The sequence below is a fragment of the Lepidochelys olivacea genome (assembly GCF_965140295.1).
Source record: "Lepidochelys olivacea isolate rLepOli2 genome assembly, chromosome: 25".
NCBI lineage: Eukaryota > Metazoa > Chordata > Testudines > Cheloniidae > Lepidochelys > Lepidochelys olivacea.
The window spans coordinates 5,023,178-5,165,213 of NC_140435.1; the positions used below are offsets into that span (position 1 = coordinate 5,023,178).

Consider the following 142,036-nt stretch of genomic DNA (forward strand, 5'->3'; position numbering starts at 1 on the left):
TTTGAGAGGGAAGCTAAAGGAAAATAGAAACGATCAATATTCTGGGAGAAAAGCTTTGCTGAGAGCTAGGGGAATGTGGGGAAACAAGGCAAAAGGGCATTTAAACAGTTTCCCTTTCAGCAGCTAGCCCTGCCATATTTGCTTGAAAGCATTCCTTCTTTAAAACTTAATGTTTAGTTATATATATTAGTAGAACATGGTGTTTTTTGTTAACTCCAATACCATATTTGGGCTAAATGTCTCCTACTGCTTTTGAGTTTATTCAACCCAGGATACACTTATTACCTCAAACAGGAATGACCCTCATGCTATCTATATAATGGGATAAAGCTAAAGGGCAAGTTAGATATAAATATAAATATCAGGGGAAAAAAATCTTCCTGACAGTGTGAAAGGTATATTAAGGTGCAGAATAATGTCCCAAAGACAATAGAAGCCAAATGCATTAGATGATGAGCTGAAATCTGTTTTGATCTCTACTTTCCAGGATTTTATGACTAAGAATGCCATCTCCAGTTGACAAAAAGAAAAGGAGAACTTTGGCACCTTAGAGACTAACAAATTTATTTGAGCATAAGCTTTCGTGAGCTACAGCTCACTTCATCGGATGCATACTGTGTGGTACTCCTTTTCTTTTTGCGAATACAGACTAACACGGCTGTTACTCTGAAATCTCCAGTTGAAAATCTCAAAGGATTCAGAGAAGGCAAATTCAGCTTACTGCTCTGCATCGAGGCCTAGACACTGCTAGATCTAATCACTGGTAGGCCTCTACGATGAGCTTAAAAGGTACCCTATCATAAAAAAATACTTTTTCCTAGATATGCAGTAAGGTCTCATATTTGACCTACAACACAACTTGGCCATCTTTTAATGTAACTCCCTACCTTAATTTCCCCACCCCCTTCACCTCTAGAGTTCTTAGCCTGCAAAAAGAACCACCACTTTGCTGTGAAATCATAGAAGATTAGGTTTGGAAGAGACCTCAGGAGGTCATCTAGTCCAACCCCCTGCTCAAAGCAGGACCAACACTAACTAAATCATCCCAGCCCGGGCTTTGTCAAGTCTGGCCTTAAAAAATTCCAAGGATGGAGATTCCACCACCTCCCTAGGTAACCCATTCCCGTGCTTCACTACCCTCCTAGTGAAATAGTGTTTCCTAATATCCAACCTAGACCTCCCCTACTGAAACTTGAGACGATTGCTCCTTGTTCTGTTATCTGCCACCACTGAGAACAGCCAAGCTCCATCCTCTTTGGAATCCCCCTTCAGGTAGTTGAAGGCTGCTATCAAATCCCCCCTCACTCTTCTCTTCTGTAGACTAAACAAACCCAGTTCCCTCAGCTTCTCCTGATAAGTCACGTGCTCCAGAACCCTGATCATTTTCGTTGCCCTCCGCTGGACTCTCTCCAATTTGTCCACATCCTTTCGAACTGGATGCAATACTCCAGATGTGGCCTCACCCACCAGTGCTGAATAGAGGGGAATAATCACTTCCCTCAATCTGCTGGTAATGCTCTTATTAATGCAGCCCAATATGCCGTTAGCCTTCTTGGCAACAAGGGCACGCTGCTGACTCATATCCAGCTTCTCATCCACTGTAATCCCCAGGACCTCTAACTTTCCCCACTTAAGCTGTCTTTATGGCCAAAAAAGGTGTGCTTTTTAAACAGTAAAATACCTAGTGGAGACATAGTACAGGTATTTTTTAATTCTACATAGCTAGACAAAATCTACACTATTACCCAACCACTACCCAAATCTGTGGTTGACCTTGCTGTTACAGTAAAACTACAGATCCATGTCTCCACTAGGATTTTACAGCAAAATAACATGCACTAGCTATCTTGTGTAAAAACACTTTCTTTTGGCAGTGAACACAGCGTTAGTCAAACTGGTTCAGTTTGCTTTGAGATTTAGACCAATCTCCCCCAGCAGTATCGCTTTTTGCGAGGAAAGGTTCATAGATAAAGGTTTTTGCTACGGGGGGGTCACAATGTTCATTGCTGAGTGATTGTTCCAACTGCAGCATCAGTAGGCTGTTTTGTGGGTACAACTTCACTACAGAGAGAAGTGGATGAGGTAATATCATTTATTGGACCAACTTCTGTTGGCAAAAGAGATAAGCTTTTGAGTTTACACCTGTAGTCCTTGCTGGAGCCTCAGGTATAACTAACAGTTTGAACCAAAGGCTGTGAACCAGAGTAGCCTGGCCTTGGCAAAATAACAGCACTCCAGGTATTAGCTAACACCAAGTAAGCACATTCCTGACTGGAGAGCATGGTACAAAAACATGCACATCACAAGTAACTACAGAAATGCATTTCTAAGAGATGGTACAAGAAAACACCTCTCATAAGATAAAGATGGGATGATAGAATAGTAGATGGGGATGTTTTGTTCAGACTAGCAGGTACAGGGATAAGGGTGGTAACTAACAACATCTAGATTGTAATACATAACCTGTTTGTATCAATGTACAAAAGGAGAATTCATAGGAGGGGCAACTTTGTACTTGCCATGGGGGCAGCATCCTGGGGCACTAACTGAGCAGGTACCATTGTTGTGGGCATATGTTAGAGTACCTGTAACCATTGAACCAGGGTGTTACTACCATGCTTTGTCGACAGTAAACCTGGCCAAGCGCCTTTGCCACCGAGCTTGTGGTCTTTCTTTATGAGTAACACTGAGGTCTGCTACTACAGCAGACATCAGACCTTCTAGAACAGGAAAACTGGCAGCAGTAAAAACTTACCAGCCTTAACAACATTCTGCGGCCCTAGCAACATCAATCTCTTCTTCAGATCTGGAGGCTATGTCTATACTACATATCTTACAGCAGCACAACTGTAGTGCTGCAGCCGGGCTGCCGTAAGATCTCCTGCACAGCTGCTCTATGCCAGCGGGAGAGAGCTCTCCTACTGGCATAATTAAACCACCCCCAATGAGCAGCAGTAGATATGTCGGTGGGAGACGGTCTCCCGCCAATATAGCGCTGTCCACCCCAGGGTTTTGTCAGTGAAACTTTTGTCAGTCCAGGGTGTGTGTGTGATTTTTTTCCCCACCCCAACGGACAGAAGTGCTAGTGTATACATAAAAATAACAAGGAGTCCTTGTGGCACCTTAGAGACTAACAAATTTATTTGGGCATAAGCTTTCGTGGGTTAGAACACACTTCATCAGATGCATAGAGTGAAAATACAGGAGCAGGTATAAATACATGAAAGGATGGGGGTTACTTTATCAAGTGTGAGATCAGTCTAATTAACAGCAGGATACAAAGGGAGGAAAAATAACTTTTGAAGTGGTAAGAGAGTGGCCCATTACAGATAGTTGACAAGAAAGTGTGAGTAACATTAAGGAGAAATTAGTATTGGGGAAATTAAGTTTAGGTTTTGTAATGACCCAACCACTCCCAGTCTCTATGCAGGCCTAATCTGACAGTATCCAGTTTGCAAATTAATTCCAGTTCTGCAGCTTCATGTTGGAAACCTCTCCAGTGCATCATCAAGGATCTATGACCTATCCTGAAGGACGATCCCTGACTCTCACAGACCTTGGGAGATAGACCAGTCCTCGCTTACAGACAGCCCCCCCAACCTGAAGCAAATACCAGCAACTACACACGTCTAAAAGTTATGAATTTAAGCTCCCAGACTCATCTTTTGAAGGTGTTGTGCAAGTTGCCCTTGAAGATGAGAACTGAGAGGTCAGATATAGAATGCCCAAATAAATCTGGTAATCTTTAAGGTGGCACCGGACTCCTTGTTATTTTTGCAGATATAGAGTGATCTCTTTGTGAAAAGCATGTTATGGTATTTTTGTCTTATTTTTCTGTGAGAGTTCACTCAAGAGCATTGTGATTGTCTCATTTTACCCACATAGTCATTAGTGGGGCATTTAGTGCACTGGATGAGGTACACCACATACTGGGTTTGCAGGCATGTGTAGGATTCATAGATCTTGAAAGGTGTGTTGGGGGTGGTGATTCTGATCATCATAGCGGATAAGTCTACAGGTTTTGCATCTGTTCTGGCAGGGGCTGGTGCCATTTTAAGTTTCTGCGTCCTGGTCTGTGGGGAGCTTGCTTCTGATGATGTTTGGTGAAGTTGGAGATTGCTTGAAGGCCAGAAAATGGCTTTGGGAAAGATTTATTTTCAGATGTGATCTCCATTGAGTATGGGTTGTGATTGTTTAATTATACCCCATCTGGGTTCCAGTGTGGAATGGTACGTGACAACCAGGGGTGTGAGGGTCAGTGGGTTTTTTCTCCCCTCAGGTTCTCTCCAGCTATTTGGATGGCCTGTTCCTGGTATTTGAGTACTTACCTGAAGATAAGACACCTTGGTGTGTTTGAGATGGTTACCAGATATATGAAGGTGATTGTGGATGTCTTGTATATAGTTGTCTATAGGGTTCCATTGTTGAAGCTGATCCTGGTGTCCAGGAAGTTGATGCTGGCGTGTCAGAGTTCTACAAAGAGTCTGATAGACAAGTTCTGGTTGTTGAAGATGTAGTGGAAATCTGAGGGAATTTAGGTCCTCTCTCCAGAGGATGAAAATATCAATTTATCTCAGGTAGATCATTGGTTCTTTGGTGCATTTGTCCAGAAATTCAGCTCTTACTTGGGTGCTGCCCTTAACACTCCCTCCTTTCCCCACACAATACCCTCTCACTTGAGTTTGGTTGTGCTTTCAACCCAAGCTAGCTTGCCCAGCTGGGAGTGTGGGTTTTTTGCCTTGGTGCCGCTTTCACTCAGGCTGCTAACCCACCCACTTTACAGGGAGGATGTAGGCTAAGCCACTCAAGGGCTGACAGTTCTCCAATACCTTCCCACAATCCCTCCCCGCTTCTGCCCAAAAGGGCAGACAGACATTCTCCCATAATTCACTGACAGAATCAGAGCAACTTGGCTTACTACAGCACAAAGAATCATGGGATATGTCTTCCAGAGGTCCTACCAACACAGGTGAGTGCAACACCACCGTGGACCCAGTGACTTGATTATGTATTTGCAGTATGGCTAAGCTAAGCCAGGTGCCATCACCCGAGTTAAGTGCAATGAAGACATATCCTTAGCTTTTCTCATGTCCTTGAGATGCAACCAGCACTGGTGAGTGGAACAACCACTTTTCACAGCCCTGGGGAAAGTGAAAAAAATGCTGGGACTGCTTGGCGAATGCACGGTGGTCAAGTATGATCATTTATGCACATTAATATCCTTCATCCTTTAGGGTACCATAGTGCAGTACAGTGTCTAGAGCACTGGTTCTCAAACTTTTGTGCTGGTGACCCCTTTCACATAGCAAGCCTCTGAGTGTGAACCCCCCTATACATTAAAAACACTTAAATATATTTAACACTATTATAAATGCTGGAGGCAAAGCAGGGGTTGGGGTGGAGGCGGACAGCTTGCGACCCCCGGTGTAATGACCTTGTGACCCCGAGGGGTCCTGACCCCCATTTGAGAACCCCTGGTCTATAGGAAACAGCCTGACTATTCTGGGATAGAATGAAACAGACTGTACACTAGCAATACGACACAACAATTCTTCAAAGGAGAAGTGAGTAACAAGTTAAAACTGCTGGAGTTTGACCAATCAGGTCACTGGACATAAATTCTAGTCAACCCCCACACCTCCTTCCTTTCCTCCCTATGACTGGAGTTATTTTTACTGGCTATTTGACACTGAATGGTCCCTTGCAATGTGTTAACTACTTATATTAAACATCTGTTCCATCTTGTATTTAGCTGTGACACTTTGAGCCCTGGTTTACGCTACAAAATTATGTTAGTATAACTATGTCGCTCAGGGGGGTGGATTTTCCACTCCCCTGAGCAATGTACTTATACTGAACTAACTCCTGGTTTAGACAGGGCCATGTCGACAGTCGGGCTTCGCCGACATAGCTACTACCTCTTGGGGAGGTGGAGTACCTGCACCAACACGAGACGCTTTCTTGTCAACAGAGGTAGTGTCTTCAGTAAGCACTACAGTGGCACAGGGGCAGCGACACCGCTGTAAGTGTACACAAGCCCTGAGTAATAAAAGATATTACCTCACCCACCTTCTCTCTCTAATATCCTGGGACCAACATGGCTACAACACTGCATATAGCTCAGAGTTGCAAGTCTCATTCTGACCATGGCACCTTTTGCAGAACTGCACCCTCTGGCACCATAATGAGCCACTGTTTTAATAATGATTCAGAGGGAAGTATCACCAGCTCTAATTTGTACGTGGCCTGTGTTTTGAGGGTTCATTTCAGGAGTGACCAGGATTGGATCTGTTTAGCTTGTGAGATTGTCGATCCCTCATTTCCATAAAATACAAGTTTACTCCGAACTTTCGTTTGAATAAAGAAAATTCTGAAAAGAACGTTAGGTATACATTAGATAAATATGTTTAATCAGTCATGCCCCAGCAAAATGGTCTCTTTTCCAGAACAATAAATTCTACACAGTGTTACTGAAGTTAACCCCATCACTGGATCACCAGCCAGGCTGCTTCTTTTCAGTTAATCCTATCAAGTCCAATCTCATTCAGCCTTCTCTTCATATTTGGCCAGCTCACAGGTAAGGTTGATCTTTGGATAGTTCCCACTTCTCAAGTGAAACACCTGGTGTCACTGGCTTTTTCTCAGTTGTTGCTACTGCAGATTCTGAGCTAGGGGAGAGACAGAGACTGGCCTTAAGAAACTGTTAGTTTATATAATCAGTTCATATTTAACAGCAATACAGGGTTTGTTAGTAACATAGAACATTTTAGGGAAACCATTCCCAACCCTAACATCCCCTCTTACTCAAAAGAAGGTGCATAGAGACGGCACACTAATTCAGCATTCACTCACTAGCAGTCAACATCATTTATTGCATCAGCAATGCATTATATGGTGGTGCACCAGCCAAATACTGACCAGACTTGACTCCGCTTAGCTTGCAAGATCACAATATCACAGCCGGATGTTGCATGGCTGCTGATCATAGGATCAATAGGACCTACCTGGCATCTTGAGTGCATGATGCGAGGGATTTCTGCGGAGACATAACAATAACTGGAGGGTAGGACTCCCTGCGTCCATCACGAGTACAGTAGTAGTTATTTGCAAACTTGTGACTGGGACCCAGTGGAAGTTTAGGAGGTGGTTGAGTTCTAAACAGCAAAGAACCCAAAGAAAGCATCAGCACGCACCATGCTAAGTGAGAACCATATTCTCAGTCTTACTCTTGAGTGGAGTATTAGGAGAAATAGACACTGTAGTGTTATGCACAGGACACGCTAGCATTGTATCTTGAGCCACCTTCCAAGATTTCAGAATGAGCACAGAAAGCCTTAGACACAGTCATGGGTACGAATACAGAACTGGGGCCATGAATTCAGAGCATCTGTTAATGAAAACAAAGGCTCACAGGGCAAAGAATAACAACCCAATCTCTCTCAGGGACAGAAATAGAAAACAGGGTAGAGTTCCAAACATGTATGTTCTAATTCCCCTGCAGTATATTAAAAGTTAAGGAAACATCATTACCCAGTACCAAACCAGGAGAGAAGTAGCCTATATCTGGACTATGTTAACAAATCTGAGGAAAGAGCAAGCAACAAAAAGAACATCCAGAAAACTGTCACTCTCTCAGAAGAATTCTGTAGTCTTTAAAGGACTATTCTAAAAACAGAGAGACCTGCTTCAAACAAGAATACATCTCTTAATCAAACATCATTACTGGGTTCCAACATACAGGTGGAAAGCAACAAGTTAATTCCAGTTACTAGAACATGAGTATAGCTGCTGCTGAGAAGACAGAAACCAGGAACCAAACCTTTAGAGAACTGAGAGTGAGAAGAGGCAGAATCTGATATCTTGTACAGTAACTCCTTGCTTAACATTATAGTTATGTTCCTGAAAAATGTTTATTTTAAGTGAAATGATGTTAAGTGAAACCAATTTCCCCATAAGAATTAATGTGGGGGGGGGTTTAGGTTCCAGGGAAAAATTTTTCGCCAAAAACTATATATACATGCATACATATTCACAGTATAAGTTTTAAGCAATTTAATACTGAACACAGCAATGATGATTATGAAGCTTGGTTGAGATGGTGGAGTCAGAGGGTGGGATATTTCCCAGGGAATGCCTTACTGCTAAATGATGAACTAGCACTCGGCTGAGCCCTACACAGTGTAGCCTCACACTCTACAAGGCAGCAGGAATGGAGGGAGGAGACACAGCATGGCACAGAGAGAGACACACACACAGGTGTGTGTGAGCGTGACACACACACACACAGTGTGTGCGTGAGAGACGCGCATTGCCCCGTTAAGTACGCTGATGCCACTCTTAAGTACATTGCCTTTTTAAGTAGGTCAGCAAATTGAGACAGCAACTGCTGCCAGCAAGCTCCCTCTGTCCTGAGCCCTGTTGCACCCCCCTATGGAGATGGGGTAAAGGAGTGGGGGACACCCTGACATTAGCATCCCTCTTCCCCCCATCTGCACAGCAAGCAGGAGGCTCTCGGGGGCGGGGGACTGATAGTCTGCTGGGCAGCTGCCATGCAGGGAACTTAGGGGAGCTGCTGGTCCACCCTGGTTCCAAGCCCCCATCAGCTAGCTCCAACGGGCTGCTCTTTCTGCAAGCAGTGGACAAAGCAGGCGGCTGCCAAACAACCTTATAAAGGAGCATTGCACAACTTTAAACAAGTATGTTCTCTAACTGATCAGCAACTAACCAGGGTGAGTTAAGTGAGGAGCGAATGAAAGTTTCCATTTGCACGCAGTTGGCTTTCGGGAGAGATGAACCAGAAGTCTTACTCTCCATTTCCTACCAGGCAGGGGTCTACATCCCTATTAACACTAAATGGACCTAAGCTGGGATATCACAGGTGAGGAGCTGATCCTCCCCATGACCCCAGATGTGGTGGTCTGAACTTCTTTCCTTATCAGATGCCAATCAGCCATTATGTGGGTGAGTTTGCATCCTCTTTTTCTTTTTAAGCAATGCAATGGTGAGGCTGTAACTTTAAATACAAAAGTTGGGGAAAAAAAGTTAATATTTCCACAGCAATATTAATTCAGCTATGTGAAACAGGATTTTGAGTTCTTTGCAAGGCTCAAGAGTAACTATCATGCAATTATATGCAACAGAGAAAGCTAATCTTGCTATTGAAATCTTATGTGTGATCAACAAAAAAGAAAAAATAGGTATTGCTTCTTTAGGAAAAGTAAAGAGACCTGAAAACTTTGTGGTCCCCCCCACCCCAGCTTTGTTATTTACCTTAGAAATATCAGGACTGTCCAGTCTGGTTTTGCACTCCCTAAATGAAAAATGATTGGCTGGAGCACAGTCTTAAAAATTCAATATGTTTTTCCGGCATTTTAATTAACTGTAATATTTTTTTTTAAAACTACAGATGTAAACTGAATAAAAATTACTTCCCCTCATGATCAAATTTTGCTTGTGTGGCATTGGATATTATTACCCTATTAGAGCCTCAGAGTTTTTCCCCCTCCCTCCCAAAAAGAGAGAAACAAGACTTGCATTTCAAATATAAAATAAGCAGAAAGAGGGCAGGGAGAAACTTTAGGTCTTCATGTACTGAACTCAGCAAACAGCACTAACCCATTTTTCTACCTTTGAAGGCCTCCTTTAACAGCTCCTGAGATTTGTATTTAAATTGGTAGCAACAAGTTACTAATAAATATTATGATAATTTTGTCTAAAGTTTATTTTATCTCCTGCTGTTACATTTAAGGTTCCTATGCATGAAAGATTAGTGAGAACAGTTGTTTTCTCTCTTCTTACGCCAAGCCGCATGGCTGTATTCAAGCTTATGCTCAAACAAATGTTAGTCTCTAAGGGGCCACAAGTCCTCCTTTTCCTTTTGCAGCTACAGACTAACACGGCTGCTACTCTCAAACCAGTTCGGGTCCAGGTACGCGTCGCCCTTTCCCCTTTGCGGTTGGAGAGTTTCAGCTGCGCTTGCGGGGTTTCCACGCATACCAACACAAGGAGAAGGGCTTGCCTAGGAGCAGACCAGCTCTGTCCCCACCTCCCCGGCCTTACCTCTTGGAGATCTCCGTGTACCGAAGCTGTAGCTTGGCTTGCAGGTCCCGCTGTAAAAGAAGACGAGAGGGTCTCAGGGAGGTGCGAGCCCGGGGGCAGGGGAGACGGGGTCCAAGTGCGGGCAGGACGCCCAGGGCAGTAGGGAGAGCCGGGGGAGCGGGCCGCGCCACCCTGGTCCCAGCACGCGGGCGGTGCTAGGCCCCGCCGACCGCGCCCCAGGGATTCCGACAGGCCCGCGCGAGCCCCTTACCCCCGCCGCCCAGTTGCGGAGTCGCTGGATGAGGCGGGTGGCGGACGCCATTTTGGCCGCTGGGAAGGGCGCCGCCGCGGTGCGAGCTGGGAAGCGGCGCTTGTCGGGAAAGGAGAGGACGCCAGCGGTGCGCGGCGCATGCCGGGAAGGGGAGACAGCGCGGTGCACGCTGGGTCTCGCGATAGCTGGGGCTATATAAGCGCACGAGGGGGCGGGGGCTCCTCCTCTCCTATCCGCATCTACAGCAGCCGCCATGGATACGAGCCGCGTGCAGCCCATCAAACTGGCCCGGGTGCGAGAGAGCGGGGCCGGGCCGGGCTGGGGGTTAGCGGCGGGCGGGGCGGGGCCGGGCCGGGCCGGGCCGGGGGTTAGCGGCGGGCGGGGCCGGGCCGGGCCGGGCCGGGCCGGGCCGGGCCGGGCCGGGCCGGGCCGGGGGTTAGCGGCGGGCGGGGCGGGGCGGGGCCGGGCCGGGCCGGGGGTTAGCGGCGGGCGGGGCCGGGCCGGGCCGGGCCGGGGGTTAGCGGCGGGCGGGGCCGGGCCGGGCGGGGCCTCTCTCTGCGCCTGGCTGACCCGAGTCTCCCCGCAGGTCACCAAGGTGCTGGGCCGGACGGGCTCACAGGGCCAGTGCACCCAGGTGAGTGACCCCCTCGCCCCGCCCTAGCGAGAGCGGTTCAGGAGCGTCGTGGGCTCCCCTCCCAGGCCTTGGACTGAGCCCCGGGGAGCCGGGCCGGTGCCCAGGCCGCTGGGGCTCGCCAGTGGCGGAGAGTTCCGCAGGTTATTTTCCTCTTACGGCTTTGGTTTGTCCCCCGTGTAACTTAATTGCCGGTTCCCTTGTCCCCGTGTTGCGAGGGGGGAACGGACTTTGCCCATCTGCCATTTGTAGACGCCCCCCGGCGTTGTGTGCTCCTCGCCGGCTGGGCTGGGCCTCGGGCCGAGCGCTCAGCTCCGTGGGGCAGGGGCGCAGCGGACTCGGGCCCGGGAGCTGAGCAGGCCTGTCGGCGGCAGGTGGCCCAGGAAAATGGGGGTTTCGAGCGTTTCTGTTCGTTCTCTGCTGTGGCTGTCAGGTTCGTGTCGAATTCATGGACGACACCAGTCGATCCATCATCCGGAACGTGAAGGGGCCTGTCCGCGAGGGGGATGTCCTGACGCTGCTGGAGTCCGAGCGTGAAGCAAGGCGATTACGCTGATCTGTGCTGCAGCTGGGTAACTCATTTCGTTTTTGGGCTCTAATCAGGCCCTTCTTGGAGCTGAGATGTTAACCTTCACTGTGAATAAATTAAACACCCAGTCAGGATTTTTTTTTTTTTTTAAAGTGAGTTTCTGGTTAAGAAACCAGAAAATCATTAGTCTGTCTAGGCCTAGAGCATGTGTCTGGGTTCTGAGACCCTTGCTCTGTAGAGTGTTCACAGGTGTTTGCTTCGAGGCCATAACAACCTTAAAACTGAATATTTGAGTCTTGTGATTTGTCTTGAAGACATAATATGGTTAAACCTAAGATTTTCTCTCTTGGGAGTGGTGCCCATCACTTTACTGCATATAACTGTGACACTCCATGTGTTGGGTCTGCACTCCAGCAGTGTTTACAGTTTGAACACAGCTGTGAAGAATTGAGGTAGCAGTCCTAAGAACTGTCCGCAATTTGTCTTTGTCTACAGTAACTGGAAAATCGTAGTCGTTACTTGTCATCTAACCCAGTTCTTCATAGAACGATGTTCTTCATAACTGTTCTAATACAGTAACTTTTTGTCGTTTGGACAACACGAGAGTGTGATACTTGCCCCTCTCTGCAGGCTTGGGAGAACAGGGCTAATTGCTTTACTGCAGCTTTTGCCCAGAGTTGCTCTGCAGCCTTTTCATGCTGCTATAGAGCAAGATATTGGTTTGGAAAAACAGATGGAACAATGGGATCCTGGTCCATGTCTAGGGCACGTAGGTGTTATGATAATACAAATAAAAAACTTTTTTGAAGGTGATTTGTCCAGGTGCAGCCTTTGATCCAGGCTGGACTTCAGGCCAAAGAGGAGCCGTATGTAATTGTTTGAGTGCTCAGGTTCTGCTGGCTGTGGTTTTTCCTATGTGTAAACTGGAGAGCGCAGCCTGTTTCTGTAGAATGTTCTACTTCTGGGGCTCAGGCATGTGTCTGGGCAATTAACTATTTTGAAAATGGCCCAGGATATTTCCATTTATGTAATGGTCTCCTGTCCACAGGAAGCTGTAATTGGCAAGTTTCGATGAAATATGGTGGGTGAGAGCAGGCAGGTGAAATTCTGAATTCCACTTACTGCAGTGACGTGCAAATGCCCCATTAACCACATTAGGGCTGTTTGGCTCCTGAACTAACCATAGGAGCAAAATGAAACTCTCATTTTTTCAGTTATCTCTAGTCCCTCTTCCCCTGCCTCCCCTCCCAAGCCTTGGAAGATAATGTGAGACTCTGATCTGCATTTCTTTATAGATGGCAAGCCTGATGTGACTACCATTTCTGATTTCCTGTAATGAAGCGACAGTTCATACCTACTCCGCTTGACTTAGTGAAGAGGAATGTTGTGTTTCAGAGACTTAAAATAAAGGATTTTTTTCCAGTAACATTTTTCATTGCTCTGTTATTTAAGAAACAAATGTTTGCTGGTTATGTAAACAGAACAAAGTTCTATAGGAAGAAAATATTGAAACTACTTCCCGAGGCTACCTCTTCTGAGCTACTGTGTCCCTCTCTTTCATTTAAAACTCATTACAAGTGCTGTAGCTGAATTGCCATACAAAAGATCCCATCTAGTGATGGCTGACACTTCATGCTGGAAGCCAGTGCTTTTCTATATATTCTTGGACCTCAGCAGTACCAAGACTGACAATATTAATGAACAAAAAAAAGCTTTGAGACCATGGGCTGTCGGGCATGAGGTAACAAAAGCTTTTCTGCTGTAATTGAAGCTAAAATTATGCTGTGAAAGTCATGGAATCCGTGACCTCCGTGACATTGGCTAACCAGCTGCTGCCGGCAGCAGGGGACCCCACAGAAGCCCAGCCTCTGCTGGATAGCTGCGGGTGGCAGGACCCTGGTAATTGGCTGGCTGTTGGTGGTGACCCCTGAGCTGCCTAGCTGCTGCCACCAGTGGCAGAGGGGACCCTAGAGCTGCTTGGCGCTGGCAGGGGTCCTCTGCAGCTCACAGCCCTGCAGGGTGGCAGTGGGGACCTCCCAGCCACTGGGCAATGGAATCCCTGCAGCTCCCAGCTGCTGGGTGGGGGTCGGGGAAGGTGCTGGACCCTCCCTCCCCATTTTGTATGGGATGTTTTTAGTAAAAGTCAGGGACTTCTGTGATTTTTTTTATTTTAAATTGCCCGTGACCTGTCCATAACTTACTCAAAAATATCCATGACAAAATTGTAGCTTTAGCTCTAATGCCCTTTTTGGTGGGAGGATTATAGCTGTGTTTTATGTAGTAGTAGCTAGAGGCCTCAACATAGATCAGAGGTCCATTGTGCTAGGTGCTGCACGTGTACCTAGTGAATGATAGTCCCTGCCTTAAAGCTGCCCTGTGCCAGTCTTAAACTAAGAGCTTCTGTTTATGGGTAACTTGCACCAGTTGAACTTAGGATGTGAGTTAGTTAAACTAGTGCAACTTTCTCATAGGGCCAAAATAAGGGGACTTAGCTAAGGTCACCCAGCAGATCAACGGCTGAGCTGGGCCAAGAAGCCAGGTGTCCTGACTTCCATTTCACTAGCTCATTCTGCCTCCTGTATGCTGGGTTACCCCAGAGTTATCAGGACTAGAAAACCTAACCACTGAGCCATTTTTTCCCCTCCATTCTGGGAACAAATACCTGCATCTTGACTGACTCATCAAGAGTCTGTATGCTTTTCTGGACCTGCCTCTTACAGCCAAAATATGCATGCAGGCCCTCTTACCTCTCACTGTGGCTACTGTAGCCTCCCTTCTGGTTTACTTGACAGACGTTGCCCCATCCAGTCAAACACTCTCCTGTTGATCCTATAACCTTCACCCCTCCACTACATCAAATTCAAGCTGCTTCTGGCACACAAGTCCCTGCTTCCCACCTACCCAATCTCTTACTGAGGTGCCTCCAGCCTGCTTCATTAATGATGTCCCATTTGTTTATTTTCACAGCCATCTATGCAGGCTTCCCCTCAGCATAGCATATGCAGAGAATACTTCCCCTAAGATGGCATATCAGGCCACTCCCTCTTATCTCAAGTTCCTACAACATCCATAAAGAAAGAGTTAGCCAAGGGTCTTTGTCAGTGTATTTGTAATATAAAAACAAATCTCACCTGGTTGTGCCCACAGCCTATGATCCTCTGCCTGATTTTGTTGCTGTGTCTCCCCCCCCCCCCCCGTTTTGTCCCCTCCTGTTGTGTGTCACTTATCAGAGCTGGGGCTGTATCTTTTGTGGCCTTATGACACTTATCCTGCTTTTGGGCACTTAAGGGGTCTGTCTCCTGTTTCTGGGTCCACTCCAATCCACAAAGCTCCCACCCCGCACTGTAGGCATGTAACCTTACTTGGCACCCAAGTTTTCAGGGTAAAAGTCCCCTCAGTGCCTAAGCTCCTGCCTGTAGCTGTGTGCTGCTGTCTCCTGTTCGCTATCTGAAGGCCTATCCCTTGCTTAAGCAATTCCCAAAGCTGGGGAAGACACATTCGTCCACTGGAGTTGGGGGCAGGGTCCTGTCTGGTGGGTGTGCTCAGAGACTGCCTCTTGGATTGGGTCCACTTCAAACTCTGGCAGGAGGAGGTGCTGCTGCCACATTATAACTGACCCAAGCACTTGCCTGGGATGTGGGAGCACCAGGTTCACTTCCTCCTGCTGGAGGGGGAGAAAGGCTTTGAAGAAGGGATCTCCCAGCGGCTGTGCTGTAGCTGCTGTGCTATGGGATAGCTGCATGTCCAGCTCCCCTCAGTCTGCCTTGGTGGGGCTGCTCCGCGATGGGAAAATAAGCCTCACTGGAACAGGAGGCCTGCACCCAAGGCTGCCCACCTGGGTGCACTAATCACTAGGCTACATTCTCTGCCTCACATGCAGTTTCTTAGTCTTGCTTTTGGCTCAACGACTAGCTAAATATTTAATCCACAGTGGAGCAATGTCATGAGGCCAGGCTGAGGGGTATCAGTATCCCATAGCTCTCTGGTTAGTGCCCTCACCTGAGATGTGGGAGACCTCCTCTTGTAGCCTTTGTCCCCTGCTAGCAGAAGGGAGAATTGAAGTGCCAGGTGAGTTGGAAGGTGGATGGTGGCTCCTCCAGCTGTTTTGTGTGGAGTGAGGCAAGCACCTACCAGGCCCACAAGAAGCTGCCTGACTCCAGGTAGCACTGTGGGCTTCCATTCTTGCCCCCTGGACTCAGGTGCTTAGCCAGATTTCACGGTCTCTTGACACATTTTTCATGGCTGTGAATTTGGTAGGGCTCTGCTCATAGGAGCAGCGAGTGCTGAGTGCACAAATACCAAAGAGATGATGCTAGCACGTGGGCTGGCCTCCCATATGACCACATGGGCCTTAGTCTAACCAGCACATTAGGACAGAGCAAAGGGGCCAGGAATTGCAACTGAGAAATTAATTCATAGATTTTAAAGTCCAACGTGACCATTTTTGCTAGGCTGACCTGCCTAACACAGCTGAATATTTCACCCAGTGATTCTTATGTCCAGCCCACACCTTCTGGAAAGCTGCCTGGGGGAAGCAGGCATAATTGCTTCAGCCAATGCATAAGAAACTTGGAAGAAATCATGTGAAACCATGAGCTGGTAACCTTGTTCTGTAAAGCTCAGGTTCTGGACACCTCAGTTGGAGGCAGCCTTAAATGGTTAAGGGGATGCTGATGGCACCTTGACTTGATTTTAAAATATATTTAATTTTACATTTTATTTATATTTTTAAAAATAAACCATATTAAAATATGAGCAAACAGAGACACCAGGCGAAAGCATTTTCATGGGTGGAACATACAAAGCAAGTGTAATCAGCTGGGTTTCAGTGCTAGAGAGCTGCTGTGAACATCCTACATCCACTTCACTGTATAGCAGACAGGTCTGGTGCAACAAGCATGGGAGCCTCGGCCCAAATCCTTAAAGGTATTTAGGCACCTAACTTCCACTGAAATCAATAGGGGTTAGAGGCCCAAATACCTCTGAGGCTCTGGGCTTTTGCCCATTGCTTATCAGAAGAGCAGTTCTCAGATTCTATAAACGTGGCTCAGACAAAGTCTGGTTGGGACAAATAACTGGTCTGGGAGAGTAAGGCTGGAACTGCTGGCTCTACACCAGTGGTCCCCAAACTGTGGGGTGCGCTTCCCTTTGGGGGCGTGGAGGAATGTCCAGGGGCTGCCCAGGCCAGCCCCGCTCTGCTCCCAGTTCCGCTCTGGCCCTGCTCCTGGCCGTGGCTCAGCCCCTACTCTCAGCCCCTGGTCCTCACCCCTAGCCATGATTTGGCTCCCAGCTGGGGCGGGGGGAATGTGGACACATCCCATGACTGGTAAGTGGGAGGTGAGGGTGGGGGAGAGGAAAAGTTTTGGGACCACTGCTCTATACTGATAACATAGAAGCAGCCAGTGGTAACAAACCCAGCTGTAAGCTCTCAAATGCCCCAGGTGCTCCAGCATCGTTGTCTACTAACTCAAGGACATGTAGGTGTGTCCTGGCTCAGCCTTTGTGGTTCTGAGCTAACACACCTGCCATGTGATGGGAAGATTGTAAAGGAGGTTCCTGTTTCTCACAGAGCTGTTGGACTGCATTGCTGGCCACAAGAGGAGGCGATCACTTTTTCAAACCCACTTAAAATTTTCATGACCCAATATTCTGATTTTTATGGCTGGCGGGAGGCCCCCTCAGGGAGTTAGTGAAACTCTCAGTGCAGTTGCCAGTAACGCCCCCTGTAAGCGGAGTATGTTCAGCCATGCAGTGCGTTTAACACTGATGGACAGGTTCTGAGTCCTTCGAGAAGGGCTGAGTGAAAAATTGGACTGAAAAGGGGATAAGGACCAGGTCCTCAAATAAATTTAGGTGCCTAGCTCCCATATAAGCCTAAGTGAGCAGGCCCTCTTGGAATCAGGGATACCATCCCATCCCATGTGCAAGGGGCACTGGGAGGTCATGGACTATGATTTATTGGATTGTGGGCGAAAGGTGCAGTGCTGGTGTGAGGCCCGCACAGTGTGTCTGCCCGTGCGGAGATCAAGGGAAGGGAGGGGGACTCTCCACCTGCTTTTCAGGCTGCTTCTGGAGGTCATAGAGCTTTTAAATGTTTTTCAATGGCTGGGTCCAGCTCCTGCCCCAGTGAAGGAAAGGGCGGGGGGGGTAAAGTGAGGTGGCAGGGCTCTGGGAATGCTTGCCCTTTGCTCCCCTGGCCTCCGGCTACTGGAAACTGGCAGGGTCACTTGCACTGTAGCTGAGCAGCAGAACCTGAAAGCCCAGTAGTGACGTGTCCCCGGAAAGCCCTGCTCTGGTTTAGATATTTGCGGTTCCATTCCATGTGTTTGTTGCCCCCGGCCACATTCATCCCCATGGACCTATAATTTTAGCTCTTCCCCTCCCAGCACAAGCTTGGCCGCCCTGTCAGCTGCTACTTCCACTTCTTGCTCACTTATGTAACCTTCCCAGCTGCCTCTGCCCTTTTGCTCCTCCCCCCAAGCTGTCTCTGGCAGGGCTGGATGGAATGGTGAGTAAGCGGCAAGAGGAGCTTCAGCTGCCTTCACAGCTAAAAGCTGCCAGTTTCTTTAAAAGAGAGGGGGGAAAAGTTTTAAAGGGAATTTCCCTGCCTCCTCCCCCACCCGCCCCATTGGGAAAAGGGGACCGGCCCCAAGTGGGAGGAGGCGGTACCAGCTGTGGGAACTCCAAAAAAGCTCCAGCTGGAGAGTGAGTGGATTCATGGGTATGGGGCTACCCCACTCTGGTACTCCATCCACCTCCCAAACCAGTGCACTACAGCAAACACAATAGCGAGTTCCTGCCAAGCTGATTAAATCAGTAATTAATTTTCCATTGAAACTGTTTTGGAACTAAAATACATTTTTTTCCATGAAAAGTGCAGGTTCTCCTACAGAAATGTCAGAATTTTTTTGTTGAAAAACTGAATGCCTGAAAACCAAAGTATTTGGATTTGGAAATACTGCCATGGTGCCTCATGGGAGGTGTAGTTCAGGTGCTTCATGTCCACATTATCCTCTATGGGCCTGCCTCACCAGATGGACTACATCTCCCATGATGCACCCTGGTGGACTTCTCCAAGAGGGGAGACTGGTGCATCATGGGATATGTAGTCCAACAAGGGAGCATAGCCTATGTGCTGAGGCACAACTCCAGGAAGAGGTAGCCTGATATCTTGCAGCACCTGAGCGCCAGGTGCAGCCAGAACACAGGGCAGTGATCAGCAACACAGCCACCACCCACAGTTAAGTTTCAAATGCTAAATAAAATCCTTTCTATAAAACAGCATCCGTTTCATAAAGTAGCAGAACAACACGTGGTACCAGAAGTGGCCAGAGGGGAGAGCACGGTCTGGAGAACATTTAAAGGCAGCATGTTAAGGAAAGAGGGATTGTTTCAAGCAGCCCTTCATCAGAGGAGCTCCCCCCTCTCCCTGCTCCGTAAACCCACCTCCTCTGTAACACAGACCAAAAAAAGGATAGCATAAAGCCACCACTGGAACTCAGGTTAATGGGGAACATAGAGGAATCCTGGATGAGGTTTAAACACTGTTTGTTCTATACATGATGGCAATAGGTGCAGGCTCCTTGAGTGGAAGCCCCAAAAGTAGCCTCATTGCTAACTGTAACTGGAAGGGAAGCTCTAGATCTTTTTAACAGCTTCTAGCTGTCCCCTGAGGACAGTGAAGATTTTGATAAGGACACAGTTTCAGACTCATCACATTCCTAGAAAGAAAGACACTTAAATCTTCTCCACACGAGTGCAAAAGGAAAACAAAGGCACTGAGGATTACGTCACAGACTTCAAGCATAAAAGAGTCAGTCTTGCATCTTTGGGCCCCTAACAAATTCCTTGATTAGAGCTAGGCTGCAATAATCTAATGCTACAGGAATCTTTACTGAGAGACGGTGACTTAACTTTGGAAAAAGCCATAAACACCTGCAAAGCAGCAGAATAGGCAGAACTGTAAATATGGGCTTTAAGCAAAGAGGGTACCAGGGACATGGTACAGGAGGTCACTGCATAGCAGGACAAGGAGACGCACATACACAAAAGTGATAAACTGACACCAATCAATATGAGAAAGGGCAAAAAAAAATGTCTGTGGAAGGGCCATTCCGAACAAACGTGGGACATGTGGAACCAAACTTGTGTACAAACAATGCCCAGCATTTGGACAGAAGTGCAGCGTGTGTCTCAAGAACAACCATTTTGCTAACCAATGCAGCCAACAGAAAATGGTGGATGCAATGCAGGAATATGGTGATAGCTCCAGTGAGGAGCCAGTGTACGCTGATACCATAAAGCTGCCAGTAGACGAGAATTGGTTCATCACTCGTAATACTAATGGCTCACAAATCACATATAATGTAGATACAAGCATGGACCCCAATGTACAACCAGCACAATGGTGTGAACTTTAAAATACAAGACCCCACTGACAAAACAGGCAAATGTCCAGACAGCTTATAATGGACTCCGTAGTCCTGTGGTGGGCTGATGCTGGCTCATTCTCACCTATAAGAAAGGACTAAATACATCTTTCTTATAGGACATAGAACACCTATATTGGGCCTGGAATCAGGTCAACAGTTGGGACTAATATGCAAGCTGATTAATACAGGACACAACTTGTCACAAGGCATCAAAACTTCAGTAGATACAGATGTGTTCAAAGGCTTGGGAAAATTGGCAGTCATGCATAAAATAACTTTGAAGAAGGATGTAAACTGTTTAAAACACACAGCTAGGAAGGTACCTGTGGCCCTGAGAGGCAGACTCCAGGAAGAACTGCAATGTCTCCAAGCCATGGAAGTAACCGAAAGGGCTGAGGAACCCACAGACTGGGTGCATCACTGGTGATAGTACAAAAGAAATCTGGATTTTTCACTTGTGTCTCAAACCCAAGGAATTAAACACTAACATAAGAAGGGAGCATTATCACAGACGGACCTACATGAAATCTTGGGAGAGATAGCAGGTGCCAACATTTTCACCCTTCTAGATCTCTTAGAGCTCACGGCTGTGTACAGTACTTGTAACTCTCCTTTTGGCAGATACCGCTTCAAACTTCTGCCTTTCAGAACCTGGGCTTGTAGAATGGGGCATGAAAATTAAGAGTGTTTAGAATGTGGTAAGTTGCCTGTAGAGCTTGTGCCAGGGTGTTAGGTACGAAATCAACTTTCTCAGCTTAAGATCAAACAGGGTGCAGCTAAAGAACAGAGGCACCAACAGGTATGGAAGGAAAGAGAAAGATGAAGGCATAAAAATGTACTACTATGACAAAACCACGGTGCCCCAGAGGGAAACTACGCCCTGGGGAATCAGTTAAAATTTGGAATAATGGTTCATGGGGGGATAAGGCTGAGGTGATTTGTCCGGTTGCTCCAAGATCACATGAGATCAAAAGAAGGATTTTTGCTGAGACAGAGCCATAAGCATCTCTTGCCGGTACCGGTGATAAACGTCCTACACACCAAACTAGAAACATCCTGATAATAAGACCAACACCGAGCAAAGGGATGCTGCCTGCTGGGACTGCAAGGGATGTGGACCTATCAGACACAAGATCATTGGATACCTGGGTCGGTTATCTGGGAGACACGCCGCCTTGACCAAGGGAAACTGATGCTGTTCCAAGACTCCCAGCGGAGGTGAGAACCCATTACGATCCAATGGTCAAAAAAACCAGAAAGACTCATTGAAAGCTACTGAGCAGCAGCAGAATCACATCTCCCCATGGTATGAACAATGAGGGTATTGGTTTGTTTGTTTAGTTGTTAAAAAAAGAAAAAAAAAAAGGAAAGACGTGGAGTATGCTAATGAAGTCATGCATATGCATGACAAGGGCCCAAACCCAGGAAGTGGCAGTCAGACACACTGCAGGAACTGGCAGCAGGGCAGTGACCAGCAGCCCAGCCACCACCCCCAGTTATGTTTCAAATGCTAAATAAGAGTTCTTGGCACGACAGAGTGTCCCTGCCGTAAAGCAGCAGAACAACACAGCCCGCAGAGGAGAGGGGGACCTGAGCAACTACAGCTGCATTTCCCCATCAAACTTTTCATTTTTGGCCTTCTGTTTTGTTTTCAGCCTCAGGTATTTTGGGATTCAAATTTCCACTGAAAAATTGAAATTTTCTGTGGAAAATTTAGATGCAGATGATTTTTTCCTATTTTTGCTGAAAATCTCCATGGTGAAACCCAACTTTTCTACCAGCTCTCGGTATGATGTTATAAACAGTGCTCATAGTGCTCATGGCTGCCCCGTGTAGGGCAACGTGCCCAGTTCAGCCTAGACAAGCATCAAGGTGGGGAGGAGAGAGGAAATGCTGGAAGTGACCCTCTGTTTCACTGTAAGCAGTTGCACTCTACAAGCAGCCCCCATGACACAGATTAGTGCAAGTTGCTTCCCTTCAGTGGAGATTGGGTTAATTAGGCTGAGAATAGATGCCTGTCACACTGGACAGGAATATAAACACACGGAACCTTGGGCGATGATCCAACATATGGACCTGGCTCGAGTTCTTGGATGTGATGAGATTATGGGGGAATTTCCGATTTCAGGACTATGAAGAGTAACTGCCCGGAGAATCCAGCTGCCTGGGATGTGAAGGCTTCTCTAATGCTTCTTCGTTAGATTGCTAGAGCTCTTCAAGGCTATCGGTGGGGTCCCCTGCTGCAGAGAGAGAGAACATCAGTCACTAAACTTTTCTAGGATGCAGAAACAACAGCCTCCATTCCTGTGTATGGGACCAAAGGGATCCTCTCGATCCAGCCCCGATGCGCTGTTCAGTTAGGGCAGTGGGAGGACAGGCCCCAGTAGGTCAGTCTGGGGAGCATGCAAATAAGCTCTGCTCAGTAGCCAATTCCTTGTTGATGCCTTATGAGAATTTTTCATCTATATTACGAGTCACCCCTTCTTTTGGGTGTAACCCAGCTGGGCATCTCTGGGAGAGCCCCGGGAAGAACGCCAGTCACTGCAGAAGTAGCCTGGACGGGGCTTTAAAAAAAATCTCTTCTAATTTAATCAATTCAGCGGAGTGGCTCTTACACCCGGCCCAGGGACAGGACACAATTAAAACTTTAATGCTGCTTCAGAGTCAACTAAGTGCAAAAAAAAGCATCTGAAAATATATCTGAGTGCATGAAATTACCTCTCCGCTTCCAAACTCAGAGAACTCCCTAATGGCTGAACCTGTCTGCTTCAAACTTTCACCCAAAATATGCATCCCAGCTAAGAACCACCCTGAGAAATACCAGCCTAGCTCTTAGCCTTCCTCGCGTGTCAGTGCTCCAGCTAGGACAGATGCTGAAAACTCTGGCAGTTAGTCCAACTTTATAATACAATCAACACAAACAGCAGAAAATCGCGTACAGTTTAATAATAATGTCATTTACTTCCTAGATTCTGCTTTCCTCCTATGTCTTGTGATTTACATGCATTTGTATGCGTATGTCACTGGGGCACTAGGTAGAGCTGCTGTTCTGATTGAGAGCAATAATTACTGAGTCTAGAGGCAAGATGAAAAAATAACAACTGCATTTCAGAAGAGCTGAGCGCTAGAGAGGAATTTCTGGGATGTTCCTTAGAACTCCACCCCCGCGTCTCTCCACCAGGTGGTTGAGTGACACCACACTAAGCCAATGAAACACCAAGTGGGACCTTAGCACAAACTCATTGAGGTGGATGGCACATAGTTCTGAGGCCATTCTGAAAGATGCCTTTTCCGAATTCCCCCTTTCCTGGGTGTCAGAAGCCAGTTTCACATACATTGGAGAGTGGATCACTTGACGATTGCCCTGTGCTGTCAATTCCCTCTGAAGAATCTCGCATTGGCCACTGTCAGAAGACAGGATACTGGGTAGATGGACCTTTGGTCTGGCCCAGTGTTGCCATTCTTATGTTCTCATGAATAGTTCTTGCACATATGGGAAATCCCAGCTTTTGTTTTGCCTGCTTAACAATTCCTAATATATTCAATACAAATAATTCTCCCTCAGCCTGGGCAGGCTGGTCCGCACAGAGCCTACCCTGGAGCTCGGTCTTGCTCAAGGGTTAAACAATTCCAAGGCTGGGGCTTTCACCACTTCCCTTGGGAGACCTCACCACTAACCTTGATGGGAAAGGTTAGTCCCTATCCATCTTAACCTTGCCTTTGGGCAGATCCATTGGGTGACTTCTTGTTATTCCTCCCTGAACCCCACCCTGCAAGATCCCTCCCTTTTATAAGATGGTAGCACAGAGTTCAATTCCTGAGAGATCCAGGCTGGATTTATTTGTAGTCAGTTCACCATGCTGTTGTCTCAGGTTTTCATAAGCCTCCCAGCTTGGAGAGGGCCAATGCTGGGACCTCTGCTAACCCCCCTGGCCTATCACCCAGTGAGAGTTCAGCAGTCATTTGCATTTAAAAGCCAGCTTGGGAAATGTCTGGACTGTGCTTTCAGCAGGTCCCGGTGAGCATGGTGACCTGTTTCCTACACAGCACGTTGGACCGTCTAGATGGGGCCAAAGTTGTCATGGTTTCCATTGGGGGAGCCTTTGGGTACTCACGGGTGACTGTGCTTTGGAGTTGTTGAGGTGAGCGTAAATCAATACTGCAATGTTGCTGTGACCGGCCTCCAGAGCGATGGCCACGGCGTTATTCCCATCCTAGGGAAGAAAAGGAAAAGGGTTCCTCAGAGAGCTCACAGCGGTACAGTTTCAGTAACACAATACTGAGCATTCGGAGCTTTCAATGCCCTGGAACAGGCAGCAAACGCCAGGACCTGACAGGCTGGGCAAGTTACTGAACTTCTCTCCCAGGTAAAGGTCCGGGGGCCGGTATAAAGGATGGTGTGATGACATAGGAGACAGGTTCTAAATGGGAACCGGCATGGCTTTTAAAAAGCAGGGCCTGCCAGACCCACCTCCCCTCTTGATTTTGGCCTGGCCATGGAGTGCAGCTGCCGGCTTCAGTCGGGTTGGCCCCCTTGTTGTGGGCTGTTTGTTTGAAGGGGTTTGTGTTTCCATGTGCTTCCATGGGGCAGTTCTCTGGCCTGTGTTGTATAAATCAGACTATGGGCCCCTCTGGCCTTGCAGTATCTGAATGTTCGGGGCACAGCTGATCTTTACAATCCTTGGTTTCACGTGCAAACAAGGGCAAGCACTGTGCTTTATTCCCGGTTAGTCCATCAGGCAGCAGAAACACTACCTGAGGCTGGAGATGATCAATCAGATGCCATGTTGGGTGACTAGGCCAAGTGGGCGGTTTGCGAGCTCCCGACAGGCTGAAGTTTGTTCACATAAAAGGGTTAGTCAAACAATCACTGACAGCAAATACACGGGGAACAATCAAACCCTGTTTGTGGATAATTTGCAGGCCAACAAAGGGGAAAATCCCCAGCCCGGAGCAATTGACCCAGCTCTGTCATACAGGTGGCTGCACATCAGAGTATGCAGCGTGATGCAGCAGTGGAGAGAACCCAGCATTGTGGTCCCTGGGGGTGAGTGGGGCAGGCAGTGACTTACGTTATCCACAATGGAGACTTCACAAGCTGGCTGGGCCAGGAGCAGCCTCACGGTCTCCACTCGCCCGTGCTCGCAGGCGCACATCAGGGCTGTGGAGCCTTCCTCGTCCTGCAGGTTGACGTCGGCTCCACAGGCCAGCACGGCTTCGACCATCTCCTGCCTGCCGTGGCTGACTGCCAGCATCAGCGCCGTCTGGCCAGCCTGCAAGCAAGGGGAGAGTGAGGGGAACCGAATGCAAGCGGAGACTCAGAAGAGACCTGGCCTGGTCCCCTCCAGCTGGGAGAGGGGATATTAGTAGCAGCTGGACCTCTCCTAGATAGACATGTCCCCAGAACCCAAAGACTCAGACTAGGCCAGAGGGGGTAACGACTGCAGGGAGAGGACGGGGACTACTCAGCCATGGCTCATGTGCCCCACAGGGGGAGGAGGGATTCTTTCCACTTCCCTGGGGTCTTCTCCCCCGTGGACCTGTATGTCTTTGCCCATCCCCCAAGTCTGCCGGTTACCCTCCTTCCCCACAAGTCCTGGTTCCCTCGGGGCCCCATGCACGGAAAAGGGGCAGCATCACACAGAAGGCAAATCTCAACAAGGAACATGCTTGGTCCTGCCAGCGACAGAGCATGGGGTGCTCAGCACAGAGCACACGCAGGATCTGGTCCGCAGCTGCTGACAGTGACAAGCGCTATTTGGAAAGCTCTCGGAGACTCTGCAGTAAGCTGGCTTGGCTCGTGTTCCTGGCCCCGTGGGGAGCCGCCTGCAGCCAGCCTGTCCCACCCAGAGATCACGGGGTAAAACAAAGCTTGTTTTGGTCCAAAGCAGGAGTAGCTTCCAAAACTTAGGGCAACCCATCAGGGGACAGAAAGGAGCCATGCCACTCAGGTGAGCCGGCCCATCTGCTCACAAGCTGTTCTTTCCAACAGTGGAGGACAGTGGCACGGCCTGGGAGCTCAGCAGGGCTGAATCTGGGGGTTTCGAGTAGAGGTGACTGGGCTGCAGGGAGCGGCCCTGCTCGCGCTGACCTGGCTCGCCTTGGCATTGACGTTTCCCATGCTGAAGAGTCTCCTGACCACGTTCATATCGTCTTCGTGTTCCACCGAGGCCAGAGCGGCCAGCATGAGGGCCGTGTAGCCGGCTTTATTCTGATGGTCAACGTTGCAGACCCCTGCAGAAAGAGAAGTGGGGGAGTGCTGTAGACCCCAGCAGGCCAGAACGCTCAGCAGCAGAACTGCCCTCGGTTCTGATTCCAAGAGCTCGTCTCAAGTCAAGGCCTGCGGCTGCTGAGCTATTGCGCGCTGGGACGTCTGCTTTCTGCATGTGCGTTGGCTGCAGAGCACCTCACGCTGGCACTGCTGGGCCACGGCGCAGTCACCAGACCGCATGGCCCCACCCTTCCCAGGCGAGGGGTCAGACCCACTCGCCGTGGGCTGCTCTGCCGTTTGGAAAGGCCTCGTTCCCTTGACGCTGCCCTACGGTCCATGTTTGCTGGGCACGTAAGGCAAACCCAGCCCCCTCCTCCACAGCTGCGGTCCTGCGGGGAACCCCTTGCTGGGTTCCTAGGGCTGCAAAGGAGGTTTGACGTGCTCTGTGCAGCATGGAGCCCTGCGCGGCTCTATGCAGGGCGTGGAGCAAGACTGGGACGGGAGGATCTGCTGCTGCATGGAATGTCCTGTTCTGTTCCCCACCCTGCCAGGGGTGGGCCACGTCAGGGGCCGCAGAAGCTACTTCAGCTACCTGAGCTCATGACAAATGCCTAATGGCTGCACTGAACAGTGTTCTGCACAGGGACCCACTTTCACATGCCCCTGCAATGGCCACTGCCAGGGCTGCGTCTCGCACTCTGTACTCAGGTGGCACCTTGGACTGCAGGTGGGGCACAAATGAGGGCAGCGAGATCAGGCCCCTTGTCACAGCACAGACACCAACACCCCGTCCATGTGTTTGTAACTGCACCCGCCCTGCAGTGCCCATGGGCAGCTCTCCTGCATCAGATTCGACCACCGCAGGAATCTGCTGGCAGAGGAACGGGGGACCCTGGGATGGATGCTGAGGGCAGGGAAATGCTTGTGTAATAGGTTCATTTTCAGGCCTAATTCACCTGACATGTCTCTGTAACCACAGGGCACGGGCCAGTGACGCGTTCTACACCTCGAGCACAGGCTAGTTTCTCGGGCTAGAGCCTGGCCACTAGGGGGCGTTAGGAGAGGAAGGTACGGCTGCCAGGAGGAGGTGGTGGGTCAGGTCTCCCAGATGGGTGTGTTTCCTGGGAGGGCTCGGGAGCAGCAGCCAAGGGGAGCCCAGGGAGCAGGGCAGCTGTTGGAAAGGGATCCAAGGTCTCAGCTCCCGTCTCCTAATGCAGAACCCTCAGCTGAGCCATCCCCACTTCCCAGCTCAACAGGATTACACAGGGCCCCAGGGGTAAGCAGAAGGCTACTAACCAGTGTCCAGGAGCAGCTGCACGATCTGGAAGTTGGAGTGAGAGACGCTGTAGTGGAGAGCTGTGTTACCGTTCCCATCCGAGAGATTGACCACGTGGGCCAGCATCCCCGGAGAGACCTCCGTGAAGGCCAGGAGGTGGTTGGCGACCATCTCTGGGACGGAGGACTTCTGGCTGGATACTCGGAACCACTCCTGGAGGAGGATGCTGCTGCTGGACAGCTGGGGAAGGAGAAGGGCAGGCCTCAAGCTGGGAAATGCTTATCTCCAAGTGAACGTGCTCATCAGCCAAAGCCCTTTCTGCTCTCAACACTTCCTCTGCTAAGTTTCACCCTAACACAAAGCCTGGGGAGCCAGCGTTCCCACGAGCAGCTGTGGCCCTAGGCTGCGCCATCCCCAGCCAAGTCCTCCCATTGCCTCAAATGCAAAGCAGTGCAATTCATAGAATCATAGAATCATAGAATATCAGGGTTGGAAGGGACCCCAGAAGGTCATCTAGTCCAACCCCCTGCTCGAAGCAGGACCAATTCCCAGTTACACCTCTCCCCCTCGATGACATGGCATGGATCCGAGCTGCACCAAGGCCCTGGAGGACAGGCCAGTGCTGAACCTTCTACACATGGCGCTAGGCATTCCCTGGGCTGGGAGTGGCCATGGACAGGAAGCCCCAGGAGGGAAGGCACAGATTTCTGGAGACATGGGTAGCAGGCAGCAGCTGGCTCTGTACCTGCCCGCAGGGCTTTCCCAGCATGCTGAGGGGATTGTGTGTGCTGGGTAAGAGAGCCCTGGATAAATCCCGTGGGGTTATGGGGATGCAGAGAGCACAGACTGTTCAGCCTCCAGTCTCTCAGGGTCTGTGATGCCTGGAATGTCAGGCTGAGCCCAGCCAGAAGGAGGGGTTAGTGACTCAGACCATGACTCCAAGGCTGCATGCAGCACAGAGAAGGACAGGGAGGGGTTGGGGTGGGATTCATAGATTCCTAGGCCAAAGGGACGCACGGTGATCATCTCATCTGACCTCCTGCATGACACAGGCCAGAGACCTGCCCAGAACAATTCCTTCTGCACTAAAGCAAAATACGCCCCCCAACACCCAAAGGGGCGCTCCGGGGCGAGCAGGGCGTCCAGCGTATGGCATGCAGGGGAACGACTAGTCTTCCATTGTCCTGGCTCACAGATCTTTTCCTCATGCTCAGTGTTGCCGATTATGGGCACCGCAGAAGTGACCACCTAGGGCAAGCCCAGCTGCTCCACCTCTCGGCACCCCCTGCTACTCACCACCTCTTTGCTCTTCACAGCACTGGGATGGCTGAGGTGGTGCTTCACAATTATGCAGGCCTCTCTCATCCTTGGGCTCAGTTCAAACCTGTGAAAAGCAGCAATGGGACGAGTTGTCTGCAGTGTTACCACAGAGAAGGAGGTGGCCTGCAGAACAGCAGGGGCAGGCCTCGAGTGGGCGCAGATGCTGGCTAACAACATGATCCTAGAGTTCCTGACGGACATGTGCATAAACATCAGGCCAGCTTCTAGCCATGCCTCAGGGTGCGAGGAGCAGCCAGGAACTGCTTTTCAATCTCTGGCAGAACAGGCTGGGGGGGGGGGGGGGGCCGGCGGTTGCAGCAGTTGAGTTAGTTGCTCATTAAAGCACAAAATGGGAGGTGTGGGGCGGGGGGGAATTCATTAGCAACAGACTCAACAGGTTGTTCGGAGAAAAGAAAACGATCCATGTGCTGCTTCCAGGCATGAGTGGAGACAGCCATGACCTCTCCCTCCGCACGCCCTGGCAACTACCGGCCAGATGCATCGGTGACTCCCCTTGCCAGCGGATTTCAGCACCTCACAAACATTCACAGATTCATCTGCTACTTCCCGCTTTGCAGACAGGAAACCGAGGCCCAGACAGGAGGGCCCACGGCTCCCCCAGGGTCACACAGGGAGCATGGAACAGAGTGAGGCATTGAACCAAAATGTCTGGGTCTTAGGCAAGTGCCAGAGCCACAAGATTATCCTTCCTCTTCTGCAGCAGGGACGCTCTCAACACTCAGGTGTTGGGCATGGGATTCTGACACATCAGACATTGGTAACAGCCAGAGACTGGATCCCAGAGTAAAGGCACAAATATCTGATCCAGTGCAGCAGGGAGGGTCAGGCTAGACGGGTCAAAGGGCCGATCTGGATTCCTGCCTTCCTGGGGGGTTGCCCTTATTATTATGCCATTATTTCCATCATTCAGAATCCCATTTGTGTTCTGCGCGGGCCCAAAGGCTCCCGGACTGCAGCACTGAGGGAGCGTGTGTTTCAGTCTCTGCTTCCCAGGAGCTCCCAGAGAAATGACTACAGGCCCTAGCAAGCAACGACACCGGAATGGAGGGAGTGCCCAGCTGGGTTAGACCAAAGCTCCATCTAGGTTAGCGTCCCGTCTCCAACACTGGCCAGTCTCAGCTGCAAAAACCCTAAAGTGGGCAATTATGGTATAACATGGCCACAGCAGAAATGTCTTCCTAACTCATCATTTAGTGGTTGGCTGATGCCCAAGGGGTTTTTTACCCATTCCAAGCTTTGTGGGTTTTTTAATCCTAGCCAATGTGGATGTTCTCATAGAAACGTTGTATCTATTTTTTAATCCTGCTGCGCAATTGCCCTCAATTATATCCAGAGGCAGTGAGAGTTGTGTAAAAAGGAAGTCTCCCTATTTCCGTTTTAAATTTTCTGCCTTGGAGGTGTCTTTGTTCTTGTTTCAGTAGTGCCCGATCCATCTTTTCTGTACCATTCATTATTTCCTATACCCTTATCATGTTCCCTCTTATTTGTTTTCTGTCTAAATTACATGTATCTTGCACCTTGCCATTTATGAATGGTTTTCCAGTCATTCAGGGGAAGGGCTGCACGGGGGAACACATGCTACCCCTTCTCAAAAGTACAGCAAGGCTCTCCTGGACACATGCTCCCCTGATTGCCCCTGGAGGACTTATGGCTTTTCTTGCTAGGAGCCTCAGCCAAGGGCAGTGCACTTCCTCCCTCTGGCCCTAGGAGCTGTTACAGCACCTTTAGCAAACTGGGCGCACCTGCAGATCAAAGGAGGCTTTCTTTGTGCATGCTTCATCACAGATTTCAAAGGGGCAGACTGCTAAACTGAAATCTGTTTTTTCCCCCAACAGAACAATGTCCCCAGAGTAGTTTGCACCCAGGCCTGTTTTCAACTTTCCACTGTTTTAATGAGACCCTACTCAAAACACCAAGCAGGGAGAATTCCCCCCTGCACCCCCCATAACACAGATACAGCTGGTAGAGTTTTGCTCCAATTTCCTGAAAGATTCACCTTCTAGCAGAACCCAACCAGGGCAGATGCCAGCCCCCAAGGGGGAATGTTTTACAAAGCTAGGAGCATGTGGAAATGGGGGGAGAATGCAAACTGTTTAGCAACCTTAGCTTCACCAGTTGCCACAAGTGATGGCTCTAACAGCCTCTGCAGGCAGCGCCCAGCTGGGAGATGCTGGCTTGCCCTGGGGTGGGGTGGGGTGGGGTAGGGTAGGGTGGGAGGATAAGTTTCAATGGCCGATCCATTTACTAACCAATTCAGCTGAGATTAGGGCTGGCCGGATTTTTTAAACTCAATTATTTTTCCTGTCAAAAAAATACAATTCAAATGTTTCACCAAATGGGTCCAGTTGTGGCCACAAAGAGTCAGAAACGAGATGAATGTTGTGGCTCTGTTTTGTGGTGTTCACTGGGGAGGGAAGGAATTTTCTATTGCAAAATTAGAACAAAATCATTTCTTGGACATTTTCGCAGAAATAAAATTGGCTTTTTTGGCCAGCTTGGGCCCAGATTCCCTGGACGCTGCTGAGAGGGAGATGTTTCTGTGGAAGGGACTCTAGACAACTCCTCCTTCAGCCCCATTCCCCTCTGTTTCCAGGGAGTTTCGGGCTGGACCGCTCTCATATAACTGGGCCTTTCTGATGAAGCTTGGCTGCTGGTGGGTGCCAGGCAGAAATTCCAGCCCTGGAGAGGCTACCCTGCACTTACTTCTCTTTCACCTCGGTGGGGTCCAGGGCTGGTGCGCTCTCTGTCCCCAGTTCGTGCTCCCCTTTTCTCTTCCTCTGCTCTGTGCCTGGCTCTGGACCCTCCATGCTGCTCGCAGTCTCACCCACGTTCACACCAATCTCCTCGTCCCAGGTGTTCGCGTCGCCCTCCGCGTCGCTGTCAGAGCTGGTGGGTGAAATCTTCTCAGAGGAGCTGTCTCCACTGTCCTCCTCCTCCTCCTCCTCACTGGACGTGCTCTCGTACCTGCCGTGAGGGAAAGCAGAGTCAGGGCACTGCAGTGAGATCTGCCACCTTCTCTCACGGCACCCGTACTGTGCAGAGGGAGAGCTGGGCTCACGCTGCTCCCTGCCCCCAACACACACATGGCGTGTTGCAATCAGGGCAGCTTCTTGCCCTGCTGTGGGACTGGGACGTGGTTTACGGAGATCTGCGAGTGTTGGAGCTTGCACCCTGGCAAGAGATGGAATGAAGGGCACGTACTCCCCATTCAGCACCCCCACGAACTGCAGACTCTTCCTCCCGCCCTCGGCCTCGCTCTTTGGAAACCCATCCCGCTTCTTCATGATCGACTTCAGGGCGCCTGAGGAAACAGAGATGGGAAAGTCACACGGCGGAAAGCCCAGCCTCGGCACAGACACAGGGCCAGGGTCTTACTCCACCCACCCCCCTACCCCAAGTTCCTGGAAAGGAGTTTGGGTGGGGACGGGAGGCTGTCCAGGAGAGGCTGGGGGTGAGAACCGGCTGGGTTTGGGCAAGGAGGCTTCCTGCCCAGAGCCTGCTGGGCTGGGGGATTTGCCACTTGTAGCTCCGTCTCCCGCCCCGAAGGCCTGGAATTTGTTCTGCCTTTGTCTCACTAGACAGTAACAAAGCACAGGGGAATCTGCTGCTCCATCCGTCTGGACACCCCGAGCTTCAGCAGAGCCCCGGGCTCGGGCGGCGTCCTGCATGTGCCGAGGAGGGCAGCTCTAACCCACAGCACTCGGGGCTCTATTTCTCAATGGCTGCCTGCCCTGGTGTGGGAGCTCCTAGCCATGCCCAGGTCCTGTGCCCCCAAACACAAGCGCACAATCCCTGCCGCTCTTACCCCTCCTCCCCCACACAATGGCTCCACCTGTCCTGCTCTGCACAAACACAGCGCTCCCCCTCCCCAGCCTGCAGATCCTCACTCACCCCACAAACCTCTGGGCTGATTCACTGGGGCTGGAAGCACGTGGTTACTAGAATCGCTGTCACATGACCTATGATGAGCTCATCTGCCCAGATGCCTGGTCAACACAGCCTCCTCTCAGGTTGGAAGGAGGGACCCTGGGTCTCCTCTCACTGACACCGCTGAGTAGCTCCATTGAAGTTAATGGGACGGTGTCAAACCGGTGTGAGTGAGTGGAGAACCAGGATCCTGGGGATTCAGGCTCCAGCTAACAGCCTGGTTTCTGTCCAATTACTGCTTGAAAAGAAATGCAAATGGGCGTGTTCTGCCAGGGCCTGAGCAGGGGCGAGGCTTGTCAGCAGGCAGCAGATGCTGGCGTAAGTGACTCACCAGGCCCAGGACTCAGAGGAGTGCTATTGTCCTTCTCCAAAGGCATTTCCTGTGGTGCACACATAGACCCGTGCACGCCTTTCCTGGAGTCCTGGGGAATTAAACGTGAACCTTGCTCCACTTCCACTGTCCCTGTCCCTCCCCGAGGCATGGCAGTCTTAGTGCCACTGGCGACGCCAGACTCAGCAACGTCCATCTGGTTTCCGCCTTCTCCGGCTCCACTGGGGGTTTGTTCAGTCTTATCACCAGCCACACCTTGATCGGTTTCTTCCATTGCTGCATCGATTCCTGCCTCTAGATCAGCTTGGGTATCCTTCTCTTCGTACTGGGCTGTTGAATCTGGACCTACAGCAACTTCTCTACTTTCCAAATTGCAGTTGGCTCCAATGCACAACATCAGTGATGAGCAATCCACACCCTTATCGATCATTTCCAAGTGGCTGCCCACCCCCTGGCTCTGCATTGGTACTGCAGCCTCTGCGTGTGCTTCTACCATCTGAGGCTTGGCCATTATTTCCTTATCTATCAAAGTTCTTGGCCTTCTAGAACAAACCTCTACTCTTAACTCCTCAAGCTCCTTAGTCGCGTCCTTCAAGTGCCCTTCCATCATGGTGATGACCTCTCTCTGGTGGCCAATCGTGTGCTGCAGCAGCTCCATTTCCTTCTCTGCTTCCGTAGGAAGCCCTAACAAGGACTCCACGACCCAAACTGCAGCATCCTTGGTCTCAGTCTCTTGGCCGACGGGAATCTCATGGCATGGCTTCTGAGATCGGTAGTAGAACACAGCCTCCTTCATGTTCACCTCATCGCCCACACCTACAGACTTACATGCTTTCTCCATGGTCATTGCGGGGCGGGCAGCCGCACTGCTGGCTCGCACGTTCCTGTCCGAAGCAGACAATTTCTCAGTGAGTCTCCTTAATTCCGTGATTTTACTCGCTCGAGCCTTCACTGACTCTAGTTCCCTTTCCAGTTCCGCAGGAGCTTCCTGGCTTGCCCTGGCAACCCCTGCACCAAGAGACCTGGGTGGAAAGCTGAAAACAGAAGCCTCGCTCGTTTCGGGCTGGGGTGGCTCCTGCAAACCCGCCATCAGCTTCTCCTTCTCCCGTTTCAGTTTGCAGATTTTCATTTCTAGGACTGGGATCGTCTTGACTTGTTCCTCCAGCTCTTTGAGTTGTTTGAGGGCAGCAGCCATCTGCTCCCGCACATGCTGCAAATGCGCTGGGCTGATGTTGGTGGCTGGGGTGCTCCTTCCAGAATTCAAAGGGCTTATTCTCATAGAGCCCGTCGGAGGTGTGGCTTGGCTGTCCCCATTTCCATTCGAAGGGACAGCAGAGGAGGAGTGTGTCTGGTGAAAAGAAGCGGTACTGGAGACGGAGATGCATGTTTTAGAGGGACTGCTGGGTGGCCCAGTCATCTGGGCACCTCTACTAATCAGCAAATGGAGCTGCTCGAGCTCTAACCTCCTACTTGTCTCTTGCAAGGTTTTCTCCACCTGGGGATTTTGCATGAAGGATTTGGGGGCAGGGGGTGGGAGGAGATTTATAACTGGAGTTGGAGACACGGGGTTGGAAGCCTGTTTGCTCAGGGGCTCTCTCATTTCTGAGGACCCAGACTGCGTTCTGATGTGTGGAGATAATAGGAGCACGTTCCTTCCCTCCTCGCTGGCTGTGGATGCCAGAGACTCGGTGGAGGTCCATCCACTGGTGTGGCCGCTGGGGCTTCTCAGGGAACTGGGCTGCTGCTTGGGCCCTTTCGCTTTCCGGTACAATGGCACCTTCTTGAGAGTTTGGCCACTCTCAATGTCATCGACATATTTCAGAAAATCGAGGTCTAGCAGGAAGCCGTAGGGGGTTTCCACAGAGTAGGAGCTCTTCTCCCCATCATCCTGATCTCTGTACAAGAAGGGGCCACCTAAATCTGTCAGGAAAGCCAAAGGGAAACCATTGGTACAGTCAAGAAAGACTAAGTTCGTCAAACCCATCTCCTGTCCCTGTCTCCAGAGATGCTAGAACTAGGGGGGCTGGGGGAGGGGGGCTGCCACACTCCCTGGCTTGAAGCGATTTCCATCACATACAGAGTTTACAGTTCGGTTCAATGGCTCTCAGCACCCCCACTACACACTTTGTTCCAGCACCCATGTGTCTGCATGTTCTCAGCTTTTCCTGCTGGACGCAGGGCGAGTGTTTGATGCCACAGAAAGTTCACGTAGGTGCCCAGACTAGACGAAAAGGCCTGGAGCTTTCTCACCTGGCAGAAGATGGGAAGCAGGGGTCTGGAATAACCCCAGGTGCCCTCTGCTCTGGACCCATGTGAGTGTCACACCCAAATTTGAGGGTGAGGATTAATTCAGGGTCCTTAAGAGGGAGGGGAAGCAGCCCAGTCAGTCCATGGTCAGAGGATGCTGAACTGGGGCACGTTCAGCAGGGACAGAGCCATGAGACAAAGTGACCTAGGGCCTGATTCAATGCCCATTGAGGGCAGTGGTGGCAATAGGTGTGGATCAGACCCAGAGAGAGGTTAGGAGTCTATGCTTCATGAAAAGGCCTTCACTCTGGGGTTAAGGTAGAGAGGAGCAGCGAGGGGGTGGTGGTGCCCAGCTCCCCATCCCTGCCTGGTGCAGCTGCCAGTCAAATCAGGTGTATGGCCCAGCCCCGGAGCATCTGAGGGAAACCCTCTGTCATCAGCACGAATGGACAGACAGCGAGGGTGTCTGACCCCCAGGGTCCACTCTCCACTTGACTCAGGTGTGCAACCCTCCCACTGGATTAGCTCTGAATCCCGACTAGAATGATTGTAGAGCTTGTTGGGAATTTTCTGCCACAGTGATTTTCTGAAACAAAATGCAGTTTCCACAAAGTTGAAGTTTTCAGTGGGAAAATCTTGATTTTACCAAAAATTTTCAATTTCCCATCAGTGATCAATCAAAATAAAATATTCCATTTTGTTTGTGTTTGACCCAAATCAGAATATTTCATTTCGTTGAACTGATCCAAAACAGGTCATTTCAAATCTGTTCAATAAAACATTAAACTGCATTTCCCTAAAGCACAGGGCCTTGTAGTTCAGCCTCTGCCCCCTGCGTTCTCTCCGATGAGCCAACCTCCCTGGAGGACTGCATCTCCCATAATGCAGGGTAGATTTCCCTCAGCCCAAGCTGTGTGGTGCATCATGAGAGATGTAGTCTGGACAGGGAGTCTGGTTCATAGGGAGAATGGGAGCATCAGGCTCCTGAAATCCCATGAGGCAATGCACCACAACAGGTCCACGCAGTTTCATGTTAAAATGACTGGAAAGAAGCATTTCGAGTCATTTGAACAAAGTGAAAGGATTCAACATTTCCAAATCAAAATTTCTCAGACTTTCCATTTTACAAAAAAGTTCAAAATTTCAACTTTTCATCCCGATTTGTGTGAAAACAAATGTTGACACACAGGAATTTCCTGCTGGGTAGAAATGCTGGGTTTTGCTCAGCTCTACCAACAGCCCACAGACAGATACGGCTGCAGCCAGGGGAAGCCTTACATAGGGGTGAACTGGGAGAAAGCCCAGGGTACCATTATAAACGGGGCATCTCCTGAGCAGGGATGCCCCTCCCCCTCCTGCTCTGCTGGTGTCTGCAGCCCCGCGGCTCCTGCCCCCTGGCAACTGTTCCTGGAAGCTTCCCATTTGCTGTACGAGGCGGAGGGAGGAGGGGTGCTGATGTCAGGGTGTCCCTTGCCCCCCACCTATGTACCCCATCTCCACAGAGCGGGGTGTGTGTGAGGACAGGGCTCACCAAGAGAGGGACAGAGCTGCTGGCAGCTGCTGCTGTGTCTGAAGGAACCTTCAGACTGATGAGTGCCGCTCTCTTAAAGGTCTCCCACACACTTCCCCAGCTCACACACGCTGTCTCTCTCACACTCATCGCCCCCCAACACATACTTATCTTGTTGTTGTTACTTGTTGGTACTTCCTGCAATGCACATATATTCTCTGTCATTTTATTCTTTCAAAGTGCTGTTATTTTAGTGTTTTGACTGGTCTGTGCATTTCGTCATTTTATTTCTTCTCTTTATGCTTTCATTGAATTCTTTGAGTAGTGAGGTCTAAAATGCCTAACCTGTCCTGGCTGGAGTAATTATCATTATTACTGTTATTATCATATTGTGCTTTGTCAGTCATTATTTAAAGTGGTACAGTCCAATAATAGTATCCTCCTAGAATGTAACTTTAGCTTGTACTAACCTTAGCAGTGCCCGTTTAAAAAAAATTAGCTAAACACAGAACTATAGACACTGGGCAGATGAAGGTCGCTTATTTTCAAATTGTATTTTTAGTTATATCTGTAAAATAACTTAAAATTTGCATGAAAATAAACGCAGTTCCCGCTCTGATACCAGTAGCAATGATAGAGTCCAATGTCAGTGAGTCACACACATGATTGAGACTGGTAAACGTAAATGCCAAAATAATTAGAAAATTAAATTCTCTTTCTTAATAAAAGAGAAAAAAACCCTTATCACATATGTTAAAATTATGTTTTTAGTGAAAAACAACTGACTACAGCAGATAATGGGAGTAACACAGATTTTAAGCGGATTTTATTTATTTTCATATATCTCTAATAAAGATAGTGTACAAAGTATCAAAGGTGTGTTTCTGATATCTAAGTTAAAGCTCCAAAACGGATACTTCAAGGCTTGGGATTCGGAATATTTTGCAGTCCCTGGAATCATGGTTATAGTTTCCTCCCCCAAATCTGAAATGGTGCCCTGGGTGAGCCAGAAGGGCCATGGGCTCTGGCAAGATGCAGCCCCCATGTGATAGCGCAAAGCCACATGCCGAGCATCAGGCACCACAAGCCACAACCGCAGCGCAGAAAGGTGGCAATACACCATATGCCAGGCCACCCTTACCGCTGCATGGCTGCTGGTGGCGGCGTTGCCTTCAGAGCTGGGTGCCCAGCCAGTATCAGGCCACCCTGCCAGTGCTTAATTTGTGCCAGGGCTGAGGTCTCTTTCAATACAAATTAAACACTAGGGGAGGCAGCGGGGCCCAGAGGTAATGTGGGGGGGAGGGCGGGGGAAAGCCCAGGGAGCCTGTGGGGGCCAGGAGTGATGGGGGGTGGGGCGCCAAAATACAAGTTCGTCCAGGGTGCCATTTTCCCTAAGGCCAGCCCTGGCTGCAGCCTTGGAGGTGCAGACGGCTCTGATTAGTCTGCAGCCCCTGCCATTTGCATTCATGGAAGAGGTTGGTCACCCCCTTTTATCTCCTTCCGTGGGAAGGCAGGGGGTGCCCCATCTCTACATTCAGAGGTGAGCACTAGGAGAACACATTATCTTGGTACCCCTTAGGTAGGAGCTGCCTGTGTCTTTACCTGGGAGATTCTGGTTCAGGTGTATGGGCTGTGCCATCTTCTCTTAGGGGATCACAAAACCATAGACCAGCGGACTGCAAATCTGAAAAGACAATACAAGCAGGAGTGAATTCCCTCCTGGTAGATGGGTTGTGACTCTCAGCGGCACAGACTGGAAGGAAGCCCATCTATGCCACCCCAACTGCCCTCCCAGCTTCACACCCCAATTCCACTTCATACCTCAAAACATCACAAAGAAACCCCAATCACAAGGAAACAGCCTCCCGCCACATCACACGGTGCAACCCACCTCCCTCACAAAGCTCTGTGCCCAGACAGACTCAGCGTTCCTCCTCCTGCAGAGACGGCCTCATGGAACACTCAACGCAGCGGGAGCCAGGAGCCTGCCTTTCCCACCCTCTGTCTTCCTTTCCCCAACTCCATTCCACAGGATTTCTCTTGGCTCCTGCCCTGGAAGTCTTTAGCCACCCCCCACACACTCTAGGCAACCTGCCTCAAAGCACAGCATAGGAGGGTTAGGGGAAATTGCAGCTAGACTCCACAATGCATTCTGGGGAACAGAGGGAAGGAGGAGACCTGAAGTGGAAACTTGGAAAAGAAAATATAACCTGAAAGGTAAAGGAGGAGAAGACCCTGCTCGGGCCCCTCCACCCTGAACAGGAACCAATTGCATCAGAGAAAGGGCAATCTGTGCCACGCCCCAGCTTCTGCTCAGGACTTGTCAGCTGGAGACCTTGAAGTAGCGTAAGGGCTGCTGGAGAGAGCACTGGACTGAGGCTCAGGAGACCTGGGTTCTAGTCCTGGCTCTGCTGCTAGGTGACCATAGGTGCATGTCACCTTTCTGTGCCTCAGTTTCCGCATTTATAAGATGGGGAGAATGACACTGACCTTATCTGTAAAGAGATCTATTGATGAAAAGCACCATATAAGAGGTAGAGATGATTATTAAAATGCTTTACCATAAAGATCACCTTCCCCAAGATCCCTAATGCAAAATCTGTGTGTGGAGAAAACCGTCCTGGAGACAAGGAGGAGGCTTGAGCAAGAGCCGCGCTATCTGCTGAAGACTGGGAGTACAGGGGAATCTGAGACACGGAGAGAGGAAATGACTCACCCAAGGGCATACAGCTGTTAGGGGCAGAGCTGGGAACAGATCTATGGTGCGCCCATCCCTTGAATACTGTGTCCAGTTCTGGTCACCTCATTCCAAAAAGGACAGAGTGGAACTGGAAAAGGTTCAGAGAAGGGCACAAAGATGATCGAGCATATGAAATGGCTTTCATATGAGGACAGTCTAAAGAGACTGTTCAGGTTAGAAAAAGAAATGGTTGAGGGGGGATACGATAGAGGTCTATAAAATCATAATGTGAAAAAAGTGCAAGTTATTCAGCATTTCCCACAATAGAAAAACAAGAAGGGTCACCCGATGAAATTCATAGACAGCAGATTTAATACAACAGAAGGAAACACTTTTTCACACAATGCACAATTAATCTGTAGAACTCATTGCTAGGCCAAAGGTATAACTGGTTCAAAAAAGAACTAGATAAGTTCATAGAGGATAGGTCCATCAATGGCTATTAGCTCAGATGGCCAGGGATGCAGCCCCATGCTCTGGTTGTCCTGAAACCTCTGACTGCCAGAAGCTGGGAGGGGAAGACAAGGGTGGATCTCTCTATAGTTGCCCTGTTCTGTGCACTCCCCCAAAAGTTCTAGCACTGGCCATTGTTGGAGATAGGAAACTGGGCTACATGGACCATTGGTCTGATGCAGTATGGCCGGTCTTATGAACACGGGTCTCCCAAGTCCCAGACCAGGACCCTGGCCACTAGGCCCTGAGGCCATAGTTAAGGTAACAAAATGGAGGTGGAGGGGTTTCTATCTGAGCAGGGCCTGGGGCTGGCTGGAGAGAGGGCGGTGAAGTGGGACATGATGCACACACTGAAATGAGCTCTTATGGAGGGGCCACTCTCAGCTTCTCAGTTCCCACTGCAGCCTGGCTCCCTGGGCACGAGGGACATTTTTAGAATCAAACTGTCTGCAAGGCCTGGGGTTGTAAGTGCATTTCTGGAATGTTTTCTAAGCCGTTTCTGGAATGTTTGAAAGGCTTTTTGGCCTGTCTCCCACCTCAAAGGGAGGTTTGCTCTCCACTGCTGATGACACCCTCACCCACAGTGGGGGCTGGGGCCTTACGAGCATTTCACTCTGTGCCTGTCCCGTGCAGCACATGGACAGAGACATTCAGGCCCAGGACACCATGGCCACTTCCCTCCCCACAGCTTAGGAAAGAACTTCAGGGAGGGTGTGCTCATATCCCAGGCCTCTCCAGCAGCCCTCCCCTCCAGGATGGCAGCGGGGCTCAAGGGATCTCATTGGTGTCGAGGGGCAGTTTGGACAAGGTGATTTGGAGGTTCGGCGCAGGGCTGGCCGAGGCACGAGCTTTGTGTATTGGGCCTTTGCCCTGCTTTAAGGCCTTATGTAGCAGGCTGAGTCTCTCTGTTTCAGCTGGGTTCGGCTGCACGGCAGGGGGAACTGGCTGCTATTGGGTTCCTGGTTACGGAATTGGCTGTAGTTTTCTATACCACTCTGGCTACTATAGAGGCATTGTTGTGATCAAACTGAGGGACACCAAAAGAGACAGCTTTTACTTCCCAGGTAACAGGCCTGCGTCTGTTCCATTCTCTCTGCTTTGGAGAGGACACAATGTTGGTCTTTTTGGGCTTCAGCAACACACATATTGTAATGCTGCAGTCTCCTAAATACAGACTGAAGCATGAAGAGGCTGGTGCAGATCTTGGGCTGTCTCCAGCTGGGTTGAGGTTGCTTTGCACCCCCAGTGCAGCATAGAGCAGACTTCCTATTAGGGATGTAAAAGGTTAACCGGTTAACTGATAAGCATTAGGCTTACCGTTAACTGGACCTTAACCGTTAACCCCCGTGGTTGGCCGCGCCTGGCCGGCTGGCAGAACCCCAGCCCCAGCCGTGCCTGCGGGACACCATCCCTGGCTGTGGTGGGCGGGCTGGAGCGGCCCCGGCCCTGCTGGGTGAGCTGCACCGTGCCCAGCCCCAGCTGCACCGGGCTGGCAAGACCCCAGCCCTGGCAGGACCCCAGCTCCTGCCTCCCCACGCCAGAGTGACATCAGTTAACGGTTAAGCAGTTAAATGATATAATTTTAATCATTTAACCAGTTTACTTTTTAACCCGATATTTACATCCCTACTTCCTATTATGTAGCTTGGTTCCTGCACCAGAGATCTAGTGTCAATCCAGAAATCCTGCCAGGCAAATGAAGATCTCCCACGTTTCACTTCCAGCCTGTTAGTCTCCCTGCTTCGTTCCCAAGGTTTGCTGGATCTAGGGCATCTCCCATCAGTTGTGGGTTGGGTCTTCATGAGGACAGTTGGCGCCTAACTATGGTTACATGAAGAGTGATGGAGGTTTCCTGGATGTCTGACAGGCTCAGAGCAGGAACCATAAATGGAAGGGTGGCCAGTGGGTCGCTTTGGGCCTGAAGCAGAAGCCAGAGACTGCCCTGCTCCAAGTGTCAATGTGGAGGTCGGTGTGGAGGGCTTTCTGTTCACCTTGTCCACGTCTCACCACACTCAGCAGTCGCTGGTTATCTCTGTTGCAAGGGGCTGTTCATGAGCTCTCCACTGAGCTGCTGCTCTATGAGTCATGCCTGCTAAAATTAGCTGCTTGTACATGGAGCAATTCCATACTAGGTGCAGAAAGAGAGAGAGAGAACGCTGCCCCTGCTCCCCTGATAACACAAGAGGTGCCAGAGATGAGGCCTAATCTCAGTCATTGCCAGGGAGGGTGCACGGGAAGGGGGAAGGGACAGTAGCCAGGGATGCAAGAAGCAGCAAATCAGACTTTTGAGGAGCTTAGGCCACAAGAGGGCCTGGAATTCTTCTCACCCTTTGCATGGCCAGATCGTGAAGATGAGGAGGGAGGAGAAGCAGAGGGAGAGGATGAGAGGAGAAAAAGAAGAGGAAGAGAAAAGTAAATGGGTCACGGAGGGGTGCACAGCTGAACAATTTTAGTGTTTCTTTTAATCCGTGTACTTGGCATATTGCCATCACAGTGAAGGCTCATTAGAAGATGCCCCAGAGACACCTCCCAGATGCCTCCGTCACCCTCCCCAGCTAGCCACAGGACAATCAGGGTAACTCGTTCAGGTCAGAGAAGCTAAACTCGGAGCCGGGTGCAGATTCCAAGGGTGTAGCCTGGGGCTTTATGGAACTTGCATGCTCGCTGCTAAGGAAATGATTGTCTGGGACCAAGACAGGTTGTTTTATACCCAGCCAGAGGCGGCTAGAATGCAAATGACCAATGATGAGGCTGCTGCCCCAGGGGAGATCACAACGTCCAATGGACTCGGCAGGGTCTGACTAGACTCCCACTTGTCTCTTCCCTGTTGGCTCAGGTGGGGTTCCTGTGTTTTCGTGCCCATGTGACCAGATCACCTGACTAGCTTCTAGAGCACCTGCTCCAACATCCTGCACTGATAAAGGTGGCTCAAGCAATGTCCGACCATTCCCAGTGGCTCCTGGCTGCCAGGGCTGGGAGGGGCGGGCTAGCACTATGCATGGCATGAGGACATGTTGAGAACCACACTCCCAGCGCCAGAGCAGGGGCAGCTAGGAGGAACCTCAGGGCGTGCCACCAGGCAGCTGCAGGGGGTGCGGTCTGGCTGGTGTGAGCTAAACTAAAGGAGCGAGAGGCACACAGCCTGTAATAATATCCTGGTGACCACACCCCCTGAGCAGGAGGGTTTCCACAGGTTCAACGGCTTTCCACTTGCAGCGTCCAAGGTGACCTGCAGCAGGAATGGCTCCTTCAGCAGCGCGTTCAGGCCATGCAGATCTGCGAGGACGGGAATTTCTGGTCGTATGGGACTGAGCTCTCCTGGGCCCCAGCAGCATCCCACCCCTGAGCCCATGGCAGGGAGTGCTGGGGCTGCACAGTCGATCAAAGACAGATTTTCTAACCCGATGTTCAGATGCACATGGCGGGCTGGAGTTGAGAGCAAATGGGGATCAGTAACATTGTAGCCAAGGCCTTGCCTCCTTTCCTGCGGCGGGGGAACACGGAGTGAGGAGGGAAGGGGGTAAGAGCACGAGAGAGAGAGGGAGAGATCAGGGCAGTGAAACTGAGCAGAGCTCCAGAAGCGAGTCAGAGAATTCCATGAAATGTGGGGGAAAAAATCTGTTTTTGAAAGAATTCCAAGAAGTGAGTTAATTAGCTGGGGAGCAGGGAACATGCAGTTGTTCAGCGCTGATCTGCTGGAACATCTGCCTGCATCTGCTGGCCGACTGCACCGGCGCTGCAGGAACAAAGATGTTTGCTTTTGTGGGAAATTGCTGGAACAAACAACCCCGCAGTTTGGGGAGCGAAAGGGAGGGGAGTTTGTAATTCCCAGAACCAGGGCCAGATCGGAGCAGCCAGCACCCCAGCCCCAACAGCTCATGATAAACTTCAGCTCCAAAAACAACCCTCTTATCAGATGTGATACATCATTGAAAGCCGCTCAGCCAATCACAACAGAGATGTACTGCGTCCCACAGGCCGCTGATTAGAACAAGTCCATGCACAGAATGCGAAACAAACCCCATCCAAAGTGAATGTAGCAGTATCTCAAACATAGCACAGCCCCAGCTTCCCACTGGGGTCCTCCTCCTCCTGCTACACCTGGAGATGAGCACCAGTCACCAGACTTGGCTCCACTTCTGGATTTTGACTCCCGCAAAGGGCAGTGGGGCTCGATCCAGAGTTTGGGGTGAAATCTGCAGCTAGGTTTGGACTCCCCGAAGTCCAGGGATGCTGAGATCTGGGGTTTGGTTTCAACCCCTTGCTAGGAACGAGATGTTGTAACACAGCCACGTGGCAGCATATCCCTCAGTTTCAGAGTCTCCTGAATATGCCAGAGCTACTTGGATTCCCCTGCATTTTCCTACACCAAGGATACGTGGATGTGCTGCTATCCACAGTGACTGCAGAATTGTTCCAAATAATGGTCACGCCAAACATGTCAGTGACATGAGAGACCAATGCAGAGGCGATGGGGGTGTGTGTGTCATGCAGGGTCATGTGCACCCCCAGATTTGCAGCTCATGAGCATGCTCAGTAACATCTGCTGAAGCTGCTGCCCTTACTCCGGCCCTCCCCTCCACCCCATTCTCAGCAGGTACAGGCCATCTTTGGACTGATGCACGTACAGGTTTCACCTGATGGACGCATACAGAAATCTGAGATCTCTAGGCTCTGGCACACCCTGTCTCCCGTGGAGATCATGGGGCTCCGGCATGCCAGAGGAGAAGCCTGTGATTACAGCTGGGACACAAGAGACCCAGGTTTAATTCTCAGCTCAGCCACAGACTGTGTGTGACCTCAGGCAAGTCACTTCATCTCTTTGTGCCTCCCTCGGCTCCCCCATTTGTGAAATGGCAACAATGATCCGTCCCTGCCTGGCCAAGTGTGGGGAGGACTAATGATTGTGATGTGCTCAGAGCCTGCAGTGATGTGGGGCATACAAGGGTCCAAAAGGCAGGCTGGGAGCTGCCAGGATAAAAGGGGATAAAAATAAGAAACGGAAAAATGAGGGTGACCATTAGGGAAAGACTCCGCCAGCCACCCGGGCAAGGCAGGGGATGGGAATCTCTCTTCAAGGAGGACTGGCACGGGTTGTGGATGGACTAAGAGATCTCCAGCATTATCAGAGGAGATGTTTATTCTTTAAACACTCTGCAGTATGTTTACAAGAAAAACCCAGTGTTGGGGAGGGAGAAGGCAGGTTTTGTCTGATAGCTGCAATACTTGCAGCTGGCAGCAGGGGGCACCACACTCTGCTCCTGATCAGAAAGGAAGAAAATCAGAGCAGGGAAGCTGCTGACAGCAGGACTGGCATCGGCCTGTGGCCCAGACTCTGCATCTGCCCCTGAGAACAGGACATGCCAGCCCAGACCTAGTGTGCCCCCAGCCAGGTCCAGATGGGGTCAGAGCAGGGTCCAGCTAGGCCGGGGTCCTGTGTCCAGCAGCAACCAGGATCAGGTGTTTCAGAGAAAGGTGCAAGAACCCCCTGGTGATCCTGCTCAAAGGGAATGTTTGCTCCTACTCCCTGTCACTTAGTGGTTGGCTTATACCCTGAAGCTGGAAGGTTTATAGCCCGTCTGCCTAATGTGATGATGGATGGGCCCATTATCCACAGAAATGTCAATTCTTAGTTTGAATCCTGCTCTAAGTGATATCTTGTGGCAGTGAGTTCCACTGGTCATTGGGTGGGGAAAGCATTCCCTTTGATCAGTTTGCTGATCTTTCAATTTCTTTGAATAGTTACTTTCTCTTGTGTTATATATGGCCACGATGGAGGGGCAGCCAGGCCAAACCTGAGTGGTGCTGCAACCCCGTACACCAAAGCAAGTCCCAGCCACCACTACAGGATGAGTGCAGGGCAGGCACGCTCTTCAGCCTCCACCACCTGGGCCCTCCTCTTCACACTGGGCCAGCAATCCACCATTTGGGAAACACTGCTCTATTAAAGTCACGGACACACAGAAATAGCCCAGGTTTCAGAGTAGCAGCCGTGTTAGTCTATATCTGTAAAAAGAAAAGGAGGACTTGTGGCACCTTAGAGACTAACCCATTTATTTGAGCATGAGCTTTCGTGAGCTACAGCTCACTGCATCGGCTGCATCGGCTGCGTCCAATGAAGTGAGCTGTAGCTCATGAAAGCTCATGCTCAAATAAATGGGTTAGAAATAGCCCAGTATCTGGGACTCTTATCACTGGGACAAACCTGTGGAACAACTATATAACTTCTGCTGCTGAAGCATGTAGAGGGCTCCCCGGAAGAGGAAGTCTGGCCCCAGGGGCAAGGGCATGAGCCTGGGGCACAGGAGACCCAGGTTCAATTCGCAGCTCTGGGCAAGTTGCTTAACCCCAGCTCCTCAAAGGTATTTTGGCTCTTAACTGCCACTGATTCCAATGGGAGTTAGGAGCCTTCCATACCCTTTCAGGTCTGGGCCTTGGCCTCTCTGCCACTTGGTCACCTCTCTGTAAAACGGGGACTGTGACAGACATGGCGATTTCCTGCATTCTGTTGGAGAAACCTAACCAAAGTAAGTTTCAGTGTCTTCCTAAAAAGAAAAGGAGGACTTGTGGCACCTTAGAGACTAACCAATTTATTTGAGCATGAGCTTTCGTGAGCTACAGCTCACTTCATTGGATGCATACCGTGGAAACTGCAGCAGACTTTATATACACACAGAGAATATGAAACAATACCTCCTCCCACCCCACTGTCCTGCTGGTAATAGCTTATCTAAAGTGATCATCAGGTTGGGCCATTTCCAGCACAAATCCAGGTTTTCTCACCCTCCACCCCCCCACACAAATTCACTCTCCTGCTGGTGATAGCCCATCCAAAGTGACAACTCTTTACACAATGTGCATGATAATCAAGTTGGGCCATTTCCTGCACAAATCCAGGTTCTCTCACCCCCTCACCCCCCTCCCAAAAACCACACACACAAACTCACTCTCCTGCTGGTAATAGCTCATCCAAACTGACCACTCTCCAAGTTTAAATCCAAGTTAAACCAGAACATCTGGGGAGGGGGGGTAGGAAAAAACAAGGGGAAATAGGCTACCTTGCATAATGACTTAGCCACTCCCAGTCTCTATTTAAGCCTAAATTAATAGTATCCAATTTGCAAATGAATTCCAATTCAGCAGTTTCTCACTGGAGTCTGGATTTGAAGTTTTTTTGTTTTAAGATAGCGACCTTCATGTCTGTGATTGCGTGACCAGAGAGATTGAAGTGTTCTCCGACTGGTTTATGAATGTTATAATTCTTGACATCTGATTTGTGTCCATTTATTCTTTTACGTAGAGACTGTCCAGTTTGACCAATGTAAATGGCAGAGGGGCATTGCTGGCACATGATGGCATATATCACATTGGTGGATGTGCAGGACAGTGGGGTGGGAGGAGGTATTGTTTCATATTCTCTGTGTGTATATAAAGTCTGCTGCAGTTTCCACGGTATGCATCCGATGAAGTGAGCTGTAGCTCACGAAAGCTCATGCTCAAATAAATTGGTTAGTCTCTAAGGTGCCACAAGTACTCCTTTTCTTTTTGCAAATACAGACTAACACAGCTGTTACTCTGAAAAGTGTCTTCCTAGGTCATTGTATTAACAGTGCAAATGTTGAATGTTATTGTGGGACTGTCTGTAGCCCCTTTAAGGGGGAGCCAAAACTACATAACCCCTGGGAAGTGCTTTGAGCGTCAAACGATTTGTAAAAGAATGGGCCAGACGAGACTGAACTGTTGTTGGGTGAGTTTCCCAGGAAATACTTGGGAGACGGGGAATGAAGATTACTCACCTCTGGTCCCGTTCTTGCAAAGCAAAGCCTTGCAGAGAAACCCACTGTCTGGCTGGTTACTTATTCACGGGTTCTGCAGACCACACACACAAAATTGGATAAAGGGGCGTCTGCAGAGTCATGGGTGGGCTTGTTCTGAGCTAGCAGCTGTTATGAACTTGTGACCACAGAAAAATCCCTGGGTGGGGTTGAAAGGGCTGGTCACCAGCCAGAGCCTGGCTGGAATTGGGAATAAGTTTACTGGCATGGGTGGAGGTTCTTATTGTTTTCAGTGTGGTGTTTTCTCTGTAATGCTTTAACCTTAAGAATAAATGTACATGCTTAGAAAGCGCTGTGAGGTAACTTGTGCCTGTGGGTAATTATGCCGGTCATCATAGCCTTCAAAGAGTGAGCAAAAACCTGTTCAGGCCATCTGTCTTGCTGTGGAATAACACAGTGTAGGCAGGGAAGAATGCAGCGGGGAAAAACCTTGGTCAGGAAGGAGACAGAAGCAGTTCTCCACCCAAGAGAGGGGTCATCTGAGGAGCCAGGGACCTAGAGTGGGTTCCCATGCAGGACCACGAGGGGGAAACAGAGGTGCCATTGCCCAGACTATGCCAGGGCGGAGAGCTCTGTCCTACCGCACAGGGTAAATACATTAAAGATTGTGTGGGGCTCAGCTCCTACGGTGATGGAGCCAGGTAAGTACTTTAGAGGAAATCCCTGCCCCTTTGTGCTAGGTGCTGCATAAATGTGACAGTTCCTGACCCAGGGAGCTTAAAGATCAGAGCCACCAGATCTGAGAGGTCAAGAAGAGCAGGCTTGGTGGGGGGAACAATCATAGCAGGGAGCGGTAGTACAGACTAGCTGTGTGACCCATTCATGGGAGCAAGAAGCCAACCAGCAGCCTCAGCCAGGGGTCATCGTCAATCACCCCCTGCAGTTTTCTGCAAGCATCGGGGCAGGTTTCTAGATGTCTGAGCAGCCTCAGACTGATCTGAGTGACCGAGCCATGAATGAAGGTGCTGGGTCTCTGCGGCTAGCCTGCCTCCTAGTGCCACTAACCATTGCAGTGTGTGAACACAGTGGGGGTCAGGAATTCCCAAAGCAGAGGGCGTAGCTGTGCCCAGATAGCCAGCTTCTTAGCCGTTCAAAGGTGCCTGACCTTGGTGCTGAGTCTGGTTGCCTGCACCCAGGGGCCATGCCGGGCAGTGATGCTGTTGCTTTTGCTGATCAGAAATCTCACACCTCTGCCTACAAGGATGAGTCACTGGGGAGCTAAGCAGCCCCTGGGAGCCCAGATCTCAGCGCTCCCAGTGGGTGGACACGGCACAGCTGCGGTGTGGGCTGCTAAGAGAAGAGGAGGGCTTGCTCTCTGGAACAACAGCCAGCTAACAGAGTCACACCTGCTTTGGGAATTGCCAGCAGAAGAGCTTCAAACCAGCTCCCTCCGACAGCAGAGAATACTTTTTCAGACACGATGACAATGAAGTGCCCTGCTCTAAGCCCTATAATTACACGGCTAATTACAGACATTAGACAGCAGCCTAATGCAGCCTGCCAGTTCCTCGAGGAATCAGTCACATTCACAGAGAACATGCATTTGGAGCTTGTGGGTTCCCTTGTTTATAGGCCCCATCTGCCTAGAGAAGGTATGACACCTATGGCCAAAGACAGGAGGTTTGTAACCTTACCGCTGCTCATGGGCATTCATTCTCCAGTCCTGTGCCCCTGCTTGCTCCAGCTGTTCCAATATTCCTTCCAGGCTTCACCTGAGCTTTTCGTAAAGGCCTCCAGCCCAGGGGCTCTTCCCAGGTGCACTGCAGGTGCTCCAGCCACACCTGCAAGCACAATGTAGTAGCCGCTATCTGCTATGTTTGCTGGACTCCACCCAAGTCCTCGAACGCATCTGGCACATGGCAGACTTGCCAGTTTTACAGATGAAAGGGCCTTAAACCTCTCCCTGACCTTCCCAGCTGCTCAGTGAGCCATGCCCCACACGCAGACATCATGGAAATGGCAAAAGTCACCAGCGCTTGGCCAGGGGAAAATTCGCTTGGGATCGGTACCTAAAGGGGCTCCTCGTCCTGCCTGGACGGTGGGGTTCCAGCCTAATCTGCATAGCATCCCCTGCCCTCCCAGTCTGGGCCAGCAGAGACCGGGAGCCACACATGGGGCCGGGATGGAAGGAGTAGGTCAGAGGCAGGGCTGGGGACACTGTCCCTCTGAACTACAATGCCTGGCAACCAGCCCTGAGTCACCGTGAGAAGCACACACGGCGTCTGGCACCAGCTCCAGAACGGCTTCGAGGTGCAACCCCCGGACAGTGCACGGCTGGGATCCAGCCTCCAGGGGCCAGGGCTTGCCTGCAGGAGGAAAGGTCACAACTGGCTAGCCAGGTGCAGCTGAATCAGTGCTCTGGGCAATGCTGCTGCCCTGGCAGGTGCCCAGACACTGATCGGTATCCAGGAAGTCAGACGCCCCCAGCCAATAGGGCTGGAACAACCTTTGCCAGACCAAGGTCTGACGGGTACAGCCTGGCACGACACCTGTGGGGCAGCCCTGAACCTCTCCTCCCCCTGAATCTGTGTCTGGGTTTGTTCCGCCCCCCGTCGATTAGCCCTGTTTGTCCAGTCTGAGACCCAGGCAGCCGCTCAGGTTCCCACTTCTCCAGGGGCCTGATCCGGATCCCGCCGGGTCTCTCCACTGACTGCAGCGGGAGTCAGATCATACCCTCAGCTGGCACGATGTCTCCTGGAGACCACCGCTGCCAGCTCCGGGAGGCTCTTCTGGGATTAGGGCAGAACGACATTGAGCTGAGAGTCACTACTTCAGCCTCCAAGCCCGTCCCAAAGCTCTCGCATGCCGCTTGAGCAGGGCTCGGCCCACTGTTATCAGGAGTGGTGTGGTGCAGACAGACCACGCAGCGTGGAGCTCTGGGCCAGGCACTTCCCCCTCCCAACTGCCAGGCAGCGAGTTCACAAGTTAAAGCCGAAAGGCCACAGCCAGCTTTGTACACAAGCCTGTTCCGGATAGACGGAGGCTGAGGGGAGCAGCCAGCGCGGAAACCCATCAGTCACCCTGGATTTTCCCCCAGCTGCTGCAAGGAAACACTGTGGCCATGAGAATAACATCACTTTCCTTCCCACTGCCACAGCTCCGCAGCCTCGTTCCAGCTGGTCCTGCCCTCCGGGTCAGGCTGTGTTACACGCAGCCCTGCAGAATCCCAGTGCCTTCCGCAGCCAGCCCCAAGCAGCCAACAAAGCCCATCAGTATTCTCCCACTTTGTGTCCTCCTGAGCGACGCAGGCTCCCAAACACACTGGATTAGATTTTGCTCCCAGTAACATCCCCACTGAATTCAAATGGGTCACTTTAGATTTACACTAGATTGACAGCACAGTCCAACTGCACCAAGGCCGGAGCTCCCAAATTTTGCAGGGCATTCCACAATGCAGCTCAATTGGGTTCCCTGTTCTGCAGAGGACAGACCGACCAACCTACCATCCGAATGCTCTGCAGCTTAGGGGAAAGCGCACTGAACTAGGAGCAAGGACAGCTACTGACTGCTGTTCATGTTGCTATGCACTTCCCAGCTCTTGCAATCGGGTGAAGCCCCATGTCCTGTCCTAGGCAGTACCATCCCCTCGTTTGATAAACACACTAAATGAGAGGTTACACAAGATCGTTTCTGGCAGAGTGCAGAATAGAACCCAGATTTCTGCCACTCAGCCACACTGCCGTCCAGACTGATTGTACCAGATCTATGTGCGTGGCTGTCCTGTCTCTACCCTAGGTTCCCGATCACATGCATTCTACTGCTGTCTGGCAAATAATTGTGTAACCCACTGGCAAAGGGAATGTCACACACATCCTAATGGTAAGTCCACAAAGAATATGAGTTGCCCCTTCACCTCACGTGGTAGCAGTCTGGGGATCTGAAAGTCCTGTGTTCAAAGCACTAAGGATGGGCCATATGGGGAGAACTTACAGCTGCCCAAGACAAAACTTCTGGTTTCCCAGTTTCCTCTTTCAGAAAAACACTGATTATTGCATTGACACAGTGAGAAAACAACAGCTTCTATAGCGAGTAACAGTCATGATCTGGCACTTATGGTGGGCCATCCAGGGGATGTGAGAAAACCTGGATTTGTGCAGGAAATAGCCCAACTTGATTGTCATGCACATTGTGTAAAGAGTTGTCACTTTGGATGGGCTATCACCAGCAGGAGAGTGAATTTGTGTGGGGGGGTGGAGGGTGAGAAAACCTGGATTTGTGCTGGAAATGGCCCACCTGATGATCACTTTAGATAAGCTATTACCAGCAGGACAGTGGGGTGGGAGGAGGTATTGGTTCATATTCTCTGTGTAAATATAAAGTCTGCTGCAGTTTCCACGATATGCATCTGAGGAAGTGAGCTGTAGCTCACGAAAGCTTATGCTCTAATAAATTGGTTAGTCTCTAAGGTGCCACAAGTACTCCTTTTCTTTTTGCGAATACAGACTAACACGGCTGTTACTCTGAAACTAATCATTTTAGTTACCCTTCGCTGGACTCTCTCCAATTTTTCCATATCCTTCTTGTAGTGTGGGGCCCAAAACTGGACACAGTACTCCAGATGAGGCCCTCACCAATGTCGAATAGAGGGGAACGATCACCTCCTTCGATCTGCTGGCTATGCCCCTACTTATACATCCCAAAATGCCATTGGCCTTCTTGGCAACAAGGGCACACTGCTGTCTCATATCCAGCTTCTCGTCCACTGTCACCCCTAGGTCCTTTTCTGCAGAACTGCTGCCTAGCCATTCGGTCCCTAGTCTATAGCAGTGCATTGGATTCTTCCGTCCTAAGTGCAGGACCCTGCACTTGTCCTTGTTGAACCTCATCAGATTTCTTTTGACCCAATCCTCCAATTTGTCTAGGTCCCTCTGTATCCTAACCCTACCTGCCACCGTATCTACCACTCCTCCTAGTTTAGTATCATCCGCAAATTTGCTGAGGGTGCAATCCACACCATCCTCCAGATCATTTATGAAGATATTGAACAAAACCGGCCCCAGGACCGACCCTTGGGGCACTCCACTTGACACCGGCTGCCAACTAGACATGGAGCCATTGATCACTACCCGTTGAGCCCGACAATCTAGCCAACTTCCTACCCACCTTATAGTGCATTCATTCAGCCCATACTTCTTTTAACTTGCTGACAAGAATACTGTGGGAGACTGTGTCAAAAGCTTTGCTAAAGTCAAGAAACAATACATCCACTGCTTTCCCTTCATCCACAGAACCAGTTATCTCATCATAGAAGGCGATTAGATTAGTCAGGCATGACCTTCCCTTGGTGAATCCATACTGACTGTTCCTGATCACTTTCCTCTCGTGTAAGTGCTTCAGGATTGATTCCTTGAGGACCTGCTCCATGATTTTTCCAGGGACTGAGGTGAGGCTGACTGGCCTGTAGTTCCCAGGATCCTCCTTCTTCCCTTTTTTAAAGATTGGCACTACATTAGCCTTTTTCCAGTCATCCGGGACTTCCCCCGATTGCCATGAGTTTTCAAAGATAATGGCCAATGGCTCTGCAATCACATCCGCCATCTCCTTTTGCACTCTCGGATGCAGCGCATCCGGCCCCATGGACTTGTGCTTGTCCAGCTTTTCTAAATAGTCCCGAACCACTTCTTTCTCCACAGAGGGCTGGTCACCTCCTCCCCATGCTGTACTGCCCAGTGCAGGAGTCTGGGAGCTGACCTTGTTCGTGAAGACGGAGGCAAAAAAAGGTGAGTACATAAGCTTTTTCCACATCCTCTGTCCCTAGGTTGCTTCCCCCAGTCAGTCAGGGGCCCACACTTCCCTTGACTTTCTTCTTGTTGCCAACATACCTGATGAAACCCTTCTTGTTGCCCAAGGTCACATAGGAAGTCTGTGGCAGAGCAGGGTCTAGCATCTCGACCATCCTTCCTCCCAGGAGAAAGAAGCCATGGATTTCCATAGCTGGCACCTCATGCTGGCAGGTTTGAAGGCTGAGAGGACATTACCACCCAAAGCATCGAACTCTGATGCAGTGGAAGGTGGTTATATAAATCTGAGGAAGGGGGGGTCTCCTGGCACCCCCATGCAGAGTGCTGCTCTGGCCCCATCCTGGGAATGGAGGGGCCCTGTGCATTTCAAATATGGGCAGAGTAATGCCCTGGGTGAAATTCTCCTCCCCTGCACCGGGCCTGTGCACAGCTTCTGTTCCTTTCAGAGGGTTCAAGCGGGACATACAAGGAGCACAGGACTTGGGTTGGCCCCATGCCCAGGGGTGAACCTCACCCTGTTTGCATCTACTGCATGGGAAAGGAGGGGAGGGAGACAGACATTCTCCGGCAGCCAAGAGACCATACCAAAGCCAGGAGAACTGCCTTGACAGTCCCTCACACAAAGGCTCCTGCTGCCAGGAGTGTGGCTTGAGGGCAGCCTCTGGCTCATCACATACTCCTGGAAGGCAGGACTAGCTGAGTCTCTCTGCTCACTTAGACAGAAAAGCCTGGTGCCATTATCTGCCAGAGCCCCCCGCCAGGCTCTGGCATGCACCGTGAGGAATCAGACACCGCAGGACTTTCCTCCCTTGAGTCACAGTAAATCCAGGCCTTTCAGAGAGCTGCACGGCCTGTGCTTGAGGACAGCAGCATCTCCATGCAGCCAGCAGCCTTTAGAAAACATCCCAGAGAGGAAGCTGCTCCAAGCAAGGAAATCTGTGTCCTGGAGACGTTCAGCCTGAGCAAGGCAGTGCAGGAAGGCTGAGGAACTCCACCGACTCCAGCGTGACAGCTTCCAGGTCAAGACAGCACGTTCAGGGTGGAGGGAAGCAGGCAGCTCCTTCCCCCTCTGTCTGTCTTCTGGCCCCATGAAGCAGATCCTGTGATCTAACTTGTCACTAAATGCTGCTCTTCTCTGAACAGTGACTCCTTAAAATAACCCCAGAAGGCTGCCTCCCCACACCTATGGGCCACATCCACCGACCTGAGTGACCAAAACAAGTGTGTGCTGCTTCTTACCCCTGCTAGCTCTGCCAAGCCAGCTCTGGGGGAACGAGCGGGGCTCTATTCCTGCATGGGGCAATCACCCGGCTTCAGGGCTTCTTACAAATCCAAGCTAATAACAAATCAACCGGCGACGGGTTTATTACGTTCCACTTGCTGACCTGTGCAAATCCATCCACATCAAAGGGATTGCACAGGTGTCACCAGGGGCCTAGCTTGGCTGCAGAATCTCTGTTACTGGTGATGACATGAAGGCTGGGAGGGCCCAGCTTGACTCTCAGAGGCCAGGCAGACAGAGCCAGCTGACAGAGCCAGCTCTTAAGCTTCCCTCCCAGCAGCCCCTGGTGCAGGAGGAGAGGAGGAGTGGCTGGAGCATATCACAATCCAGCTTTGCGCAGCTTGGTGGATGGTTCTTCAGGGACCACTACTGGCCAGCACGCATTAGAGCAGCTCCCAGGTTGCTCTAACTTGTGCTGGGGCCAAGCAGAGAAACTCGCAGCAGTAACTATCTCCCTAAGGGGCTACCCCATCCCCTGAGGCTCCAAGCAGAGCATGACCCTGTATTTTTTACTGGTTGTCTTCATCTGGTGTTCCCATGCTCCCTGCCCTCCAAAGGGCACGTCTGTCTGTCTCTCCAGGCATTTTTACTGCACTCCTCGGCATGGTGAGCGAGTGCTTCTGTTAGTAACCTGGCCACATACGGGCCTTTAGAGAAACACCTGCTTTAAACCTCTTTGGGGTGATTTTCAAAAGCATCTTAGGTATTTAGAAGCACAAATGCCATCAAAAGCCAAAGGGATTTAGGAGCACAGTTTCCTTAGGTGCTTTTGAAAGTTTCCCTCTTTCTACAGTCTAAAAGCATCAGAGCATGCTGGGAAATCACTAACATCCTTCTACTTAGATCTTAACACTTCTTCCTCCAGCAGACTCCAGGGCAGGCTAACCCTCCCGTGGGGTTTCACACACAGAATAAATCAGACCAGAGGAAAAGGGACAGTGACAGACCAACAGCTATGTAGCCATCTCTTGCATCACAATTAATTACCCTGCTTCCTGAGAGAAGGGAAACAGTGGAGCAGCTCCCATCCGCTGGGAAACCTGGCTCTATCCTGTGCGGGGAGCATGCCAGGAAAAACCTTCCGCACTCCATCCCAGACTTCCTGAGGAGCTTCAGCCTTCAAACAAACTGTCTGGGAGACAATCCAGGGCTCAGCCACTCTGCCTTTGAAAATATCCCAGCTGCCCTGTCCTCCCTCCCGCCCTCCAGCCATGGAGAGTGGACTTCTCCTAGAGTCCAGTCCCATCTCACAGCACTTTCAGTCACGGGCAAGGAGTCCTGGCACGTCAGAGACTGCACTGCACATGAAGCTGCCCGGAGGAATCCTAGCAGTCTGTTCTTCTTGGAGCCAAGCTCCAGATGAGCAAGGTATCCTAGCTCCCCCTGCATCACTCTGCTCTGTGACCCAGTCCCTCCCTGCCCCTGTGGCATGGCGACATTCCCAAAGGAGATTCTGGTCAGCCCCTGTGCAGAGGTGCGAGGGGGAGGTGGATTCCTGGTCCCCTCTCCTAGCTACCCAGGTAGCTGCTAGCAGAAATCGGGTGCTAGACTGGCAGAATTGCTGTGCCACAGACACGGTGAGGGCAGCCTTGTTGTGTTTACTCCAGCTGGTGTAAACTGATACCACTGTTATGTGTCGATCAACCCTGGGGAGAAGTTAAATTGACTGGAAGATCATGGCCTGTGTCACACATCCACAGGATTGGGGCTACGACCCCAGCTTTGGAACAGTCTCTAGGAGGAACCCTTCAGTGTGGCAGACCCCCAGGGGCGTCACTCTTCCTCCAGAGTGAGCCACGCCACCCCCTCCTGAGACTGGACCTGTGGGACTTCAGCCCTCCTGCGTCACCCCCTGAGCTCTGTTCAGCGAGTCCAGCTGAGACCGGGTAAGATGTGTGCACTCTGCAGGCATTACTGCACCTCACCAAGCATTCGCAGTGACGCACACACAGCGCTGTCAAAACAGTCGGGATTTTTCATTACCTGGAAGGCTGCACGGTGAGTCCTTAGCTTAGCAGAGAAGTGAAGGTCCAAACAGAGACCATCCCGGTCAGCCCAGAGCCCAGCCAAGCTGCAGTGAACCCCACTGTTCAAACTCTGTCTGTCTGTCTGTCAGTTGAGAGCCCTGACTACTTCCAGCAGCCAGCTCTGATGCCCCCACCTCACCCCTCCCAGTCCTTTGTTCTCAAGCTTCCCTGATGAGAGGTGGGGAGATCCCCCTCCCCCATGATTGCTTGGTGTCAGTGTCCTGGTGACTGGCTTTGTCATTGTCTTCAGAGATTTTCCACTGATATGGGGTTGGCCTCAGCCAGTCTTTTTCCAATGACCCATCCAGGCTCAGAGAAGTTGGGCGACATTCATACCTATGTCTCTTAGCCTGCCCCGAGAACAAGCAGTTCTGTCCCACCCACTGGATAACAGTACAGCATATAGTGGAAACTGAGGCACGCATAGGATTCATGAAAATGTTACAGAAAATTCCCAAGACCTCAGAACCAGGATCACTCATCTGACTTCTTTTGAAAATCAGAACCACGTTTGCTTTTTCCAGTCTCCTGGTAGCTCCGTGGTATTCCATGACTTTTCAGTCGTCAGTGGTACAGTACCACATTTCTTAGCGCATTCCCTCATTGTTCTGGGATACACATCTTCTGGATCAGACAATCAAGATGGATTTGAATGAGTTATCATTCTCTGGATGTTCTGTGCTTTCTCTCTCTCTTACCAGGTCCTCATTACTTACCTCGTTGGCCAAACGTCTCTCCAATATTTCTCTTGCTGAAGAGCAGTTCAGCATCTCAGCCACTTTCATAGACAATAAAGCGAGAAGGGACCATTGTGATTATCTGGTCTGACCTCCTGCATAACCTGGACCAGAGAACTTCCCCCAGATAAGACCCTTTTGAACTACCCCAGTGGTTTCCAACCTTTTTTCATTTGCGGACCCCTAAAAATTTTCGAATGGAGGTGTGACCCCTTTGGAAATCTTAGACTTTGGGCTTGGCTACACTTGCGAGTTACAGTGCAATAAAGGAGCCCCGGGCACCCTAGCTCACGACCCGTTCACACTGGCAAGGCACGTAGAGTGTTCTGACTCCACGGCTACAAGGCTGCTGGTCTTCACCTGGAGAGTGGAATAACGTTTGCTGCGCCCCCCCTGGAGTGCTGTGGCGCCAGTGTGAACGAGGTGTTGCATTACTGCGCCCTGATCAGCTTCCGGAAACATCCCATAATCCCCTTAAGTCAAGTCAAGCCACTCTTATCATTCTTTGGAATCGGCTGTAGGAACGCGGAAATGCCCGTTGAAAGCTCTGTTTCTGACAGCTGGCTGCTTATCTGCTCCGGGACAAAGCAACCATTACTGTGGAATGCTGCATGAGAGAGAGGGAGGCAGGGTGGAGGGTCTGCTGCTGTCTGAACTTACAAGACAGCATGCTGACATGCTCTCAGCCCCCCAAAAACCCACTCTCTCTCCCCCCACATACACACAACACACTCCCTGTCACACTCCACCCCCTCCATTTGAAAAGCACGTTGCAGCCACTTGCATGCTGAGATAGCTGCCCATAATGCACTGCTCCCAATGCCACTGCAAGTGCCACAACTGTGGCCACGCCAGTGCGCTTGAAGCTGTCAGCGTGCTCTACGAAGGCTGGTTTAGCTCAAAGTGCTCTACATCTGCAAGTGTAGCGATGCCCTTAGCTTCTGGCCCCCCAGAGGTCCATGGACCACAGGCTGAAAACCACTGAACTAAAGCATATTTTTTAGGCCTCACACTGGTTACTATTCTTGGTTAGGTCACTAAGGGCTTGTCTATAGTAGAAAAGTTGCAAAGGTTAAACTACATCTTTTAAAACTAATCTAGTTAAACCAGTGCATGCTCCTCATGTAGATGCACTTGGACAGGTTTAACCCTTTCTTAAATTGCTTTGGCTTGCATGGGTAAATTACTGAATGAAGCTAAACCAATTGAACTGAGGGTTTAGCTGGTTTAAGCCTGTTTGCATTAGGGGTTTTCACCAGTTGATTAGATCTATTTAAAATGGAGATAGTGAGAATGGTCTTAGTGGCTGCTAATGTGCTAGGAAGCTAGGTATATCTAATCATAAAACCTTGCTCTTTTCATCAGAGAATCTCAAAGCAATTTACAAACAAGTCAGTTTGTAACAGATGGGGAAACTGAGGCACAAAGTGGTGAAGTCACTTGCCCAGTGTCATTTAGCAGGTCATTTAGAGTGGCAAAGCTGCAAACAGAATTTCAGGTCTCGCAAGTCTCAATCAGTGATCTACCCACTGGGCAGCATCACCTCCCCATAGTTCTGGGGGATACAGGAAGGCCAAATCGCACCTGGAGTTGCAGCTAGCAAGAGATGTTAAGAGTAACAAGAAGGGTTTCTTCAGGTATGTTGGCAACAAGAAGAAAGACAAGGAAAGTGTAGGCCCCTTACTGAATGAGGGAGGCAACCTAGTGACACAGGATGTGGAAAAAGCTAATGTACTCAATGCTTTTTTTGCCTCTGTCTTCATGAACAAGGTCAGCTCCCAAACTACTGCACTGGGCAGCACAGCATGGGGAGGAGGTGACCAGCCCTCTGTGGAGAAAGAAGTGGTTCGGGACTATTTAGAAAAGCTGGACGAGCACAAGTCCATGGGGCCGGATGCACTGCATCCGAGAGTGCTAAAGGAATTGGCGGCTGTGATTGCAGAGCCATTGGCCATTATCTTTGAAAACTCCTGACGATCGGGGGAAGTCCCGGACGACTGGAAAAAGGCTAACGTAGTGCCCATCTTTAAAAAAGGGAAGGAGGAGGATCCTGGGAACTACAGGCCAGTCAGCCTCACCTCAGTCCCTGGAAAAATCATGGAGCAGGTCCTCAAGGAATCAATCCTGAAGCACTTACACGAGAGGAAAGTAATCAGGAACAGTCAGCATGGATTCACCAAGGGCAAGTCATGCTTGACTAATCTAATTGCCTTCTATGACGAGATAACTGGCTCTGTGGTTGAGGGGAAAGCAGTGGATGTGTTGTTCCTTGACTTTAGCAAAGCTTTTGACACGGTATCCCACAATATTCTTGCCAGCAAGTTAAAGAAGTATGGGCAGGATGAATGGATGAGAAGATGGGTAGAAAGTTGGCTAGATTGTCGGGCTCAGCGGGTAGTGATCAATGGCTCCATGTCTAGTTGACAGCCAGTATCAAGTGGAGTGCCCCAAGGGTCAGTCCTGGGGCCGGTTTTGTTCAATATCTTCATAAATGATCTGGAGGATGGTGTGGATTGCACTCTTAGCAAATTTGCGGATGATACTAAACTAGGAGGAGTGGTAGATACGCTGGAGAGCAGGGACAGGATACAGAGGGACCTAGACAAATTGGAGGATTGGGCCAAAAGAAATCTGATGAGATTCAAAAAGGACAAGTGCAGGGTCCTGCACTTAGGACAGAAGAACCCAATGCACCGCTACAGACTAGGGACCGAATGGCTAGGCAGCTGTTCTGCGGAAAAGGACCTAGGGGTGACAGTGGACGAGAAGCTGGATATGAGTCAACAGTGTCCCCTTGTTGCCAAGAAGGCCAATGGCATTTTGGGATGTATAAGTAGGGGCATTGCCAGCAGATCGAGGGAGGTGATCGTTCCCCTCTATTCGACATTGGTGAGGCCTCATCTGGAGTACTGTGTCCAGTTTTGGGCCCCACACTACAGGAAGGATGTGGAAAAATTGGAAAGAGTGCAGAGGAGGGCAACAAAAATGATTAGGGGACTGGAACACATGACTTTTGAAGAGAGGCTGAGGGAACTGGGATTGTTTAGTCTGCAGAAGAGAAGAATGAGGAGGGATTTGATAGCTGCTTACAACTACGTGAAAGGGGGTTCCAAAGAGGATGGATCTAGACTGTTCTCAGTCGTAACTGATGACAGAACAAGGAGTAATGGTCTCAAGTTGCAGTGGGGGAGGTTTAGGTTGGATATTAGGAAAAACTTTTTCACTAAGAGAGTAGTGAAACACTGCAATGTGTTACCTAGGGAGATGGTGGAATCTCCTTCCTTAGAAGTTTTTAAGGTCAGGCTTTACAAAGCCCTGGCTGGGATGATTTAGTTGGGGATTGGTCCTGCTTTGAGCAAGGGCTTGGACTAGATGACCTCCTGAGGTCCCTTCCAACCCTGATAGTCTATGATTCTATGATCTGCAATAGCCACATCACACTGTAGAGGCAGCAGTGTTAACCCAGGCCCACCGTTCTTTAGTTTGCTCCTTTCTTTGACTGGATGACACATTCAGGAACAATCCAGAGTAAGAGTGCACAGAGCTGAAACCAAAGGGGGCCAGATGTCACTGAGGCAGGATCCTCGCCCCTCTACCAGCCATTTCAGCAGGTGGGCACGGTACCTGGGGCAGAGACCCCCATCCTCTCCAGTCCTGAATCCAATCAAGCCTGTCTGCAAAGAGTGATTCCTCCCCAGGGAGAGCAGTGATCCATGTGTCAGACACGTGGCATCGGCTGCCCCAGTGAAACATTAACCAGCACGGCCAAGAAAATGGAACCAGGACAGTAGCTCTGGCGAAGTCCCTCTCCACCGTGCAGCTGCCTTTTCTGAGGAGGGGTGACCGCGCCCAGCCCGGCACCTCCCCTTATTATCCTCGAGCTCTGTTTCAGTAGCAGCCAGTCCCCACTGCATGGTACAATCCCTGCCCCAGTGACCAGTCTAGTTTACACAGCAGGATGGGCAGCAGAGCCAGTGAGTGCACCAGGGTCAAGCCCAAGGCCAATGGCAGAGCCAGGATTAGAACCCATGTCTCCTGAGTGCCAGCCCAGTGACTCATTCTTTGTTTCAGAGTAACAGCCGTGTTAGTCTGTATTCGCAAAAAGAAAAGGAGTACTTGTGGCACCTTAGAGACTAACCAATTTATTAGAGCATAAGCTTTCGTGAGCTACAGCTCACTTCCTCAGATGCATATCGTGGAAACTGCAGCAGACTTTATATATACACATTGAATATGAACCAATACCTCCTCCCACCCCACTGTCCTGCTGGTAATAGCTTATCTAAAGTGATCATCAGGTGGGCCATTTCCAGCACAAATCCAGGTTTTCTCACCCTCCACCCCCCCACACAAATTCACTCTCCTGCTGGTGATAGCCCATCCAAAGTGACAACTCTTTACACAATGTGCATGACAATCAAGTTGGGCTATTTCCTGCACAAATCCAGGTTTTCTCACATCCCCCCCCCACCCCCATACACATTCTTTGTGTAACTCAGGTGGCTCAGTCCCTCACTCCCACTGGGGAACACAACTGACTTCAGCAGAGTTACTCCCCATTTAGCCCAGCAGAAGCAAGAGGAGAACCAGTGCCCTGCTGAGAGGCCTCGCCGGGTCATTCCTTAGCACAGAGGTCGCTGCATGCTCACCAGCGCCTCTCACCATCACAATAGACTGGAAGGGGATGCCACCGAACCGTGCCTCAATCGGCATGGGGGGATATAAGGGGCTCGCTCATTTCAGAGACTTCCTTCTCACCTGGGAAGAGTTCTAGGCTACGCTTTCCAAGGCTTAGCATCCAGGTCTTCAGGTGCCTACACAAGAGATGAGAATTTGAAAATCTGGCCCTTCATCTTTCAGCGCACACACACTGGCCCTTCCCACCACCCCTGCTGCATCTGAACAAACACCCCTGGTTTGGAAGAGTTTCCTGGCCTTAGCTCTCAGCACGTCTCCTCTCTAGAAATCACCATGAATGCTGGGCAGGTCTGTTCTCCAGTTTCCTGCTGCTCCGGGGTTTCTCACACAACAGCACTAAGTCACCTCCAAGCCCTTCTTTGGCACTTCCCATGGACCCTGCTAGAGAGGAAGCTGTGCTGTTATTTTTAAATGCAGGGGTGGAAACGGAGCCCCCGGCTCCCCCAGACACAAGCATGTGCTTTGCTCGGCTCTTTCTCCTCATTTTGGATGTTTAGATGGGGAATGACAGGGCTCATCAGCTGCCCAAGCAGTCACTAGCTCTGGGACTGTGCTGCCCTTCTCTGGCCTTTGTGGGGACAGTTCATGGACCTCCCCCTGATTTTCCAGTCCGTCCCCCCCTTAGTTCAAAGGGCTGGACTGTTCTTGAGCAGTTGGCCTTGGCTATAAAAATGAAAACACTCTGTGGCCGTCTGTGCAGAGCTCAGGAAGCAGGGCCAGCTCCATACGGCATCGCTGCAAACCCTCCCGGGCCAGGCAGCGGAGAATTCAATGCAGCCCAGCTCCCATAAACACGTCCACCGTGAGTCACATTCCCAAACCACGTACAATGGCAGGAAATGTCCAGGGAGCCAAGACTGGGGAATGTGCAAGTGGAACAGAGCCTGGACACAGACTCTGCATTTCTCGCCTGGTAAGCAGCAGGTGTGTGGAGGAATCTGGGGGCTCCTGGGGCCTGATTCCAAGTCAGTCTAGTGACACTGGCACAAAGCACTGTGGACAGACCAGGCCCGGTTCTCTGTCTTTATTTCTCTGAATGTTCCTTGCTGTGTTTTTAATGGCCACAAGTGAGGTCCCAAATCCTTTGCAGCACACTGCACCTAAGTTATGCAGCAGGCTCCCACTTTTATATGGCACCCCCCCCCCCCCCCCCCGGATTTGTACAGCCTCACAGGAACCTTCCGCAGCTGTGGCAGGAACAGAGAACTCTCCTCCTCAGCCCATGGCAGGTCTGCAGCTGGAGAGGTCCTGTGTCCAGCTGAGGGGACAGGGGAGCAGCCCTTGCCCAAGGGACAGAAATAAATGTGGAGCCATGCTCTAGGAGACCTTGCAGGCCCTTTGCCCATGTGCAGATCTTCTAAGGGGGAAGGAGGAGAGCATCCCAGGAGAAGAGCACAGGGTGGAGAGGAGGCGAGAGCATTTGTGGGAATTGACAGGGCAGCGAGTGGCTTTACTGCAGACACTTGAAGATAAGGAGAATCTTGTGGCCACATGCACAGCTGCAGAATCAAGCTACATGTGAAAGGCACTGACCTCAATGAGACCTTCTCCTCCACTCCAGCTCCCTCAGCATCTGCCTTGCCTGGTCTCTTGCTCGCTGCCCTGACAGTGTCTTATCCTCAAGGATCCCAAAGCACTTAGAACGTCACCTGATTGCCTGTTACCGTACATGAAGGACTGAGCCTACCCTGAAATGCAGCCATGTTGCTATCCAAGATGGAGCTGGCTCCCACGTTGGGGTTGCAAGGAAAAGACCGGCCATTACTCATAACCATGTGTGGTGAGATGTACCGGGCCCATCCAGGGGATGGCAGTAAAAGCCTTAACTCCTGGAGCAGAATGAAGACCTAACCAGGGATCATTCATAGAAACTGTGTGAACTGACACCCTGCCTGCCTCCTGCCTACTGGTTTGTATTGGTTTCTTGCCAGGTCCAAACCTTGGCTGCACAAAGCCACCCACTGTCCTTTTTTGACTAAGATCAGGTAGGCGCCAGGCTGAAGGAAGCTGTTCTCAGAGTCTCTGTTCAAAACCCTGACTGAGAAGATTTACTGTTGTCAGCTGAGGGCCAAGGCCCTGGAACATTGGCCCCACCACACCTTCTGTCTAGCAGAAACAGACTGCAGTGCTGCCAACTCTCACAATTTTATCACGAGTGCCATGATATTGGGGCAAAGCCCCAGCTCCTGGAGCCAGGTGAATACAGGCAAAGCTCAGCTTATATTTATGAAAAACATTTCTAGCCCTCCTGGCTGTGGAGTAAAGTTGGACATGTGACCCTAGACAGTGCAACCTAAAAGCTCAGAAAGCTAAAAAGAAAAAAAAATCTTTAAAAATCTCATGATGTCAAAGCCACTCTCATATTTGAGGGCCTGACTCCTGGTTCTTGAACATTTGGGATCAGCCATACTGGGACTGGTTCCATTCGACTCTGCTGGGTAGTCTCTAGTTGGACTATAAACACACCAGGGCAGGTGCTCTCTCTCACTGTGTGTGTACAGGGCTTAGCACAAGAAGGTCCTTGAGTTCAGCTGGAATCTCGAGACTCCAGCATAGTGCAAATAAATAATACATAATAGTGACCATGCCCTTGGCTGGGCTGCTGGGTCCGTGGCTGATGGCTTTTTGCCTTCTCTTTCAGCCTCTCATCCTTCTCCTTCTGCCTGCTTGTCCATCGTTTCTCTCTCTAGGTTTCCAAGCATCCCTCTCCCTCCTTCAGTAAGTGAGACAGAATCACTGTGGCTGCCTGCAAGCATGCATACACCAAGGCTGCAAGCTAAGCTGCACCCAGGCAGCCTAGGGAGTAGAATGCAGGGTTCTCTGCTCTCCATCACGTGCCACAGGACAATCTCCACTAGCACCTAGATCTCACTGTGCATTAAACACATGCAGACAGGAGACACCAGCTGAGAGCAGCATGAGAGCCTGTATGTATCCTCTTGGTAAGCTAGCCCAGTGTATGTCCAAGCCCAGCAGGGGTCAATGGTATGTACGTGTGCACACACACACACACTTTGCTCTTGCTACATAACAACCAGATAACAACTCTGATCGCATCACACCATTCAGGATTCCATCCAACAACACCACAGTTGCATTAAAGAACACACAGTTCAGATAGACAGTGGAACGTAAGTCCAAACAGAAGGTTCGTGAGCCAGCACAAAGCGTTTGAAGGGGGGGGGCCTCACACCAGCTGCAGGATTAAACCGAAATCACTTCTGCGAAGGAGGGCCAGGAGTGCGGTAGGGAGAGCTGAAACACCCCGTATTTCAGCAGAGAGTCCTGCAGGGCCACGGCTCTGTCACCAGCCGTCCCAAGGCTCAGTGGCAGAATCCTTAAACGGCAGGAAGGCTCCGAGCTCATGGGCCCACCGGAAAGAGGCTGCCATGGCAGGGGGACAGCACAGACCTCGTACAGAATGTCCAGTGGGATGGGAGCTGTAGATCCCAGCTTAGCACAGGGCTGGGCAAGTGGGATGAAGAGAACTGTAGGTACCAGCTTGACACAGGACCAGGTGAGATAAAGCCGTGCTAGGGCTGGTGAGTGGGAGGGAAAGGAGAAGGCACGAGCTCAGTGTTATACTCCTGGTCCAGGGATGGGTTTAAAACTGAGCAGCACTCAGTCCTGCTCAACAGGATCAGCAGGCATCCTTGGTCCAAGGCTGTCCCACTCCAATGGGACAGGAGCCATGCCAGGGGCTCTGTCTGAGGGATGGAGTGGCAGGTTCTCTGGCAGGTGGGAGAAGAGGAGGCGGTCTCATGTTTCAGCACATTGTGATAGATGGAAACTTAACTCTGAATAATCTGGCTTTCCAGGCTGCAGCAGGTCTGGGTGGGCTCCGTGTGTTTTGGGGGGAGTCTGGAGTGTGTTGTCAGATGGGGTGTGGGGTTATATGGCTTTTGTAAAAGCTTCAAATTCCTTTAAGCCACTTTCCAGAGAGGTCACTCTGATGTTTGCTCCTCCCAGCGGCAGCACAGTCTGCTCCTGGGAACCCGGGAATGCTTCTCTAGGTGATTTCGAGTGGGATAAGAGACCGAGAAGTGGGCTCCAGCTGATCCTCGCTCTCTGCCAAATCATTGAGGTCATCAAGAGCGTGAGGGGGACAGTGCCCAGAGCAGCCCCAGGCTGATTTATCTTTGCAAAGCACATTTCCCCTTGAGCTGGGTCATGGAGATAAGCTCTGAAGATCCAGCACTGAGGCTGTTCCAGAGTTAACCACTGAGCAAGCAGGCTGCTTCCTCTCCAGTGAGCAGGCAGAAATCCTCACCAAGAGCTGCCAGCTCAAGGCTGGGAGTGCCAGGCCCCAGCCAGGTGAGCCAGCCCCGTACTATCCTCTGTGAATCTTGGAGATGAATGGTCCTTTTGATGCTCCCAGGATACCACATCCTCCACACAAGACAATTGTTTCCTCCCTCGTGTTCTCCTGCCATCATCTTCCCCTTCCATTGGCTGTAAACATGCATCCCGCTGGACCTCTTACAGTGCACTCTGCGAATCAAGCCACTCTCCAGAAGCTCTCTGACTCGTGTCTGCACAGTTCCATGGTTAGGCTCCCCAAAGCAGTGGCCACTCTTGGAAACACTGGGCCCAAGTGTGTAAAGGTCGTTTACACCAGCAATTAGTTGGGGCTTAAAAGTGCACTCCCCAGACCTGGAGGCCCATGATGTAATCTGGAAACATCCTGTGTGTCCCTCACCATAGAATTCATTGTACTCCACTGGAGAGCAGTAACCATGCTGAGTGCGCAGCAGAGAGGTCCTTCCGTCATGCCCAGACCTCTGACCCGAACGCCTCCCTGAGCAATTGCCTTGTCAGCTGTGGTAGCATTGGACCTGGTGCTGAAGTTACAGGCTCATTTGTCAGTAGTTTCTTGTTCCATCTTAGAGGCTGGTTCCACACATGGCCTTCTCCATGCACCTCACTTCTCACCTCTTCTCCAGGACCCACCAGTGAGCCTGACACACCACATACCAGTCTGCAGGGGAATGCTCCCTGCTTTGTCTGACTGACAGCAGGAAGGTAAGAGTGGTCTCAGAGGCCCACATGTCGTCTCCAAGACAACCCAGGGATATACATCCCAGGCATGTTTGTTAAGGTTCTCAACTATTCCAAAGTGCATTCAGGAGCCAGAGCCACATTGGAAGGGGTGTAGCTGGTCTGACTCACTGAAGTCAGGACTGGAGGGAAGGAGGCAAGCTTGAATACCCTCAGTCGTCTAATTCCAGGGGTGAAATAATGATTTATGGAGTTCTCATCATCACAATCTAACCCTCTTCCTTCTGCAGGACAGTGGGCCTGTTTACACTGCTGCAAAAAAGGCTCTGCTGCAAAGGGATGGTTGGACCATCCTGAGCTTGTGTCACCTGGGCCAGATCTTCAGCTGGTGTAAGTGGCATGCTGATTTACACCAGCTTGGATCTGGCCCAACATTTCTAGTTATTTAGTTTTATGTATGCACATGGTCCAGTAAAACGGGACATCCATCCATCCCCCTCTCTGCAGGCTCCTGTCAATTCCTGGAATCTACATATAACGAAACAGACAATGGCTTGAACCTGAATCAATCCAACAGCAAAAGCACAGTGAGCATCTCCCACCGACGGGAGACAAATGAACGGGCTTGCAGCAGGTGACCCAGGCTACGTGAGATCAGTGGGAGAGTCAGGAGTAAAGTGTCTGTAGATGAAATGGTTACATTTTACAAAGAGTAAACGCACACTGTCAGCCGGGATGACTGGTGATTTACATTACCTGAGTCAGAATGTGCGCACACAATCTGTGAAAACCTGCACGTTTGTATATGTGTGGGCTGGGCACATGTATGTGTATTTGTATTCATCTGAGAATGCCTCGGTTCAGCGGGGCACGTGTCTAAAGGTGTGCTTGCAGTTATCACTACGTGGGTTCACATATACGTTTGCACATGCACACACTTCCTTTGAACGCATGCAGGTACGTTTGCATACCCAAGCTGGGTTGACACATGTGCGTGTTTCTGTCTCCAGGCACATGGAGTGTCTGTATGCCTGTATGCACAGTATAAACTCTAAACTGCCAGCCATGTTTTCATTTTCCTTTTTCTTTCCCTTGGGGATGAACGTTCATCAGACTTTACAACTGTGTTTAATACCCAATAATTTAACTCTACCACCAGGAACAACTGTACAAGTTCAAACAGGTTCCTAGGCTGCAGCTTTCCAGCAAGCAGGTTTTCATCAGACACTAGAAAGAGTGTGCCAGCAAACCCCACAGCCACGCATTGCCAGCAGCCCTGAATGGCCCTGCTGCTAAATTATACTTCATACAACCAGGCTTGAGTCAGAACTCACTAACCCTGGGGAGAATCAGGAGCAGCCTCGTTGAGAACAATGGAGTCCAACCTGTGTCAAATGGGGGCAAGGGGTAAAGAATCAGGCCCAGTGGTTATGAATTGATACTGTGGTTGGCCTAGGATTCTTATGAAAGGGTGGGGCAAATTAACTGCTGTTTCACAGTCCGAGACAACATGTTTGTGCTTCAGCAATAAACCTACTGCAGGCAACAATAAAAGCCCTTGTTCTCTCTTCCTATTACTGAGCACATTCCCAAAGCTCTGGGAGGACCTTAGCTAACCTCTCCTGCCTTTGTGAGAGAATCTCTCCTTTGCTATGATGTGCACCCTCCCCACCTGTATCCTCATTAGGCACGAAGGGCTTAGCCCAATGAACTGTGCAGCCACCGACATGGGCCGCACCACTGCAATATCTGAGACCTCGTGTAGGGAACCTCACAGGTACCTCTCGTGCAGCCGTCCGTACAATGCCTTGAGAACTCCAGTGCTGTGTGCGTTCTGACTAATAACGGCGTCGATGGCAGGTGTATGCACTTATGGCAGCTGGCGTGTCTCCAGGGAGAGCAATTATCCTGGGAAAGTGAATCTGAGGTGGTTCAGTGGGACATAGAGGCCCTTCATGGCGGGACAAGGTAATCAACAGGATTGGAGCTTTAGTACAGGGGAAATGGCGGCCTGTCCACCCTGCAGAATTCAGGTTCAGCCATAACAGCTGAGGCCATTCAGCCCATAACAACTCTCTCCTCTGTAGAGGATAAAATCAATACAGAAAAGCAGAGCAATTTGGTTGCAACTCAGATACCTTGTGGGATCTAAAAGGGTTCACTCTTAAAGTGGGTCTGGCCTGTTCCATTCCTCTGCCTCTTGGAATCTACATATGTTTCCTTAAACACAGCGGCCAGATTTACAGTGTAAATCAGCATTGCTCCTTTAGCTTCAATAGAGCAACAGTGAGTTACACCATTGGAGGATATGGCCCCACAAGTCTAACCTAACAAGCCTTGCATTTGGGTTCAGTATGGGAAGATCTCCCCCTTCCTGGGGTGGGTATTTTCCAGTGGACATTCCCTTACACTAGGGCCGTGTCATTGTAGTCTTTTTAAATGGTCTTCCAGAAAACTGGAGAAGAACAGATTCTTACCCTCACCGTCTTTCCACTTTGTTCCTTTTATTACTGCTTAATAACAGTGGACACAAAATCATCAGCCTTTGCAAATAATCCATTTTTCTGGTATCGTTTGCATCAGACAGACAAGAAAGGACAGAGCAGCAGAAGGTTCAGACTGTAGCTGCAGGAACCTAGGCAGTTATAGGAAGCTGGGGATCAAGTCGCTCCTTGCCAAATTCCCACACTTATAGATTCATAGATCCTAAGCCCTGAAGAGATGACTGATCATCTAGCCTGGCTGTGTGTATAGCGCAGGCCACAGAACTTCCCCAAAATAATTCCTAATACCGAGCTTTTCGAATAACGTCCAGTCTTGATCTAAAAACGGTCATTGATGGAGAATCCACCACAACCCCTGGTAAATTGTTCCAGTGGTTAAGTACTCTCCCCATTAAAAATGTACAGTTTATTTCCACTTTGACTTTGTCTAGCTTCAACTTGCTTTCCACCTTTCTCTGCAAAACCACTCAGAGCTGCCAAACCCCAGAGTGAGCTCCAACTGACAGGGTCCTTCTGGCAAGATTCCAATAGGCATCTAACAGAGCCACTGGCCCAGGGCAGGGAGGGCATTTCTATATGAACCATAGATAAATATGGTGCCTAAGATAGTATTTCATTGACATCCGTACTTCATGTATGGAGTGGCTAATCTGGACACAGCGAGGCACTTCTGTACAAGGTACCGTAGGAACGTCAGTCACGTGAAACCTGGACAGAACCTATCTGCCTGTCTTTCCTCCTCCCTGCCTTTCAAAAGTGCCCACCGCTGTGGTGTGAAGGCCCCATGGACATAAACGAGCTACCCTATGAACTGGGTGTGAGACAGGATCTCATCTCTGCCCCGCTCCACACAGCCATGGCCAGGGATGGGAGCTCCCCATGAGCAGAGCTGACTGCTCTTTGGGGACTACCCCCGGTCTGTGGCTAGCATTACCGAGCCATTCAAAGCAAAGGCAAGGAAGGAGGAAACTAGGCGCTGGAATTAGGGGTGTGGGGGGTGCCGCAGCATCCCCTGGCTTGAAGCCATTTCCATTATATACAGAGTTTAGTTTGGTTCAGTGGCTCTCAGCACCCCGCTATAAAAATTGTCCCAGCGCCCCTGAGGAGAAACCTCCGGCCCTGGGCTCCTCTCAGGAGCTGGGGTTTGGGGATGGAGCCAGGGCTCTGCTCCAGCGCCCCCGCCGCAGCGCTCACCAAAGCAGCCCCCGGGAAAGCCCCTTGGCGGCTTCTAAGCTAGTCAGGGAGGCTCCAAGCGGGGGCCATTGAGCGGGCAGCCCGGAGCCCCCGATGTCTGAGCGCGGAGCCAGGGGCCCGGCTCCCAGCCCCCCGGGGCCCGGCTCCCAGCCCCCCGGGGCCCGGCTCCCAGCCCCCCGGGGCCCGGCTCCCAGCCCCCCGGGGCCCGTCCACACCTCAGACACGGACCCACGTGGGGCTCCGCCAGGGGCCGGCTGGGAGCGGAGCCCAGCGGCTCCAGAGCGGCCAGCGCCTCGGGGCGCCTGGCCCTGCTCAGCCTCAGGACCGGTCCCCGAAGTCAGGCACCGGCGGGTCCCCGGCCCCCGCTGCACCTGTGCAAGCGGGGCTGGGCTCGGCGCGGGGCTCGCCGGCTGCCAGAGCCGCGCCCGCCTCGCCTCGCCTCGCCGCGCCCAGCAGCCCGGGGCCCCGGCCTGCCCGCTCCCCGCGAACCCCGCGCCGCGAGCTGCCCCGAGCCCCGGCTCTCCGCGCCGCCCAGAAAATCCCTCCTGACCTGCCGCTGCCGCCGCCCGTCCGGCCCGGCGCGCCCCGCGCAGCGCCCCGCGACACTGGCTGCGGCTCGGCCGGCCCCGCCGCTCCCTCCGCTCACATCTGGCCAATTGCGCGCCAGGGGTGGGACCGCCCGGGGGCGCCGCCTGCCAGGAATGCGCCGGGCCGGGCCGGGCGCGGAGCCGGGGTCCGAGCGGCGCTGGGGGAGGGCGCTGGGCATTGCCCCGCAGCCGGCGCCGCCGCCCCCGCGACCCCTGCAAAGCTGGGGAGCCGCGCAAGCTACCGCGGAGCTCGCCCACGGCGCTGCCTGGCTGCAGCCTCCCCGCCGCCCGGCTTGTCAGCGGGGGATTAGGTCTTTGTTTGCATTACAGCAGCGCCCGGCGGGGGGCCGGGGCCCGCCTGTGCTAGGCGCTGTACGAACCAGGCTGGCCTTGCCCAGACAGCCAGCGATGGGCCTCTGGAGTGTCAGCTCTGGGCGCAGGGACTTTGCAGCGCCTGTTCATTGTTATTTGCATTAGGGTGACACCTAGGGGACCCCAAGTGAGATCAGGCCCCCATTGCTCCAGGTGCTGCAGGGACACAGCAGGCTGCAGGACACACCACAGGTTTCAGAGTAACAGCCGTGTTAGTCTGTATTCGCAAAAAGAAAAGGAGGACTTGTGGCACCTTAGAGACTAACCAATTTATTAGAGCATAAGCTTTCCTGAGCTACAGCTCACTTCCTCAGATGCATATCGTGGAAACTGCGGCAGGCTTTATATATACACAGAGAATATGAAACAATACCTATTCCCACCCCACTGTCCTGCTGGTAATAGCTTATCTAAAGTGATTTCCAGCACAAATCCAGGTTTTCTCACCCTCCACCCCCCCACACAAATTCACTCTCCTGCTGGTGATAGCCCATCCAAAGTGACAACTCTTTACACAATGTGCATGACAATCAAGCTGGGCTATTTCCTGCATAAATCCAGGTTCTCACATCCCCCCCACCCCCATACACACACAAACTCACTCTCCTGCTGGTAATAGCTCATCCAAACTGACCACTCTTCAAGTTAAAATCCAAGTTAAACCAGAACATCTGGGGGGGGGGGGTAGGAAAAAACAAGAGGAAACAGGCTACCTTGCATAATGACTTAGCCACTCCAAGTCTCTATTTAAGCCTAAATTAATAGTATCCAATTTGCAAATGAATTCCAATTCAGCAGTTTCTCGCTGGAGTCTGGATTTGAAGTTTTTTTGTTTTAAGATAGCGACCTTCATGTCTGTGATCGCGTGACCAGAGAGATTGAAGTGTTCTCCGACTGGTTTATGAATGTTATAATTCTTGACATCTGATTTGTGTCCATTTATTCTTTTACGTAGAGACTGTCCAGTTTGACCAATGTACATGGCAGAGGGGCATTGCTGGCACATGATGGCATATATCACATTGGTGGATGTGCAGGTGAACGAGCCTCTGATAGTGTGGCTGATGTTATTAGGCCCTGTGATGGTGTCCCCTGAATAGATATGTGGGCACAGCTGGCAACGGGCTTTGTTGCAAGGATAAGTTCCTGGGTTAGTGGTTCTGTTGTGTGGTATGTGGTTGTTGGTGAGTATTTGCTTCAGGTTGCGGGGCTGTCTGTAGGCAAGGACTGGCCTGTCTCCCAAGATTTGTGAGAGTGTTGGGTCATCCTTTAGGATAGGTTGTAGATCCTTAATAATGCGTTGGAGGGGTTTTAGTTGGGGGCTGAAGGTGACGGCTAGTGGCGTTCTGTTATTTTCTTTGTTAGGCCTGTCCTGTAGTAGGTAACTTCTGGGAACTCTTCTGGCTCTATCAATCTGTTTCTTTACTTCTGCAGGTGGGTATTGTAGTTGTAAGAAAGCTTGACAGAGATCTTGTAGGTGTTTGTCTCTGTCTGAGGGGTTGGAGCAAATGCGGTTGTATCGCAGAGCTTGGCTGTAGACGATGGATCGTGTGGTGTGGTCAGGGTGAAAGCTGGAGGCATGCAGGTAGGAATAGCGGTCAGTAGGTTTCCGGTATAGGGTGGTGTTTATGTGACCATTGTTTATTAGCACTGTAGTGTCCAGGAAGTGGATCTCTTGTGTGGACTGGACCAGGCTGAGGTTGGTGGTGGGATGGAAATTGTTGAAATCATGGTGGAATTCCTCAAGGGCTTCTTTTCCATGGGTCCAGATGATGAAGATGTCATCAATATAGCGCAAGTAGAGTAGGGGCTTTAGGGGACGAGAGCTGAGGAAGCGTTGTTCTAAATCAGCCATAAAAATGTTGGCATACACACCACAGTGATTCTTCCTAAGGCCTTGTCTACAGTTAAAAGTGGTGCCAGCATGGCTATGGAGGGGATTTCCACCCCACCCCATATAATTGTGCTGGCAAAAGCCCAAGTGTAGCTTCATGAGACAGCTCATGGTGGTCCAGAGACATATACACGGAGCACATGACGGGACCCCGCCAGTACCAGGTCGAGTAATCGAGACCGGCAGTCAGGGAAAATAACCCACTTCCTTCCTTCCCTGACAAACCAAGGGACGCACCCCACCCACGTCCTTATTCACTACACCAACACCGACTTGGACTCTAAATACATTCAATGGGTGGCATACCTGAGATCACTTATCCACTGACGTTTTAAAACTCCCACACCCCAATCTGGGTCTATGCTGGTTATGTACTATGAATGTGTCTTGTGAACCTTGTAACGGACTCTTGTAATCCCTCATAACCCAAGCCTGACCCCAGATGTACAGTACCTTCCTTCTTAACTTGTGTAAATTTGATTTTAAACATTAACTTTAATAAAATTTTTAAATATGAATGTAAGAACGGCCATACTGGGTCAGACCAATGGTCCATCTAATCCAGTATCCTGTCTCTGGAAGAGGCCAGTACCGGATTCAGGAGGAGTGCACAGAACAGGGAAACTGGAGTGATCCCCCTCTGTTTTACCTTCCCAGCTTCTGGCAGTCAAGGGTTTAGGGTTGCCCAGACCATGGGATTGAGTCCTGGTTCATTGATGGACTGGTCCTCCATTAACTTACCTAGTTCTCTTTTGAACCCAGTTGTACTTTTGGCCCCCTTTCATCCCTATTTAAAGATGTTCTTTTAATGGAAAGTGCCCATTCTCATCAGTGCTGGAGTTTCACTCTTGGGTCTTGTGCTTCCAGGGTGATACATGGTAGCAGGGTTTGATTAAAGTATAGACTATTAGCCCATGCCTATGACTCTAGCTCCTGGAGTCACACAATGTGCTGGAAGTGGCCCACCTTGATTATCATACACATTGTAGGGAGAGTGATCACTTTAGATAAGCTATTACCAGCGGGAGAGTGGGGTGGGAGGAGAGAAAACCTTTTGAAGTGGTAAACACCCATTTTTTCATGGTCTGTGTGTATAAAACATCCTCACTGCATTTTCCACTTTATGCATCCAATGAAGTGAGCTGTAGCTCACGAAAGCGCATGCTCAAATAAATTGGTTAGTCTCTAAGGTGCCACAAGAACTCCTGTTCTTTTTGTGAATACAGACTAACACGGCTGCTACTCTGAAGCAATGAGATGAGAATCTCAGCTTTATATTTCTAATCCTCCTCATGGATACAAAGAAAAGCCTTTCTTGTCAACTGCTGGAAATGGCCCACCTTGATTACCACTACAAAAGGTCCCCCCCACCCGCTCTTCTGCTGGTAATAGCTCACCTTACCTGATCACTCTGGTTATGGTGTGTATGGTAACACCCATTGTTTCATGTTCTCTGTGTATATAAATCTCCCCACTGTATTTTCCACTGAATCCGATGAAGTGAGCTGTAGCTCACGAAAGCTCATGCTCAAATAAATTTGTTAGTCTCTAAGGTGCCACAAGTACTCCCGTTCTTTTTCCTAAACTGAGTGTAATTGATACCTGCTGGAGTCTGCTGACAGCCTGAAACAATAGCTTGCAAGAGGTATAAAGGGCCCAGTTCATCTTAACTCTGCAACCTGCTGCTACCCGAAGGAGACATGGGGCAACGGTACAGGGAGAGAGGCACAACATGAGGTAGAGGCGTGGGGCCCCCCAGATAGCCCAGGGGGTATGTTGAGGACCATGGGTGGCTGCTGAAGGATGGAACCCTTGTATCTCAACATTTTTTTGATCCTTTGAGTGAATTGTCATTGTTAGTATGAGGGGGCACGAAAAGAGAGGTCCAAACCAAGCGGTAATGTTCTGGCACTGCGAACTGTTTTTGCAGCAGCTGTGTACCTATGAATAATTTTAGTTAGACAGTTTAAGACAAAACAGACGTTGCTGGTGGTATGTGATGCTTCTCCGAAGAACCGCATTAGTGCTGACTGATAAGCATTACTGTAATTTTTAACTCCTATAAATAAGCAAGACTTTCTGAGATAGCGCCATCTGGTGACTCCCAATAGTATTACACAGGCAAACGTCACCAGTTTTGCACCTACTCTTAAATTCATAGAATCATAGAATATCAGGGTTGGAAGGGACCTCAGGAGGTCATCTAGTTCAACCCCCTGCTCAAAGCAGGACCAATCCCCAACTAAATCATCCCAGCCAGGGCTTTGTCAAGCCTGACCTTAAAAACTTCGAAGAAAGGAGAGTCCACCACCTCCCTTGGTAACGCATTCCAGTGTTTCACCACCCTCCTAGTGAAAAAGTTTTTCCTAATATCCAACCTAAACCTCCCCCACTGCAACTTGAGACCATTACTCCTGGTTCTGTCATCAGTTACCACTGAGAACAGTCTAGATCCATCCTCTTTGGAACCCCCTTTCAGGTAGTTGAAAGCAGCTATCAAATCCCCCCTCATTCTTCTCTTCTGTAGACTAAACATCCCCAGTTCCCTCAGCCTCTCCTCATAAGTCATGTGTTCCAGTCCCCTAATTATTTTTGTTGCCCTCCGCTGGACTCTTTCCAATTTTTCCACATCCTTTTTGCAGTGTGGGGCCCAAAAGTGGACACAGTACTCCAGATGAGGCCTCACCAATGTCAAATAGAGGGGATCGATCACATCCCTCGATCTGCTGGCAATGCCCCTACTTATACATCCCAAAATGCCATTGGCCTTCTTGGCAACAAGGGCGCACTGTTGACTCAAATCCAGCTTCTCGTCCACTGTCACCCCTAGGTCCTTTTCTGCAGAACTGCTGCCGAGCCATTCGGTCCCTAGTCTGTAGCGGTGCATGGGATTCTTCCGTCCTAAGTGCAGGACTCTGCACTTGTCCTTGTTGAACCTCATCAGATTTTTTTTGGCCCAATCCTCTCATTTGTCTAGGTCCCTCTGTATCCTATCCCTACCCTCCAGCATATCTACCTCTCCTCCCAGTTTAGTGTCATCTGCAAATTTGCTGAGAGTGCAATCCACACCATCCTCCAGATCATTAATGAAGATATTGAACAAAACCGGCCCGAGGACCGACCCTTGGGGCACACCACTTGATACCGGCCGGCAACTAGACATGGAGCCATTGATCACTACCCGTTGAGCCCGACAATCTAGCCAGCTTTCTATCCACCTTATCATCCATTCATCCAGCCCATACTTCTTTAACTTACTGGCAAGAATACTGTGGGAGACCGTGTCAAAAGCTTTGCTAAAGTCAATGAACGTTAGAGGGATAGCTCAGTGGTTTGAGCATTGGCCTCCTAGACCCAGGGTTGTGAGTTCAATTCTTGAGGGGGCCATTCAGGGATCTGGGGCAAAAATTGGGGATTGGTCCTGCTTTGAGTGGGGGGTTGGACTAGATAACCTCCTTTGCTCATTTCAAAGTGAGGAAATTAGAAGGGCCAATAATAGAAGCCATCTCTCTGTGTTCTTAATTCCTAAATTCAATTTCTATTTAAATTTTCCTAAAGCAAATCCCCCCATCCACCCATGCCATAGACTCAGAGCTCCCAATGTTATTTCTAAACACAGGTATTTTGGTTATTTAAGAAGTAATATTTTAGTCTAAATCTGCAGCGCAGTTACTGGTCGTTGCAGCTGTCAGCCTGCCAAGGTTGGCTTTTGGACACTGAACTGTTTTTAAAATTGTCCTAGGGTAAAAGACATCTTAAGAGTGACCCTGTAATGATGGCATCATTACGTCCATGTTTACTGACTTTCAGTAATTTGCATATAAATGCACTGGCCAGCTTTGCACTCAGATCTGGGACCTGAGAGTCAAGCTGGGTTCCTTCCTTCTTGCAGAATAACTGTTCTACAGGCCAGGTTCTACCCCCACAGATGCCCAAAGAACACGGCTGCCTCCACTGTGTTTGCACATGCTGCTGACATGCGTTAGAAGAGCCCAGGAGAACAGGCCTGCCGAGAGAATCAGGGAGCTGGTACCAGTTCCCTGACAGCTGACCTGCTTCTCTCAGCTGAAGGAGAGAACCAGGCACAGCACTGTGTTTATTCAAGGTGCACCTGGAAAGAGGTCTGTTATCTTCTTTGAGTCGTTGCCTGGCAGTTGGAGCTAATCAGGGATTGTTTATGCTGCGCTGCACCCACCAGGGCCTCCAGCCTGTCAGCCCTTTGGGGACTGGCTCTTCACTGCCTGGCACCCTGCATCCTCACTGACTGTATAAAGAGCGGTTTCAGAGGAGCAGCCGTGTTAGTCTGTATTCGCAAAAAGAAAAGGAGGACTTGTGGCACCTTAGAGACTAACCAATTTATTGGAGCATGAGCTTTCGTGAGCTACAGCTCACTTCATCGGATGGGACACTTGTTTCCTGAGCTGCAGCATCCAGCCTCGAATCCCTCCCCTCAGGAATGTAACACCAGCTGCAGAGCAGTGTTATTGAACAAGCTCATCCCCACAGTGCCCCGTGCGCCGGCCCCCCAACCCCCACACAGTGCCCCACGCGCCAGACCCCCAACTGCCCCAGCCCCCACACAGTGCCCCGTGCACCAGTCTCCAAACTGCCCCAGCCCCCGCACAGTGCCCCACGTACCAGCCTCCCAACCCCCACCCAGTGCCCCATGCACCGGCCCCCCAACTGCCCCAACCCCCGCACAGTGCCCCGTGCACCGGCCCCCCAACTGCCCCAGCCCCCACACAGAGCCCCATGTACCAGACCCCAACCCCCACACTGCCGCATATACCAGCATCCCAGCCCCCACACAGTGTCCCATGCAGCAGACCCCCAACTGCCCCAAACGCACACAGTGCTCCTTACACCAGCCCCCAAAACTGCCCCATCCCCCACAGAGTACCCCATAAACCAGCCCCGCAACTTCCCAAATCTCCACACAGTGCCCCATTCACAGAAGTGAAAGTAAGCTGGTCTGGTCCGGTACAGCATACGGGCAAGAGCCGGTACACAGCCGACCATACTGGCAGGGGGCAGCTTCCCCAGGCCAGTGATTTAAAGGGCCCAGGGCTCCCGGCAACCACTGCAGCCCCCGGCCCTTTAAATCGCCACCAGAGCCCAGCTGCCAGAGCCCCGGGGTAGCAGCCGCAGCCGGGAGCCCCGGGCTCGGGCAGCGATTTAAAGGGCCCGGGGCACCAGCCACTGCGACCGCAGCAGACCTGGGCCCTTCAAATCTCAGCCCGAGCCCCGGGGCTCCCGGCCACCGCTGCAGCTACTGCTACTGGGGGGTCCAGCGGTGATTTAAAGGGCCCGGGGCTCCCTGCCGCCACTATGACAGCCGGAGCCCCGGGCCCTTTAAATCCTTAAAGCCCCGCCTCTTCTGGGTGAGGCCCCACACCCCTGCTCAGGACTCCAGTGTACTGGTAAGTCCTTTCAGTTAATTTCACCCATGCCCAAACATGAGCCCCCCCAACTGCCCTCACCCCCCACAGTGTTCCCTAGACCAGCCGCCCAACTGCTCCCGTCTCCACACAGTGCCCCACACACCAGCCCCCAAACTGCCCCAACCGCCATACAGTGCCAGATACACCAGCCCCCCAACAACCCTAATCTCCACACAGTGCTTTATGCACCAGCCCCCCAACTTCCCCAACCCCCACACGGTGCCCCATGCACCAGCCCCCAAACTGCCTGCATCCCCACACAATGCACCTTACAACAGCCCCCCAGCTGCCCCAACCCCCACACCGTGCCCCATATACCAGCCCCCAAACTGCCCCAACCATCACACAATGCACCTTACACCAGCCTCCCAACTGCCCCAATCCCCAGACAGTACCCAGTGCACCAGCCCCCCAGCTAACCCAACCCCCACACAGTGCCCCATACACCAGCCAGATCATCTGTCCCTACCACCCCACAATGTTCCACATACCAGCCCTCGCCCCGTACCCACGCCCCACACGCTGGCTGTGATGGTCTGACATCTGGCGTTACCCTGTCCTCACACAGGCACCAGTGGCCGCGTGCGGGCTGAGTACGGGTCACTCTCTCCCCACCAAAGCCCCAGGGTGAGACACTGCACTCTCTGGGTGCAGGTACAGTCCAGAGCTTCGCCGAAACGTGCCGGGCCAGCTCCCCGGCTGGCGTAACTCCCGCGGAGTCCACGGGACTACAGCAGGTGCTGTGCTGGGCTGAGGCTTCCCATGAAAGTGGGCCAAGCCCGAGCGCAGTCTGGCCTCCTTTGCGAGGGTTTCGCAGACAGAAGGGGGCCGAGCGAGGCCGTGGGGGCAGGGCCGGGCCCTGGCAAGGGCCAGCTGGTAGGTCTGGTCTTGTCTCCATTAATAGGTGGGACGAGGGAGCAAAGCAAGCAGCAAGGTAACAGTGCAGGGACGACCGTGGCTGCCCAGGAGGGCAGCTCTGGCCTTGTCTCGGCAGCGCAAGCCTGGGAGAGGAATTCGCCATGCCAGTGCTCTTTGGGGCAGCTGCCGGATACTTCTCTTCACCCCTCCCAATTCAGCACAAGAGGGTCTGTGCAAGTTCTAAGCTCGTTCCCACAGACAGGGGTGTGTCTTCACTAGCAACGCAGAGCCTGAACGTGGCTGGGTCCTCACAGCAGAGAGCTGGGAGACAGGCCCCCCCCAGTGCTGTAAACCCCCCCCCCCAGTGCTTTTTCACAGCCCTGAGTGAGAACATGGCAGCACCGTCAGGTGGCAGCGTAGACAAGGCCTGAGTGAAACCACGGCCCTCTGGGGCCTGGTTGGGGAGCGCGTCAGGCTGTGGGGAAGATGGAAGAGTCCCAGGAGCTATTGGCCATGGCGGGGAGAAGGGAGCAAGACCAGTCCTGCCTCCCCCAGGAAAACAGCACAGGGGCAAGAGACTCAGACGGGCCTGAACTCAGACGGGCAGCTTTTCAGAGACAGCTCCCTATGGGCAGGCCAGGCTGGCATTGCTGGGAGCTGGATGATTCCTCCTACCCCTCTTTGACCTTTACAGAGTCAGCCTGAAGGAGCTGGGGGCCCAGAGAGGGACAGCCGCCCTTGAAAAGAAGGAAAGTGGGAAGCTGATGGTAAATTGCTGGGGTAGGCCATGGTCCCTCTGAGATTGCCTCTCTCCTGTGTCCTGCTGTGGTGGTTGCGGGCTACTGGGTCAATCTGGATTCGTGCCTCAGGGGCTGAGATCTCTAGGGCATTCTCAGAGGCTGCTGTGTGGGATCTGCAGCTGCCTGTAATGAATACTCTCTGCTCTGATTGCTGTAGGAAAAGGTGGGGGTAATTCAAGAAGAGGCTGGCTGCATGTAGGAAGAAAAGAGGACAATGGCTTCAGAGAGCCACGCAGCTCTCAACACTCAGGAACAATGCAAAAGCCACATGCTGTGAAGTTCTATCTCCAACACCCAGCTGAACTCCCCAGAGGGGTTTTGGGCAGCAGATCCAGCCCAGGAAAGGGAGAATGCAGACTTCAGTGGGCTAGGCTAGGATAAGGATAGAAGGCGACTTCCAGGGAAGGTAGACATGCCTGCAGACCTTTTGTTGTTTTAAAACCTTTTTGTCTCATTCTATGCACTGTTCCTATGGTTAAACAAACAACGCTTTGTTTTCAGAAGATGGTTTTGGGTCAATGCAGTGCTCTGGTCGCAGACTCTGAAGGGAAGAACTGCAGGAACCCTGTAGAAGCTGATGGATAAGCGTGGTTCAAGAGTGGGAGAATCATAGGAGTCCACCCTGAGAGGGGAAGGCAGGAAGCCTGAGACCTGAGAGGGTGAATCCAGAGAGCCCAGAGAGGTGCAGCTAGCCCTGTAACCATGCCAGGGACCCTCTCCCCTGGATCCCGCTCCCTCCCACCCACCGACCAGGCCCCCCATTTCAGAAATGGCAGGGCTCAGTATAAGAGCTGTTCAGCCAGGACTCTGAGATCAGTTTAACTCCAGCGAGCTGGGCTAGGAATCTTGCTCTTGTGTCTGGGTTTTTGATAATAACTCTTTCCTCTTGGCTAAGAGTCCAGGTGCCGAGGCGATGGGGCTATTATAAACTGCCCCTTCTCCCCTCCCCCAGCACAGGCAAGGTCCCCATTCCTCTTCTCCCACTATAAGGGAACATCTCCGAAAATGCTGGCATCAGTCCCCGTCCCCACCAAGTGCTGAACGAACATGTGCATTGGGGCCCAGTTAGTCTCACTGTGGGAACCACCTGATTTCTGTGCCTTCACGTGTTCAGTCTAAACAGGGCATTACCACAGCATTTGCAGGGATATAGAGCAGACAGAGACAGTGGGACTGCTCCTGTATACTGGTGTTGGTGCCAGGGCTGGAGGGGGAGTCGAAGCACCCTCTCATTTCCCTAGAGTTATTTGGACAAACCTTCTGCAAACAGACCATATTCCCCTATCTTCAGAAGGCTCCCACCATGAAATTCACCAGTCCCTAGCACAGCTGCTGAACTAGGGTGACCAAGGTCCCGTTTTTAAAGGGACAGTCCCGTATTTAAGCCCTCCTGCAGGTGTCCCAGCTTTTTCTTAAAAACGGGCAAATTGTCCCATATTTTCTGTCTCCCCCCAATCAGTACTGGCAAATCCTGCTGCTGGACAGTTCCCTGCTTGCCAGCTGCCCTCCCTCCAGCAGTGAGTGGGGGGGTCCAGTGGCTGACGATGGGGGTGGGTGTGCAAGGCTGGTGGCGGGACAAAGATGCAGCATGCAGAGCCAGCCGCTCCCCCGCCGGTCCGTCAGCGCAGCCCCCGCTGGTGCTGGCTCTTAGCGAGCAGGGCCCTGCCCCACATCCCATTTCCGGCCGGCACTGGTTGTGCTCCGAGAGCTGCGGTGGCTGGTGGGTGCAGGCAGGCGCCAGGCAGCCGCCAGTTACATGTCGCCCACCCATCAGCCCTTTACGTGCTCCCCCTCTCGCTGTCCTCGCCCTGCTTTGCCCCTTCGCCCTCCGCAGCTGCACTGCTCCTCCATATCTCCCCTGGTGGGGCATGTCCCATTCCAAGCGCTGTGTGGAGAACCAGCCCCTGGTCAGAGCGCTCAGCTCACCAGCAGCCTGGCCTGCAGGCTCCTTCCTTCCCCCACTGCCTCTGGCTGGGCCGGTGCCCCGGGAAAGCCCAAGAGCCTCTGGCCCGGGGCGCTGGCCCAGAGGAGCTGAGCCCTGCTTGTGCAGAAGCCCCATGCAGCACTGGCATGGGGAAGCCGCTCCGCCCCTCAGCTAAGCTTTGGAGTGGTGGCAGTGGGAGGGGGTGGGGGAGGGGGTTGGAAGCGATTTTCAGCCTGTTCATTCCCCAAACCTGCAGGCTGCACAGCAGCCCCCAGGGCAGGGGTGTAGCACCTTCTTCACCCCCCCCCACCCGAAGTCCTGCCCCCAGGGAGTGTGGGGCTGTTCCGTCCCCTAGGCACCCTCCCCTGCTGAGCCACTTCTCTGGCCAGTTTGCTGAAGACCCTGCAGTCAGGTTCCCTGGGCCCTGGTGCACAATGCATCCTTAGAGCTTAACCCCTTCCTACCTGCGCTGTAGCTGGGGGGTGGGGAGCGGGGGGACATAGGATGCGGCTGAGTTAGGTGGGTGGCCAGCAGCAGCCTGGAGGTGTTAGCTGCCTTTTGACACTGTGTGGACAGGAAGGGACAAGCAGCTTCCAGCTGGGGGGAGGGGGCAGAAGAAGAAGAGTTGAGCTCTGCAAAGACATGGGCCAGGACATCCCTTCCCGTCCCTTCCCAACCGCACAGTGCCAAAAGGCTGCTGCTGGCCACATTCTGGTGTGAACCCTGGCAGAAATCGGCGGTGGGGTGGGGTGAGAGGGCATGTGACCCTGCGTGCCCCCCCACGTTACCTTGGCAAGATGTGGTGCCAGGTACCGGGAAAGATGGGTCTGTCGTGGGGGCCCAGCCAGGCATGGAAGACAGAGAGCACTGGGCAGGAAGGATCGAGTCAGTCGGTCACCCCCTGTGTGACTGAGGCGTAAGGAAGTGTGCGTGTGTCTGTGTGTCGCCTCTCCCTGTGTGTGTGTGTGGGGGGGATACGGGTGGTGTATCATCCCCCCCGTGTGAACCCTAAAGCCTTAAAGATAAGAAGGTTAATAAAAAGAATCCAACTACACAGTATTTCTTTTTAGCAGGGGCTCAGTCAGCTTTATGTTAATTTGAACGTTTGTACTGCATAGTTCTGATTGATTGCCATTGAACTCGCTTGAATATGAGTAATTTCCCATATTCAGCATCGGGAAATATGGTCCCAATGCTGAAAGCCCCTGTCCTTTTGTTACCTTCCCTCCAGTTCCCACTGATCTAATCAGCTGCAGGTGGCATTTCCTGCTGGCACAGTGGAGTGAGTGCAGCCTTTTAGCTCAGTCAATATTTAGCCCACTTGGCGAGTTTCCCAATAACAAATGGGAAAGGTTGGAGGCTTCTCCTTTGTTTGGGAAAAGTTTTATTTCAGCCTTATCAAGAGTTTGGAGGGAGCAAATCTGAGAAAAATGCCATCTGTGCTTTTCAAGTCCAGGGTGTTACTTTGGCCAGTCTCCAGCCCCAAAGTCAGCACTGCTCCGCCAGCTCCCTTGGCCCGGGCAACTTCCTGCCATCGATTTGCCATAAACACGCCGAAGCCTTGTGGGGAAAAGCCTGCATGTAAAACAAGGGAAACACGGCTTCATGATGGGCGTGCAATGCCAGAGAGCCCAAAAGCAATAGACCAATCGCTCAGCCCCTGCTGTGCCAGGGTCCAAGCCTTGGCTGGCAATATGTTAGACACTCCCTCATTGCTTGTGCATGCCCAGGAAAGACTCCATACTGTATGCTAATTCTCAAGTTTACATAGCCATCCAAGCTCCCTAGCTCCTTCTGTCTGAACTTCCTCAGAAAGGGCCCTGGAATCCCACTAGAGGGGGACAGAAAAGGCCTATCAGACCTGCTGCTCCATCTCCTTGGGGCTAAGGCACAGCTGTCCCCCGACATGACGTTGTTGAGTGTTGTGTCCAGTTTTGGCACCTCCCTCCTTTCCCTGGGGAGGGATTCTCCCATCTGATACCACTCCTTGCCAGGAGCCACTTCCTTATCTTCACCCTGAATGTTCCCTTTCTGAGGGTCTTCTGAGCTGTGACGCTCCAGGCTTTAAAGGCTCAGCACATTGTTGTTGGCTGGCCATTCACTTCCTGTCTCTGAACTGCCCAGGCCTTGTGGAAGAGACACGGTGGGTGAGATAATGCCTTTTGTCCACCACCTTCTGCTGATGGAAGAGACTAGCTTGCAAGCTCCAGGTCACCTAAGGGCCTGCAGAAGAGCTCTGTGGAGCTTGAAAGCTTGTCTCTTCCACCAACAGAAGGTGGTCCCGTAAGAGCTATTTCCTCACCCCCTTTGTCCCTGTAATAGCCTGTGACCAGCACAACTACGCTGCAAACAGTCCCTGTGGCACATTTTGCCTGGGGAGGGGGCACAGGATGAGCTAGTTCCTGGAGCATGCTCCATGATTGCCAGTAGCCCAACCCCAAGTGTTCCAGAATCACGAGTCACCAACCCCCAAAATCATGAGATTTCTACAAAATAGTAGCTGTTCGGTGATGTTTCTTTGGGCCTTTTCACACTCCTGCGATGTTTTCAGGCTTTCGCCCACAATCACAAGGGCTAGAAATATTTTTTTTATTAAAATGAAAACTTAGATTCTCCCAGAATCACAGGACTCCAGAAGCTGGAATTTAAGAAAAAACACCAAATATTGTGTGAGTTGGCCTTTGGTTTCCCATCTTTCACTTCTGCTTCAGCCTCTTGGCCTGCCCCTGCAGAACAAACCCCTCCCCAGCACGCTGCATCTGTTGCATCTGCCTAGCTAACCCTCCGGGGCACCCTTCAATGATGCAGATGCATATACTCAGCTTGGGACACTCTTGGATTATTTGGCAGCTGTTCTCGATTCCATATGATGGCTCTGCATCTGTTGGAACTTGCCAATGGGCAGGATCTCTGCTGCCTTCCTGTCCCCGAACTCTCTGGTTGTTTGCCATGCAGGAAACTCTCTTCTGATAACGTTGTGAGTCCCCACCTCTAACTTGCCTTAAATCCCTCCTCTGTTTCACAACAGCTTGTGAGTCTGGAATGGGGCTGGCACGAGCTGGATACTGACAGATTTATTTCTGTTAAACCATGTGAGGAGCCAAAAAGTGAGGAGAGCACTCAGCATTCACCAGGAGCACTCGGCCTGCAGAATTAACACAGCAACACAAAGAACAAGGGCCGTGAAGAGAGACAGCTCAAACTGGGAAGGTTTGGTCACAGCTACCAGAGCTCCCTCCTGACAGCTTACTATTATGACTGTATCTGTCATGTCAGCGTGGCTGCCAGCAGAAGGACTGGGGGATAAAACAGATGATTAGCAGAGCAGCTGCATGAGAAAAGAAAGGAAAGACCCACCAGCTAATTACACCATCCCCCCCGCCCCATCGCAGTAAATGCAATAGGGCCATTGTGGACCCCAGTCAGCACCTGCGTTCTCAGGAGTTGGGAGAACTTTTCACCCACTTGGGGGTGGCTGAGTGGGTGGAACAAATCAGCCCGAGTTGGGGTGATGGTGTTTGTTTGCCGGGGGTTAGGCACGGGGTTTTCTGTTGGGCCGGGCAAGAGGAGACTTGGTAGCTGTAGACCAACAAGATGGCCAGGGCCAAGAGTCCAATAGTGCATTGCAAGCCCAAAGGTCAGGCCTGGTGTTTTCTCTTGGGAGCAGGGGATATCGGGGTAGTGACCGTGTTCTGTGTTTCGGATTGTTAAATGTGGCTAACAAAGTTGTAACCAACCATGGAACAATTAAGGACAAGGCCTCTGACTCTGCACTTGTAACACACTTGTAAAGTCTGTGTCCCATCCCCACATGTTCTGGTTTTTCAATGAGAAGTTTAAATTTTCCATGGGAAAAAAACCCATTTTCTCACCAGACCTGGTGCTTTGCTCCTACCCTTTGTGACGCTGGCAAACTAGGTCAGTCCCAGGCCACAGGTCAATTCACTTGTGTTAGTGTAGATCAAGGCGATTGTTAATGTATAAGTGTGTATTCAGATGTTTAAACTTCATGAAAACTAATGGATCATTACTTGTATTGTTAGCTAGTCTTATTATAATGCAACAGAAAACATTTACATTTGTGTATAACCCTGTACCTAAATTACCCACCAAAGAAAGCTTGTGAAATACTAATGAAGGACTTAAGGTCTTCAACAAAAAATGCTAATTTCCAAACAAATGGCCATTGTGTGTGATGATCCTGGTCAAGGACTCTTAGTGCATTCCTCAGTATCAGTCATCAAAGAAAAAACCCACAAGGGTACAGACACTGTCAGTTTTCTTTCTGTGTGAAGATACTATTAATATGGACTCAAAGAAAGTTCCTTTATCTCTGGACTGCTTGGATTCTAACAGGGCAAAATAACTGAATGAGAAGATGTAGATCCCCAGAATTATTCTGGGTAGCTCTGGAAAAGACTCCTGGGAAACTGGCAATTTATTACATCACTGCCACCATTTGGAATTACAAACTGTGACACACCTGTTATTATATTTTATCTTCTTTAACTGCTCAATAACTCTCATTCTTTTTTCTCAGCTAATAAACCGTATAGTTAGTTTACTATAGAATTGGCTGCCTTTGGAGTAAGGTCTGGAGTACTAACTGATCTGGGGTAAGCCACTGGTCTCTTGGGCCTGGGAGCAACCTGGGGTGTGATTTCAGGTTTGAGTAACCTTTTATCACAAAGTTCAGTTTGTCTGGGTGGCAGGATAGGCTGGAGGGCCTAAGGGGACTGTCTGTGACTCCACGGTAAGACTGGGATAGTGACCAGGAGTTCACATTTGTTACTGGTTTGGTGAAATCTAAGTATAGAACACGCTGCCAGCTTGGGTGTCTGCCCTGTTTTCTGACAGCCTGCCCTGAGGTGGACACTCACAGCTGTGAACCGTTCCAGACAGTGACACCCTTCATGCAGGCTTTGCAGGGCTCCTCTTTACTGGGATCCTTTTTCTGAGCCTTGTGCCTGTCTGCACACAGTTCAGTAAGATCATCTGCGGGTAGCCACAGCTGTGTTTTGATATGTAGAAGGATGGCCCAGTGGTTAGGGCCTCTCCATAGCACGGAGCCACTCCCAGTTCATCTCCCTGCTCTGCTACAGGCTTCCCATGTGACCCAGTGTAAGTCACTTAGTTCTGCTGCGCTTTATATCTCCCATCTGCACCATGGGGATGATCACCCTCACAGGGTGTACCACTGGAAGAGTCTCAGCTGCTTAGATACTGTGGTGAGTGGGGCCATGTAAGGACAACTAGACTTCCCATGGCTGGGGGTCCTACCTCTCCTTCGGTGCTGGAAGCAGCCTAACGAGAGCTGGATTAAGTCCAGTCTCTGTTATGAATAATTCAGGCCTTCGATGTTAGTAGCTTCCCTGTGCACCAGCGTGTTCTCAGTGCGCACCTGAGCCGCGGGGTGTCTGGCGCTCTGATTAGAACTGTGTATAAAAAAAAAAAAGGAAGAAAGAAAAGGTCAGTGCTGGAGAATTGCGATTGATCGATAAATTGCAGAGGGTTTAGAGAAAGGCCACAAGATCTGAGGTCTGCAAAACCTGCTTGTCTGTGAGAGACTTTTAAGGCACTTGATCAGTTTAGCTTCTCTGAGAGCATGCTAAGAAGTGACTGCGTCAGAGTGTACAAATACCAACAGAGGGAGAACTTTTCTGATACTAAAGGGCTCTTAAACCTAGTAGACATAATCCTAACAAGATCCAGTGGCTGAAAGCTGAGGCTAGGTACACTCAAACTAGAAATAAGTACAATTAATCATTGGGAGAAATTAACCATTGGAACAACTTTCCTGGCCAAGGTAAATTCTTCATCTCTTGGAGCCTTTACATCAAGATAGGTCTTTCTAGCAGATCAATTCTAGTTCAACCGTGAGATGCTGGCGTCAATGCAGAATCAGTAGGTGAGGTTCTCTGTCCTGAGTTCTGCAGGGGTTCAGACTAGATGATCAGGACAGACCCTTCTGGCACTAAATGCTATGAAATCCCAGCTCTGAAGAGGAGCTGGGAGACTGGTGGTTCAGTTTTGTGGCAATTCCAGAAAAAAAATATTTTGTGTTGAACCAAAAACAAAATGTTTTGAAATTTTCAGTGAATTGAAAAGGTGAAACAAAGAAATCTTTTCAGATTGAACAGAATGTTTTGTCTCAATTCCAAGCATTTTGAAACAGTGCTGAGAGAATTAAGGACATTTTAAATCAGGAGAAATTTCTAAATGAAAAGTCATTTTGAAGGGAAAAACGGAAGTGTTTCAATTTTTAAAAAAATGAAACAAATCATTGGGTGACACCCACACGAATTCGCAAAATGTTTTGGCATCACCAAATCTACATTTCCCACCAAAAACGTTTCCTTGGAAAAGTTTCACCCTATTCTGAAGAGTCTATAAACACAGGAGCATTTTTTGTTTTGGCTTCAAAATTTTCTTGAAAATGAAAAGCAGCTTTTTCAGGCATCAGAAAACTCCTTTCACCTGGAACAAGACAGATTCCCAGCTGCGGCAAATCCTACCCAAGGGATCATCACTTTGGCTCACTTGCCCCACAAGTTGGCTGGCAGAGGAGGCCTTCAGATGCCACGCTAGAGCATGCATGTGAAAATCTCTGCTTTTGCTCCTCAGCCCCCTTGGCGGTTGGGCTTTTGGCTCCAGCTGAGCTATGAAGAACAATAAAATGCACATTCGAGTGTACTGGGAGGCAAAAAGTACCTACATCAAAGTGAAATGGTGTTTGAATAAAAGGGCTTGTGGGGGCTTATCTGCTCCTGCTTCTATCTACATTACTTTACTCGCCCAAACTGACTCATGCTCTTTCAAGCCGCAAGCTCCTCGGCACTCAGATGAGAGGTTAAACAAGATTTCCCTTCATCCTCCCAGACTGCCAGCAAGAAATCAAACATGAGCCCTTCAGTATGGTCCAATTACCTACACAGCAAAGCACAGGTTATGGCATGTCACATGAGCAGCGGAACAAGTGATTTTAACCCTCATTCAGACCCAGAAAATCTCCCTAATGCAATGGCTTTGATCTCCATCTCACATGTTGGGATCTTCAGAGCTCCTCCTTGGCTCATAGCTGGGGTTAGACTCGTAAATGATTAGTCGGACTTGCTCATCAGTGTGGTACCAGAATTGTGTGCACACACAACCAGGTGCTCCAGAGCCCCATTAGGGTATTAGAGGGGCTACTGGGGGCTCGGCCGGGGGTGGGGTCAGCTTCTCTGCTCCTCCTTCCCTCTGTTCCATTCTTACACTGCACCACCCATCACCCTGGAACCTATGGTTCCGCCCTTGAGGGCTGGTCACTGGTTCTGGCTCTTCTTGGTAATGAGCATGTTGTGAGCACTGGAGATGGATTCCCCAGAAGTGAAAGTCCTGGCAGTGCTTTATCTGATGTCTTGCCATTTCCTACCCGGCCATGGGGCTGCCCGTCTCAGACCAGATTCAGCTGCCTCATCCTAGCTTGAACTTTCCCCGTCTCTGGTGTTACACGCTCACTGGCTACATGGCTGTGTGATAGAGTGGCTCTCCCAAATTTCGTTCTGCCTTTCATGTTTGTGGTCATAGGGCTCATCCCTGCCCGACTGGCCTCACCAGGAGCTTTGCTGTGGATGCTCTTCTGAAGCTGGGGGTGTAGCTACCAGAGGGACAAGAGGGAAAAATAAATGATTGCTCAGAAACACCTTTTCATTCTGAGGATCATTCCTTTAGGTGCCAGGAAAAGCTCTGGCCATGTATTCATGACAAAACTAGAGTCTGTACACCCAGGATCTCAGAATACAGTGCCCTTCAGAACTAGGCAACGCCAGTAGGAACCAGGTCTCTGTATCCATTCACTGGTAGAACTGGAGAGTTATTTCTGCCACCTCAACCCAGTCTATCCATCATCCATTCCTCTCAGCTATGATTTCACCTCTAGTCCCCCCTCTCCTCCCCCCCCCACACCCTGACTCACCCGCATATTGCAGCTGAGAAGAGGCTTCGGGTTTACGTCACGGGCTTTTCCACTTTCCTTTGACATTTCAGACAAAGCTGAAAACAGCCATGTGTCTTTGCACACAGAGTGGCCCTTCTCCTCCCTGGGTCGGGAGCAGCCAGGTCCCCTTTCAGCTGAAAGCCGGGCCCTGATTATTAAAGGGGGAGGTTTGGAGAAGGGGTCAGTAAAGTGGTGATGGGTACCTCCCTGCAGAAATCTCAGAGATCTGCCATTGAAAACTCATCAAAGGGCTATTCTGCACGTCTGGCTTAAAATGAGGTTGCTATTCTGGACAGACAATCATACTATTGAGTTTGTCAAGGCAGAATGGGGACTGACAACTGAGTAGTTCCCATTCCTTACCCCTTAGTAGACTAGTTAATAGATCTATAGTAGTCTTCAGCCAGTTCTTTAACCCTTTAAAAGAAAATCATATCTATTGTGCATCACATAAAACAATCTCACTGGGGTGAGGAGGCAGGAGGCGAGGGGTGGGGGGGGGGGTTTGAGGAGGCGAGTGTGGGGGGGTGAGGAGGTGAGTGCGGGGGGGTGAGGAGGCAGGAGGCCCTGGGGGAAGAGTAAGGAGGTGAGCAGCGAGCCAGCAGCAGGGTGAGGAGGTGGGCAGGGGGGGTCTGGCTGTGAGCGGGGCAGTGAGGAGGCGAGGGGGGGTTGAGGAGGCAAGGGGGGGTTTGAGGAGGCGAGGGGGGGTTCAGGAGGCAGGGGGCCCTGGGGGAAGAGTAAGGAGGTGAGCAGTGAGCCAGCAGCAGGGTGAGGAGGTGGGCAGGGGGGTCTGGCTGTGAGCGGGGCAGTGAGGAGGTGAGCAGTGAGCCATCAGTGAGTGGGAGTTCTTGCGGGTGGCACGGGGGTGTCTGTGGAAGGGGAGCATGGGCAGCAGGGGGAGCCCCACTTTGGGGAGACTAGCTCCTGACTGCACCCCTTCTGCCTGTGCTCCTGCCCCCGGCAGCTGGAACCCCGAGACCCCCTGCACCTGGAGCTACAAGCCCCCTGCCTGGAGAACCCCCAAGCCTCCCAACCTGCCCGGAGGAGCCCCAGGCCAGACGCAGCCATGCCTCCCTTCCCCTCCCCTCCCCTCCCCAGACCCAAGCCACCCAAGTATGTTTTTCATTATTATTTGGACTTCTATTATGTCAAAGCATTTTAAAATTTACTTCAGAATTGTTATACAGACAACCACTTTTACCAAAAAAGCAAAAGAATCAATAATAAAAAAAGACAAGAACGTGCAAAGCACCTTATTTGTCTGTCTTTCTGTTAAGTCCAGTAAAGAATAGAGAGAACTGTGCATGATTTTTATTACCAAGTCTGCTAAAAATACCCCCCCAAACCTTACATAAATAAATGACAATGATTTGGATGTATATATGTGCATATTACTTTATTAACTTTAGGAAAAATAAATTATTTTAGGAAAAAGTGTAAGTGCGGCCACCAGCAAGAGTTGGTGGCCGCACTCTGAGGCCACCAAAACATTTGTTGCGAGTACCCCCGGTCTAGACAAAGCTTTAAAGGGAGCCGTCACAGTCATATCAAGACTGGTTGGATTTTCCATTTTCACTTAAATAAAACAACAGACTTATCTCATGGCTCTCAGAGCAGCTGTGCTCAGGCCACTCCCCCCCCGCACACACACTGCTGGCAACAAACCCAGGGACACACTCCAGGAAAAATTCCGAACCAGAGTCGAGGTGGGATGTTGGCTTTGTACCCATAATGGACATGGGCAGCACGTGACTCCTGCATTTGGGGAGGCTGGGAGCAAGTGTTGGAAGCTCCCTAGAAGTGGGGGGCCACACCTCCTGCTCCACCCCAAGGCCCACCCCAACTCCGTCGCATGCCCCTGAGGCCCAGCCCACACTCCACCCCTGCTCTGCCCCGAGGCCCATCCCCACTCGGCCTCCTCCCCCAAGGCCCCTCGCCTGCCATTCGTGCCTCTTTGTTCCCTTCCCCCACCCACTGCTCGCTCCTCTTTGCCCCAGAGGTCCTCCCTGCCAGCCAGGGGTGGAGAGGCGTGAATGGAAGGTGGGGACACATCGGGGGGGCAAGAGGTGGAGCGGAGGTGGGAAGAGAAGCAGCGTGTGTGGGGCCACAGGGTGGAGTGTGGGTGGGGCCAAGGCCCCAGTACCCTAGCGGTGGCAGCGGGCCAGCACACGTCCAGAGGGAGGAGCGCGGTGTCCTGTTTGGGGAGGCTTAGCCTCCCCTGGTCTCCTATCCCCGCCACCCATGGTAACAGAGCTAGTCTAACCTGAGAGTGAGAAGTTGGTTCTATACCCATTATATATCCGCCTCACGTACATCCCTGACACATCTGAGGTCATTGTTCCTGTTAGGTGTACAGGACAACTGTTAAAAAATCTGTTTTCATTAAGATCTCACAGAAGGTTTTAACACCAGCAGGCGTTTGCCAGCTCAGCCATTTTGCTCAGTTCTGGCAGGATCTCAAGTGTGAAGCAGCAGAAAAAGCAGAGAAGTTCTTAGGCTATGTCAGCACTTAGACACCACAGCACGGGGTGACCAGTCACCATGGCCCCAGTTCTGAGGTGCCCTGTCCTGGAGCAGCACAGGACCAGGGGGATGGACAGTTAGGACAAAGGTAGCTATATAGCGCCTTTGTACTCCCTTGGCCAGTGCCCCAGCTGGTGTAAATCAGAGTTACATCATTGATTTCACCTTGTTGTCCTGTATTCTGGGGTTGTTTGAGCATCTGTCTAGCCCACAGTGTAAATTATAGCAGCCTCAGGGCTGCTCTAGCTCATGCTGTAATTCCTATGGTCCTCCAACCACAGTGGCATAAAGGGGCCTAGGAGACCACACAGTGCAGTGGGCCAAAGGCACTGCATTTGATTCAGGTGGCTCTATCTGTATTTAACATCTGGCCTCAAATTTCAGTCCCAGCCTCTAAATCAGGAGTGGGGAAACTACAGCCCACAGGCTGGTTCTGGCCCATCAGGGCTTTGAATCTGGCCCACGGGATTGCCATCCCCGTGGCACCACAGGCCCCACGCCACTTCTGGAAGTGGCCGGCACCACGTCCCTACGGCCCCTGGGGGAGGGGGGGCAGAGGACTCCATGCACAGCCCTCACCTCCAGGCACTGCCCCCCGCAGCTCCCATTGGCCGGGAACGGGGAACCGCAGCCAATGGAAGCTTCGGGGGAGGTACCCACAGGGGAGGGCAGCGCGCGGAGCCCTCTGCCCTCCCCTCCCCTAGGAGCCACAGGGACGTGGTGCCGGCCGCTTCTGGGAGCAGTGTGGCATGGGGCCAGGGCCGGCGGGAGCCTGTCTTAGCCCTGCTGCACGTCTCTACCACCCCGGAGCTGCTCCAGGTAAGTGGTGCCAGGCCGGAGCCTGCACCCCAAACTCCTCCTGCACCCCAACCCCCTGCCCTGAGCTCCCTTGTACTCCCCGCACCCCTCCTGTGTCCTAACCCCCTGCCCTGCGCCCCCTGCCACACCCCTCCTGCACCCTGCACCCCAACCCCCTGCCCTGAACCCCTTCCTGCACACTGCACCCCCTCCCATACCCCACACTCCCTCCTGCATCCTAACCCCCTGCCCTGGCCCTGCATTCACGGCCCTGCATGTAATTTCCCCACCCAGATGTGGCCCTCGGGCCAAAAAGTTTGCCCGCCCCTGCTCTAAATCCTGCCACTGCTGCTGGACGAGAGAATGGAAAATAAACAGGACTGCAAATTGCTGGATAGACAGCAGAGGGCAGCGCTAACCCACGGAACAGGGCTAGCCACTGCCTCCAGGCTTCAGAGTAGCAGCCGTGTTAGTCTGTATCCGTAAAAAGAACAGGAGGACTTGTGGCACCTTAGAGACTAACCAATTTATTTGAGCATGCGCTTTCGTGAGCTACAGCTCACTGCATCGGCTGCATTCAGTGGCTGTGCAGCTCGGATAACTTACAGGGAGCAGAGTGTGGCGGGAAGACCGGATTTGGCAATGGGGACCCAGGTGTGAAAGACATCAGTGGCTCCTAACAGGGTACTCTGTGGGGACAAGCCTCACCTGTGCCACCGGCAGAGATAGTGTTTCTGGCTCAAGAGATTTCCACCAGGGCTGCTAGAAAAATGGGAATTCTTCTCCATGAATCATTTCAATCGAAACAAAATTTTCCCCTGGAATTTTCTGATTTTTCAGCTACAGATACAGAACTGAGTGTTCGTCGTGAATGGGGTGGAGCTGGAACAAAACCTTTTGGTTCAGAATTGCTCCCTCAAGAAGTCTGAGCCTTTTGAGCCACACAGACATTTCTGTGAAAAGCCAATGCCCGTTGAAAACCCTTTTCAACATCCTGGGTGTATTTAATTCACATACTCACTACAAAGCACTGCTCTAGTCTACCCAAGATATTTATACAACTCCAATTACCATATACAGGAGCACTTCATGGTACCCCTATGCGGCAGGGCAGGGCAGGGCAGTTGTCTCTATTGTACAGAGAAGAACTGACATCCAGCTGGGCTGAGTGACTTGGCCAAGGTCACGCAGGCAGTCTGTGGCTGAGCAGAGTATTGAACCCAAGTTTTCCACATCCTAAGTGAGCACCCCAGTCACTAGGCCATCCTTCCTCTTGCAGGGCATGTAAAGCCCTGCCTGCCAAGGTCCCTGATTCTGCGGGTCGGGCTGCACTTCGAGCTGAAGGCGATGCCCAGCTCGAGGAGACAGACTAGCACTCGCTGATTGCGATGTAGTGTAGCCGCGGGGTGCGAGCGGTAGAAGGGGCTAGCTGCCCACAGTACGTACCTAGTGCCAGGTCAGGATAGGGTCAACCCGGGGCAATGAGCCGCCACCCTCAGTTTTTAGCGTGCTAGTGTAGCTTATGCCTACTTGGTACGGCACTCTGTCCCCCTCTAGCAGCAGCTAGACAGTGATGAGTCTGCTACTGCCTTGGCCAAGAGAGATGTATCTCGAAGCTCATGCATTAAGCTCCAGCATTCCCAGGTTTGACCCCTCCGCAGATTGGGGGTCTGCTGGTGTTACACTAGCTCGATAAGAATTAGCACAGGTGTGTTTCCGCAAGATGGGAATTGCACACCCAGCCCAAGTGCTGTTACGCCCCATGTGTCAGACTCCTGCCCCCTTCCTGCACTCGGCTTTCCCCCCAGTGCCTCCTTTCTGCTACTACGGGCTACTCCCAGGGCTTCTGAGGGTCCAGCCAAGGCTTCCTCATCCCCTTCTCTGTGCTGGCTCCCTGACCCCCAAACCCCTCAGTACCATGCATGGGGCAGCAACCGAGGGAGAGGCCTGCACCGCAGCTTCCTGGGGCTGTGCAGCAGCAGCAGCACATTGCATCCATGGGGGGCCACTGTGGGGTGAGGGAGACCCCCACAAATGGCGGGGGAGACTGGGCAGCCACTGGAAAAGCCAGGGAAAAAGAGCCCAGCAACTGACAAGGAATGAGACAATGGGGGAAGGAAAGCAGAAGCTGGGCTGCTGGGGAATAAGGTTGCCAACTTTCTGATCACACAAGCCCTGCCTCTTCCCTGAGGCCACACCTCTGCCCTGCCCCTTCTTGGAGGCGCCATCCTCTGTCCCTCTGTCGCCCGCTGTCCCGCACTTTCACTGGGCTGGGGCAGGGGGTTGGAGTGCAGGAGGGGGTGAGGGCTCTGGCTGAGGGTGCAGACTCTGGGATGGGGCCAGAAATGAGGGGTTTGGAGTGCAAGAGGGGGCTCAGGGCTGGGGCAGGGGGTTGGGGCACAGGTGGGGGTTGGGGTGCAGGCTCCGGGTGGCTCCCGGAAGTGACCGGCATGTCCAGCTCCTAGGCTCAGGAGCAGCCAGGAGGCTCTGCGCACTGCTCCGCCTGCAGGCATCACCCTGCAGCTCCCATTGTCTGTGGTTCCTGGCCAATGGGAGCTGTGGAGTTGGGCCGGGGGCAGCAGGTGGAGCCTCTCTGGCAGTCCCTCTGCCTAGGAGCTGGACATGCTGGTTGCTTCCGGGAGCCATGCAGAGCCAGAGCATGTAGGGAGCCTGCCAGCCCTACTGCGCCGCCGACCGGACTTTTTGCGTCTATTAAAATCTCCTGGATTGCTTTCAATAGTCATCAGGAGATTGATGCCAATTCCGGTAGACTCCTGGCCAATCCGGGAGGGTTGGCAACCCTACTGGGGAACCAAAGCTGGAGACTGAGGGTCTGTGGAGCTGGACTTGCTGGGTACCAGGATCAAGTCCAGGGACCTGGTAAAAATCCTAATTGCTCCGGGAAAAGCTTTGCACCCACTCCTCAGCTGATCTCCAGGCAGGGCTGCAGAGTTTTTCCTGCAAAGCCCCAGCTGCCCCCGGCATCCAACTAAACCAGGGAATGATACAAAATATGGGAAATTCTAGAACATGAGCCCTGCCAAGGTGAAGCTTCACCAACTAAACTCACTTCAAGAGAAGCTGGAGAACTAAACACAGCTGTAAAAAACAAGCCAAAAACATTAAAAACTATGGAAAGTGCAAGCTCAGGCAAGATGAGCTGTCAGAGCCCAGCCTTACCCCACCACCTATGCCACTGGACAGAACCATTCCCACTGGGCAGCTTTACCTCTGCCCTGGGACAAAGCACAGTCAATGCAAAGTGTAAATGAAGCTTTCCCCAGTCTTCCAGCTTTCTCCTGAGGGCTCCATGAGCCCTTTAATGCGTTACTCCCAATCATACAAAAATACACAAAATGTGGCTTTTTGTACAATTATAACCAACCTAAAACATCAAGGCTACGTTAACATTCAAAACTATCTAGCTAGGTTTATCTGCAATATCCATCATCGAACAGGAATGTTCTCCTAGTGAGCAAAATAATTCCATGTACAGATCATAAGAGGAAAAGCTAATGCCTGAACACAGCTTAAACGTAACCCGCCTCACACCAGATCATCAGAATGTCATTTACATTAAAAACATAAAGTATTCATTTTGTAATGGCCCATTCACTTCGATACTGCCATGCAAATAACATGCATCCATACTGAATTATCCACTTTCAAATGTTATAAGGCCCAGGGTAACTCCCATCATTGGCAAAAGGAAGACTGTCATTGACTTTAATGGTACTTGGACCAGGCCCTAGTACAGTGACACAAATCCAGAGACAGAGCTAATATTTTCTGGGTCACTAAGAGTGTGTGTGTGTGTGTGTGACCTTAGCTTGGGAGTTCCAGAGTTATTATTGGAGCTGGTCAACAGATTTTGAAATTTGAACTTTCAAAATTCACACATTAAGTTGAGCTAACAGACGTATTGGAGCATAAGCTTTCGTGGATGCATCTGACGAAGTGGGTATTCACCCACGAAAGCTTATGCTCCAATATGTCTGTTAGTTTACAAGGTGCCACAGGACTTTTTGCCGCTTTTACAGGTCCAGACTAACATGGCTACCCCTGTCAAGGTTCCTTCCCCACTCTGAACTCTAGGGTACAGATGTGGGGACCTGCATGAAAGACCCCCTAAGCTTTTCTTACCAGCTTAGGTTAAAAACTTCCCCAAGGTACAAACTTTGCCTTGTCCTTGAACCGTATGCTGTCACCACCAAGCGTTTTAAACAAAGAACAGGGAAAGAGACCACTTGGAGACGTCTTCCCCCAAAATATGCCCCCAAGCCCTACACCCCCTTTCCTGGGGAAGGCTTGATAAGAATCCTCACCAATTGGTACAGGTGAACACAGACCCAAACTTTTGGATCTTAAGAACAATGTTAAAAGAATTTTAATTAAAGAAAAGGTAAAAGAACCACCTCTGTAAAATCAGGATGGTAAATACCTTACAGGGTAATCAGATTCAAAACATAGAGAATCCCTCTACGCAAAACCTTAAGTTACAAAAAGACACAAAAACAGGAATATACATTCCCTCCAGCATAGCTTATTTTACCAGCCATTAAACAAAGAAAATGTAACGCATTTTCTAGCTAGATTACTTACTAATTTAACAGGAGTTGGAGGGCTTGCATCCATGATCTGTTCCTGGCAAAAGCATAACACAGACAGACAGACAGAACCCTTTGTTCCCCGCCCCTCCAGATTTGAAAGTATCTTGTCCCCTCATTGGTTATTTTGGTCAGGTGCCAGCGAGGTTACCTTAGCTTCTTAACCCTTTACAGGTGAAAGGATTTTGCCTCTGGCCAGGAGGGATTTTATAGCACTGTGGACAGAAAGGTGGTTACCCTTCCCCTTATATTTATGACAACCCCTCTGATAAATTGAGCTAGAATGTTCCCAGGATAACATTTCCATTTCTCAGCCCGCTACGGCGTGGGTTGAAATGGTCTGAACCTCAACATTTCAAATTTTGAAAAAACTCTCAAAATTTTCATAAATCTTTTCTCCCTTTTCCCCCCACAGCTGGCTCAAATTATTATGAAAGATTTGGGGTCTTCTAGTGGACCTGCTTAGTGGGGAGAAGATGAGACAGAGAGAGGGAATGAACCACACGGGATAGCTGTTAGTCGCTGTTAGTGGAAGGTGCTCCGCTAATGCAGGGATGAGAGTCGTACAAGAACCTGAACAGAACAGACTAGAATAGAGGTGGAGGCCTTTGCCACAAGAGGTAATAAGAAATCTCTCCACAACCATAGGGAGAATATCTGTTCCCTCTAAGATGGCTGTTCCAAAGAAGAGAGGAAAAGAGAAGTTGGAGGAGGAAGAAGGGGAAATGAATATGTCACACTATGAGAAATACTTCAAAGGATAGATAGATAGATTTGATAGGGTTATGTTAATAATTGCTGTGTGTTTTTGTAGGGGTTTGCCTGCCTGTGTGATTTCTTCCTTGTGTGAATGGGACCATCCTCGCTTTCCATGGGGTGGGTTGACACTCTGGAGGAAGAAGCTGTGTTCATTCTAGCCCAGGCCCCAGATTAGCTGGCCAGTGTCGGGCTTACAATGGTGCCAGTGGCTCCATGGAGCTGGGCCCATGCCCAGAAGGGGCCCCGGCCTGCTCCACTTTCACTGCGCCCCGAGATCCCACTGGCTCCCCCCCGCCCACCACTTGCTCCTCTCGGCCTGCCCACTGGCTGGTCAAGGGCTCCTCTCTGCCCCCTGCCCACCTCCCTGCTTCTCTCTGCCCCCTGCCCCATCCGCCGGCTCCTCTGCCCCCTGGCCGGACCCCAGTGCACCTCCGGCTCCGGGCAGTCTCTGCTTCCCACCACCTGTGGGTCCCCACCCGTCTCCCTGGAGCTGAGCTGCCTGGGACTGGTGCAGAAGCCTGGCCAGTCTCAGCTGGGTGTGAGGGTGAACAGTGTGGGGGGGCTTGGCTGGGCCCCTCCAGACAAGTGGGTCCTGAGGGGGCCCGGCTGGGACAGGCCCTGGCCTGGCTGATTGCGCCACTCCCGAGGGGTCGGAGCGATTCCCGGCTCTGGGACTGGCCCTGGCTGCGCTGCCGGCTCAGCCCAGCAGACAGTCGCCTCCCAACAGGGCCGGTGAGTGCAGCCAGGAGGCAGGGCGTGGGGGAGTGGGTCTGGGGGGAGTCTGAGGGGGTGCTGGGCTGTGAGGGGGCGGGGAAGATCTGTGTGTGTTGGGGCACTAGGGAGTAGGTTGCCAACTTTCTACTCGCACAAAACTGAACACCCTTGCCCCAACCCCTGCCCCACCCCTTCTCTGAGGGCCCCACCCTCCACTCACTCCATCCCCTCTCCCTCTGTCGCTCGCTCTCCCCACCCTCAATCACTCGCTCATTTTCACCAGGCTGGCTCAGGGGGCTGGGGTGCGGTAGGATGTGAGGGCTGCAGCTGGGGGTGCGGCTCTGGGATGGGGCTGGGGATGAGGGGTTGGGGGTGCAGGAGGGTTCTCCGGGCTGGGACCGAGGGATTCGGAGGGCGGGAGGGGGATCTGGGCTGGGGTAGGGGGTTGGGGTGTGAGGGGCTCATGGGTGCAGGCACCCGGTGGCACTTACCTCAAGCAGCTCCCAGAAGCAGCAGCATGTCCCCCCTCCAGCTCCTATGCGGTGGGAAGGCCAGGTGGCTCTGCACGCTGCCCCGTCTGCAGGCACTGCCCCTGCAGCTCCCATTGACCAGGAATCCTGGCCAATGGGAACTGCGGGAGGCAGCGCTTGGGGTGAGGGCAACGTGTGGTGCCCCCTGGCTGCCCCTTTGCATAGGAGCCAGAGGGGGACATGCCAGCTGCTACCCAGGAGCTGCGTGGTGTGGAGGCTAGCAGGGAGCCTGCCAGCCCTGCTGCATGGCGCCGCCAACCGGACAGTCAACGGCCCAGTCAGCGATGCTGACAGAGCCACTAGGATCCCTTTTCGACCTGGTGTTCCAGTTGAAAGCCGGATACCTGGTCACCCTACTAGGGAATGAGGGTTCTGTTTGGGGTGCTGAGCAGTTGTGGTGGGGTTGTTGGGAGGGGGCACTGGGCACGGGTGGTGTTGTACAGGGTGTTGTGCATTTGTGGGGAGGATTTGAAGGGGGTGCTGGGCATACTGAGTCTGAGGGGGCTCTGGCCATAGGCAGTCGGAGGAGTGTTGGGCGGGGGGGTTGTGTGGCACGGCCTGGGCTCACCTCTGAGGGGAAGGGGCACGCTGGCAGCAGAGAGCTGGGCAGGCCACTGTGCATCTGGCGGCTGCCGGTTTGTAAATAGTGCCCTCACACTGGGCTGGGTGGAGCTGGGCTGCCCCTGCCATGCCATGCCCTATTGCCCCTGGCCAGCCTCTCACTCTGGGGACTGACCTCCCCGCGACATGCTCTGTTGCCTCCATGGGGACCCACAAATATGTTTGGCGCTGGGCCTGCAAAAGTTTAATCCAGCTCTGGGTGACAGCTTAGAGTGGAAGAGAGAACCTGCCAGCGCTCCAAGCTCTGCTGCAGAATGTAGGGCACCTCTGTGGACTGGCCATCAATCATTTAACGCAATGAATTTTTCATGTGTAAGAATCTTTTTAAGTAACAAGCCCTAGTGCAAAGCGACTAGCGAGCACTGATTACTGATTTAGAACCTGCTGCACTGCAGTCCAGAGGACAATGTGTCTCACTGTAACGTGCGCAGGGTGGGGTCCCCTCGTCACAAGCAGAGATCAGTCTTCAAAAATGCACCCCCCCCAGGCCTTACCCCCCAGAGAGATGAACTGTCACCCCGCACGTCCCCCTTCCCGCCCTAAAGCCATTAGCTGTGATCAGGGCAAGGCTTTGGTCACGGTGCATGTTGCCAAGAAACACAAACTGGTCATGGCAAATTTTCTAAATCTCCAGGATTAGTCACTGGCTCGTCTGTGTGCTCTGGAGCAAAGCAGAGCCAGCCACCCTGCTGCAGGGGTAGGGAGCCCAGGGCTCAGTCTCTCTACGCCGCCCAGTGGTGGGGACACAAACCTAAGCGGAAGACCATGGCTTTGCTCTCATTTGTCAGTCAGGACCAAAGCACTGTGGGCTCTGGCTCTTCTCCGAACCGAGGTGACAGGTGGTAACTGTCACCAACACGTCTCCCGCGTATGAATGTGCAATCTCACACGCTGCAATTATTTCCTGTTCAGACGATTGGAAGGATCTGGTCTCAGGTGCCACTGGGGAATAACAGCTGGCAAACCCTGACTTTGCCTGGTGGCCCCTCGAGTTGCAACAGGCCCATTCGGAGTGGCTTGCTGGTATTGTCAGTGCTTTTGTCAGACCCTGGGACCTTGGCTGATTCCCTTATGGAGATCATGTGAGGGGCGCAGTCCCGCTCTGAGACCATTGAGGGTGTATTGGCCCTTTAAAACATAATTCTCCTGGTTTGCTGGCCTCTGCCTGCCACTCTTTATCTCCCTGTCGCAGTCTGTCCAGGGGCCTGACAATGTGGGGTTCAGAAAGCCCAGTCCCCTCCTCTTAGCTGCTCCTGCAATCTCACCCCACCCTGTGGGGTTGCTGGGTCTGGGCCTTAGGCGCTTGCCAGCCATTGCCGAGGACTTCCCATGGGGTAGTCCCCAGCCACCCCCTTCTGCCTGAGCATTTTGTCAAGGTTGTTGTCAGTCTAGTACTTAGCAGTAGGCATGGAAATGACCTCGGCTGGGGAGGTAGGGAAACGTGGGGCTGACGCGCCCCAGCACAAGGCAGTTTCTCCTTCATCTGGGTACAACGTGATCCTGGTCAGGTTGGAGATTATGGCCCCACCTCCCTTAAATTGACCTAGTGTTGTCATTCACAGCAGAGCAAGGGGAGTGTAAGATGCCACCCAGCTGGTCAGGGAGCCTTTTACGCCCACGTTGCACAGGTGTGAAGGAGAACATTGGAACAGGTGTGAGACGGAATCACGGTTGGGTCGTTGGCCATGGGGACTGAACCCAGGAGCTCTGGATCTCAAAACATAAACTGTGACTACCCGAGCTAAAGAATACAGTAAGGGTCTCGAGGGCTTCCCCGGCCTCATAAGTCTTGATACATGAACTAGCCACTAGGGGGAGACAGAGCCACATTGTTTTAGGGTGGATTACGCAGGATGACGGTAATGGGGACTGGGCCGTGCCTGTTAATGGGGGTATTACTGCTAGTCAGCGTTTGTATTACCTTGGGCCTGGACCTTGTTGTGCTAAGTGCTGTGCAAACACACAGCTGGGCCCCATGGGTTAGCATGGCCACAAAGTGTAACAGCAACAGGGCACTGGGCCCTGTGTCCCCAGAACAATAGGGTCTCATTTTGTTGGTTTTCTCCTTGGTTGATGCACGTTGTGTCTGTTCTGCTGAGCTGCCCGTGGCCGCAGCGCTGCCTTCGGGGCTGAGAAGGAAAATGTTCAGCTGCCATTTGTTCCAGTGCTAGCCTTTTTTCTTGCAAAGAGCGCCTGAAAAGTACAAGCACTATAAACCCATGTACAGGGCTGGGAGGAACAAGCAGCTGAGTCCTACTTCAGCAAGAGCCTGGGGGATGGTGGAGGGATGGGACCTAAAAAGATTCCTCTCCCCCCACACCGTGGAAGGACAACGATTCAGGTGAGTGTATGATGTGTCCCAAGGACTCACCGGGGAGGCAGTGTGATCTAGTACATGGGGTGCTGGGCTGGGGTTCAGGAGATGTGGGCTTGATCCATGGTTGTGCCACTCACCTCTTGGGTGACCCAGGGAAAGTCTCGTCCCCTCTATTCCCACCCTTTGTCTTCTACTGACAGGCAATAAGGGAGTTTACAGTCTTGCCAGACACATTTTATTGCCCATTAGTTGCATTTTTCCACCAGCACCTTTTGCTTTCTCCTGTGCCACCCCTCATGCATATTTAACCCATAACCACTGCCCAGCGACCTTCGTCAGCTCAGCAGGGAAGAAAGCAGCTGTTTAATGGTACTGACGCATCTGACGTGATGAGAGGGTCAGGAGTTTGAAGCCTGTCCCAGATAGTCTTTGGGCCCTTCTGGGGCAGTAGCTTTTCTATGAACTGGCCTCAATCAGAGTATAAAGATACAGTATTACAATATACGGGATTACTGAGGAGCTATCTGGTATGAAAAGCAATGCTGTCAATCAGTCAGCAAGGCAAGCATGATGCCAGCAACGCGTCTTGATGGACCAAATGAAGCTGACTTTGTTAGACTCTCTGTGTCACTTTGAACAGCACAGGTAGCTCTGCCTGAAGAGAGGTCATCGGAGTTTTGTGTAGGTTTTCGTGGCTTGTGTGCAATGCGATGCTTTCCCAGTGTCCCTTAGACAAGAGATCCTTGATTGGTTCATGGTGCCACTAGTTTTAGCAGATGAAACAGCAGTATTAATAAATGGAACCTGGTGCTAGAGAACACGTCGAGAGCATTGTGCCGATTGAAGGTCCATGTCATGTGGCCTGGCCACATTCCAGGTGTAGATGGAGAAGGTGTTTGGTGATGGAAAAGAAGCAATTATTCCTAGGAGCCAGACAAGTGTGATCTCCCAGATTCTCCAGCCTAAAGTCTTTGAACTAAGCATTGGAGAAGCTCAATTCTGTCAATCTAACCTTCAAGTTAAAATGCAGCTTCTGTTAGAAGACAAATAATGTTCTTGGCCATGTCATTTCGGGGTTGGTGCAGCATCCGAGCAGCGGGGAATGTAGCATTTCAGCAATTTCCCACCTCCTAACAGCTTTGCTTCTTGGCTATGGAACGCTAGGACCAAAGGTGCACGAGTAACTTTTCTGTTTAAGCAGCTCCTTTACAGTGTAGTTTTTAAAAAAAGGCATGGATGGAGGAGGGCCAGCGAGCTACTTTCTTTGTGAGCTCTATGCGACAGGTACCACCTTTTGTTCTGTTTGTATAGCACCTAGCCTAAATATTTTTTAAAATCTGTCCCTATGACAATACAAATCATAACATCTAGCTCTTACATAGCACTTTTCACCTGTAGCTCTCAAAGCAGGTCAGTATCACTAACCCCATTAGACAGATGGAGAAACTGACGCACAAGAGCAGATATGACTGATCCATGGTCACTCAGCAGGCTAGCGGCAGGGCCAGGAATAGAATCCAGGGCTTCTGAGCCCCAGGCCAATGTTCTAAGCACTAGGCCACAAGGTCTTTTTATCAGTGTTATTATCTCTAAGTACTGGAATGGTCTGGTGCCGCCACTCATGCTTGCTCACCTGTCTGTGCCATACAAATTACAAGTGATACTGGACTTAAAGCAGTGCCTGCCCCCTATGCTCAGAGGGGCAAGCATTGATTTGTACATAACGTCTGCTGCTTCCTGAGCAATCAAACCACGCCCTGACTCAGAGGGACGCCTTGCTATGAAATGGACAGTGTGAGTCTTGGCAGAATTCTGTGTTTATTTATTGCCATTTCAGCAGAGAATATCAATGTTCGTTTTAAGCATTTGTGCTATTTTTATTAATGTACATTTTCAAAATTATGGGTGGGTCAGACAACGGGAGTTAAAACAATGATTATTTAATGCCGGGGTTAATTTATAAGGAAAAAGGTGCCAGGGCTCAAGTGATTTTTAAAAAATTTTCATTACTGATGCAGCAAGCCCAGGAGTGCCCGGGCTCTGACCTACCAGGCCCAGGCGTGCCCGGGCTCTGACCTGCCAGGCCCAGAGGTGCTGATGCTCAGCCCTGGCAAGCCCTGGCACAAATTAAGCACTGATTTAATGTCAGTAGACATTGAGATTCAAAAAGTTAAAGCCCTGTAACCACTAAAACACAAAACATGGCAAAATGTACAAAGTAAATAGCCTTAAATCAAACTTTCCTAAGTTCTCAAGTAGCATTTTCCTTACTTTGCTTCTCTTCACATTTTGATTATTATCAATGGAACTATTTTGGTGGGTTTGGAGAAAACAACATTTACCGATCCCAAGCTAGTGCTGCCAAGCCTAAGCACGAGGGACCTTCTCTGCGAGTCTAGCTACTCCTGTGAGGGAAACCAAAAGACCCTCCTCCTGTGCCAAAAAGCTGGCTAACCTGGAATCCACTGCATTGTTCTGTGCATCTCAAACTGGCTGCAGCCTTGTAGAGTTCCTGGCACGCTCTCCTCCTAGTGAGCAGGAGCAGAGCCAGACCGGACCTGCCCTCCTGCCCCCCGTGCCAGTCATAGACGGGGCTCGGAAAGCCCGTGGCAATGTCATGGTTCTTTATACAGTGAGTCCTACTGGAGTCACCCCCGAAGCCAGGCACCAAATAGCCTCAGTGACCCGATGGGGATTTCTCCACCTGCTGTTGGCAAGCAGCGTGCGGGCCCTCCTGAGAGACACAGGCCTGGCCACAGGGCATATGCCCCTGTCTCCACGGTAATGTCTTCCACTCAGGGCTGAGCTTTCACCACTGCAGGATGCTGCAGATCTTCTCCCCACCCAGGCCCCATGGCAAGAACACACCACACTGATACTGTGTGCTCTGTGCTGGCTCCTTCTCCGCTCCCAGATTCCCTTCCGGTGCCTGGGACCTGGCTAGCTCTGTCTGCTCCTCCCCCCCGGGATACCAGCACTGTCTTGGGAGCCAGGGAAGGGCACTTCCAACAGATGGCTCTAGACAGCCAGGCACCCTGCCATAGGGCTCATGTCCCTCCTCCTCCTCTAGAACAAAACATGGGGCATACCTCTTGGCAAAGCCCCCTCACCTCAGAGAAAACAACCAGGAGCCAATCCCCCCGCTAAAATATCTCTCCTCCCACCTTCCATAAGCTACTCCCCAAGCTGCGGGAAGCATGGCCTTACCAGTAAGGTAGCAGACAGCAGTGAGTGGCTATTGCCATGCTGTATGGGGCACCTAGATGCTCTTGGGATCTGTCAGCTCTCCATGCAGTAAGTGAAGGATCAAGAGATCTGGAGACCAGTACAAATCTGCAGACTTTGGAGACTGTCTGAGGCACTGCCAGTGGCAGCTGATTGTTGGTGATCCCATTCCGTGGATGAACTATCTTCTTTGCCATGAAGCCTTGGAACACTGTCCTACACTCCCCTTACCGGAAAAACTGGAGTTAAGGCAACACCAGGGAACCCCAAAGAATCATAACTCTGCCCACCCAACGCTCCCTGGCAGGCACCATCCATGCAGGGAGGTTGTGTCTATGCTGAGTGTCACAGAGTCATTCGTACAGCCAGTCCAACTGTCAAACTGCAGAAATACACACGAGCTCATTCATCCCCATGAGGTATTAGCCCCACTCTAACGACAGAGAAACAGGGCACAGAAGGGTTAAGTGATCTGTGCAGGAGGCAGTGTGGCCTAGTGGTGTGGGAAGGCCTTTGATTTAATCCCAACGGTTTCACTGTGGCCTTGAGCCAATCCCTTCACCTCCCTGGCCTCAGTTTTCGCATCTGAAAACGTGGCTAAAATTAGAGCTGGTTGGGGAAAAAATTTCATTAAGAAACTTTCAACTTTTTGCTGACAAACTGGAAGCCTTTGGGGCAAAAACCAATACTGGGTTCTAGCTAAAGAGCTTTCAGGTTTGGGCCCAAAAGGTCAACGAGTATTAAACATTTTCTGCAGACACTTTTCATGAAAATTTCATTTAGTGGGACACGCAGTTTTCCATCAAAAAACAGAGAGAAAATTCTCACCCAGCCCTCATAAAGCATCTCTCCAGCGGGTGGGGGAGTTGTGACCCTTGCTTCAGGTTTGCACAGCGCTCTGGACGAAAGGTGCAGTGTCCATGCAATGCACTACAGCCATATAACGTGGTGGAGCTGGGAACAAATGCAAGAGTCCCTGGCTGCCAGCCCTTGGCTCAACCTGTTGACTCTTCTCTGTCTCAGGCTCTCAAGGGCCAATGGACTTGAGAGTTCGCTGCCAATCCTAGGTGCCTTCAGGTTTCAGAGAGATTGGTTATAAGGTTTGCGAGAGCCTGATGAATCCTTCCCAAATCTAAACACCTTGAGATCTTGACGGGCTGCCTCCCGATGTAAAATAAAACTAATCAAGGCACTGGGCTGTTAATGGGATTGGGCTGTGCATATTGAAGGATGAAGTCTTTTGTGCTAAATCTATAGGAAGAACATGCTGGTCAGGAAAGAGGGTAGATCGGGGTGGGCAAACTTCTTGGCCTGAGGGCCACATTGGGTTTCTGAAATTGTATGGAGGGCTGGTTAGGGGAGGCTGTGCCTCCCCAAACAGCCAGGCATGGCCTGGCCTCTGTCCCCATCCAAAACGCCCCCTGCTTCTCACCCTCTGACAGCCACCCCAGGATTCCTGCCCCATCCAACCCCCCCTGTTTCCTGACGGCCCCCCGGGGACCCCTGCCCCATCCACCCCTCCTGCTCTCGCTTCCCTGCCCCCACCCCTAGCCAGATGTGGCCCGCGGGCCGCAGTTTGCCCACCTCTGGGGTAGATTAATGCTTCAAACCCCAGGATTCCAGCTGCATCACAGAGAGGAAAGTGTAATGGACGGTTCTCCACTTCAGGAAGGAGAGTCTGAATAATTCAGATGAACAGTGAGTTGGAAGTGAATGTGCAAAGGGCTGGGGGCTCCCTGGAAGGAAGCCGAGATGAAAGGAACAGCATTGCTACAATATTCATAGTGCTCGGCAAAGGCAGAAGTGCCTGGAATAAGGTTTGTTGCATCAGCTGTTCTCAGGAGACCTCTCTGCCTAGAGTTTCTACAAAGCTGTGGCTGCCCTGCGGTAGGTAGGGAACTTGCCTGGGCACCAGCGCTGACGTTAGTGCAGAGAAGAGAATATTATGGGATCAGACTTGGGAGCGTCTCTTGCATGGATTTGGAAAGCTGCATTCCAGGGGACACTGAATAGTTCCGATTGCACAGTGGTTTCCATTCCAAGTCCCCCGTTTCATTCACCTTCATAAAACTTTCACCTCTCAGGCTGCAATTTTCCAGACTTGGTTTGGGAAAGCACGAGAAGAAATGGTTAAAAACAGAATAAATAAAAACCGCTTGCCTCCTTTTTCTGAAGAGGCCTGCAGCTGAGACGCTTGCGGTTTGGATGCTGGTATTTGGCTTGGAAGTAGCCCTCACTGAGCAATAGCACACAGCTTTGTTCTGGAGCAAATTGCCTCTGATCAGACTGAGCAATGAGTGAATTCAGATTGCCTACTGACCATGCTCAGTGCATTTTTGCCACCTCTGGTGAGGGCGGATCTGGGGAAGGACAGCGAAGTTTCCTGTATAATGATCTGGCTAATCACCTATATGGCTGAATAGGGGAGGGTAATGGAGCTGAGGGAGAGTATTAGAATCATAGAATCACACACTCTTAGGGTTGGAAGAGACCTCAGGAGGTCATATCAGCAAATTTGCGGATGATACTAAACTGGGAGGAGTGGTAGATACGCTGGAGGGGAGGGATAGGATACAGAAGGACCTAGACAAATTGGAGGATTGGGCCAAAAGAAATCTGATGAGGTTCAATAAGGATAAGTGCAGGGTCCTGCACTTAGGACGGAAGAACCCAATGCACAGCTACAGACTAGGGACCGAATGGCTAGGCAGCAGTTCTGCGGAAAAGGACCTAGGGGTGACAGTGGACGAGAAACTGGATATGAGTCAGCAGTGTGCCCTTGTTGCCAAAAAGGCCAATGGCATTTTGGGATGTATAAGTAGGGGCATAGCGAGCAGATCGAGGGACGTGATCGTTCCCCTCTATTCGACATTGGTGAGGCCTCATCTGGAGTACTGTGTCCAGTTTTGGGCCCCACACTTCAAGAAGGATGTGGATAAATTGGAGAGAGTCCAGCGAAGGGCAACAAAAATGATTAGGGGACTGGAACACATGAGTTATGAGGAGAGGCTGAGGGAGCTGGGATTGTTTAGCCTTTAGAAGAGAAGAATGAGGGGGGATTTGATAGCTGCTTTCAACTACCTGAAAGGGGGTTCCAAAGAGGATGGCTCTAGACTGTTCTCAATGGTAGCAGATGACAGAACGAGGAGTAATGGTCTCAAGTTGCAGTGGGGGAGGTTTAGATTGGATATTAGGAAAAACTTTTTCAGTAAGAGGGTGGTGAAACACTGGAATGCGTTACCTAGGGAGGTGGTGGAATCTCCTTCCCTAGAAGTTTTTAAGGTCAGGCTTGACAAAGCCCTGGCTGGGATGATTTAACTGGGAATTGGTCCTGCTTCGAGCAGGGGGTTGGACTAGATGACCTTCTGGGGTCCCTTCCAACCCTGATATTCTATGATTCTATGAATCCCCTGCTAAAAACAAGACCAATCCCCAACTAAATCATCCCAGCCAGGGCTTTGTCAAGCCTGACCTTAAAAACTTCTAAGGAAGGAGATTCCACCACCTCCCCAGGTAACCCATTCCAGTGCTTCTCCACCCTCCTAGTGAAATAGTGTTTCCTAATATCCAACCTATACCTCCCCCACTGCGACTTGAGACAATTGCTTCTTGTTCTGTCATCACTGAGAACAGCCAAGCTCCATCCTCTTTGGAACCCCCCTTCAGGTAGTTCATAAAATAATAGAATATCAGGGTTGGAAGGGACCTCAGGAGGTCACCTAGTCCAACCCCCTGCTCAAAGCAGGACCAATACCCAATTTTTGCCCCAGATCCCAAATGGTCCCCTCAAGGATTGAACTCACAACCCTGGGTTTAGCAGGCCAATGCTCAAACCACTGAGCTATCCCTCCCCCCAAACCCCAGTTGAAGGCTGCTATCAAATCCCCCCCACTCTTCTCTTCTGCAGACTAAATAAAACCCAGTTCCCTCAACCTTTCCTCGTAAGTCATGTCACCTAGTCCAACCCCCTGATCATTTTCATTGCCCTCCGCAGGACTGTCTCCAATTTGTTCACATCCCTTCTGTAGTGTGGGGCTGAAAACTGGACACAGTACTCCAGATGAGGCCTCACCAATGTCGAATAGAGGGGATCAATCACATCCCTCGATCTGCTGGCAGTGCCCCTACTTATACATCCCAAAATGCCATTGGCCTTCTTGGCAACAAGGGCACACTGTTGACTCATATCCAGCTTCTCGTCCACTGTCACCCCTAGGTCCTTTTCTGCAGAACTGCTGCCGAGCCATTCGGTCCCTAGTCTGTAGCGGTGCATGGGATTCTTCCCTCCTAGGTGCAGGACTCTGCACTTGTCCTTGTTGAACCTCATCAGATTTCTTTTGGCCCAATCCTCCAATTTGTCTAGGTCATACTGGACCCTATCCCTATCCTCCTTTGACTTCAGAAGGGCCAAGATTTCACCCCTCAAGTTTAAAAATGTCTTGGGAGGGCAGCGCGAGTGTCCAGAGAGAAATGGTGTCTTTTCCCAAGCCCCAGGCATTCTACTCTCCTAGGATTAGGCGTTCAAATGCCTTCCTAGAGACAGGCCCCCCAGCCGCCCCCAGACACAGCACATAGTGTGCTGCCAGTAGCCGCCAAGAGCAGGAACTCCTGCAGCCACCCCCATCGCTGCACCCGCATCACATCCTGTGGAGATCCGGGGGGAAGGTCCCTGGGAACTGATGCTCTCTGAGAAGTTTGGTCTAGTCTGGCTGTTGACCTCCGATCGTCCAGCGCTGCCTGAGGACTCTGCGCTGTGCAGTGACGCAGCCATGCTACGTGGGACGAGCCTGGCGCGGTGGAAGCAGTGGCTAGGAAAGAGCCTCTGTCCCCATGTGAATCGTCCTGGTGAGGGTTTGCTGCTGCCTCTGCCAAAGCCGCTCAGCGAAGCAGCTGCTGCTCCCCAGGCTCACCTGCTCTGTCGGTCCCAGCGCTCAGCAGGGCTTCCCCATGCGCCGGGGAGCCGTTCGCAAATGGCGCTGGATAGCAAAACGCTGCTGAATCCTGAGAGACTGCAGGAGGGGTCATGGGAGTTTGATGCTGAGTCCTACAATGCCCTTAGACACCTGTCGGCACCCACAATCCACTGCGAAAAGCACCCAGAATGCACAGAGCCTAGCAGCACCACTTTGCCCCTAGGATTCCCACCCCATGCACTGCGCCGTGTATGGATACAGCGCTGCCCTGGGTAGAGAGAACGCAGCGGGGCCTAGCACGTCAGGTTTTGGTGTGTCTGTACCATTATCCTCGTGTCAAGCAGAGCAGGTCAACCTTCTCACGGGAGCAAGACCCAGCTTGCAGGATGCCATGAAGACATCTGAGGAGTCGCAGCAAACATTAGGTCTCAATTTGGGCAACTCCAACAAATTAAACCAACCAGCCGTGCTCTGAGTGCTACTGCCATGCCTTGGGGCGGGGCCTGGTAGCTTCTGGGCCTGCCGCGGGGCTCTCTCTGAGATGACTGGAGAGTGGAGCCGTTCTTTCTGGGTCTCTCCCCTGGAGGTAGAGGCTGGAGCAAAGTTGAGATGGTGACAACTGGCACAGGTACAGATCTTGGCCAGGGTGCAAACTCGTGGTGTTAGTGGCACCAGGGAAAAGCCAGCTAATTTCCCCCTGGCACTGAGAGAACCAGAGGGAGAGGAGCTGGAAGAATGTGCCCAACATGAAGGGACTTGGAAGGTGGGAGCTGGAGCTGGCTGTCCCGGTGGCAGGAGAGAACCCAAAGGAATCTGAAGCAGTTTTGGGGGCTGACACTTGAGCGTCTCTACACTGAGCAAAAAGATATTGCACCAACCATTGGTGTCACTGCCTTGAGCATGCAGTGCCTGTGCAGTGCCTGTGCAGAGTGTGTACACTGCCTGTGCACTGCCGTGCAGTGCCTGTGCAGTGCCTGTGCAGAGTGTGTACACTGCCTGTGCACTGCCGTGCAGTGCCTGTGCAATGCCGTGCAGTGCCTGTGCAGAGTGTGTACACTGCCTGTGCACTGCCGTGCAGTGCCTGTACAGTGCCGGTGCAGAGTGTGTACACTGCCTGTGCACTGCCGTGCAGTGCCTGTGCAGTGCCTGTGCAGTGTTTTGCACTCACACACCTCTGCCAGCTGTGGCATTTTCCCAGAGCTGACTGGGCTGTAGCCTGTTGGCAGCATTGGCTGCGCGCCCTGGTGCTGCCTCTAACAGCTCTGTGGGAGGCAAAATGCAATCATTGCTCCTGAACTGGATCAGCTGGTCCTTCCGCTTGTACCCAGCCTGCAGGGCCTCCCCTTGGAACTGATCTCCAAAGCCTTGTCCCCAGCAACAATCTTGGGCACTGTGGGCTGGGCGGTTCCAGAGACCTGGGCTTCTCTGCCCAAGCAGTGTAGCCATGTGGCCATTGGTAGCTCCTGCCAACGAACCCATGGGAACTGGGTTAGGGCAGGACACAGTGGCTCTCCCTGGGGCAGGAGGCTGGCAGAGAGCCCCTGTCCCCAGGCAGGGCATAGCATGGGTTTGGTGTGGTGCTGGGGACCAGCCCGGGGGTTCTCTCGGGGTGGGATGTTGCTTGTCATGGGATAAGAGGGAAGGTTCTCTCATGGATCAGTAACTAGTTAAAAGATAGGAACAAAGGGTAGAAATAAATGGTCAGTTTTCAGGATGGAGAGAGGTAAATAGTGGTGTCCCCCAGGGGTCTGTACTGGGCCCAGTCCTATTCAACATATTCATAAATAATCTGGAAAAAGGGGTAAACCGTGAGGTGGCAAAATTTGTAGATGATACAAAATCACTAAAGATAGTTAAATCCCAGGCAGACTGCGAAGAGCTACAGAAGGATCTCTCAAAACTGGGTGACTGTTCAGCAAAATGGCAGATGAAATTCAAGGTTGATAAATGCAAAGTAATGACCATTGGAAAACATCATCCCAACTAGACAGACAAAATGCTGGGGTCTAAATTAGCTCTTACGACTCAAGAAAGATCTTGGAGTCATTGTGGAGAGTTCTCTGAAATCATCCACTCAGTGTGCAGCGGCAGTCAAAAAAGCGAACAGAATGTTGGGAATCATTAAGAAAGGGATAGATAATAAGACAGAAAATATCATGTTGCCTTTATATAAATCCATTGTACGCCCACATCTTGAATACTGCATTCAGATGTGTTCACCCCATCTCAAAAAAGAGATATTGGACTTGGAAATGGTTCAGAAAAGAACAACAAAAATGATTAGGGGTATGGAACGGCTTCCATATGAGGAAAGTTTAATAAGACTGGGACTTTTCAGCCTGGAAAAGAGACGACTAAGGGGGAATATGATAGAGGTCTATAAAATCATGACTGGTGTAGAGAAAGTAAGTAAGGAAGTGTTATTCACTCCTTCTCATAACGCAAGAAATAGGGGTCACCAAATGGAATTAATAGGCTGCAGGTTTAAAACAAACTAAAGAAAGTATTTTTTCACACAACGCACAGTCAACCTGTGGAACTCCTTGCCAAAGGATGTTGTGAAGGCCACGACTATAACAGGGTTCAAAAAAGAACTAGATAAGTTCATGGAGAATGAGTCCATCAATTGGTATTGGCCATTATGGGAAGGGATGGTGTCCCTAGCCTCTGTTTGCCAGAAGCTGAGAATGTGTGACAGGGAATGGATCACTTGATGATTACCTGTTCTGTTCTTTCCCTCTGGGGCACCTGGCATTGGCCACTGTCAGAAGACAGGATACTGGGCTAGATGGACCTTTGGTCTGACCCAGTATGGCCGTTCTTATGTTCTGTTCTTGTGCGTGTTGTTTGTTTGCTGGCAGCCCTCTGGCACTAGCTGGAATTGCTGTTCTGGTAGCGGGGAGCAATTCCAATGCAGCCTGACCTCTGTTTGCTCATTAAAGGGAGTTGCCTCCAGCAGAAGGTCAGTGCCCTGAAGTGGCCCACACAGCAAACTCCTCCATTCTTCACTCCCGCCTTCCAGTCCCCAGAAGTATATAGTATGTATAAGTAGGATGTATAAGTAGGGGCATTGCCAGCAGATCGAGGGACGTGATCGTTCCCCTCTATTCGACATTGGTGAGGCCTCATCTGGAGTACTGTGTCCAGTTTTGGGCCCCACACTTCAAGAAAGATGTGAAAAAATTGGAAAGAGTCCAGCGGAGGGCAACAAAAATGATTAGGGGACTGGAGCACATGACTTATGAGGAGAGGCTGAGGGAACTGGGGATGTTTAATCCCCAGTTCCCTCAGCCTCTCCTCATAAGTCATGTGCTCCAGTCCCCTAATCATTTTTGTTGCCCTCCGCTGAACTCTTTCCAATTCTTCCAACCACGGAAGAGAAGAATGAGGGGGGATTTGATAGCTGCTTTCAACTACCTGAAAGGGGGTTCCAAAGAGGATGGCTCTAGACTGTTCTCAATGGTAGCAGATGACAGAACAAGGAGTAATGGTCTCAAGTTGCAGTGGGAGAGATTTAGGTTGGATATTAGGAAAAACTTTTTCACTAAGAGGGTGGTGAAACACTGGAATGCGTTACCTAGGGAGGTGGTGGAATCTCCTTCCTTAGAAGTTTTTAAGGTCAGGCTTGACAAAGCCCTGGCTGGGATGATTTAGTTGGGGATTGGTCCTGCTGTGAGCAGGGGGTTGGACTAGATGACCTCCTGAGGTCCCTTCCAACCCTGATATTCTATGATTCTATGATTCTAAGAGCCAGGAGCTGAGGGGGGAGATGTGGGTTCTGTGCAATCAAAGCTATTTCCTGCGAGATCTTGGTTCACGTTTAATGCTCTGCAGCTGGGACTTGCCATTAGTCAATCTCAAAGAACCACAGGCACATTCCATAGTCTGGTGCCTCCCGCTCCACGGGCATGGACCCACCTCCCCATCCACAGCCCTTCCCCACCTGCAGCTCTCCCGTAGTCCCTTAAAGTGCCAGAGACATTACTGGGGGGTGGGGTCCAGGTCCAAAGGCAGGAAGGGGAGGGAAGCTGGAGGCCACCTGGCACCCCAATGAATACCTTGTCTGCCCTTCCTTTCCTTCAAGACTCATGCTGACCAAATGGACCCTCCCTCAGCATCCTGCACCCCTGGCATAAGCACCCATGACCCCAAGCAGCAGCTTCTAAACCCTCCTATACCTGTCCCCATCGCAACTCCGCCTCCTCAGCTGCCAGGTCCCTCCTATGACCCCATCCCCTGCACCATCCCCTAATAACCCACTGCCTGCCTCCAGCTTGTCTTTGGGGGCTTCCCTCTGCATTATGTCTCTCAGTGCTCTTCAGCACTGGCCCCTTGCACTCCTACCCTGAGTGAGTGTAAGGAAAATGCCAGCATCCTGTTACTGAGCCCTGGAAAGGGGAGGTTGAAGGAACTGGCCCTTTTTCCTGGGAGAAGTGACCAGGCTGGTTTCCCTGTAACTCCAGAGGAATGTTGCCAATGCTGCAGATGAAGCATTAGCAGCTGGCTAGTGAAAGGAGATTCCTGGAAAATTCCTTCAATCCGAGAAATGAGCTTCTGCTTCTGGAACTGTTCACAGAGCCCAGGACCCCCGATTCAGGCCCTATTCTGTGGGAGGGGCATTTCTCTTTGCTGTGCATTGGTGTAGACAGATTGTCCCACTAGCACCCCCAGGAATCAACCGGAACCCCCTTGTCCTGTACAGCTGTTTGCTCCACAAATCCATTGTCTGCCCATGCCAGCCTCCAAATGCTCACTGTAAGCTGCTGTGGCTTGGGTCCATTTCATACTCCTCTCCTGTTTGCCCAGCATCCCTGCCCCAGTTCCCTGGTCTCTCCTCCCCTACTCCAGTTCTAGGCAGTACAGACCAGTGAGGGTTTGTGACACCATTTGCCCTGCCACCTAGGGTATCTCATAATGATTTGCTGTTGTATCTCTCAACTTGTGTTGCCCAAAATCTGCCCACCAGCATGACGGTCACACCCTGAGTGTCTGTGTATAGCAGCAACCGTGGTCCAGCAGTTTTGATTCCAGCAGCCCGTCAGCAACACAACAGCCACACTCTGGCTTCCAGCAGCCTTGGTTACTAACTGCAGGGTAGTCCTAGCACACTTCCAGTCCCAGATTTCCCCAAAAAACATGTGTTCTGCACTGTCCGCACTCTCCTGGACAGTTCAGATATTACAGATCAGTTGCCCTTACAAGGGGTCAATATACAATAGTTTGCTATTTTAATTGGAGTTACCAAACCATTCAGTTTAAACACAACACCAGATTAGTTTTGATTTTAAAAGAAAACAAGTTTATTTAGCTACAAAGAGAGAGATTTTAAGTGAGGACATGTATAAGGTATTAAAGTCAGAAATGGTTACAAGAGAAATAAAGAGAAAACTCTTTCTAGGCTTAACAAACTACACTTGGTTCAAGGTAAAATCTTTAGCACATGTTCCCAGCAACCGGGCTGACCAAATTCTCTGATCGGAACCCCTCCCAACGTCCGGGTCCTTTGTCTTCTTCAGTGAAAGAGAGAGAGGGAGACTGGGGTGTTTTGCCCCTCACTTTTATAGTCCAGTCCCCATCTGAAGTGGATTCTTCTGAAAATTAACCCCAAAGCAAAGTGTAATCAAGCAGTAAAGGCAACGTGGAGTCTGGGGTGAAGTTGCCCCCATGCTCTTTCTTCTCCCCTGCGTATACTGAAATGCAGATTTGCCTTGTCTCCCCCTTGCTGTCTCAAGGACCCGGTTTACTACTTATATGTAAATTGAGCTAAACACACATTCCTTTGCTTAAGATAGACCTGCTTAACCACTCCTGCTTACTCAGGGCTACATGGGTTTGAACATGTGCTACTGACACCATACAGAAGGAATTCATATATTTACATATAATATAATGTTGCTGCATTTATTCATATATTTACATTTACATATAATGTTGCTGCATTTCCTCATGGTATTATTGCGCGGTGAGTTTTCAAATGATACCTCACAAGGCATATTGGGTACAAAGATTATTACACTAGCATGGAGGGTGTGAAAAGAGGGGTGCATTCGGTCACACCTGTACTGTGCTGGTGAGCACGCACTCACAAGTGCTCTTCCATTGCCTCCCATGAAGAAGCACTCCTCAGCATAAGGGTTGCACAATGTGGCCCAAGGCAATTTTCAAATGTTCCTAACTTATCAATTCCAACTGGCTTCATTCAGCCGGTCAGAGGCTGCCCAGAGCCCACCATGAGATCTGGCTCCACTCCAAATTTCAACTTTCAAACTTCAGCCATTTTTTTGCTGTGTCCCTCTTCCTCTTCAAACCGTAGTCACCGGACTTTGTCACTTGCCTCACTCAGGAATGGCCTCCTGAGCTCTGCTCAAGCCACATTTCTTTTGTGCTTTTTAGCTCAGATTTATTCCCAGCTTTCCTGGCACTGCATTGACTTCAGCTCCTGCCTTACACTGACCCACTGAAGTGTGAACTTTTCAAAGACAAGGCGGGGGAAGTGATATCTGTGATTGGACCAACTTCTGCTGGGAAAAGAGATGAGCTTTTGAGCTCCATAGAGCTTTTTCAGGTAGAAGAGCCCTGAGAAGCTCAACAGCTTGTCTCTCAGTCAAAGAGCCAGTCAAAGCTATTCCCCCACCCGCCTTGTCTCACTAATCTCCAGGGACCAACACAGCTACACCACCACTGCAAGCAACATTTTCAAAACCACTCAAGTGACTTAGGAGCCTATGTCCCATTGACTTCTCAGGCTCCTACATAGGGTGACCAGGTAGTAAGTGTGAAAAATCGGGATAGGGATGGGGAGCAATAGGCGCCCATATAAGACAAAGCCCCGAATATTGGGACTGTCTCTATAAAATCAGGACATCTGGTCACCCTACTCCTACATCATGTAGGCACAGATCCCCCCTTGCTTTCAATGGGAGTTAAGGCCCAGATCCTCAAAGGTATTTAGACACCTAGGTGCTTTTGAAGACTTCACCCAGCATCTCTGTTCAGTTCCAGAGGTACTTTCCATTCCTCATGCTCCTCACTTCATGCCTATCTGTGCCTGCTGGCACGTCTCTTCCTTCATGTCTCTTTCATCACGGGCCTTTCTGGGACAGTCTCTGCAGATATTTCCAAGTGTAGGACACTTAGGCCCTGATTCAGCAAAGCACTTTGGTACATGCTTAACATTAAGCAAATGAGTCATCTCGTCCCTGTTCAGCAAAGCATTTAAGCATGTGTTTGGATTTAATGTAAGTGGTTTACTGTGTCGGCGCCTTATTTCTCTAGTGCTCAGAACCGCATTTCCCACAGCCCAGCTTTTGCCCTAGTTGCTCACTGGTTCTGCTAAATGCATTTATGGAATGCACTCTCTCTAGAGCTGTTGCTTTTTGATGAATCCACTCAAGCTGCTGCTTTATTTTCTGTCTGATTTTTCCGGGGGTTATGTGCTGTGTAGTAGTTTCTGAGGCTGCCCATTGCTTGTGTTAACATTCAGTCTGGATCTCTTCACAGTCACCTCTCGGAACAGAGAATGTCAAAAGCACAAACAATTCTGTTCTTCATCAGAGAGTTTGTCATTTCTTCCAGATCCTGGGTTTTCCTCGGAGTGTTCAGCTCTGTTTCCCACTAACCGATTGTCTCATTTAGTGGTTGGATTCACAGATCAGGGAGGAGCCGTGCCTGATCATTTGACCACTCTGTTATTGTTTAATAGAAAATGAACTTTTAAAGTTGCCACAGGAAATGAAAAGCCCCACAGACTTGCGTTGGCCAGCACCAGGTAAAAATCCAAATAAAATGCAGTTAAAACAAAGCTGAACAGGTTTTAACACCAAACAAATGCACCTCAGAGAACCTAAGGCCCGGTAATTTCCTCATGGAACGTGTCACATTGCTGAGAATCACGCCTTCAAAACCAACCCATTGCCATGTGGACAGAGACAAACGGTCTCCAAGGGAAGAAACCAGGGGCAGCATTTACATGAAGACAGTGAAAATGGTTAACACCCACCTGCCGAACATCCCCAGGCAGACGGTCCCCACCCAAAGAGGAAGGGAAGCGGAGGGGCCCAAGGAAATGCCCACAAACCAGTGCCCCTGAGTCAAATGATTTCCTTCCTCATGATCATCCAGCCTTCACATCACACAGGTCTCCCCAACAGGGGTCAAGGGACTTCAAACAGTCCTGGACCTACTTCCCAAAAACAGGGCTGCCATAGGGCTGGGCAAGGCCCCTCTTCTGCACCGGACAGCGCTGGCTGAGGCATGGGATTGAGGCCCAGAAGAGCTGGGTTCAATTCCAAGCTCTGCCCCAGACTCCCTGGGTGATGTGGGGAAAGTGACCTTCTTGCTCTGTGGCTCTGCGGTGGAGACCCCACTTCCTAGGGCAGGTCACTTCCTGGATAGTTACCTGGTGCTCAGACACTACGGAGAGTGGAGCTGAGGATGCACCTGGAGAGGTGGGAGCATCCCCCAGAATGGAATGGTTACAGTGTGAGCCTGTCTTCCCAATCCCTCCTGCACAGTAACCTTCCCTGGACAGCAGCTGGGCCTGCTCCTCCCCACATGCACCCAGTTTTCCTTCACAGGTGCAAAGCCCCCAAGTGCAGAGTGCTCCATGGTTCTGGTGCTTCACCAGCCCCCCAGTGGCCAATGCCCTAAAAACAGCCAGGCAGTGACTGCACAAACAACACAGGGTGGCCCCGTTATGGACCCTAGGCTCACCCTGTCCCACTGGATGCAGTGTTTGCCTCCTCGCCATGGACTGTTCCCCCACCTCCTGAGCCATAGGCCATCCAAACAACTGCTGCTTTAACATGGGCTTTAGGCTGCAAATAGTGAATCCCCAGTTTTCATGCCAGTAAGTCCAACTCCAGGGCATTGCAGGAACAATTCAGCAGACAATGCTCCATTGAGCCCACTCTGGGTTAATTAGTGGGGCCAACATTTCACCTTTCCTGCTGCCCAGCACACGTCATTCCCCACAGCAGCCCAGCTCAGGGCAGGGAATGAGCCCCATGGCAAGGAGGCAGACATTGTAACCAACAGCATGGGGTGACCCTGGGGTCAGTAATGTAATCACCCAGCCCCCCCGAAACCCACCACCCAAAGGCCCCCAGACCCACATCCCCCCAAACCCACCACCTCCAGCGCCCCAGACCCACATCCCCCCCAAACCCACCACCTCCAGCGCCCCAGATCCACTGCTGGCAGCCAGGAATCTCCCTCTCGGCCGAGTGGCACCTGAGCGACAGACACCCCCCCACATCTGTGGTGCATCAAGCGCCATATTCCCTTTGACGGGGCAGGAGAGACCCAAACACCCTCCAACCCTCCGCACCCCCCTCATCTTCCTGGCTCTTCTCCCCTCATTTCTGCTCCACCTGCTGCTGAATGCAGTCCCTGGGTGTGAAAAAGGGCCCCAGTCTTAGCTCTGGTGTCCCCTAGAACAATGATGCCACCTACGTGAGCAAGGATTCAGGAGACTCTTCCCCTGCTGGGTCTGCACTCCAACACTGCAGCATTGTGCAAACTATCGAACCTCCATTCATACCCAGCCCTTTCTTCCTCTCAGGTGCTGTTATGCTGGCAGGTGTTAATAGCTGTGTGACAGGGTCCTTGGGGTGCAACCTGGGCTGTGGGACGGCTGAGCCCTCTGTCCCACCAACCTGAGCTCCCTCTCACCCTGGGATGCTGTTGCCAAGCTACAAACAACTGGCAGGCACTTACACAGACATCCACAAGCAGGGACACACCCAGTTGAGTTAGATGAGTGCTTCTTCCAACCACGCATGAACCAGCAACTGAGAGGCTCCAGTCAATTCGCCCCAGCTGCCCAGCCTTACACCCCAGAACTGTACTGTCTTGCCCTGGTCAGAAGCCTGAGCAGCGTAAATCCATTACCCATCTGCCCCTCCCTCGATATGGAGAGGACACACACTAGCCTTTGTAAACTGAGATGAGATTTCCCAATCACTTCAACTGAAAGGCACTGTTTTAGGTAACATATAAAACAGATTTATTATCTACAGACAGATAGATTTTAAGTAATTATAAGTAGTGAGTGTAGAGATCAAAGTTGGTTACCTAAGAAATAAAAGTAAATTCACAGTCTGAGTCCTATAAACTAAACAGGATTTGAATCAAGCATTGTCTCACCCTGATAGATGGTAGAGACAGGTCACAGATCTTCAATATATAGGCTGGAACTGCCTTCCAGCCCGAGACCACCCTCCTACAGTTCCAAGTCTGTGTCCTCTAGCTGTGTTTCCAGGTGTTGAGTTGTGTGGGGGAGTGAGGACAAATCCTGATGTCACTTCCCCTCTTTTATATTTTTTTCCAGCTTGCTGGAAAGATCTTTTGCTATGACGTGGGTCAAACATTCTCCATTGTCTACATGCTCACTCTGAGAAGTCTTCTGGGATGGTTGTTAGGAGAGTGGATTCCCTTTAATGGGCCATTGGCACATCTGGCTACCTCATAGTTGTACCTCAAAGGCTAGTTGAGGGTGTTTTTTTCAAAATCACAACATATTTCAGTAACACACACATGGCAAGACTTCATAACTCCACATCCAGTGATAGCACATACAATCCAATAGGATATTAATGTTCAACAGATCAAGACTTTTAAAATGTTACCTCACAAGGCATACTTTATTTGAAACATATAATTATATGATGGTGATGAATATGATGGTTCCAGGGTGCTGCTTTGAGGTACAGAGTGTCACAAGATGCCATCAAAGAGATCTTTACTCTACAGTCAGTCACAGACCTGGTTAAAGCTGATGGATGTGCTAAGCACCCTTCTTTCAGGTTAAATGGAAGAAGCAATTAAATGCCCCTTTATGTAGTGATATCTGGAAATTGTAGGAGGGTACCACCCAAGGTACAGGGCCACATGGCAAAGCCTGATCAGGATAAGCAGAGTGGTCTGAGTGGTTCCTTTGTGACTGGTTGTAAATGCAGAGGTAGGGGACTGTTTGGCAAGCTGCGTATGTTGAGGAAAAAGCCAGCAGACATCACCAGCATGGCCCTGAGATGGAGCACAGAAATAAAGCTGCTTGGGGCACACTGCCTGGCCAGAGGTCAACCCACTGTCCCAGGTCGGAACCCCCTCCTGCACCCAAGCAGCTTCCAAGAGCACACTCCCCCTCCTGCACTCCAACCCCCTGCTCCAGCCTGGAGCCCCTTTCTGCACCCTGAACCCCTCATTTATGGCCCCACCCTGAAGCCTGCACCCCCAGTTGGAGCCCTCACCCTCTTCTGCATCCCGGCCCCCCTGCCCCAGCCCAGTGAAAGTGAATGAGGGTGGGAGGGAGGCTGAAGTGAGGGCAGGGCCTCAGAGAAGGGGTGGGGCAGGGGTGGGGCCTCAGGGAAGGGGTGGTACAAGGGTATTCGGTTTTGTGCAATTAGAAAATTGGCAACCCTAGTTGGTGGCCCTGAGCTCAAGCCGGCCAGTGGCCAGGGGTGGCGCTGAGGCCAGCAGGGGGAGGAGGGACCGGCAAGGGCGGACAGCAGCTTGGCCTGGTGCTGGGGCCAGCTTGCTGCTAGGGTTGCCAGGCATCCGATTTTCGACAGCTGACCCAGGCTGCTAAAAGCCCGGTTGGCCACAGCAGGGCAGGCAGGCTCCGTGCCCAGCTCCGCGTGGCTCCCAGAAAGTGGCTGACATGTCCCTCGGGCTCCTAAGCAGAGGGGTGGACACTGCCCCTGCCCACAGGCACCACCCTGAGAGCTGACTCTGCCATTCCCATTGGCCAGGATCCACGGCCAATGGGAGCTGCGGGGATGGCGCCTGCGAGTAGGTGCAGCACGTGAAGCCCCCTGGCCACCCCTGCACCTAGGAGCCTGAGGGACATGCTGCCACAATATCTGCAATTAACTGTTGTCGGATTTCTTTTCCGATTTCCTCCACCCTTCTCATTATGGTTGTGTCAGACAGTTGCAGCCCTTTTATTTGCTTTAGGATTGCATTTTTGTTATTGAAATCAGCATACAGGATTTCCACAGAAGTCACAAACACTCTTTAACAATCTCTTTGTCAGTAAATGCCTTTTTATGTCTTGCAAAAATCCATGCGATTTTGAAAGATGCCTGTCAAACATTCTGCAACGGACCTCGATCACTGTATTATTTTTTGCTGGCCTTTTAGTGAAGCAGCAAGTTGTTCAATTTTACTTTTTCTTAGGTTACTTTCAGGTGGGTAATTTTCGCTGAAATTTGCATGCGCTATTGCGTAATGGCATTCTAAATTGCTGCGCTTAAAAGCAGAACATGTCTGCTGACAAATTAAACAAACAGGCCTCATGCATGTTTCATAAAGTGCAAAGAAAAACTCATCAGTCCACTTTTCTTGAAACTTTCGGTTTTCATCTTCCAAAGCATGTACCTGTCTCTTTTTTTTGGCTGGCTCTGGGAGGGGGCTCAGGGCTAGGGCAGGGGCTTGGGGTGTAGGAGGGGATATGGGGGGCTGGCCCCGGGAGGCTGCAGTGGGCTGGTGGAAGAGAAATGCTGGTCCAGCATAGCTGGGTTTGCTGTACTCATGCTACTCCTGGTCTTAATGCTGCAGAGCCATTCAGAACCTGCCCATTGAAGGGGACAGCCCCGGCCTCTTGCCACACCCGGAAGGGGCCAGTACACACCTGTGGCCCCTGGGGGTGGCATATGGCTCTGCACACTGCCCCTCTCTGCAGGCACCACCCCTACAACTCCCATTGGCAACAGTTCCCCATTCCTGGCCAAAGGGAGCTGCAGAGACGGTGCTTGCAGGCAGGAGCAGCGCTCGGAGACCTCTGCTCCCCCTTTCCCCCATCCCCGGGGCCGTGGGGGTGCACTGGCCGCTTCTGGGAGTGGTGTGGGGCCGGGGCAGGGGCAGGCAGGGAGTCTGCCTTAGCGGCAGCCCCGCTACACTGCCAGAGATCGTTGGAGATCGCGATTGACAGGGAGCCGCACTTAGGGTCAATGGGAGCTGCCACTGGCTTGTGGGCCTTGCAATGAAGAACACTGCTTTACACGGTACTCTGTGACAGCCCCTCAGGCCCCCCCAGCACACATACAGGGAGGGACACACCCAGCTGCAACTGGGGAAAGGGAAAAACGTGATCCGGGTAACTACAGGCCTGTTAAAAGAGAAGGAGGACTTGTGGCACCTTAGAGACTAACCAATTTATTTGAGCATGAGCTTTAGTTTGACATCTGTAGTATGCAAGGTCTTGGAAAAAATTTTGAAGGAGAAGGTAGTTAAGGACATTGAGGTCAATGGTAAATGGGACAAAATACAACATGGCTTTACAAAAGGTAGATCGTGCCAAACCAACCTGATCTCCTTCTTTGAGAAAGTAACAGTTTTTTTAGACAAAGGAAACGCAGTGGATCTAATTTACCTAGATTTCAGTAAGGCGTTTAATATGGTGCCACATGGGGAATTATTAGTTAAATTGGAAAAGACGGGGATCAATATGAAAACTGAAAGGTGAATAAGGAATTGGTTAAAAGGGAGACTACAGCGGGTCCTACTGAAAGGTGAACTGTCAGGCTGGAGGGAGGTTACCAGTGGAGTTCCTCAAGGGTCGGTTTTGGGACCAATCTTATTTAATCTTTTTATTACTGACCTCGGCACAAAAAGTGGGAGTGTGCTAATAAAGTTTGCGGATGATACAAAGCTGGGAGGTATTGCCAATTTAGAGAAGGACAGGGATATCATACAGGAGGATCTGGATGACCTTGTAAACTGGAGTAATAGTAATAGGATGAAATTTAATAGTGAGAAGTATAAGGTCATGCATTTAGGGATTAATAACAAGAATTTTAGTTATAAACTGGGGGCGCATCAATTAGAAGTAACGGAGGAGGAGAAGGACCTTGTTGTATTGGTTGATCATAGGATGACTATGAGCCGCCAATGTGATATGGCCGTGAAAAAAGATAATGCGGTCTTGGGATGCATCAGGCGAGGTATTTCCAGTAGGAATAAGGAGGTTTTAGTACCGTTATACAAGGCACTGGTGAGATCTCACCTGGAATACTGTGTGCAGATCTGGTCTCCCATGCTTAAGAAGGATGAATTCAAACTGGAACAGGTACAGAGAAGGGCTACTAGGATGATCTGAGGAATGGAAAACTTGTCTTATGAAAGGAGACTCAAGGAGCTTGGCTTGTTTAGCCTAACTAAAAGAAGGTTGAGGGGAGATATGATTGCTCTCTATTCGACATTGGTGAGGCCTCATCTGGAGTACTGTGTCCAGTTTTGGGCCCCATACTACAAGAAGGATGTGGATAAATTGGAGAGAGTCCAGCGAAGGGCAACAAAAATTATTAGGGGTCTAGAACACATGACTTTATGAGGAGAGGCTGAGGGAGCTGGGATTGTTTAGCCTGCAGAAGAGAAGAATGAGGGGGGATTTGATAGCTGCTTTCAACTACCTGAAAGGGGGGTCCAAAGAGGATGGCTCTAGACTGTTCTCAATGGTAGCAGATGACAGAACGAGGAGTAATGGTCTCAAGTTGCAGTGGGGGAGGTTTAGATTGGATATTAGGAAAAACTTTTTCACTAAGAGGGTGGTGAAACACTGGAATGCATTACCTAGGGAGGTGGTAGAATCTCCTTCCTTAGAGGTTTTTAAGGTCAGGCTTGACAAAGCCCTGGCTGGGATGATTTAACTGGGAATTGGTCCTGCTTCGAGCAGGGGGTTGGACTAGATGACCTTCAGGGGTCCCTTCCAACCCTGATATTCTATGATTCTATGATTCTATGATTCTATGAAATATATCAGAGGGATATATACCAGAGAGGGAGAGGAATTATTTAAGCTCAGTACCAATGTGGACACCAGAACAAATGGTTATAAACTGGACACCAGGAAATTTAGACTTGAAATTAGACGAAGGTTTCTAACCATCAGAGGAGTGAAGTTTTGGAATAGCCTTTCATGGGAAGCAGTGGGGGCAAAAGATCTATCTGGCTTTAAGATTAAACTTGATAAGTTTATGGAGGAGATGGTATGATGGGATAACATGGTTTTGGTAATTAAATATTCATGGTAAATAGGCCCAATGGCCTGTGATGGGATATTAGATGGGGTGGGATCTGAGTTACCCAGAAAAGAATTTTCTGTAGTATCTGGCTGGTGAATCTTGCCCATATGCTCAGGGTTTAGCTGATTGCCATATTTGGGGTCGGGAAGGAATTTTCCTCCAGGTCAGATTGGAAGAGGCCCTGGAGGTTTTTCACTTTCCTCTGTAGCATGGGGCATGGGTCACTTGCTGGAGGATTCTCTGCTCCTTGAAGTCTTTAAACCACGATTTGAGGACTTCAATAGCTCAGACATAGGTGAGAGGTTTTTCGCAGGAGTGGTGGGTGAAATTCTGTGGCCTGCGTTGTGCAGGAGGTCAGACTAGATGGTCATAATGGTCCCTTCTGACCTTAGTATCTATGAATCTATGAACTACACACATGCTGAGATCAGCTCTGCATGGGAAGGCTCACCAAAGGCACCTCCCAGTTTCTAAGGCATGCACCCCCTCTGGAGTGTAAACCCAAAATTATACCATCTTGCGCTGCACAGAGAACTGTACAGCGTAAGCTCGTGAAATTCGCCCCCTCCCTCAGTGTGGAGGAAGATATGCAAGAGCTTTCTGCCCCAAGTTATGATTTCCACACACCGCGGGTATTTTGGCCGGAGCCTTTCTATTGTTGATTCATGCAGTGCCTGGCAGAGCATTCATGAACATAGCTGGGTGTGACTCCTGCCTGTGGATGTTTGTGTTGGGGCAAGCTTGGAGGGCTTTGAAGCTTGTAACAGCACTACAGCATGAGAGGGAACCCAGATTGGTAAAACAGAGGGCTCAACTGTACTCCAGTTCCAGGTGGCACTCCAGGGGGGGACTCATCACAATCACACATGTGGGAAGAGCTTTGCGGCTGCTACAGGGGCTGGACAGGGCCCAGAATTTGGGAGGCACAACGGGAGTCTAGAGCCACCTTTGCCCTTAAGCCACTGGGCTATGCCTCCTGCATTGCCACCAGGGCCTGTATGCTGCTGCTACCCACTGCATCTGGGGCCTTCTGGCGCTGCTAATCCACCTCCTGAAGGGACTGAATTCCCAGGCTGTTTGGCTAGAAAACAGTCTCTCTGTGGAAGCCAATAGACTGTTTTTATCTTCACTTGGGCAAGACACCTCTGGCAAACTCTTAGCCGCTGGTGATGGATTCCTGACAGATGTGCGAGAGCTTGTCCTTCATCCCTGCACTACAGATCATGTGAGAAGGCTCCAGGGCAAGAATTGCAGTCTGGCAACATTCCTTGTTCTGACCAACTCCCAGGTAGAAACCAGAGCCTTGGATTTTGCTTCTCTAAGGCTGTTTTCTTGTGGGAGGAGGATGAAGCACAGTGAGTGGAGACGGGAGTCTCATGGGAAGAAAGTGCATACAGGCTAGTCCTTCCTGACTTGGTTACTCTAGTAACTGTATCCATAGTGATGGAGCTCAGTCACCTTGATAGTTAAAACATATTACAAACCATCTTAAAGCTGGGCACAATCTCTAGGTAAGGGGCTTTTCCACACACATTAATGACAGTTTTCAGAGTAGCAGCCGTGTTAGTCTGTATCCGCAAAAAGAAAAGGAGGACTTGTGGCACCTTAGAGAGCACAAGTACTCCTTTTCTTTTTATTAATGACAGTGAGTCACTCAGATACTGTGGTAATGGGGACTACATAAGTAGTGTTGTCCCATTGGCCCGAGCGGTTAGCCAATACTTGGGGCTTTGCAGGACTCTTTCCCTTAGGAAGTGATATGATGATGAGTCAGGTCATTCTCTGGTGCAATCCTATTTATTTACAAAGAATGTGCCCAGAGTAATCTTCCCCTGCACACAATAGGAACAAACAATTTCAGGCAGTTTCCTTGTTCAGGAATTCTCTGGCTCGGCAGTGCTTTCCTCATGCGGCTCCCAGTCAGTGGCGCAGCGGGGCTAAGGCAGGCTCCCTGCTTGCCCTGGCTCTGCGCTGCTCCCAGAAGCAGCCGCCATGTCCGCCCCCTAGGCGGAGGCACGGACAGGTGGCTCTGTGTAGTGCGTGCTGTCCGCGCCTGGAGGCGCTGCCCCTGCAGCTCCCATTGGCGTGGTTCCCGGACAACGGGAGCTGTGGAGGCAGCTTGTGGAGCTTCTCTGATTGCATTTGCACCACAGGGACATGCCGGCCACCTCTGGGAGCTGCGCAGAGCCAGGGCAGGCAGGGCACTTGCCTTAGCACTGCTGCGTCACTGACCGGACTTTTGACAGAGCCGCCAGGGTCCCTTTTTGACCAGATGCCTGGCAACCCTACTGCCGGCTGGAGCTGAGCCCCCGGTGTCCCATCTGCATCATGTAGAGAGGGAGGGCGGGGCCTTGGGAAGCAACATGGAAAGGGCCATGGCCTGGGTCAGGGAAGGGTTAGCCTTCCCTGGCCTATGATACCTACCACCCATGTGGACCAGGAATGGCCTGCAGCAGCTCAGAGCTCAGCATGCTCAGTGAAGATGGAATCTTCAGTGGTTTTAACTGCTGAGCTCTTTCAAGTCTCTACTGAGTATGTGCAAACTGCAATTGTTCAAAGGCTTATAACTTGGACCAATCTGGGCAGGTTTTCACAGACACAGCAGAAGGCCTATCTTTAGTCCAAAGGCTTCTCCTTTGCCAAAGGTCCAGTACCTGCTCCAAAGCATGGGGGAGCTAGAGCATTTGGAAGGGACCTCAGGAGGTCATCTAGTCCAACCCCCTGCTCAAAGCAGGACTGATCCCCGACTAAATCATCCCAGCCAGGGCTTTGTCAAGCCTGACCTTAAAAACTTCTAGGGAAGGAGATTCCACCACCTCCCTAGGTAACCCATTCCAGTGTTTCACCACCCTCCCAGTAAAAAAGTTTTTCCTAATATCCAACCTAAATCTCCCCCACTGCAACTTGAGAACATTACTCCTTGTTCTGTCATCTGCTACCACTGAGAACAGTCTAGAGCCATCCTCTTTGGAACCCCCTTTCACGTAGTTGAAAGCAGCTATCAAATCCCCCCTCATTCTTCTCTTCTGAAGACTAAACATCCCCAGTTCCCTCAGCCTCTCCTCATAAGTCATGTGTTCCAGTCCCCTAATCATTTTTGTTGTCCTCCGCTGGACTCTTTCCAATTTTTCCACATCCTTCTTGTAGTGTGGGGCCCAAAACTGGACGCAGTACTCCAGATGAGGCCTAAACCAATGTCGAATAGAGGGGAATGATCACGTCTCTCGATCTGCTGGCAATGCCCCTACTTATACATCCCAAAATGCCATTGGCCTTCTTGGCAACAAGGGCACACTGTTGACTCATATCCAACTTCTTGTCCACTGTAACCTCTAGGTCCTTTTGTGCAGAACTGCTGCCGAGCCATTCAACTTGCTGAGGGTGCAATCCACACCATCCTGCAGATCATTTATGAAGATATTGAACAAAACCGGCCCGAGGACCGATCCCTGGGGCACTCCACTTTTGATACCGGCTGCCAACTAGACATGGAGCCATTGATCACTACCCGTTGAGCCCAACAATCTAGCCAACTTTCTATCCACCTTATAGTCCATTCATCCAGCCCATACTTCTTTAATTTGCTGGCAAGAATACTGTGGGAGACCATTTCAAAAGCTTTGCTAAAGTCAAGGAACACGTCCACTGCTTTCCCTTCATCCACAGAGCCAGTTATCTCATCATAGAAGGCAATTAGATTAGTCAGGCATGACTTGCCCTTGGTGAATCCATGTTGACTGTTCCTGATCACTTTCCTCTCCTCTAAGTGCTTCAGCATTAATTCCTTGAGGACCTGCTCCATGATTTTTCCAGGGACTGAGGTGAGGCTAACTGGTCTGTAGTTCCCAGGATCCTCCTTCTTCCCTTTTTTAAAGATGGGCACTACATTAGCCTTTTTCCAGTCATCTGGGACCTCCCCCGATCGCCGTGAGTTTTCAAAGATAATGCCCAATGGCTCTACAATCACATCTGCCAACTCCTTTAGCACTCTTGGATGCAGCGCATCCAGCCCCATGGACTTGTGCTCGTCCAGCTTTTCTAAATAGTCCCGAACCACTTCTTTCTCCACAGAGGGCTGGTCACCTCCTCCCCACGCTGTGCTGCCGAATGCAGTAGTCTGGGAGCTGACCTTGTTTGTGAAGACAGAGGAAAAAAAAGCATTGAGTACATTAGCTTTTTCCACATCCTCTGTCACGAGGTTGCCTCCCTCGTTTAGTAAGGGGCCCACACTTTCCTTGACTTTCTTCTTGTTGCTAACATACCTGAAGAAACCCTTCTTGTTACTCTTAACATCTCTTGCTAGCTGCAACTCCAGGTGTGATTTGGCCTTCCTGATTTCACTCCTGCAAGCCCGAGCAATATTTTTATACTCATCCCTGGTCATTTGTCCAATCTTCCACTTCTTGTAAGCTTCTTTTTTGTGTTTAAGATCAGCGAGGATTTCACTGTGAAGCCAAGCTGGTCGCCTGCCATATTTACTATTCTTTCTACACATCAGGATGGTTTGTCCCTATAACCTCAATAAGGATTCTTTAAAATACAGCCAGCTCTCCTGGACTCCTTTCCCCCTCATGTTATTCTCCCAGGGGATCTTGCCCATCAGTTCCCGGAGGGAGTCAAAGTCTGCTTTTCTAAAGTCCAGGGTCTGTATTTTGCTGCTCTCCTTTCTTCCTTGTGTTAGGATCCTGAACTCGACCATTTCATGGTCACTGCCTCCCAGGTTCCCATCCACTTTTGCTTCCCCCACTAATTCTTCCCGGTTTGTGAGCAGCAGGTCAAGAAGAGCTCTGCCCCTAGTTGGTTCCTCCAGCACTTGCACCAGGAAATTGTCCCCTACACTTTCCAAAAACTTCCTGGATTGTCTGTGCACTGCTCTATTGCTCTCCCAGCAGATATCAGGGTGTTTGAAGTCTCCCATGAGAACCAGGGCCTGCGATCTAGTAACTTCTGCGAGTTGCCGGAAGAAAGCCTCGTCCACCTCAGAGATTACTGATAAGAATGCTAGATAAGAGCTAAGGATTATTAATTATTACACACTCTTATTCTCCCCCATGCATTCTGGTCCATAGACCAGAGGCACGGAGGAACATTTGCAGGGGATGTGTAGTGGGACCCAGGCCAGCCCCCACAGGGGTCGGCAACAGAGCGCCATGCTTCCAGCCCCACTCTGCCCCCAGATCAGTTCCACCCCAACCCCATTCAGCTCCCAGTCCTGCTCTGCCTCCAGGCCAGACCTGCCCTCATTCCCTCTCCGCCCCCAGACCAGCTCCTCCCCGTCCCCAGTTCCACCCCCAGCTCCACCTTTGGCTCATGCTCTGCTGCTGAGGAAGCCTTGGCTGTGCAGTGATGGAGGAGGGCACAGACAGATTCCATTAATGGAAAGTGGAGGGCGCGAGTGGAAAAGTTTGCACACCACTGCCATAGACAGAGCTTCCAGCAGTGTGGAATTCTGGGAGTTGCAAATCCCAGAGTCTTGCTAACTGGGAAATCCTGCCATCCATCCATCACTACAGGGTAAATAATAAACTGGCCCAGCAAAGTGTTTAGTGTGTTGCTAACAGAGTCCTCAGATATTAACAAGAAGGGGACTCAGTTTTCCAATTCATTAAAAACCAAAATCAAACTTTTTCATCTTGTATTTTTACCTCTTCAGTGTTTGCCTTTTGAAGATGTGGGTTTGCCCTCCAGCCAGGGAGCTCTGCTAGTGTGAAATACGGACATCACAGCCCACATGGAAATGAGAAGTAGCAACCTCAATGCAAACAGAATAGCAACCAATAACAGAACTGTAGCGATGCAAGTAAAGAGAGTGGGCAAGAGACGCGTACACACAACCAGATGCTCAGGGGAAGCACTTTCTTTTCAGCATAAAAGCACATTTGTAATTAATGATGGAGATTCTGTCACTTTAAATAAGCAGCCTGCAGCTGAACCATTATGCCTGCTATGCTCTTCCCCCGGGAAATGACATTTACGATGCTGTGGGATTTGGGACATTAGTGCAAACGACTCTTTCTGTAACCTCGGTTTCACGATTCATTTTTTGTGCTGGGAATAACAACAAAAGCGCGGGGGTGGCGGACCCATGTGGAAGGGAGCTAAAGGGAGTGACGCCCATGAGGCTTGGGGAGGACTGCCAGAAGCGCTGCACAGCTGCAGCCTGACATTTAAAGAGCCCTGATTGCCAGCCAACGCCCTACTGAGCTGAGTGGGGGAGTCTGCCCTTGTCTTCGAAGCTAACAGGCCCCTCCCTCCCACCTCATCCACAGCCCCAGTGAACAGCTTTGAACAGAGAATCTAAGGGGCCTTGAAGAGGACAAATACCTTCTGTTCCCACCCTCTAGCTCAGCGACTCCATGTTATCACCTGTGTTGCTGCCCCACTGCCCGATGGATTTGGTGGCACTGGGGCCTCTGCACATTTCCTGTGTGGGGTTCCAGGTCTGGGGTGTGCACAGCAGCACCTCTATCAAACCCCTCTCCTATCTGGGTGCAATCGCCTTGCACAGCCAGCTGGGCTGTGCAGTGGTTCTGTGTGCTCAGGAGCTTCCGTGGTCCAAGCCTCAATGGGAAGGGAGGAGCAGCACTTGGCCCAGAGGTACGGTAACTCCCGCAGACAGAACCTTGCATCGGAACGAGATCCCTGCAGTGAGAAGAGCTAGGGAGGGGATTTGCAAAGCTGCTGAAGGGATTTGGATTCTCAAACTCCATTAGAAAATACTGGCCAAACCCCTTAGGCAGTTTGAAAATCCCACCCAAGAATCTTTATTTTTTCTTAAAAGAAGAAGGTCCTCAGACTCTGCAGAAAGCGACAGGGGCACTGATGAATCGGCCTGGCTGGTGCCACCATGAATTGGCTCCTCCTTGCCCTCTTCAGCACCAATGTATATTCACTTCCCCCGTGCCACTCATCAGAGCACAACCACCTGGGATCCAGTCCCCCGCACCAGTGTGGATCCTGCCCTGGCCTTTGTTCGTGGGGTTCAGTATTTGTTCTCCTGTTGCACATCGGGATGTTTCTATCCCAAGCTGGCAGACTATTTTTAGGCCTTTGGAGCAGATAAATCTGTTCCCTTCCTGTGGTGGGTGTCCAGAAAATGAACCCCCTCCAGGCATGGCAACAGGGCCAGATTAACCTTTTTGTGGGCCCGGCCCCAAACAGATTTGTGGGCCCCCATGGAGGCAATGGAGCATGACGTAGGGAGGTCAGTCCGCAGAGCAAGAGGCCGGCCAGGGGCAAAAGGGCCTGGCATGGCTGGGGCAGCCCAGCTCCGCCCAGCCCAGTGCGAGGGCACTATTTACAAACCGGCAGCCGCCAGATGCACAGTGGCCTGCCCGGCTCTCTGCTGCCAGCGTGCCCCTTCCCCTTGGAGGTGAGCCCAGGCCGCGCCACACAACCCCCCCGCCCAACACCCCTCCGACTGTCTATGGCCAGAGCCCCCTCAGACTCAGTATGCCCAGCACCCCCTTCAAATCTTCCCCACAAATGCACAACACCCTGTACAACACCACCCGTGCCCAGTGCCCCCTCCCAACAACCCCACCACAACTGCTCAGCACCCCAAACAGAACCCTCATTCCCTAGTAGGGTGACCAGGTATCCGGCTTTCAACTGGAACACCAGGTCGAAAAGGGATCCTAGTGGCTCTGTCAGCATCGCTGACTGGGCCGTTGACTGTCCGGTTGGCGGCGCCATGCAGCAGGGCTGGCAGGCTCCCCGCTAGCCTCCACACCACGCAGCTCCTGGGTAGCAGCTGGCATGTCCCCACTCTGGCTCCTATGTGTAGGGGTAGCCAGGGGGCACCACACGCTGCCCTCACCCCAAGCGCCGCCTCCCACAGCTCCCATTGGCTGTGATACTTACCTGGCGGGGAGGTACAATGATCACAAAGGTAGTTTTCCCAGGGTGAGGCTCATCCATTGCACTGCGGGTGTGCTGATCCCTGCCATTTCCCCAAATGCAGGAAAATTGACTACATAGTTTGTGGTAGTTGGGGGACTGTGTTTGCACTCTCCCCTGGCTAAATGGGGGAGGGATAGCTCAGTGGTTTGAGCACTGGCCTGCTAAACCCAGGGTTGTGAGTTCAATCCTTGAGGGGGCCATTTAGGGATCTGGGGCAAAAATTGGGGATTGGTCCTCCTTTGAGCAGGGGGTTGGACTAGATGACCTCCTGAGGTCCCTTCCAACCCAGATATTCTATGATTCCTGGCCAATAGGAGCTGCGGGGGGTGGTGCTTGCAGACGGGGCAGCGTGCAGAGCCACCTGGCCTTCCCACCGCATAGGAGCTGGAGGGGGGACATGCTGCTGCTTCCAGGAGATGCTTGAGGTAAGTGCCATTGGGAGCCTGCACCCCCAAGCCCCCCTGCCCCAGCCCAGATTCCCCTCCGAAGCCCTCAGTCCTAGCCCGGAGCACCCTCCTGCACCCTTCATCCCCAGCCCCATCCCAGAGCCGCACCCCCAGCCAGAGCCCTCACATCCTACCGCACCCCAGCCCCCTGAGCCAGCCTGGTGAAAATGAGCGAGTGATTGAGAGTGGGGAGAGCGAGCGACAGAGGGAGAGGGGATGGAGTGAGTTGGGGGTGGGGGCCTCAGAGAAGGGGTGGGGCAGGGGTTGGGGCAAGGGTGTTCAGTTTTGTGCAAGTAGAAAGTTGGCAACGCTACTCCTTAGTGCCCCAACACACACAGATCTTCCCCACCCTCTCACAACCCAGCACCCCCCGGATTCCCCACAGACCCACTCCCCCACGCCCTGCCTCCTGGCTGCACTCACTGGCCCTGCTGGGAGGTGACTGTCTGCTGGGCTGAGCCGGCAGCGCAGCCAGGGCCGGTCCCAGGGCCGGGAATCGCTCTGGCCCCTCGGGAGTGGTGCAATCAGCCAGGCCAGGGCCTGTCCCAGCTTGGCCCCCTCAGGACCCACTTGCCTGGAGGGGCCCAGCCAAGTCCTCCCCCAGACTGCCCCCTCCCCACCTCCTGGCTGAGACTGGCCAGGTTTCTGCACCAGTCCCAGGTGTCTCAGCTCCAGGAAGACGGGTGGGACCCCACAGGTGGTGGGAAGCAGAGACTGCCGGGAGCTGAGGTGCACTGGGGTCCAGCCAGGGGGCAGAGGAGCCGGCGCGTGGGGCCAGAGGGCAGAGAGGAGCCCTCAGCCAGCTGGCAGACGGGCCAAGAGGAGCAGGTCGTGGTGGTGGGGAGCCAGCGGGGTCTCGGGGCGCAGTGCAAGTGGAGCAGGCCGGGGCCCCTTCTGGGCATGGGCCCGGCTCCATGGAGCCACTGGCACCATTGTAAACCCGGCACTGCATGGCAAGGTCCTTTCCAGCTGTGTCAACACTTCCAGACAGAGGGGTCCGGGTAAGAACTGCAGAGAGGGCCTGGAGTGGCATACAGAGGAGCAGGATTCCCTGGGGGCCTCACTGCTGTGTCCTGACCTTCTCCTCACTCACACAGCAACCAGGAGTAGCTCCCCTGGAGTCAATGGGGCTGCAGCGGTGTAACCCAAGTACCCGTGAGGGAAGAATTGAGCCCCATGTGTGCGTCTCAGCGCAGGGCTGGGGACCACTGCCGAGCCTTCACGTATGTGAACTGTAGGCAAGCGAGGGGGCGTCTCAGCTCTCGGAGCGGAACAGAATAAATGGAGGAGAGCATGGGACCATCCTCATCAGCCAGACTAGAGTCCCTGGCTGAGCCCAGGTCCTTCCGGGTGGTGCTGGCCTGACAGCAGGGCCAGGCTGGAGTGGGGGAATCATGGGAGGGCTGCTCTGCTCATTCCCAGGGGGCAAGGGGTCCCTTCTCCCCAAGGACTCTCAGTGAAGCTGCAGCAGCACGGTCAATATGTACCCAGGCCCCAGGCAGGGCTGAACAGCCCCGGCTGCTATCGTTCCTGGAGCGAGCTCGGGGCCATCGGCCTGTGCTGCAGTCACCCCTCTGACTGCAGTGCAGACAGACCCTGGGCACAGCCCAGGCAGTCATGGGTCCAGTGCACCGCTTGTCCAGGTCAACTGCTTGTCCCTGCACAACCCTCCCTACTGGCCTTGGCAGGGGCTTTGTTCGAGCACCTTCTGTCCCCACCCTTATGGGCCACATCTCCCCCGCTTGACGATGCGTCTAATCCACCATCCATGCTTAAGGCATCTCTGCTTGGACAATTCCTTTCGAGAACCTCGATGTCACCTCCAGGTGGCCAAAACCAGCTTCAAACACAGCCAGTGCCTGTCCCATGACAGCTCCAACCGGAGGTTTGACCTTCCTCCCGTCTGTGGGGAAAGCGCAATCCCTTCGGCTGTAAAGTGATCAGATACGCTGCAAGTGAGGGTGGGTGGGGCCTTCACTCTTCCCTTTGCTGCTGTGGCCAGTTGGAAGATTTTAGATCATATATACTGGCAGTGTGCACCCACTGGCAATGGCTGCCTGTTTCTCCCCTGGACTTGCACAATACCCTTCCCTCAGCAACTGAATGGCTAAAACATTCAGCCTAACACGCTGGACTGGAACAGCTCTGTAAACGCAGTCGCAATTAACCACCAGAGTCCCCTGTCTAGCGCTGCACAGGGCAGCCACCATTCAGCCTCAGTTTCCCAGCTGGGTGGTCTTCCACTGCTCTGCCCACCCTCCAGTGCCTTCTGGGTGGCAGAAACGCAGACCTCCAGCAAGGCCTCTTACAGAGCTACCCCTTCCAGGGCACTGAAAGTCCAAACCAAGTAGAAAGCAACATAACTCCCCATGCTACCAGGAGAGCCGCCAGGCCTGAGTCATAGAATCATAGAATATCAGAGTTGGAAGGGACCTCAGGAGGTCATCTAGTCCAAACCCTTGTTCAAAGCAGGACCAATCCCCAACTAAATCATCCCAGCCAGGGCTTTGTCAAGCCTGACCTTAAAAATACCTATGGAAGGAGATTCCACCACCTCTCTAGGTAACGCATTCAGTGTTTCACCACCCTCCTTGTGAAAATGTTTTACCTAATATCCAACCTAAACCTCCCGCTCTGCAATTTGAGACCATTACTCCTTGTTCTGTCATCAGCTCCCACTGAGAACAGTCTAGATCCATCCTCTTTGGAACCCGCTTTCAGGTAGTTGAAAGCAGCTATCAAATCCCCCCTCATTCTTCTCTTCTGCAGACTAAACAATCCCAGTTCCCTCAGCCTCTCCTCATAAGTCATGTGTTCCAGACCCCTAATCATTTTTGTTGTCCTCCGCTGGACTCTTTCCAATTTTTCCACATCCTTCTTGTAGTGTGGGGCCCAAAACTGGACACAGTACTCCAGATGAGGCCTCACCAATGTCGAATAGAGGGGGACGATCACGTCCCTCAATCTGCTGGCAATGCCCCTACTTATTCAGCCCAAAATGCTGTTAGCCTTCTTGGCAACAAGGGCACACTGTTGACTCATATCCAGCTTCTCTTCCACTGTAACCCCTAGGTCCTTTTCTGTAGAACTGCTGCTGAGCCATTCGGTCCCTAGTCTGTAGCGGTGCATGGGATTCTTCCATCCTAAGTGCAGGACTCTGCACTTGTCCTTGTTGAACCTCATCAGATTTCTTCCCCTACTAATCCTCTAATTTGTCTAGGTCCCTCTGTATCCTATCCCAGCGTATCTACCTCTCCTCCCAGTTTAGTGTCATCTGCAAACTTGCTGAGGGTGCAATCCACATCATCCTCCAGATAATTTATGAAGATATTGAACAAAACCGGCCCGAGGACCGACCCTTGGGGCACTCCACCTGATACCGGCTGCCAACTAGACATGGAGTCATTGATCACTACCCGTTGAGCCCGACAATCTAGCCAACTTTCTACCCACCTTATAGTGCATTCATCCAGCCCACACTTCTTTAACTTGCTGGCAAGAATATTGTGGGACACCGTGTCAAAAGCTTTGCTAAAGTCATGGACCAACACGTCCACCACTTTCCCCTCATCCAGAAAGCCAGTTATCTCATCATAGAAGACAATTAGATTAGTCAGGCATGACTTGCCCTTGGTGAATCCATGCTGACTGTTCCTGATCACTTTCCTCTCCTCTAAGTGCTTCAGAATTGATTCCTTGAGGACCTGCTCCATGATTTTACTAGGGACTGAGATGAGGCTGACTGGCCTGTAGTTCCCAGGATCCTCCTTCTTCCCTTTTTTAAAGATGGGCACTACATTAGCCTCTTTACAGTCGTTCGGGACTTCCCCCGATCTCCAGGAGTTTTCAAAGATATTGGCCTATGGCTCTGCAATCCCATCCGCCAACTCCTTTAGCACTCTCGGATGCAGCGCATCCGGCCCCATCCCCATGCTGTGCTGCCCAGTGCAGTAGTCTGGGAGCTGACCTTGTTCGTGAAGACAGAGGAAAAAAAAGCATTGAGTACATTAGCTTTTTCCACATCCTCTGTCACGAGGTTGCCTCCCTCATTCAGTAAGGGGCCCACACTTTCCTTGACTTTCTTCTTGTTGCTAACATACCTGAAGAAACCCTTCTTGTTACTCTTAACATCTCTTGCTAGCTGCAACTCCAGGTGTGATTTGGCCTTCCTGATTTCACTCCTGCAAGCCCGAGCAATATTTTTATACTCATCCCTGGTCATTTGTCCAATCTTCCACTTCTTGTAAGCTTCTTTTTTGTGTTTAAGATCAGCAAGGATTTCACTGTTAAGCCAAGCTGGTCGCCTGCCATATTTACTATTCTTTCTACACATCAGGATGGTTTGTCCCTGCAACCTCAATAAGGATTCTTTAAAATACAGCCAGCTCTCCTGGACTCCTTTCCCCCTCATGTTATTCTCCCAAGGGATCCTGCCCATCAGTTCCCGGAGGGAGTCAAAGTCTGCTTTTGTCCAGGGTCCGTATTCTGCTGCTCTCCTTTCTTCCCTGTGTCAGGATCCTGAACTCGACCATCTCATGGTCACTGCCTCCCAGGTTCCCATTCACTTTAGCTTCTCCTACTAATTCTTCCTGGTTTGTGAGCAGCAGGTCAAGAAGAGCTCTGTCCCTAGTTGGTTCCTCCAGCACTTGCACCAGGAAATTGTCCCCTACACTTTCCAAAAACTTCCTGGATTGTCTGTGCACCGCTGTATTGCTCTCCCAGCAGATATCAGGGTGATTGAAGTCTCCCATGAGAACCAGGGCCTGCGATCTAGTAACTTCCGTGAGTTGCCGGAAGAAAGCCTCGTCCACCTCATCCCCTGGTCCGGTGGTCTCTAGCAGACTCCCACCACGGCATCACCCTTGTTGCTCACACTTCTAAACTTAATCCACAGACACTCAGGTTTTTCTGCAGTTTCATACCGGAGCTCTGAGCAGTCATACTGCTCCCTTACATACAGTGCCACTCCCCCATCTTTTCTCCCCCGCCTGTCCTTCCTGAACAGTTTATATCCATCCATGACAGTACTCCAGTCATGTGAGTTATCCCACCAAGTCTCTGTTATTCCAATCACATCTTAATTCCTTGACTGTGCCAGGACTTCCAGTTTTCCCTGCTTGTTTCCCAGGCTTCTTGCATTTGTGTATAGGCACTTGAGATAACTTGCTGATCGTCCCTCTTTCTCAGTATGAGGCAGAAGCCCTGCCCTCTCGCGCGCTCCTGCTTGTGCTTCCTCCCGGTATCCCACTTCCCCACTTACCTCAGGGCTTTGGTCTCCTTCCCCCAGTGAACCTAGTTTAAAGCCCTCCTCACTAGGTTAGCCAGCCTGCTTGCGAAGATGCTCTTCCCTCTCTTGGTTAGGTGGAGCCCGTCTCTGCCTCCTTCTTGGAACACCAAGCACTCCTCCTTCTTGGAACACCAAGCACTCCTCCTTCTTGGAACACCAAGCACTCCTCCTTCTTGGAACACCATCCCATGGTCAAAGAATCCAAAGCCTTCTCTCCGACTCCACCTGCGTAGCCATTCGTTGACTTCCACGATTCAACGGTCTCTACCCAGGCCTTTTCCTTCCATGGGGAGGATGGACGAGAACACCACTTCTGCCTCAGACTCCTTTATCCTTCTTCCCAGAGCCACGTAGTCCGCAGTGATCTGCTCAAGGTCATTCTTGGCAGTATCATTGGTGTCCACGTGGAGAAGCAGGAAGGGGTAGCGATCCGAGGGCTTGATGAGTCTCGGCAGTCTCTCCGTCACATCGTGAATCCTAGCTCCTGGCAAGCAGCAGACTTCTCGGTTTTCCCAGTCGGGGCAGCAGTCTTCCCAGTCCCTGGCCCTATCCACCTTCTCTCCCACACAGAAAGCTCAACATCTGCTCACTCTCCACCTGCTCTCAACACCTGAGCAGGGCTGTTCTTTTTTAACCTCCCTGGGGGCCTGCTTCCTGCTCCAGGTGTCTTAACTGGGGCTAACTGGGCCAAAGGACCCCATAGCCCATTCCCCCCCTTCTGCCTTGCATGGAGACTTGTAGGCGTTACGGGCCCAGAATCTGAGAGGTGTTTCTTGGAACCTGGAGAATAAGCGACTTGCAGCGTGAGCTGTTTACGCTGCCCAGCGAGGTACGTGTCCTCTGACTCAACGGAAAAGAGCTCTCTGCTGGGAGGAGAAAAGTGTTGCACAATTTCAGATTGACGCAGAATTTCTTTTACTCTCTAGTAACCAGCAGAGTCCTTTGGTACAGAAACCCCCAGTGCTTAGCACCACAGAGCAGCCACATCTGACCTGCCACACTGGGTCATCGCCACATGTTATTCTTTATTGTTCGTAGGACCATGGTACCTAGCAGCCCCAAGTGCTGTACAAACAAAATGACAGGCCCTGCCCCAAAGAGCCGACAATCTAAATGATCCTACAAGAATCACAATGGTTCTCTGATGTCTAAATAAAACTCTGTAGAGACTGGCAAAGGCTGTGCAAAGTGTCTTTCCCCACCCCCGGGCCATTTCACATGGACTTGAAATGCAGGTTTTGCTGGAGTAAAGGGAAGCATTGTTGTCTACAGAGACACTGTCTGTGCATCCTAGCTGATGTGGGAAACCTCCGTGTGCCCTGGATATTACACTGTTAGCTTGCTATTGAACCAGAGAGCCCATCATGGTAGTTAGCACTGAAGTTTAATTGAACTCCACTGATTTCTTTCCACACAAACTGTGCGTCATGTAGCATTGCTAGCTCTTACCATTTTAGCAGGAGAATCGCTATATTTGGTGTTTCTCTGAAAGCCCCAGCTGCTACAGTCATGTGACAATCTCAGTTTTCTTTCTTTTTTTTCTTTTTCTTTTTAAATAAGGAGA

At 51.2% G+C, this 142,036-nt stretch overlaps 3 protein-coding genes across 6 annotated transcripts; 1 reads left to right on the forward strand and 2 right to left on the reverse strand.

Annotated features, from left to right (window-relative positions):
- Positions 1–6,389: 6,389 nt before the first annotated feature.
- Positions 6,390–10,360, reverse strand: NDUFA7 (NADH:ubiquinone oxidoreductase subunit A7; the record flags this gene model as incomplete). The annotated part of the gene is made up of 4 exons (XM_084614229.1): positions 6,390–6,668; positions 7,005–7,154; positions 10,060–10,109; positions 10,310–10,360. The coding sequence occupies 4 exons, from the start codon at positions 10,358–10,360 to the stop codon at positions 6,572–6,574; spliced, it is 348 nt and encodes a 115-aa protein (XP_084470355.1). The 3' UTR covers positions 6,390–6,571.
- Positions 10,361–10,450: 90 nt separating this feature from the next.
- Positions 10,451–12,895, forward strand: RPS28 (ribosomal protein S28). Its single transcript, XM_084614230.1, has 4 exons — positions 10,451–10,601; positions 10,896–10,943; positions 11,374–11,512; positions 12,765–12,895. Exons 1-3 carry the CDS (start codon positions 10,563–10,565, stop codon positions 11,494–11,496), a joined length of 210 nt encoding a protein of 69 aa, XP_084470356.1. The 5' UTR covers positions 10,451–10,562; the 3' UTR covers positions 11,497–11,512; positions 12,765–12,895.
- On the reverse strand, positions 11,473–71,579 carry KANK3 (KN motif and ankyrin repeat domains 3). Of its 4 annotated transcripts, XR_014709579.1 has the most exons (13): positions 71,504–71,579; positions 49,407–49,553; positions 38,347–38,428; positions 32,988–34,907; positions 31,931–32,030; positions 31,433–31,693; positions 28,685–28,772; positions 27,409–27,628; positions 25,993–26,135; positions 24,974–25,174; positions 24,017–24,115; positions 21,952–22,141; positions 11,473–11,574 (listed from the first exon to the last, which is right to left on the reverse strand). XR_014709579.1 is itself a non-coding variant. In XM_084614227.1 (12 exons), the coding sequence occupies exons 3-12, from the start codon at positions 38,381–38,383 to the stop codon at positions 22,085–22,087; spliced, it is 3,123 nt and encodes a 1,040-aa protein (XP_084470353.1). In that variant the 5' UTR covers positions 38,384–38,428; positions 49,407–49,553; positions 71,504–71,579; the 3' UTR covers positions 16,214–22,084. The 4 variants fall into 4 exon arrangements, 3 of the variants coding, with proteins under 3 accessions (XP_084470353.1, XP_084470351.1, XP_084470352.1); XM_084614227.1 differs by lacking the exon at positions 11,473–11,574 and having other exon boundaries at positions 16,214–22,138; XM_084614225.1 differs by lacking the exon at positions 11,473–11,574 and having other exon boundaries at positions 16,214–22,141.
- Between the last annotated feature and the right edge of the window lie 70,457 nt (positions 71,580–142,036).

What these genes read in the sequence shown, in the direction of transcription:
- RPS28 (XM_084614230.1), top strand. Translation starts at nt 10,563, where the DNA reads ATGGATACGAGCCGCGTGCAGCCCATCAAACTGGCCCGG. An exon ending in AGCCCATCAAACTGGCCCGG is followed by an intron (nt 10,602 to 10,895) that starts GTGCGAGAGAGC and finishes GTCTCCCCGCAG; the next exon opens with GTCACCAAGGTGCTGGGCCG. An exon ending in CACAGGGCCAGTGCACCCAG is followed by an intron (nt 10,944 to 11,373) that starts GTGAGTGACCCC and finishes TGTGGCTGTCAG; the next exon opens with GTTCGTGTCGAATTCATGGA.
- KANK3 (XM_084614225.1), bottom strand. Translation starts at nt 38,383, where the DNA reads ATGGCACAGCCCATACACCTGAACCAGAATCTCCCAG. An exon ending in GCAGCTGCTCCTGGACACTG is followed by an intron (nt 26,136 to 27,408) that starts GTTAGTAGCCTT and finishes CTCTTTCTGCAG; the next exon opens with GGGTCTGCAACGTTGACCAT. An exon ending in TCAATGCCAAGGCGAGCCAG is followed by an intron (nt 25,175 to 25,992) that starts GTCAGCGCGAGC and finishes CCTTGCTTGCAG; the next exon opens with GCTGGCCAGACGGCGCTGAT.